At 44.1% G+C, this 144,179-nt stretch overlaps 1 long non-coding RNA gene across 1 annotated transcript; it reads left to right on the top strand.

The window, feature by feature from the left end:
* The first annotated feature begins 45,294 nt into the window (after window positions 1-45,294).
* LOC127568845 (uncharacterized) lies at window positions 45,295-132,607 on the top strand. The gene is made up of 3 exons (XR_007956088.1): window positions 45,295-45,397; window positions 126,128-126,256; window positions 132,480-132,607. It is a non-coding gene; the product is annotated as an uncharacterized LOC127568845 (long non-coding RNA).
* The last annotated feature ends 11,572 nt before the right edge of the window (window positions 132,608-144,179 follow it).

The following is a 144,179-nucleotide window of genomic DNA, read 5'->3' as shown; positions in this document are numbered from 1 at the left end:
ATGTAATTGACGGCGGGGAGGGTTGTGCCCGTGATGGAGCTGGCTGAGTCTACAACCCTCTGCAGCCTCTTGCGATCCTGTGTATTGGAGGTTCCATACCAGGAGGTGATGCAACCAGTCAGAGCACAGAACGTACCTGTCCAAGTGTCTTTTCAATGTTGTTAATGTACCTGCCCCATGCACTTCCTTTGGCAGCTCATTCCATATACAGACCACCGTCTGTGTAACAAAGTGGCCCAAAAGAAGAAATTTTGCGTGGAAAACCATTGTGTGTAGGATGTGTTATCACATTGGGCGGCACAGTAGTGTAGCGGTTAGCATAACGCTATTACAGTGCCAGCGACCCGGGTTCGATTCCGGCCGCTGTCTGTAAGGAGTTTGTACATTCTCCCTGTGAGTGCATGGGTTTCCTCCGGGTGCTCCGGTTTCCTCCCACATTCCAAAGACATACGGGTTAGGAAGTTGTGGGCATGCTATGTTGGTGCTGGAAGCGTGGCGACACTTGCAGGCTGCCTCCAGAACATTCGACGCAAAGATGCATTTCACTGTGTGTTTTGATGTACATGCGACTAATAAAGATATCTTATCTACATCTATGTTGTTATAAAATCATAAGAACATAAGAAGTAGGAGCAAGAATCTAATTGCTGGTTCTTTTTGCCATTTTTTTGGCTGGGAGATTAAAACCAGGTTGTCATCTGCCCTCTCAACAGGTAGCAAATGAAACAATGGCATGATTTCAATGCAAAACCTGGCCAACATGTATCCAGTAACTTACAGCACTAAAACAAATTGGCATGGATTTTCCTGTGTTTTACTGCCAGTTCAACATCGCAGCAGAAGTGCTGGAAAATTCTGGAAGCACCAAATTTATTGGCTGTGTTCTGCTGACATTGTGCTGAGCTCTGTTGGTGACTTCCTTATTGTGTCAATCAGCAGATTAGAACTGCAGGGAACTAAGGTAAGGAGATTTAGTTACATTTATTTAATTAGTTATGGCTTGTTTAATGTTTCTAATGATTTGAAAGTATCTTTAAATGTTCCTTTATCTTTAATGTTTATACATTTTTAATCTTTAAATGTTTATACAAAAACATGTTTACAAAAAACAAAACGTTTAAATGTTCTATGATGCAGAACATGTGTACAACACAAAGACAAGCCATTCGGCCCACTGTGACGGTGCTGCCATGCTGAGCTGAGTGTGCCTCAGGTTCTTCACCCAAAAAGTGGTGTGTATTTGGAATGAGCTGCCAGAAATAGTGGTTGAGACGGGCACATCAGCGATGTTTGAAAGCCATCTGGATAAGTGCATGGACAGGAGAGGTTTAGGGGGCTATGGGGCAATGAGGGCAGATGGGACGAGCTCACTGGGCAACATAGTCAGCACGGACCAGTTGGGCTGAAGGGCCTGTTTCCATGCTGTATGACTCTATGACCATGATGTCAATTTGAACTAATCCTTTCTGCCTGTACAATGTCTGTATTCCTCCATTCCCTGCTTGTGTCTGTCTAAATATCTTTTAAACATTACCTGTTGATTTTTTAAAATGTTAATCATTTTTAAATTTACTTATAAGTATCTCGGTGTTTTGGTTGACTTTACAGAGCCATAGAGTCATACAGTATGGAAACAGGCCCTTCAGCCCAACTGGTCCATTCTGACCAAGATTCCCATCTAAGTCAGTCCCATTTGCCCGCATTTGGCCCATAACCTTCTAAACCTTTCCTATCCAGGTACCTGTCTGAGTACCTTTCAAATGTTGTTAATGTACCTGCCTCAGCCACTTCCTCTGGCAGCTCCTTCCACATACGGACCACCCTTTGGGTGAAAAAGTTGCCCCTCAGGTTCCTATTAAATCTCTCCTCTCTCACTTTAAACCTGTGCTCTCTAGTTCTTGATTGTTTTGTAAAGATTGATAATTATTTGTAAATTTGTTTAAAAGATGCTCAGTATTTTTAGTTAATTTTATTGTTATAAGAAATTAGTTTTTTTAATTATTCCTTTCATCTATAATCATAAAGCATGGAAGGAGAAAAACTTTGATGACTGTGTGTGGCTTGTGAGATTAGCCATTAACACACAGAGAAGGCAAACCTAAAGTAATAGGGATTGTGGAGGCAAGTGTGACTGGTGGGTCCCCCTCAGGGAAACACAAGTCTCCTCATTTATTATCACACTGCTGGTTGTTAGATATTAAAGACACAGATAAGACAAGATAAGACAAGACATCTATCAGTCACATGTACATCGAAATACACAGTGAAATGCATCTTCTGTGTAGAGTGTTCTGGGGGCAGCCCACAAGTGGCGCCACGCTTCTGGCGCCAACATAGCACGCCCACAACTTCCTAACCCGTACGTCTTTGGAATGTGGGAGGAAACCGGAACATCCGGAGGAAGCCCAAGCAGACACGGGGAGAACATACAAACTCCTTACAGACAGCAGCCGGATTTGAACCAGGTTGCTGGCACTGTAAAGTGTTATGCTAACTGCCACGGTACCGTGCCTGCCCCAGAGTCATACAGCATGGAAATAGGCCCTTCAGCCCACCACGTCCATGTGGACCATCTACATAATCCTATTTACTGGCAACTAGTCTATGAAAGTCAATGTCAAAGTCGAGTTTATTGTCATATGCACAAGTACAAGTACAAGCAATTAAAATTTACTTGCAGCAGCATCACAGGCACACAACATCCGATAAACAACATTCACAAGCAAAACATGAATTAAACATAAATTATACACAATTTTCACAAGAGAGAACACAAATAGAACAAAAAAAACAAAGTCCATTGTGGTGCAAGGTGCTCACAGTTTTGCTCCACTGAGGTAGTGATTAGGGTTGTGCAGGTTGGTTCAAGAACCAAAGGATTGAAGGGAAATAGCTGTTCTTGAACCTGGTGGTGTGGGACTTCAGGCTTCTCTACCTCCTGCCCGATGGTCGCTGCGAGAAGATGGTGCGGTGCAGATGGTGGGATGGTGGTGACCTCCTATGTCTTGGCAATTCAGGTGCTCGTCGAGATATTTCTCAATTTGTTGTGTGTGGTGTGGTTGCTTGTTTTCCCAAAACAGTGAATGCATTCAAAGGAACTTCATTGACTGTAAAACATTTTGGGATGCTTTGAGGTTATGAACAGCAAGTTTGCAGCTCCCGTCTGAGCACTTAGATGGGCTGCTCCTCAAGTTCTAGTTGCACTTCAGCCCCACCCTCCTAATCTTTGGGCACCTGGTGTGGAGGACGGTGAGTCGGTCGAGGGAGGTCCCTGTCAGTCTGCTCCTGGGCCTGGCCAAGACATTCATTCACAGGCTGTGGAGGGTTCTGCCTGAGCCGACTGCCTACCCCTCTTCCTAAGTTACATCCATGCCTGGGTATCCCTGGAGAGAGAGCACATGGTGTCCATTGGCTCTCTGGAAGCCATCTGAGACTAGTGAGTGCCACAGGGGCTAGAGTGAATCCAGAACAAGGATGGGAATATCTTAATTCGATGTCTTACTTTAATGTTTATTAGTAAATATATGTACATCAGGCAGGCACAGTAGTGTAGCGGTTAGCATAACGCAATTACAGCTCCAGCGACCCGGGTTCAATCCTGGCCGCTGTCTGTAAGGAGTTCGTATGTTCTCCCCGTGTCTGCATGGGTTTCCTCCGGGTGCTCTGGTTTCCTCCCATGTTCCAAAGACATACAGGTTAGGAAGTTGTGGGCATGTTAATATTGACGCCGGAAGAGTGGCGACACTTGCGGGCTGCCCCCAGAACCCTCTACGCAAAAGATGCATTTCACTGTGTGTTTCGATGTACATGTGACTAATAAAGGTATCTTATCTTATCTTAAATAATGAATTGAGAATGATGTAAATATTGAAAATATGTAAAAATCTTCTTCAAAAAATCTATGAATCTAAGCCCTTCTTTAGCAGACTACAAATTGTAAAAACTCACAAAAAGCTGGAGGAACTCAACGGGTCGGGCAGCATCTGTGGAGGGAAATGGATTTGGGTTGCTGCTGAATATGTGTATACAATGAGTACGACAGACTGAGCTTGTATTTCTCTTGTCCAACTCGGTTTTGCACTAACTCTGCACTAAATTTGTATTTTGTATATACTGGTTTTTTGCACTATTTGTACTTGCACTATTTTTTTTTGATTTTTTGTTTTTTGCTTGTGTTTATTGTCTGTCTTCTGTTCTATGTATGTCCTCTGTTGTGTGAGTCTGGGGGAAACGACATTTCGTTCCGCCGTGTGTTTTTATAGCATGGATGAATGACAATAAAGTGACTTGAACTTGAACCAGTTGAAGGGTCTCGGACCAAAAAGTTTACTGTTGAGTCCAGAGGAAGGGTCTCGGCCTGAAACGCCGACTGTCCATTTCCCTCCACATTAGCTGCCCGACCCATTGAGTTCCTCCAGCTTTTTGTGTGTTGCTCCAGATTCCAGCATTTTCTGTCTCCATATTGTTAAAACCCATCTGGTTCACGAAAGCTCTCACCAGGAGAAGAAATCTCCCGGCCTCTATGTGACTCCAGGCTCACTAATATGGTTGACGCACGACTGCCATCTCATTTCAGGGATGGGTACGGAGGGATATTAAATGTCAGCACTGCTAGTGATGTCCACATCCTATGAACAAACAAATTAAAACAAAAGATAGATCCAGAAGCCATTATCAAAGGATTTTCGTTTCTTGCCATGAAATCCAACTTATGATCTGTCATTCCCAGAACTTTTTATAGAAATAGTAAAATCTTTAGAGATTGCTGTTGGTGTGCTAAAAATATAGCACGCATTAAATCATTTTATAACTGGTTTTACAATCTTGGGGAGCTACAGGGAAAAAGCAATAAAAAAATTAAAACTACACGTCATCTGGGATTTCAGAATGGGCTTCGGAAATGATTTTTGGCAATTTTGCAGTCTTCTCTCTGAATCAAGTTAAACTATTCTTGCTGGTGGAGATCCTCTCTGAATTCAGTTTTCATGTTGATGTCGGGAATGGAGGAAGGAAGGCAGGAAAGAGAGAAGATTGTTACACGGATGACTTGCACTTTCTGCAAGTTCACAATTTTTCCCAAAGTGACATTATAGCCAATTGAAACCATTTGCAGTCAGTCACTGTTGCAGTGACTATAGTTCAAATACACTTTATTTGTTATACCATTTTGGGACATTCGGAAAGAGATGTGAAAGATGTAGGTTTCCTTCCAGTTTTCTTAATGTAGGAAGAAGCACAGCAATCTAATTTACAGACAGCAAAGTTCCTACACTGATATAGTCTGTTGATTGAGACATAAATGAGGACTGGGTAAAGAAGTCCCAGCACATCCTTCAAGTAGTGTCGTGTTCACCCGAGAGAGAAGATGGAGTTCAGATTTAATGTGTCATCTAAACTTCTGCACTCGAGTATCAACCAAAAGGTCATAAGGTCAAGTCTTCACTGATATACCTCTGGGGAAAGACTTAACCCTACTATTTTCGAAAGTTAACCTCACCCACTCGGGTCATTCTCTCTTCTCTCCTCTCCCATCAGGCAGAAGATACAGGAGTCTGAGGGCACATACCACCAGGCTCAAGGACAGCTTCTATCCCACAGTGACAAGACTATTGAATGGTTCCCTTATATGATGGGATGGACTCTTGACCTCACAATCTACCTTGTTGTGACCTTGCACCTTATTGTCTACCTGCAATGCACTTTCCTGTAGCTGTGACACTTCACTTTGTATTCTGTTATTGTTTTTACCCTCAATGCACTGTGTAATGAAATGATCTATACGAACAGTATGCAAGATAAGTTTTTCACTGTACCTCGGAACAAGTGACAATAACAAACCAATACCAATACCAATACCAATACCAATACCAATACCAATAATCTTACAAGGTACCATCAACATACACAGTCTTTCAGAGTCATAGAGTAATAAAGAATAGAACCAGGCCCTTCGGCCCATCTCGTCCACGTCAGCCATGGTGCCCACCAAGATAGTCCCATTTGCCCGCATTTGGCCCGTATCATTCTAAATCTGTCCTATTCATGTACTTATCGATATGTTTTTTGAATGTTGTTGTTGTACCTGTCTCAACTACTTTCTCTGGCAGCTCGTTCCATTTACCCCCCACCCTCTGTGAGAAGAAGTTGCCCCTCAGGTTCCTTTTAAACCTTTCACCTCTCACCTTAAACCTATGCCCTCCAGTTTTTAGTTCCCCTTCCCTGGGAAAAAGACTGTGTACGTTAACCCTCTCTATACCTCTCATGATCTTATACACTTCTGTAAGGTCACACTTCAATCTTCGACATTCCAATGAATAAAGTCCCCGTCTGCTCAATTTAGGCCCTTGAGTCTTGGCAGCATCATCGTAAACCTTCTCTGCATTATTTCCAGTTGAATGACGTCATTCCTAAAACAGAGCAACGAAACTGTACACAATGGGTGACCAAAACTGTAAACAAATACTGGGGAACAGTTTCTCCATTTCCGTCATCTGTTGTGTGAAAGAATAGCTGCAGAAGGTCAAATGAGTTATCAAATCAAAGCCCTCTGGGCTAAGAGATCCCATGGCATTGATTGAAGAGCAGGGGAGATTTCTAGTATAGTGACCAATATTTACTTGTCTACAGTCACAGAATCATAGAGCTGTACAGCACAGAAAAAGGCCCTTCTGCCCATATGTCTATGCCGACCAAAATGTATATTCAAGCTAATCCCATTTCCTGGCACTTGGCCTGTATCCTTCTAAACTCTTGTCATCCATATACTTGTCCACATACTTCTTAAACGTTATCTACTGTCACTGAAAACAATTGATCCCCCTCACTACACTTTATGGGAGCTTGCTGTGTACTTTGTGCAAGCAAAGTTTTTTACACAGAGTGCGAGGTGCCTGGAATGCATTGGTGGTGGAAGCAGATACGATAGTGTCATTTATGAGGCATTTAGACAGACACATGAACATGTTGGGAATGTCAAGTCAAGTTTAGTGTCATATGCAGAGGTATGGGGAGGTACAGGTACAATGAAAAGCTTGTTAAGATAAGATAAGATATCTTTATTAGTGACATGTAAATCAAAACACACAGTGAAATGCATCTTTTTGCGCAGAGCGTTCTGGTGGCAGCCCGCAAGTGTCGCCACGCTTCCAGTGCCAACATAGCATGCCCGCAACTTCCTAACCCGTACGCCTTTGGAATGTGGGAGGAAACCGGAGCACCCGGAGGAAACCCACGCAGACACAGGGAGAACGTACAAACTGCTTACAGACAGTGGCCGGAATTGAACCCGGGTCACTGGCGCTGTAAAGAATTATGTTAACCTCTACACTACCGTGCCTGCCCACATCACAGACCCATAGGTCTTCGCATCACAGATACATAGATTCAGACACAACACACATGACATATAAGTTAAACATAAATTATACAAGATAATGAAGAAAAAAGATTGTGCAAAACGAAATATTAATGCAAAAAATCAGAGGCAGAGTCGACGGAATGGAGGGATGTGGATCATGTGCAGGCAGACGGGATTAGTTGAACTTGGGCATCATGCTCAGCATAGACATGGTGGGCCGAAGGGCCTGTTCCTGGACTGTACTGTTCTATGTTCCATGTTATTTGTCCAAAGAGTTGTGAATCGTTTGAATTATCTCCCTCTGTGAGCTATGGATGTTCAGCAGTTGAATGTTTTTGAGTCTGAGGTTAATTGATTTTTTCATATTAACCAAATCAGTGGATCGGGGCAATGAGTGAGAAATGGAGTTGGAGTGATCAGCCATGATCTCATTGATTGGCAGAACATGTATGAGGAGTGTCCTGCTGTTGCTCCAATTTTTTGTGTTATTAATGTTGGCTGACACATTTCCTACATTTCATTTCATTTGACAGTACAGTGCATTGCAAAGCCCAAAGATCATGAAAGGTTCTACAAAAATTCAATCTCTTTCTTTCTTGATTATCCACCAGCTCCCATGATCCGGGAAAAGGACTCCTGTCTTATGGTGGATTTAGTTCATTTTCCAATTATATCAGAGAGACATTTCAAAGATCCGTGAAAATGCACCAATGATATTACAAACTAAGCCTTGGGCATCAATGGATTTCTGCATCGATCCTTTGGTTAAGATGTCTCCTTTGGCCCAAATATATGAAAAAAAGAGCTCAGACAGCAGAGAGAATTGTCAGCTGCTGAGACTTGAAGAAGTTTAAAAGGGCAAGCTCCTGTCCGAATTTGATGGGTTCCACAAATATTTGCAGCCCAATGTTCATCCTTCCAAAATTACTGCAACCTATTTCAAGTTGACAACCAGCTCCATCATGGGCCTCAAATTTTGACAGATGTACGGTGGAGAGCATTCTGACTGGTTGCATCACCGCCTGGTATGGACGCTCCAATTCACAGGATCGCAAGAGGCTGCAGAGGGTTTTCGACCCAGTCAGTTCCATCATGGGCACAACCTTCCCCACCATTGAGGACATCCTTAAGAGACGGTGCCTCAAGAAGGCGGCATCCATCATAAAGGACCCTCGCCATCCGGGACATGCCCTCTTCTCGTTACTACCATCGGGGAGGAGGTACAGGAGCCTGAAGACCCACACTCAACAATTTAGGAACAGCTTCTTCCCCTCTGCCATCAGATTTCTGAACGGTCCATGAACCCATGAACACTTCCTCGTTATTCCTTTATTTTGCACTATTTATTTATTTTTGCGATTTATAGTAATTTTATGCCTTTGCACTGCACTGCTGCCGCAAAAACAACAAATTTCACGTCGTATAAACCAGTGATATTAATAAAAAAATCTACTTATTGTCTTCCATTCTTGAACGGGGCTCGTTAACTGAGAACAGAAATCGAAGCAGCCATCAGATGAAACATGTTGTCACAGCAGCGCTTCGATAGGCTGCTTATCTAATCAAAATCTAATCAAAATCTAATCTAATCAAGGTATAGAGAAGATGTCAGGGGTAAGTTTTTTATTCAGAGAGTGGTGAGTGCGGGGAACGGGCTGCCGGCAACGGTGGTGGAGGTGGATACGATAGGGTCTTTTAAGAGACTTTTGGATAGGTACATGGAGCTGAGAAAAGTAGAGGGCTATGGGTAAGCCTAGTAATTTCTAAGGTAGGGACATGTTCAGCACAGCTTTGTGAGCTGAAGGGCCTGAATTGTGTTGTAGGTTTTCTATGTTTCTATATTTCTAAAATGGCTACTAAATTCCTATAAAGTATTTCAAACTGACCGCTCATGTTTTATTCTCTCTGGCAATCTTTGATGACATTCTTTTGTTCACTTATAAAAATATTACTTGTAGTCAATCAAATCTACTTGGATGATATTGAGAGCAAACTTCACATCAGCCGTGATTTCATTCCCAGGGAATTCAATTCCCAGCATTGGAGTCATAGAGTCATAGAGCACTACAGCATAGAAACAGGCCTTTTGGCCCATCTAGTCCATGCTGGCCTGATTTTCTGCCTAGTTCCATCTACCTGCACCTGGACCATATCCCTCCATACCTCTCTCATCCATGGACCTATCCAAACTTCTCTTAAATGTTACAGTTGAACCTACATCCACCACCTCCGCTGGCAGCTCGTTCCACACTCGCACCACCCTCTGAGTGAAGTAGTTCCCCTTAAATATTTCACCTTTCACCCTGAAACTATGACCTCATCGGAGCAGAAGCTGGCCATTCAACCCCTTTATTCTGTTCCACCATCCGAGTAGCTCATGACTAATCTGTCTTTAATTTTATTTGGAAGTCTTCGGTCTTTAACCTTTGAAACTCTTAAGTATAACAACCTCACATTAATCTCCCAGCTTTCTGGGGGGAAGGAATTCTAGGTTATCACCATACTTGGTGTGAAGATGATGCTCTAACATTTTACTGCCCCTCAACTCTGAACCTGCCTGCCTCTTCCCCCAGCAGGGGAAATAATTTCTCTCTATCAGCCTTATCACACCTTAAACACTTTCACTAGTTGTACTCAAAGGAATACAACCCCAGCAAAAAACAGACTGCTGGAAGTACTCAACAAGTCGGGCACATATGGAGACGGAAATGGACAGTCAATGTTTTGTGTCAAGACCCTAAATCTGGACAGAGAGTTACAACTCAAGTCTGTGTACCCCAGTCTGTATCAATGAGGTGGAGGTGGTTGAGAGCTTCGTTCCTATGTCTAAATAGCAGCAACAACTTGTCCTGGTCCAGCCACATAGACAGTAAGGTCAAGAAAGTGCACCAGTGCCTCTCCTTCCTCAGTAGGCTAAGGAAATTGGGCATGTCCCCGATGACCCTCACCAATTTTTACAGACGAACTATAGAAAGCATCCGCATGCCTCACAGATTAGTATGGCAAATGCCTTGCCCAAGACCGCAAGAAATTGCAGAGAGTTGTGAACACAGTCCAGTCCATCACACAAACCAGCCTCCCTTCCATTGACTCTGTCTATACTTCCCGCTGCCTCGCGATAGCAGCCAACATAATCAAAGACCCCTCCTACCCTGATCATTCTCTCATCCCCCTCCCCTTCCATCGGGCAGAAGATACAAAGGCTTGAGAACGTACCAGCTGCCTCAAGAACAGCTTCTATCCTGCTGTTATAAGACTCTTGAACAAACCTTTCACATGATAAAGGTGAACTTTTGATCTCTCAATCTACCTCATCATGGCCCTGGCACTTTCTTGTCTCCCTTCACTGCACTTTCTCTGGAACCATAACATTCTGCATTCTGTTTTCTTTTTGTACTACCTCAGTGTACTTACATATGGAATGATCTGTCTAGATGGCATGCAGAAAATGTATTTCACTGTATCTTGGTAAATGTGACAATAATAAGCCAATTACCATTACTTAGGTATATTATTTTGGTTTTGTTCTGGTGATGCGTGCTGTACTTACTCCAAGTCTTATATGTAAGGTGCACAACACTGATGGTAATATTCCATTGGCCTGCTATCCTCTTCTGTCTGAAGGCCTGCTTCAGGGACATTACAGGAGCTTCTCTTCTCAGCATGGGACTTGCATCTAATTAGACTCTTGATGTTGTGATAGGACTTTGATACGATTCAATTCCACCTGCTTCTGATGAGCGACCATAGAACATAGAACGTGGAACAATACAGAACAGAACAGGCCCTTCGGCCCACAATGTTGTGCCAACATAGCTAATCCCTCCTACCTACAGAATGCCCATATCCCTCTATTTTATCCATGTGCCCATCCAAGCCCCTCTTAAAAGCCCCCTATGAATTTGCCTCCACCACCCTATCAGGCAACAAATTCCAGGCCATTCACAATAAGAAAATAATGATCTAACAAAGCACCCAGCAGGCTGCTTTGCATGGTTGAATCAATAGATCTCTTTCCTCGAAGTTTTTCCACTTCTATTCTAGCTTCTGAGAATTGTGCACCAAAGAATTAGGCTGATCGTCCATTGTGGAACAGAGGAGGTGTTGCCTTACATTTGAGATGTTAAACTGAGGCCCCACAAGTTCCCCCAGATAAAGGATGGAATGGGATATCTTTGAGAAAGAACAGGGAGTTATCCCTGGAATCCTGAAAATGCATTTCACAAGACACAAGACGCAAGATCAAAAGACAAAAGAGCAGAAGTAGGCCATTCGGCCCATCGAGTCTGCTGCATGAGCTACACTAAATACTATTCCTATCTCGCCCCAATTTCCGGCCTTGTCCCCGTATCCCTTGATACCTTGACTAATTAGATACCTATCTATCTCCTCCTTAAATGCCCCCAATGATCGGGCCTCCACTGTTGTACGTGGCAAAGAATTCCATAATTTCACTACCCTCTGGCTAAAGAAATTTCTCCTCATTTCTGTTATAAACTGGTACCCTCTAATTCTAAGACTGTGCCCTCTAGTCCTGGACTCACCCACCAAGGAAAACAGCTTAACCACATCTAATCTGTCCAGTCCTTTCAACATTCTAAATGTTTCTATGAGGTCCCCTCTCATTCTTCTGTACTCCAATGAATACAGTCCAAGAGCCGACAAACGCTTATCGTATGTAAGCCTTTTCATTCCAGGAATCATCCCCATAAATCTCCTCTGAACCCTCTTCAACCTTTCTTTCAATCAACATTGCAACATAATCCATTTCAGAAGATCTGGCCATTAGTGGCAAGTCCTGCATTTATTAGTCATTTCTAATTGCCTTGTGAAGCTATTGGTATGGCAACTGCTCTGCCCGGGACCACAAGAAACTGCAGAGAGTTGTGGACACAGCCCAGCACATCACAGAAAGCAGCCTCCCCTCCATGGACTCTGTCTACACTTCTCGCTGCCTTGGTAAAGCAGTCAACATAATCAAAGACCCCACATACCCTGGTCATTCTCTCTTCTCCCCCCTCCCATTGGGCAGAAGATAGAAAAGCCTGAAAGTATGTACCACCAGGCTCAAGGACAGCTTCTATCCTGCTGTTATAAGACTTCTGAATGGTTCTCTAGTATGATAAGATGGAGTTTTGACCTCACAATCTACCTCATTATGACCTTGCACCTTGTTGTCTACAAGCACTGCAGTTTCTCTGTAATTATAACACTTTATTCTGCACGCTGTTATTGTTTTATCTTGTACTCCCTCAGTGTACTGTGGTAATGATAATATAAGATAACTTTATTAGTCACATGTGCATCTAATACTAGAGGACATGCATTTAAGGTGAGAGGGGAAAAGTTCAAAGGACATGTGTGGGACAAGTTTTTTTTACACAGAGAGTGGAATGCACTGCCAGGGGTGGTGGTGGAGGCAAATATAATTGAGGCAATTAAGAGACTTGTAGATAGGCATATGAATGTGCAGACAGTGGAGGGATATAGACCATGCACAAGCAGAAGGGGTTAGTTAATTGGGTATCATTAGTTTAATTAGTTCAGCACAACATTGTGGGCCGAAGGGTCTGTTCCTGTGTTGTACTGTTTTATGCTCTATTACAAAAATGACTACTCTTTGGAAATACTTTACAAGCTCAAAATACTTCGGAAGTCTTGAAAAGGACATGAAAAGTGTGAAAGAAACACAAATTTTCTTCAGATTCTGATGAGTTTATTGTCATATACACCAGGGTGCAATGAAATTCCTTGCTCGTGTGAAGCTCAAAGAGTAAACAGTGTACATGTAATAATAAATACAGCAATAAGCACAACAACGGAATGGTGAAAAGTACAGTAGTGCAAACTGAGGTAGTGCAAAAAGAAACACTAAAGTGACAATAACGGAAGAGATAAAGTTAAGGGTTCGAGAATGTGGCAGCCCCACCAGGAACAGGACATGAAAGAGGTGATTGGTTCAGAAGTCTAACAGCAGTGGGGAAGAAGCTGTTCTTGAGTTTGGACATCTGGACTTTTAAGCTCCTGTATCTTCTCCCAGAAGGTAGAAGCGAGAACAGGGAGTGGCCAGGGTGGCAGGCATCCTTGATGACACTGTTAACCTTCTTGAAGCAATACACTGTGAAGATGGTCTGGATGGAAGGAAGTGATGAGCCTGTGATGGACTGGACTGTGTTTACTGCTCTCTGCATTCAAGTTTGAGGTGTAACAGGGAGGTGACATAGAACATAGAACATTACAGCACAGTACAGGCACTTTGGCCCACAATGTTGTGCCAACATTTTATCCTGCTCTAAGATCTATCTAACCCTTCCCTCCCACATAGCCCTCCATTTTTCTATCAGTCATGTGACCATTTACACCAGCTCTGAACAACCTACCTGAAAGCATTTAGAGGGACTGCCAGTAGCATACTGGTTAAGTCACTAGATGTACAGTCATAGTTCTGAGCCTTCAATCTTGAAGAATGAGTTCAAATCCCACCAAAGCAGCTGGAGAATTTAAAGTCAAGTAAATTAAATAAATCTGGAGTTTTCTTTAATAAAAAGTTAGCTTCAGTAAAGAAACTACTACCTCAGTATGAAACTACTGAATTGTGTAAAAGCCCGTCTGGTTCACTCATGTCCTATAGGAATAGAAACCTGCCAGTGGAGCCCAGTTGTAAATCCAGATGCACAATGTGGTTTGACTCTTCGTTGGTCATTTAATTCAGGGACAATTAGGCAGCAACAATAACTGTCAGCACCGCCCACGTCCCGTAGGCAATTAAATTAAAAAAATGACGTCACTCATAAAAACAAACCCAAAGGTATGATTGGTGGGGTCAAAGCAGAGAAGAAATGTTTTGTTTGGCAGAATGACTTACCAGGATGATGCCTGGATTGGAGATCATGTCTTATGAGGATAGTTTGAGAGAAGGAGGGTGAGAGGTGACTTGATAGAGGTGTACAAGATGATAAGAGGCAGAGATCGAGTGGGCAGTCAGAGACTTTTTCCCAGGGCGGCAATGGCTAACACGAGGGGGCATAATTTTAAGGTGAATGGAGGAAGGTATAAGGGGGATGTCAGGGGTAAATTTTTTACACAGAGAGTGGTGGGTGCATGGAATGCACTGCCTGCAGAGGTTGTGGGGGCAGATACATTAAGGACATTTAAGAGACTCTTAGATAGACATGTGAATGATAGAGAAATAGGGGCTATGTGGGAGGGAAGGGTTAGATAGACCTTAGAGCAGGATAAAATGAGGGCATGCACAGTGGTGTAGCCAGTAGCATAACGCTATTACAGTGCCAGCGACTTGGGTTCAATTCCCGCTGCTGTCTGTAAGGAGTTTGTGCGTTCTCCCCGTGCCTGTGTGGGTTTCCTCCGGGTGCTCCAGTTTCCTCCCAAATTCCAAAGATGTACGGGTTAGGAAGTTGTGGGCATGGTATGTTGGTGCCAGAAGCATGGCGACACTTGCGGGCTGCCCCCAGAACACTCTACGCAAAAGATGCATTTCACTATGTGTTTCGATGTACACATAACTAATAAAGATATCTCATCTCATCTCATCTCATCTCATCAAGATGTCGGCACAACATTGTGGGCCGAAGGGCCAGTACTGTGCCGAAGTGTTCTATGTTCTAGAACAAAAATATTCTGCCCGTTTGTAAGAAGATTGTGCTCCCTGGGGTAACTTCACTGACCCATATTCCCAACCTCATATCTCTGACACGCTCTCTGGAAGAAAGGTCTGATTCATTAGTGTTCCCCACCACTCCCACACCAACGCCATTGTCAAGGATGAACATTGGTTTGATCTCACCTAGAGGCCAAATGCAAACTCGAAGCACAGCACCTCATATTCCACCTGGGTCGTCGACAACCCGACGGCATGGACAGTGATTTGTCCAGTTTCAGACAGCCTGCAACCTTGTGGTCCTTTCACCTACCCAGATCCTCTCAGTTCTCTTTCCCCTCCCACACCTGGTTCCACCTGCCTATCATCCACATGGTTTAACCCACTGGGTCCCCTATCCCATCCGCTGACTGTCCGTCCCTTATCTGGTTCCACTTTTCACTTCCTCTCCCATCAGATTCCACCATCTGCAACCCTGTGTTGCCTCCACCCGTCACCTCCCAGCCTCTGTCACTGTCTCCACCCTTCCCTCCCCCACCTGACTCTATCTGCCAATCACTAAGGTCCACCTATCACTCACCAGCCCCTGTCTCACCTCTTCATACAGACTCTTTCCCCTCTACACTCTCAGTCCTAATGCAAGGTCTTGACCTGAAACATCAACCAAACTCTTGCCTCCACCAATGCTTCCTGACCAATTAAGTTCATTCAGCAGCTTGTTTTTTGCTGTGGATAACAGCCCTGTGTCAATCCGTCCCACAGTAAGGAATGAAAATCATCATGATGCTGGAGGAACTCAGCAGGCCAGGCAGCATCCGTGGAGAAAAGCAGGGGGTCAACGTTTCGGGTCAGGACCCTTCTTCAGGACTGAAGATAGGATAAGGGGAAGGCCAATATGTGGGAGGGAAAAGCAGAGCAGTGATAGGTGGACAAAAGAGGGGAGGTGGGGTGGGCACAGGGTGGTGATAGGTAGATGCAGGTAAGAGATGGTGATGGGCAGGTGCTGGGGAGGAGGGGAGAGCAGATCCACCGGGGGATGGGTCAAAGGTAAGGAGAGAGAGAAAAAAAAGGTAGAAAAAAGATAGGCTAGGAAAGGGAAGAAGCATGGTAGGGCGGGGGGGGTGGGGGGTGGTGTTGTGGAGTAGGAGGGGTGGGGATTACTTAAAGTGGGAGAATCCAACATTCATGCCGTTAGCTGCAAGGTTCCAAGACGGAAAATGAGGCGCTGTTCCTCCAGTTTGCGCTTGGAATTCTCCTGGCAGTGGAGGAGGCCGAGGACTGGCATATCAGTGATGGTGTGGGAGGGGGAGTTGAAATGACTGGCAACGGGGAGATGCAGATCGCGGTTACGGATAGGAATTCTCTTTAATTGAACGATCACTTGTCGTTCAGGCATGAGGTTGCTGCCACATTGCAAGTTTATCACTCAGATACCAAAGATACAGTAACTGGGGAAAAAAAACATGTTGGGAAATCTGAAATAGGAGACAGTAAGTCAGTGCATTTACTGGAGGCAGACAAAAGGAAACAGAAGTGGTGGTAGGGGTGGAAGCAGATATGATAGAGGCTGTTAGTCACATGAATGTGCAGGAAATGGAGGGATATGGATCATGTGCAGGCAGAAGAGATTTAGTTTAATTCAGCATCATGTACGGCAGAGACATTGTGGGCTGAAGGGCCTGTTCCTGTGCTGTACTGTTCTATGTTCTAAAGGCTATTGAGTGTGTGCAGGGTGAAAGAGACAGATCTGAAGGAGGTAGATTCAGAGAATGTTTCTTCAAGGTGGCCATGCAAGGAGAAGTGGCCGTGAGTTCAAGAGGAGATGATGGAAACCTGAAATAAAAACAGGCAGCATCTGTGCAGACAAACTTCATGTCGTAGGAGTCAGTGATCATAAACCAGATTCTGATTCTGATTCTGATTCTGACAGAGAGATGTCTCAGGTCAAAAGATCATGAACCTCAATTGTTGATTTGGTTTCTCTCTCCACAGATGCTGTCTGACTTGCTAAGCACTTCCAGCATTTTCTGTACTTATTTCAAAAGGACAGTAAATATTATGACTAAACAATAAACTTAAACCAACTGGTTTCTTGAAAAATGCACAAAAAGTGCTGGAGGAACTCAGCAGGTCAGGCAGCTTCTTTGGAGGGAAATAAACAGTGGACGTCTCAGGCCGAGACCCTTCATTTGTTTATTTCCCTCCATAGATGCTGCCTGACCTGCTGAGTTCCTCCGGCACTTTTTGTGTATTGCTCCAGGTTCCATTATCTGCAGAATTTTTTGTGTGTTGGTTTCTTGAAAAGCCAATCTAATCAGGCCTCGCTTGTATAGGTGTTGGATTCCAATTGTCCTGTAAGCTTTTCCCTGAATATTACTGGACGCTCTAAAAGATCCTGATGTCCTTCACAATGAAGCCCAAACCCAAAACCTTCCCCTTTGACGATGGGTTACGTCACATGGTGCTCAGAATTGTTCTGTCAAATGCCATTCCTGCTGACTAATCCCTTGGCTGTGATACAATATCTCACAAAGGAGCAGGAGGTGTCCTTGTTGCTGATTCACCAGCTCTCCTGTTCACAAGATCACAAGACAAAGCCATTCGGCCCATCGAGTCTGCTCTGCTACCTCACCATGAGCTAAACTATTCCCATCTAGCCCTAATTCCTGGCCTTTTCCCCACATCCCTTGATACCCTGACTAATTAGATACCTATCAATCTCCTCCTTAAACACCCCCAATGATCAGGCCTCCACAGCTGTATAGGGCAACAAATTCCATAAATCCACTACTCTCTGGCTAAAGAAATTTCTTCTCATCTCCGTTCGAAATGGGTACCCTCTAACTCTAAGACTGTGCCCTCTAGTCCTGGACTCACCCACCAAAGTAAACAACTTTGCCACATCCACTCTGTTCCCTATCGGCTCTCCATGGTTGGTACAACAAAGCATCAATGGGATGTGAACAACTCTAACCAGAAAACTTGACCCAGAGCTGCGAGTTCTATGATTGGGAAATATAAGCAGATTCCGACATTTGTGTCTGAACTTAAAGTCAGTCACCTTTGATGGATGAAAGTCTTTGGATACCACATTTGCATTAAGACGTTTTGTTGAACAAATCTGACTTGTGCTGGTATAAGCCTCTCAATCTTCCAGCTGGACAAAGCACCATCTGAACATAAATACATTCTGTAATAAAGTAAACTGAATAGCTTTAATTCACTAGTCTTGTTTTCATTAGCACATTGTGATTAATAAATCACATCCTGCACAATTTAGTCACCTTCATTTATAAAGACATTCTTTAATGTATCCAATATCAGCTATTTCCCTTCAACCATTCGGTTCTTGAACCAACCTGTACAACCCCAATCACTACAGTTTAGCAACACCATGACCATTTTGATCACCTTGCACTCAAATGGACTTCTTTTTGTTCTAATTTTGTTCTTTCTTGTAAAAGTTGTACATAATTTATGTTTAACTTATGCTTTTCTTGTGAATGCTGCCAATCTGATGCTCTGCACCTGTGTAGCTGCTGCAAGATAGTTCTTCACTTCACCTGTGCATACATGTACTTGTGTATATGACAATAAACTCGACATTGACTTTGAAAATCACTGCTTCAGGCTGAAAACCAAGGTTGCCAACATCAGAGTTTGACTCTGTTTCTCCCTCCACAGATGCTGCTTGACCTGCTGAGCATTTTCAGAATTTTTTGCTTTATTTACTTTCACACACCCAGCATCTACTATATTTTGTGTTTGCTCCTAAGATTAAGTTTTTGTTTAGATAACAAGGGTAGAAGTTGGATTGCGGAGCATGCCTTATGAAAGCAGGTTGAGGGAACTCGGCCTTTTCTCCTTGGAGCGACGGAGGATGGGGGGGGACCTGATAGAGGTGTATAAGATGATGAGAGGTATTGATCGGATAGATAGTCAGAGGCTTTTCTCCAGGGCTGAAATGGTGGCCACAAGAACGCATAGTTTTAAGGTGCTGGGGAGTAGGTATAGAGGAGATGTCAGGGGTAAGTTTTTTACTCAGAGAGTGGTGAGTGCACGGAATGGGCTGCCGGAAATTGTGGTGGAGGCGGATACGATAGGGTCTTTTAAGAGACTTTTGGATAGGTACATGGAGCTGAGAAAAATCGAGGGCTATAGGTAAGCCTAGTAATTTCTAAGGTAGGGACATGTTCGGCACAGCTTTGTGGGCTGAAGGGCCTGAATTGTGCTGTAGGTTTTCTACGTTTCTATGTTTCTAAATCACTCACGTTTCATTACGATCGATTCTGGAAACAGGAAGGAGCCAATGTATGTTGCCTGCACCTTGTTAGCCTGAGAAAGGTGCGATGTACCACCATAGAGTCATAGATTCATACAGCACAGAAACAGGCCCTTCTGCCCAACTTGTCCATGCTGACCAAGTTGTCTAATTGAGCTAGTCCCATTTCCCGGCATTTGGTCCATTTCTGTCTAAACCATTTCTATCCATGTACCTGTCTAAGTGTATTTTAAACATTGTAATTGTACCCGCCTCTACCACTACACCTTGAGCTGTTGAGCATCAGGCACGGTAGTGTAGTGGTTAGCATTATGCTGTTACAGTGACAACGACCCGGGTTCAATTTCGGCCACTGTTTGTACGTTCTCCCCGTGCCTGCGTGGGTTTCCTCTGGGTGCTCCAGTTTCCTCCCACATTCCAAAGACGTACGGGTTAGGAAGTTGTGGGCGTGCTATGTTGGCACCGGAAACATGGCGACACTCGCGGGCTGCCCCCAGAACATTCTACGCAAAAGATGTATTTCACTGTATGTTTTGATGTAAAGTGACTAATAAAGATATCTTAATCTTAAGTGGTGAAGGCATTCCCTCAGTGTAGTTGTACGTTCCAGGTTTTCAACCTGCGATCATATGAAAACAGCAGTATAAATCTGAGGGGAGATAGGTTGATGGGGTTGGTGATAGTGTACACATATGCCCGTTGCCTTTGTCCTTGATGGTGGAGTTTGTAGGGTTGGAGGTGATATTGAGGAGGAATGTTTAATAGATTTATTATCAAATCGCTCTTAACTGCAAATTTAATGGAGCTGTTAATCAGATTAAAACAGGACCTCCATTAAAACAGCCAAAAGAGGAATTTGTTGCAAGCTCATTAATTATTTGTACAGAAACTTTGCCAGCAGGAATTTCTGGTCTATAACTCCATAAGCACGTATCCACTAAATCTGCAAGTTAATATTTTTTCACTTGATTGACTGAGTGAAGTAAGATGGATTTTTTTACACAGTTTCAAAAGAAGAACAACAAATAAAGCAAGCTGTGAATTTGCATTTACTGAGATTAATGGGATTTTATGTAATATTATGTGTCTGCACTGAGTCCGTGTGAACAGATGTATGTTGCTCACTAATTCTTTCCTTCTTTTGCAGTTCATGAACCAGTGGGGATTTATTTGGCAAAAAAAGGGAGTAACAAATGTTTAAAATGAAGTTGAATTTTTTGAAATACTTGCCTGGGCATATGTATATTTTCAGGAAGACAGCTGGCAGATGTTTATCTGGCTTATTGTTAAAGATCACAGAACTTGCTCGTTAAAAACGCCGAAACCTGTTTTATGTTGTAAAATGAAAATCTGTTCCCATGAACTTGGCATATTCACAAAAGGGCATGTTGGTTGTGTGCAATGGTTGGAGTGAAGTCTGATACCAAGGGGATCATCAGTTCAGAAGAGAAGGAGGAAATCACTTGGCCCCCAGCGTCTGTTTCTATTTGTTTGTCTGTCACTGTTTGTTTCACATCAGCCAAACTGGTAAATTAAATCAGTAGATTGGTTTATTATTGTCACATAGAACATAGAACAATACAGTACAGTATGGGCCCTTCAGCCTACGATGTTGTGCCGACCTATATAAACACCTGATCAACTTAACCCTTCCCTCCTGCACAGCCCACAACCCTCCATTTTTCTTACATCCATGTACCTATCTAAGAGTCTTTTAAATGTCCCTAATCTATCAGCCTCCACAGCCACCCCTGGCAGTGCGTTCCAGGCATCCACCACGCTCTGTGTAAAAAGCTACCTCTGACATTTCCCCTGAACTTTCCCCCTCTGACCTTAAACTGATGTCCTCTGGTATTGGCTGTTTCCACCCTGGGGAAAAGATGCTGGCTGTCCACTCTGTCTATGCCTCTCATAATCTTATACACCTCTATCAAGTCGCTACTCATCCTCCGTCACTCCAGAGAAAAACCCTAGCTCCCTCAACCCATCCTGTTAAGACATGTTCTCTAATCCAGGCAGCAGCCTGATAAATCTCCTCAGCACCCTCTCTGAAGCTTTCACATCCTTTATATAATGAGGTGACCAGAACTGAACACAATTCTCTAAGTGTGGTCTGACCAGAGTTCTATAGAGCTGCAACATTACCTCATAGCTTTTGAACTCAGTCCCCTGACGAATGAAGGCCAGCACACCATACGCCTTCTTAAACACCCTATCAACTTGCGCAGCAACTTCGAGGGATCTATGGACTTGGACCCCAAGATCCATCTGTTCCTCCACACTGCTAAGAACCCTGTCATTAAGCTTGTACTCTGCCTTCAAGTTCATTCTTCCAAAGTGTATCACTTCACACTTTTCTGGATTGAAATCCATCTGCCACTTCTCCGCCCAACTCTGCATCTTGTCTATACCCCGTTGTAACCTACAACAACCTTCTACGCCATCCACAACACCTCCAACCTTCATGCCATCCACAAACTTACCAATGCATCCCTCTACTACCTCATCCACATCATTTATAAAAATCACAAAAAGTAGGGGTCCCAGAACAGATCCCTGTGGAACACCACTAGTCACCGACCTCCAGGCAGAATATTCTCTATCTACTACCACCCTCTGCCTTCTGTGGGCAAGCCAATTCTGAATCCATGCAGTCAAGTCTCCACGGATCCCACGCCTCATGATTTTCTGGATGAGCCTACCATGGGGAACCTTGTCAAATGCCTTACTAAAATCCACATACACTGCTCTACCTTCATCAATGTACTGAGGTACAGTGAAAAACTTTGTTTTGCATGCCATCCATACAGATCATCACGTCAGTGTATTGAGATAGTACAAGGGAAACCAACAACAGAATGCAGAATAAAGTGTTACAATTACAGAGAAAATGCAGTGCAGGTAGACAATAAGATGCAAGTGACACTGCCCATTGAGTGTTGTCTCTGGTTTGGTTGGTAAAACTATATCTCCCGAGGAACAAGGTTGTACATTCAAGTTTGGTTCCAGAGACTTGAGTATGACATTTCAATGCAGTCCTGAGTGTGATTCACTGTCGGAGGTGCTGCCTTTCAAATGAGATGTTAAACCATGACCCCATTTGCTCCCTCAGATGTAAAAATCCGGTATGCAAGGGCAGCTAGTGTGATATACCCATGGTCTTGAGCAATATTCTTCTATTATTCAACATCAGGAGGTGGCAGGGCGGCATGACTAGTAGAGCTCACAGCTCCAGCAACCTGGGTTCAATCCCAACCTCGGGTGCCGCCTTTGTGGAGTTTGCACATTCTTCCTGTGACCCTGTGGGTTTCTCTGGGCTCTCCAGTTTCCTCCCAAATCCCAACAACAGCAGGGTTGGGAGGTTAATTGGCAGCTGTGAATTGCTGCTAGTATGTAGGTGAGTGGTAGAATTTGGGGTGAGGAAGTTGATGGGAATGTGGGGAGAATAAATTGGGATTCATGTGGGATTGGTGTAAATGGGTCATATTGAGAAATACAGCACAGAAACAGGCCCTTCAGTCTACCAAGTCCATGCTAACTATCAACCACCCACTTTCATTAGTCCCATTTCGTTCTCCCCACATTCCCATCAACGACCCCCTGATTCTACCCCTCACCTACACACAAGGAGCAAGTTACAGTGGCCAATTAACGTAGCGACCTGCACAACTTTGGGATGTGAGATGAAACAGGAGCACATGGAGGAAACCCATGCAGCCACAGAGAAATTGTGCAAACTCCACACATCCAGCACCGAGGTCAGGAATAAACCGTCCCACTGCGCCTTGCCCCACAATAGTGGAATCCAAAAACTGGGTTATATAAGATGGATACTAATGAATCAAATAATGAATGGATGGTTAGAATGTGGGGCTCACTAGCCCTGATTGGTGATCCAAGCTACATCTGTGAGGCCTCTCATGTTTTACAATAATCACACATAACCAGAAACTGATACTTTCAGTTATACAAACTTCAAAGTTTATTAGTAGCCTGGCTTTTGCTCAAACTGCCATGAAGTAAATATTGGTTTCTTAGTTAAAATAAACTTAACTATGACTCGTGCCTTTATGTGCTAAAAAGAATAGAACATGGAACATAGAACAGTACAGGAACAGGCTCTTCACCCCATGATGTCTGTGCCAAATACGATGCCAAATTAAACTAACTCTTCTGCCCGCACATGATCCACATCCCTCCATTCCCTGCATATCTATGTGTCTATCTCAAAGCCTCTTAAATGCCACAATTGTATCTGCCTCCAACACTTCCCCTGTCAGTCCTTTCCAAGCTCAGTGTAAAAAAACTTGACCCACACATCTCCTTTAAATTTCCCCTCACACTTTAAATGTAGGTCCTCTTGTGTTTGTGAATAATTTTCTCAAAATCGAATTTAAAACATTCCGCAGTCCTGGGCACTCACTAAAATCTGGGGTTTTGATCTTCTCATCAAGGTATTTAAAAATATCCAATGTTTTACAAATCAATCTTTTGTAAAGTACAGAGTTGGAATTACTTTCTTTCAATAGTTCAAAAAAAAGGCTCCAGTTTTCTCTCCTTATTTGTTATGAATTGTTCTTAGTCATTTATTCATTCTTCAAAAATCATCATCCATTTCTTCAATTACAATAGGTTAATTACCTTTCATGGAGGTCTCTTCCATATATTTGCCACATGCATCAGGAATAACCTATTATTCTCGAGTTCCTGTGGAAATATAAAGCTTTCAATGAAAATTGCATTGCTTTCTTTTGTTGCTTACTGTTAAAACTTGTCTGGTTGGATATGTTTACAAGTGAACTCTCTGCTTTTTTTTCCCCTCTGAAATGTAGAAGGGTTTGTATATTAATGTGAATGGTGTTATGATTATGTTCATTTTGGAGATGCAGGCATTGCCAATTAGAGAATATTCCTTCACAATTTTCACCACCTTCAATGAGATTCCAGCATCCGACACATCTTCTGCTCCCCTCTCCTGTTCGCGTTCCTAAGGAACCGTGTTCTTTGCGAGACCCTGGTCCTCTCTTCTGTCACCACCAACCACTCCTCTTCTCATGGCACTTTCCCACGTAAGTGAAGAGAAGCAACACTAGTGCTCTTATCTCTTCCTGCCGCAAATAGTCCTTCCAGGTGAAGCAGAGATTCACTGACACTCCTTCCAAGTTACTGGACCACATTCGGTATTCACAATGTGGTCTCGTGCTCACTGGAGATACCAACTTCAGATTGGGTGTCCGGTTTGCAGAGCACCCGCTTTCACTGCTGAGATTCTTGTTCCCTGCACTGTAATCCTTACTGCACTCTTATATAATAATGCTCAATGTGAGAACATAGAACATAGAATAGTACGGCACAGGAGAAGACCCTTCGGCCCACAATGATGGATCGTGCAGACAAAACCGATTTGCCTGCACGATCCAAATCCTTCCATTCCCTGCATGTTCACGTGTCTTTCTAAATGTTTCTTAAGTACCACTATCATATCTGCTATCATGTCAGTCATAGAGTAAAAGAGCCATACAGCACGGAAACAGGCCCTTCAGCCCAACTCGTCCATGCTGACTGTGTAGCCCAGCGCACTAGTCCCAGCTGTCCGCGTTTGGCCCATAGCCCTCTAAACCTCTCCTATCCATGTACTTATCTAGATGGCTTTTAAACGCTGCTAATGTGCCCACCTCAACCACTATTTCTGGCAGCTCATTCCAAATACGCACCACCCTTTGCGTGAAGAAGCTGCCCTGACTGCCTCTGATCTTAAACCTGTGCCTCTTGTTTTCAGCACTCCCTCCCTGGGAAAAAGCCTATGTGCTTTCACCCTGTCTATGCCCCTCATGGTCTTACACACCTCTATCAGGTCACCCCTCAATCTCCTACATTCCAGAGAATAAAGTCTTAGTCTATGCAGCCTATCCTTGGGCAACTCAGGCCCAAATCCAGGCAACATCCTGGTAGATCTTTTCTGCACTCGTTCGAGTTTAATAACATCTTTCCTATAACAGGGTGATCAAAACTGTACACAATATTCCAAGTGTGGCCTCACCAACATCTTGTATAACTACAATACAACTTCCCAACTCCAAAACTTAATGTCCTGACTGATGAAGGCCAGCATGCCAAACACCTTCTTCACCACCCTATCTATCTGTGATGCAGCTTTCAGTGAACTATGCACTTGCACTGCTGGGTTCCTCTGTTCCATAAGAATTCCCAGGGTCCTACCATTCACTGTATGGTGTGTTGGCCTTCATTAGTTGGGGTATTGAGTTCAAGGGCCACCAGGTAATGTTGCAGCTCTATAAAACTCTGGTTAGACCACACTTGGAGTATTGTGTCCAGTTTTGGTCACATTATATGAAGGATGTGGAAGCTTTAGAGAGGGTGCAGAGGAGATTTACCAGGATGCTGCCTGGATTGGAGAGCAAGTCTTATGAGGATAGGTTGAGCGAGCTAGGGCTTTTCTCTTTGGAGAGAAGGAGGATGAGATGTGACTTGATAAAGGTGTACAAGATGATACGAGGCATAGATTGAGTAGACAGTCAGAGACTTTTCCCAGGGCAAAAATGGCTCATACAAGGGGGCGTAATTTTAAGTTGATTGAAGAAAGTTATAGGGGGGATGTCAGAGTCAAGTTTTTTACACAGAGAGTGGTGGGTGCATGGAACGCACTACAGGCGGAGGTGGTGGAGGCAGATACATCAGGGACATTTAAGAGACTTAGCCACATGAATGATAGAGAAATGGGGGGGCTATGTGGGAGGGAAGGGTTAGATAGATATTAGAGCAGGATAAAATGTCAGCACAACATTGTGAGCCAAAGGACCTGTACTGTGCTGCAATGTTCTAGGTTCTATGTATAAGTCCTACCCTGATCCAGCGAATGGAAACAGACCCCTTAGCCCAACTCATCCATGCCGACCAGGTTGCCTACATTTGACTCATATCCCCCTAAACCTTTCCTGTCGATGAAACTGTCCAAATGTCCTTTAAATGTAATTGTACCCACCTCTACCACTTCCTCTGGCAGCTCGTTCCACATCCCCACCGCTCTCTGTGTGAAAAAGTTGCCCCTCAAGCCCCCTTTAAATCTTTCCCCTCTCATCTTAAATCTATGACCTCTGGTTTCAGACCCCCCTACCCTGAGGCAAAGACATTTACCTTATCTGTGCCCCTCATTACTTTATAAAGTATAGGAGGCTGAGGGTCACCCCTCAGCCTCCTATGCTCAGGGAAAAAAGCCCCCGCATCTCCAGTTGTTTATATCAGTACTGCCTGTCCAACAGTTGGACAACTATCTGTAACTTTGACTTGTTCTTCTTCTCTCCACTGACGTTCACTCCCGTTGCTGGGTCTGACTCCTGGAACTCCCTCTCCATAGCGTTGTGGGAATATCTTCACCAGAAGAAATACAGTGGTTCAAAAAATTGGCTTACCACCACCTTTGCAAGATGAATTCAGGTTTTGCAACAATTGGTATGGCAACTGCTCTGCCCAGGACCGCAATAAACTGCAGAGAGTTGTGGACACAGCCCAACACATCATGGAAACTAGCCTCCCCTCCATGGACTCTGTCTATACTTCTCGCTCCCTTGGTGAAGCAGCCAGCATAATCAAAGACCTCACCCACCTGGGTCATTCTCTCTTCTCCTCTCAGGCAGAAGATACAGGAGCCTGAGGGCACATACCACCAGGCTCAAGGACAGCCTCTATGCCAGGGTGATAAGACTATTGAATAGTTCCCTTATATGATGAGATGGACTCTTGACCTCACAACCTACCTCGCTGTGACCTTGCACCTCATTGTCTACCTGCAATGCACTTCCCTGTAGCTGTGACACTTTACTCTGCGTTCTGTTATTGTTTTTACCCTGTACTACCTCAATGCACTGTGTAATGAATTGATCTGTATGATCGGTATGCCAGACAAATTTTTCACTGTACCTCGGTACAAGTGACAATAATAAACCAATACCAATATCAATTGTTCAATCAATGCCCTGATGCTAAAAAATAGTGAATATGTTATTGCCTTTCCTTTTTGTACTACCTCAATGTATTTATGTTTAGAATGATCTATCCGGTTGGCATGCAAAGCAAAGTGTTTCACTGTACCTCAGTACACGTGGCAATAGTTAACCAATTAACAATGACCAATTAAATAAAAATAAACCTGCAGAGGGAGAAGCAGAGCTCACTATCCAGGCCAAGGGAACTCTGATGAAAGATCATCGTCCTGAAATTTTAACTCTGTTTCTCTTTCCATAGACGCCGCCTGACCATAATTCTTGCTTTTCATTGCAGGTAAGTTTCCTTGACATTGTACAGTGGCTTTATATTTTGGTTAATAGAAGACATCGTCGCCAACGAAGCACAAGGCTGCTGCTATATTTGAACCAACTGAAGCAAAACAATAGAACTGGAGTAAACTCCCTGCTGGTAAACCAATTATCTACCTGGATATTGTAGTTCTGCTAGAGGATCTGGGTCAAGCTGGGAGAAACATGTAGTGGGCAAAATGTTGTGCAGCACTGATTTAAGGGGAAGCAGGTTAAAACCTAAGAACCAATGAGCAGCATATACTTACAACATCAGAAAATAAGAAGAGCTCTGTGTGGAACATAAACAAAAGCATGTACCAGTTGGGAGAAATTCATGGGGTCTGTTTCCATTCTGTATGTGTTGGTCATGTGTTCTGGTATACCTTGGAACCACTTCCAAGGGTAGAAGAGTCTAAAACTGAAGGGCACAGATTTAAGGTGAGAGAGGAAAGATTTGAAAGGGACCTGAGGGGAAATGTTTACACACAGAGGGTGGTGGGCATGTGGAGCGATCTGCCAGAAGAAGTGCTGGAGGTGGGTACAATTACAATGTTTGAAATCTATTAGGACAGGTACATGGATAGGAAAGGTTCAGTGGGATATGGGCCAAACGCAGAAAATGGGATTAGCTCAAGTAGGCAACTTGGTCGGCATGGACGAGTTGGGCCGAAGGGCCTGTTTCCGTAACTGTATAACTTGATGACTCTAATTAGGAAGTTGCCAAGTGCAAACACCACCAGGCTCAAGGACAGGTTCTATCCCATCGTGAGAAGACTATTGAACGGTCACCTTATATGATGAGATGGACTCTTGACCTCACAATCTACCTCGTTGTGACCTTGCACCTTACTGTCTACCTGCACTGCACTTCCCTGTAGCTGTGACACTTTACTCTGTATTCTGTTTTTGTTTTTACCCTGTACTACCTCAATGCACTCTGTACTACATCAATGCACTGTGCAATGAATTGATCTGTACAAACGGTATGCAAGACAAGTTTTTCACTGTACCTCAGTACAAGTGACAATAATAAACCAATACCAATATCAATACCAAATGCAATGTACTCTTGGCTTTCCTGTGCATCCAAACACTGGGGGAAAGCTAAGGACACATTTAGAACATGGAACACTACAGCACAGTACAAGCCCTTGGGCCCAAAATGTTGTATCGACATTTTATGCTGCTCTCTCTAACCCTTCTCGCCCACATAGCCCTCCATTTCTCCATTATTCATGTGGCTAAGAGTCTCTTAAATGTCCCAGTAGTGTAGCAGTTAGCATAATGCTATTACAGCGCCAGCGACCCGGGTTCAATTCCCACCGCTGTCTGTAAGGAGTTTGTACGTTCTCCCCATGTCTGCGCGGGTTTCCTCTGGGTGCTCCGGTTTCCTCCCACATTCCAAAGATGTACGGGTTAGAAAGTTGTGGGCATGCTATGTTGGCGCCGGAAGTGTGGCGACACTTGCGGGCTGTCTCCAGAACATTCTATGCAAAAGATGTATTTCACTGTGTATTTTGATGTACATGTGACTAATAAAGATATCTTATCTTATCTTATAATGTATCTGCCCCCACAACCTCTGCCGGCAGTGCGTTCCACGCACCCACCACTCTCTGTGTAAAAAACCTACCTCTGACATCCGCTTTACACCTTCCTCCAATCACCTTAAAATTATGTCCCCTCGTGTTAGCCATTGTCACCCTGGGAAAAAGTCTCTGACTGTCCACTCGATCTATGCCTCTTATCATCTTGTACACCTCTATCAAATCACCTCTCATCCTCCTTCTCTCCAAAGAGAAAAGCCTGAGCTCACTCAACCTATCCTCATAAGACCTGCTCTCCAATCCAGGCAGCATCCTGGTAAATCTCCTCGGCATCCTCTTCCTTCCTATAATGAGGCGACCAGAACTGAACACAACATTAGGCCATTTAACAATAATAGACCGGGTCGGTTTGCTTCTGGGCCTGGCCAAGAACGCCATTCATGGGTCCAGGAGGCAGGCAGTCGAGGGCTCTGCCAAGCCGATTGCCTGCCCCTCTTCTGGGGTTACGTTCGAGCTTGAGTGTCCCTGGAGAAGGAGCATGTGGTGTCCATGGGTACATTGGGGGATATACGGGACCGATGGGTGCCACAGGGTCTCGAGTGCATTCTGGATAGTGATGACTGCGTTCTAATTTGAAACTGTAAGTAGTGTGTATCATGGAGCACTGGAATATTGTAGTAATGTGATTCTGTAATCAGTGAATAAACCACCTTTGGAAAACGAAAAAAAAGGATGAACAAAACAATAATACAGCAGCCAGCAGGAGAACACTATCTAATTGATATCCCCATTTAAGGTCACTTTGCACTAAAATGGACTTTGTTTTTGTTTGATCTTTCTTTTAAAAATTGGATATAATTTACGTTTAATTTATGTTTTCCTTGTGAATGCTGCTTATCTGATGCTATGTGCCTGTGATGCTGCTGCAAGTGAGTTTTTATTGCACCTGTGCACACGTGTACTTCTGCATCTGGCAATAAACTTGACTTTGACTGTATTGTTAGGGGTAATGTCTTCCAGAAAGGATGCATAAATTAAGGCCTTGACCATCCAGCTAAGATCCCTTGGCACCAAATAAAACATGAGCGGAGAGGTCTCCTGGTCAGAATTCATTCCCTAGTCAAAACAAATTATTCGACTTGCTGCTATACTTGCATAACCTTGCCTGCACTTAAAGGTGTACCATTTGCTGTGAAGTGAGATAATGTATTCGGAGGGTGTAGTGAGGCACTATCCAAATGTACATACTTTATTAATAGTCCCTCGTTAGATTGACCAAACCTTTGAAGAGACCTTGAGAGAGAGAGGGGGAGACAGAGAGTTGCCTTCAGAATATTATATTCCTTTGTGGGTTAGACATTTATGAAACAGGGAACGCATTTCTTGTCAAACTAATTTAAATCTGGCAATTAAACCTTTGGAGACTTGTCTGTTTAGTCAAATGACATCTTTGAAAGTGGTGTCGGTGTAAAGGAATTAATCATCCTCACTGCTCATTATGTGTCTTATCAAAAGGGAAACATTTGCAAGCTTGGAGAAGGAGACGAAGAGAGAAGCTAATTAGTTAGATCTTTCAAAGGGGTTGACAGAGGCACAATGGGCCAAAAGTCCCAATTCTGTGCAGTATCATTCAATGATTATTCAACCCGAATATAAAGGGACATTTCCTTTGTAACATTTTAAGGTATTTACATGGTATCTAAACATCAGAGAGTATAGAGTCATTCTGCCCAATCTTTATTCATAAAACAAACTTTTATTCCAGAAACCTATTGAGTGAGAGAGTAGTGGACTCAGCCCCATACATTGCATGCACATCCCTCCCCACCATTGGTAGTATCTACAGAAGGCACTGCCTCAAGAAGGCAACATCCATCATCAAAGATCCCCACCATCCGGGCCATGCCATCTTCTCGCAGCTACCATCGGGCAGGAGGTACAGAAACCTGAAGTCCCACACCACCAGGTTCAAGAACAGCTACTTTCCTTCAACCATTCGGTTCTTGAACCAACCAACACAACCCTAATCACGACAGTTTAACAACACTATGACCACTTGATCATTTTGCACTAAAATTGGCTTTTTTTTGTTCTAATTGTGTTCTTTCTTGTAAAAATTATGGATCATTTATGCTTAATTAACGTTTTGCTTGTGAATGCTGTTTATCTGATGCTATGTGCCTGTGATGCTGCTGCAAGTAAGTTTTTCAATGCACCTGTGCATATGACAATAAACTCGACTTTGACTTTGAGTATCCATTTGTCTCTTATGAGTGTAGGTCAGATTTAAGTTCTCCTCTGAGCGCAACAGCTTCCTCACGGGATATTACCTGCATATTATGTTGGATTTAGGATTTGTATTACTTCCTTTACTGTTTCTTTCAACATTATTCTCTCAAGAGACAGTTGGAAGAAATGGAAATTTTCACAATATGGTCTAAGGAGACCTTTAAATGTGGGAAGAGAGGCTGTAAAGGTGAGAAGGAGGAGCACTGAAGAAAGCTCTTCCAGTGGTGATGCAAAGCAAGGAGATATAGATAAAGGGAGACGTTTCAGACCAGGATTGAAGTTCTGAAGAACATCTGCTCTGAGATAATGTGGCGGAGGCTGTAGAGATATTGCACGCAATGAATGAATGAATATTAGATAAGATGAAGTAAGAGATAAGATAAGATATCTTTATTAGTCAAGTGTACATTGAAACACACAGTGAAATACATCTTTTGCGTAGAGTGTTCTGGGGGCAGCCCGCAAGTGCCGCCACATTTCTGGCGCCAACACCCTAACCCATACGTCTTTAGGAATGTGGGAGGAAACCAGAGCACCCAGAGGAAACCCACGCAGACACGGTGACAATGTACAAACTCCTTTCAGACAGTGGCAGGAATTGAACCCGGGTCGCTGGCGCTGTAATAATGTTACGCTAACTGCTACAATACCGTGCTTGCCTTATTGGTTTAGAACTTAAGTATGAAGGACAAAGCTAATGAACAAAAAGGACAATTTATTCTTAATGCAGCACTTAATGTTGTTAATAGGGTGCAAATCAGACACCAAGCAAGGATCAGTTCAACTCCATTGTTGTCACAGGCATACATACACAGGGTATAAATGCCATGACAATTAGCTTTCTTGCAGCAGCAGCACAAGAAAGGGGCAAACAGAATTTAATGTAAGAAATTAACATAAGTTATACATAACTTTGATTACATTGATAGGAAAGGTTTTGAAGATTATGGGCCACGGTAGTGTAGTGGTTAGCGTAATGCTTTACAGCGCCAGCGACCCGGGTTCAATTCCGGCCACAGTCTGTAAGGAGTTTGTACGTTCTCCCCGTGTCTGCGTGGGTTTCCTCCGGGTGCTCCGGCTTCCTCCCACATTCCAAAGACGTACAGGTTAGGAAGTTGTGGGCATGCTATGTTGGCGCTGGAAGCATGTGGCGACACTTGCGGGCTGCCCCCAGAACACTACACAAAAAGATGCATTTCACTGTGTGTTTCGATGTACATGTCACTAATAAAGATATCTTATCTTATCTTATCTTAAATGCTGGCAAATGGGACTAGCTTGGATGGGGCATCTTGGTCAGCATGGACCAGTTGGGCTGAAGGGCCTATTTCTGTGTTGTATGACTCTAAATGTGCAAAATAAAGAACAAAATAAACAAAGTGACTGTAGTACAAGATTGAGAAAGAGAAAAAAAATATAGTCTGAGGTACTTTTAGCGTTTTCCAGGTGGGTTCAAGAACCTGACGGCAGTGGGGAAGAAGCTGTTGTTGAACCTTGAGGTGTGGGTCTTCAGGCTCCTGTACCTCCTGCCAGGTGGCAGCATCGAGAAGAGGGCACGGCCCAGATGGTGGGGGTCCCTGATGATGGATGCCGCCTTCCTGAGACATCGCCTCTTGTAGATGTCTTCGATGGTGGGGAGAGCCACCGCTCTCTGTATCCTCTTGTGTTCCTGTGCTTTGGAGTTTCCATACCAAGCCATGATGTAACCATGTGGAATGCCTTCCACTGTACGTCTGTAGAACTTCATCAGAGTCTTCAATGATTTGCCAAATACTCTTAAACTTCTGAGAAAAGGGAGACACTGGTGACCTTCTTCGTAGTTGTATCTATGTGCTGGGCCCAGGATAGAGAATGGGTTGTCGGTGTGTGTGAACAGGAGTGGGTTCCTGAAGGTGAGGTAAGATCTGGTAGAGTGGGGGGGGGGGGGGGGTGGGTAGTGTTTGGAAGGATATTTCGAGTGCATTATTAATGTCTTCCCACTGACCAGAGAATAAAAAGAGTAAAGTGGTCATACAGTGATCGAAAATCAGTGGAGCAAATGATACAATTTGGGTATTTAGAGTGATAGAATCATAGAGCACTACAGCATAGAAATAGGCCCTTCGGCCCATCTAGTCCATGACGGCTTGGTTTTCTGCCTAGTCCCATCTACCTGCACCCGGACCATAGTCCTCCATACCTCGCTCATCCATGTAACTATCCAAACTTCTCCTAAGTGTTACAATTGAACCAGCATCCACCATTACGTGTGATATCCAAATAAGTGGGCACAGAATATAATGTAAACCTCATATGCTCTGCGATTACCACTAGTTTCTGTTATTTCACAATAAGATACAAACCCTTGTTCTAATCTACAGAAGACCTTAAGTTTTTTTCCTGCATTTAGAGTTCATTAGCTTTCCCAGTTTTGTCCAGCCCACATTACAGTAGCTGAAAAAGTTGCCTGGATAAGGTGAAGTTTGGCTAAGAGGGAGTTTAAAGAAAATATTATTGCCCCCTGGATGCCTGCCAAGAATGTTCAAGCATTGACTAAGTTAGAAAGATAGGTTTATATCCTATTAAAGGAATAACTGCCTACAATAATCTAAGAAGTTCAAACTCACAATTGACCTACACATGGATAATGTTCTTGGAAGAAACATTATCTCTGATGGACCATGAGCTAACTCATAACTCCACAGGTCAATACAATAATCAGCAGATGTTTCACCCAGTTTCTCTTGCAATGTCTCTCTCTCCTTAACTGGCCAACAGCATGTATTCTTTCTCACACATGTCTGAAGGCCCATTCGGGTTAGTGTTTCATAGAACATAGAACATTACAGCAGAGTACAGGCCCTTCAGCCCACAATGTTGTGCCGACATTTTATCCTGCTCTGAGATCTATCTAACCCTTCCCTCCCACATAGCCCTCCATTTTTCTATCATTCATGTGCCTATCTAAGAGTCTCTTAAATGTCCCTAATATATCTGCCCTCACAACCTCTGCTGGCAGTGCGTTCCACGCACCCACTACTCTCAGTGTAAAAAAACTTACCTCTGACATCCCCCTTGTACATTCCTCCATTCACCTTAAAATTATGCCCCCTCGTGTTAGCCATTTTCACCCTGGGGAAATGTCTCTGACTGCCCACTCAACCTATGCCTCTTATGATCTTGTACACCTCTATCAAGTCACCTCTCACCTTCCTTCTCTCCAAAGAGAAAAGCCCTAGCTCGCTCAACCTATCCTCATAAGACATGCTCTCCAATCCAATCCACTACAATCCTCATTTGTAAATCCTGCTTCCATGTGACGAAATGACTGTACTCCTTCAGAGCTCAGCAGGTGCATGAGGCTGTGAAATGGAACATCTTTCAAACAGTCAGTGATCTGGAACGCAATTATCTTTTGTCCAGCAGTGTCCTGAGACAATGTACAAGAAGTACTTCTAGCTTCGCCATCATCTGAGTGGAAATCACCTTCGAATAATTGTTCACATTTCACACAATCTGCTCATTATCCTTCTCTCTTTCTAATCTGAGTGACATGCCCTGAAAAGAATTTCATGGGGTTGGTTTTATTCCTTTGAATATAGAAGATTAAGTTCAAAACTACTTGAGCTGCTTCAGATGACCGAAAGACAGAGAAACTATTTTCTTCAATGGGGGAGTCCCACTTCAGGAAAGTGGTCATTGACTTCAGGAAAGGGGGTGGTGTACATGCACCTGTCTACATCAACGGTACTGAGGTCGAGAGAGTTGAGAGCTTCAAGTTCCTGGGAGTGAACATCACCAACAGCCTGTCCTGGTCAAATGATGTAAACGCCATGGCCAAGAAAGCTCACCAGCACCTCTATTTCCTCAGGAGGCTAAAGAAATTTGGTTTGTCCCCTTTGATACTTACCAACTTTTATCGATGCACCATAGAAAGCATCCTATCTGGATGCATCACAGCTTGGTATGGCAACTGATCTGCCCAGGACTGCAAGAAACTGCAGAGAGTTGAGAACACAGCCCAGAGCATCACAGACACCAGCCTCCCCTCCTTCAACTCTGTCTTTACCTCTCGCTGTCTTGGTGAAGCAGCCAGCACAATCAAAGACTTCACCCACTCGGGACATTCTCTCTTCTCTCCTCTTCCATCGGGTAGAAGATACAGGAGCCTGAGGGCACGTACCACCAGACTAAAGGACAGTTTCTACCCCACTATGATAAGACTATTGAACGGTTCCCTTATACAATGATGTGGACTATGACCTCACGATCTACCTTGTTGTGACCTTGCACCTTATTGCACTGCACTTTCTCTGCAGCTGTGACACTCTACTCTGTACTGTTATTGTTTTTACCTGTACCACCTCAATGCACTCTGTACTAACCCAATGTAACTACACTATGTGATGAATTAGCCAGTATGATCGGTGTGCAAGACAAGTTTTTCACTGTACCTCGGTACAATTGACAATAGTAAACCAATACCAATACCAGAGCAAAGAGGCACAACCTTAAAATCAGAGTTAAGAAATTCTGGAGTGAGGTTAGAAATTTCTTCTCCCGTAAAGTTGTAGAAATCCTCCCCATCAAATGGGTTTACTTGTTTGAAGATTGAGCAAGCAGATGGGGGGGGGGGGGGGATCAGCAGATGAGGGGGTGGGGAGAGTGGGAAAGATGTCAGAAGCCGGAAGGTGATAGGTTGAAGTGACAGAGGGCTGAAGAAGATGGAATCTGATAGGAGAGGAAGGTGGAGCGTGGAATAATGGGAGGGAGGTGGGGAAGGGAACGAGTGGGAGGAGTGTGTGGGTGATGGGTAGGTGGAGATGGGCGGAGGGGGGGAAGAGGGAGGCCCAAGTGGATCAGGAGGAGAGAGACAAGAGAAAAGGGAAAAAGGGGCAGAGCGGAAGCGGTTCCAGGAAGTTTGAGAATTCGATGTTTATGCTGGATCTTCATGTTCACCTGCCCCCTCACCTGGATCCACCTATCACCTGCCAGCTCTTGCTCCACCCCTTCCCCCCACCTCTTTACACCGGCCGTCTCCCCTCTTTCTTTCAGTCCAGATGAAGAATCTCGATCCAAAACGTCGACTGTCCATTTCCCTCATAGATGCAGCCTGACCCATTGAGTTCCTCCAACTTTTTGTGTGTTGCTCCACGTTCCAGCATCTGCAGTCTCCGGTGTCTCCTCTCTGCTCTGTCAGAGAGCTGTCCTGGACACAATGGACTGAATAGATCTCCTTCTGTACAATAACCGTTCCACCACTCTCTATGATTTGTTTTCAGATCATGGAATGTTGTGAATCAGTTTCAGTTTGAAAGTGTTCGGAATTCATGATTCCTGAGGGAATAAGTGGATCATTTGTAGCATCTGTCAGTGGAGATACACACTGGGAACATGGATAAAAGCATTCTAAAGTTAGATAGATAGACAGACAGATAGATAGAGAGACTGACAGACAGGTAGAATATAGATAGATGGATAGATAGATGGATAGATAGATAGATAGATAGATAGATAGATAGATAGATAGATAGATAGATAGATAGATAGATAGACAGATAGATAGACAGACAGATACAAAGAAATGCACAGCACAAGAACAGGCCCTTCAGCTCACTATGTCTGTGCTGACCATGATGTCAATGCAAACTAATCCTCTCTGCCTCCACCTGGTCCTCATCCCTCTCATCCCTGAGTGTTCTTGCCTCTTAAATGTTGCTCGTATCTGCTTCTACCAGCTCCCCTGACACTGTGTTCCAGGCACCTACCACTCTCTGTGCAAAAAATCTTCTTTAAACTTTCTTTCTCTTACCTCAAAGCTATGCCCTCTTGTAATTAACATCTCCAACCTGAGAGAAAGACTCTGACTCTCTATCATATCTCTTCAGCCTCCAGCACTCCAGAGAATACAATCATGGTTTGTCCAACCTTGTACATTTCAATGCAGGCAACATCCGGGTGAAACTTTTCTGCACCCTCTCCAAAGCCTCCACATCCTTCGTATGGTTTGGTGACCAGAACTGCACACAATACTCCAAATGTGGCCGAACCAATGTTTTATACAGCTGCAACATTACATCCCAACTTTTATACTCGATGCCTTGACTGATGAAGGCAAGCATACCGTTCACCTTCTTTCCCACCCTATCTACTTGTGTTGCCACTTTTAGGGAGCTATGGACAGACATCCCCTCTGTTCATCAATTCATCTAAGTGTCATAGAAACATAGAAACATAGAAAAACTACAGCACAATTCAGGCCCTTTGGCCCACAAAGCTGTGCCGATCATGTCCCTACCCTAGAAATTACTAGGCTTACCCATAGCCCTCTATTTTACTCAGCTCCATGTACCTATCCAAAAGTCTCTTGAAAGACCCTATCATATCCGCCTCCACCACCGTTTCCGGCAGCCCATTCCACACACTCACCACTCTCTGAGTAAAAAACTTACCCCTGACATCTCCTCTATACCTACTCCCCAGCACCTTAAACCTATGTCCTCTTGTGGCCACCAATTCAGCCCTGGGGAAAAGCCTCTGACTATCTACCCGATCAATACCTCTCATCATCTTATACACCTCTATCAGGTCCCCCCTCATCCTCCGTCTCTCCAAGGAGAAAAGGTCGAGTTCCCTCAACCTGCTTTCATAAGGCATGCTCCGCATTCCAGGCAGCGTCCTTGTAAATCTCCTCTGCACCCTCCCTATGGCTTCCACATCCTTCCTGTAGTGAGGCGAACAGAACTGAGCACAGTACTCCAAGTGGGGTCTGACCAGGAACCTATACAGCTGAAACAATACCTCTTGGCTCCTAAATTCAATTCCCTGATTGATGAAGGACAATACACCATATGCCTTCTTAAGCACAGAGTCAACCTGCGCAGCCGCTTTGAGCGTCCTATGGACTCGGACCCCAAGATCCCTCTGATCCTCCACGCTGCCAAGAGTCCTACCATTAATACTATATTCCACCAACATATTTGACCTATGTCCTGCCATTGTACAGTATACTTTCCTTCTGCATTTGATCTTCCAAAATGCAACACCTCACACTTGTCCGGATTAAACTCCTTCTGCCATTTCTCTGCCCAGATTTGCTACTGATCTATATCCTGCTGTATCCTCTAGGTTGGGAACTCTTGGGAACATCGTAAACTTGCCTAATTTCATGAGATGGGCCACGTGGTGGTACGGCAGGTAGTTCTGTTGCCTCACAGCTCCAATGACTCGGTTTCAATCCCGAACTTGGTGTTGTCTGTGTGGATTTTTCACGTCCTCCCTGTGACTGCGTGGATGTTCCAATTTCCTCCATGAACCCAAGAATTTGATTGTGGCCACTGTAACTCACTCATCAATGTTGGCAAGAGGCAAAAGAACCAAAAGGAGGTTGATAGACACAGGAGAGGTAATAGGTTACAAGGAAATAAGGAGGAGAGAAGGGATTGTTCTGCTGTGAGGCAGAATGGACCCAATGGTCCAAGTGGCCTTCCCCAGATCGTAAGTAAGTTGACTTAAAGTCATGTATCTGTTAGATTCAGGAAATGTTGTGCACCTGTCAGATTCCAGGGAAAGTAGTGGATTTGTTAGATTCAGAGAATGCTACGAGTCCACCTGAATTTTGTGAGTGTGATCTACCCAGGCCCTCTCGCCCACACCTTCTTCTGTCCAACCCCCACCTCTCAGCCCCCAATCACCCAGTTTGTTTCCCCACCCCCATCTGCCCATCACCCACACACTCCTCCCACTGGTTCCCCTCCTTACTGTTCCCACCTGCCCTCAGTCCGTTCCACGCTCCACCTTCCTCTCCCATCAGACTCCACCATCTGCAGCCCTTTGTTGCCTCCACCCGTCACCTCCCAGCGTCTGTCACTGTCTCCATCCTTCCCTCCTCCACCTGACTCTATCTGTCAATCACCCCCCCTTCACCTGGATCCACCTATCACCTGCCAGCTCTTGCTCCACCCCTTCCCTCCACCTCTTTATACTGGCTACCTCCTCTCTTTCTTTCCAGTCCTCAAGCAGGGTCTCAACCTGAAACGTCGACTGACCATTTCCCTCCACAGTTGCTGCCTGACCCGCTGAGTTCCTCCAGCAGCTCTTTTTTGTACTCCAGATTCCGGCATCTGCAGACTCTCTTGCGTCTCCATTGTTAGTTCAAGGTTGCAATGTTAGTTCACTGTTAGTTCAAGTACAGAGCCAACTATGGACTGAACACCCATACTTTCTGAAGGCCTTTTTCTTAAGTATGTTCGACAAGACTGTCAGGCTAAGTAAGGCTATCTTTTCATGGCTGCCCAGAACAGGATGTGACATATCGTCATTTGTTTAATGCAATGTCTCCCCACAGGAGGTGAACAGCTTAGGCATCATTTCAAACTGAGGACTTCAACAGTAAATCATTCTATGACGCTTGTGCTGTGATGTGCCCTGGGTTGCTTTGGTCTCCACCAAGCTTTTTGTTTTGTTTTGGCGAATCTGGAAAGCTGCTCTGATATTCTTAACTAAGAATACAACACGATGCCAGCTTTCTAACCTTTTGAAATGGCTACACGACTAGTTATCATTCACTAAAATCGATCATCTCCAGAAGACACATTGACCCTGTGCCTTAAGAACTGGTCCTGTTCACCCTGAATAAACTATTGCGTTGCCATGCCAACGCACTCAGCTTTCATCAAAGCACTGGCCACGGACTAAAATAAAAGCACAAGAGATGCTCTGTCTAGAAAACAAAATCTTTTGAGACACATTGTTTTAGATTTCAAAACAAGATAAATCAGATCCTTGTATTTTTGTTAAACATAGTGACTTCTTTTGTGTTCTGTTCAGGAAGGAATATGCTCTTGCAGACCAAGAGAGAAAATAAGGACTTAATTTCTATAGAGCTTCACAATCTCATGGTCCTCCAAGCTATTTTACAGTCAAAGAACTATGTTTTGATGGGAAGCTTTTTCATTCATTCATTTTTCTTCTGGGTGTTTCTGGCACGACCAGTACTAATTGCCATTTGAGAAAGTTGTGATAAGCCACCTACAACTGAATAGCTGGAGTCACACTCAGACCTGATGAGGACAGCATGATGCCCGTCACCCTGACCATTCCTTTTTCTCTCTTCTACCTTCTGGGAGAAGATACAGGAACTCGAAAGCCCAGAAGATCAGACTCAAGAACAGCTTCTTCCCCACTGCTGTCCGACTTCTGAACCAATCACCTCTTTCACACCCACTTCCCAGTGGGGCTGCCAGGTTCTCGAACCCTTAATTGGTATTGGTTTATTATTGTCACTTCTACCGAGGTACAGTGAAAAACTTGTCTTGCATACCGATCGTGCAGGTCAATTCATTACACAGTGCAGTTACATTGAGTTAGTACAGAGTCCATTGATGTAGTACAGGTAAAAACAATAACAGTACAGAGTAAAGTGTCACAGCTACAGAGAAAGTGCAGTGCAATAAGGTGCAAGGTCACAACAAGGTAGATCGTGAGGTCAGCGGCCATCTCATTGTATAAGGGAACCGTTCAATAATCTTACCACAGTGGGGTAGAAGCTGTCCTTAAGTCTGGTTGTACGTGCCCTCAGGCTCCTGTATCTTCTACCCGATGGGAGAGGAGAGAAGAGAGAATGACCCGGGTGGGTGGGGTCTTTGATTATGCTGGCTGCTTCACCAAGATAGCAAGAGGTAAAGACAGAGTCCAAGGAGGGGAGGCTGGTGTCCGTGATGCACTGGGCTGTGTCCACAACTCTGCAATTTCTTGTGGTCCTGGCAGAGCAGTTACCGTACTACCTCTATTAATTCTACTTCTTCTGTTATTCTTACTTCAGCATTTCTTTTTACACTGCAATCTTTGCACTAGTCTGTTGTTTTGCAAGCTTGTCGCTGTATTTATTGTTGTATTTTTTATTTCCGTGTATACTGTTTACCCTGTGAACTTCACACAAACCAGGAATTTCCCTGCACCCTCATGTATATGACCATAAACTAATCTGAATCTGAATCAGATTTCTTCCTCTGAAGAACACTGGTAAACCAGATAGTCATTCTACGACAATCCAATCATTTTGTGGTCACCATTACAAAGGTTAACTGCTGTTACTGTTTCAAATTGCAAATCACTAACTGAATTTCAATTGAACTTAGGTTTATGCATTGTTAGTTCAGACCTCTTGATTACAAGTTCACAAACAGCACCATACCACAGTCATTCTTTCTTATTTAGGTATACTGAAGAAAATTGATCATTGGTAATTGATTTATGATTGTTATATGTACCGAGATACAATGAAATGCTTTTGTTTGTGGGTCATCAAGACAAATCATGCCATACATAAGTACATTGAGGTAGTAAAAAGAAAACAGAATGCAGAATATAGAGTTACAGTTACAGAGAAAGTGCAGTGCAGGCAGACAAATAAAGTGCAAGGGCCATGACGAGGTAGATTGAGAGATCAAGAGTTCATCTATTAGCATTTGAGAGGTCCATTCAAGAGTCTAATAACAGCGGGATAGAAGCTGTCCTTGAGCCTGGTGGTACGTGTTCTCAGGCTTTCTATCTTCTGCTCGATGGGAGAGGGGAGAAGAGAGAATGACAGAGGTGGTCGGGGTCTGATTATGTTGGCTGCTTTCCCAATGCAGTGGGAAGTGTAGACAGAGTCCATAGAAGGGAGGCTGGTTTGCGCGATGGACTGGGCTGCGTTCACAACTCTCTGTAATTTCTTGTGGTCTTGCGCAGAGCAGTTGCCATAACTAAGCTGTGGTGCCAAAGCAGGATCACCATTAAGACACCGACCTTCCCTGGTGTGAAAGAAATGTGCCCAGATTCTTTCTTCAGTGAATTACGACTGCTGCCTTAACTCAATGGTGAGTTCAGCTGTGGAGTGGTCAACCAGATGTACCGGCATCTCTCCCTCAGTCAAATAGTTTAAAGGTCTTTGACAATGATTCAGTTTAGTTTATTATCATTTCCACCGGGGTGCAATGAAATTCCTTGCTTGTGTGAAACTCACAGAATAAACAGTGTACATGGTAATAGTAAATACAGCGACGAGCGCAAAACAGCAGGACAGTGCAAAGATTGTTGTGCAATCTGAAGTAGTGCAAAAAGAAATGCTAAAGTGACAATAACTGAACAACTGAGAGAGGTAGAGAGGTCCGAGGATGTGGCAGCACCACCGGGAAGGGGGTGTGAAGGAGGAGATTGGTTCAGGAGTCTGACAGCTGTGGGGAAGAAGCTGTTGTTGAGTCTGCTTGTCTGGGCTCTCAAGCTCCTGATGAGCTGTCAAAGGGCCCGTGCCAGCTCTCAGAGCAATTCTATTGATCCCATTCCCCTACTTAGGTGTTACCTATTCTCTCTCATGTGCCCATCAACTCCCACTAATTTGTTTACCACCCGCTAATTTTATGGTAATTAACCTACCAACCCGCACATCTTTGGGACGTGGGAACAAACTGCAGCATGCGACGGAAACCCACGCGGTCACTGGGAGAACATGCAAACTCCACGCAGACAGCACCAGAAGTCAGGATTACATAGAACAGTACAGCACAGAACAGGCCCTTCTGCCCACAATGTTGTGCCGACATAGCTAATCCCTCCAACCTACAGAATGCCCATATCACTCCATTTTCCTCTCATTCATGAGCCCATCCAAGCCCCTCTTAAAAGCCCCCAATGAACGTGCCTCCACCACCCTATCAGGCAACACATTCCAGGCATCCACCACTCTCTCAGTAAAAAACATACCCCTCACATCTGTTCTGAACCTACCCCCTCTCACCGTAAGTGCATGCCCTCTGGTATTGGATTGCTCAATAATGGGAAAAAGATATTGCTTGTCCACCCTATCTATGCCCCTCATAACTTTATACACTTCCAACAGATCACCCCCTCAGCCTCCATCGCTCCAGAGAAAAGAGTCCAAGTTTGTCCAGCCTCTCCTGATAGCACATGCCCTCTAATCCAGGCAGCATCCTGGTAAACCTCTTCTGCATCCTTTCTAAAAGCCTCGACATCCTTCCTATAGTGAGGTGACCAGACTGAATCAGGGTCACTGGAGTTGGAGGCAGCAGTAGTACCTGCTGCATCGCTGTGCCACCCTGAGGTTCAGACGGGATTTGTGGAAAGCGAACCAGAGTTAACATCTCAGATCAATGGCCCTTCCTCAGAACAATACATGGAACTGTTGCATTTTCATCAGCAAAAAGTGCTGGATAGAGTCATAAGAGTCACTGAATTATACCACACAGAAACAGGCCCTTCGGCCCAACTGGTCCATGCCGACCAAAATGCCCATCTAAACTAGTTCCATTTGCCTGTGTTTAGCCCATATCCCTCTGAAGCTTTCCTATTCATGTACCTGTCCAAGTGTCTTTGAATGTTGTTATTGTACCTGCCTCAACCACTTCCTCCAGTAGCTTATTCCATATCCTGACCACTGTGTGAAAAGGTTGTCCCTCAGGTTCCTATTAAATCTCTCCCCTGTCCCCTTAAATGTTTGCCCTCTAGTTTTTGATTCCCCAACCCTGGGGAAAAGACTGTGTGCATTCACCCTATCTATGGCCCTCATAATTTTATATACCTCTATAAGATCACCTCTCGGTCTCCTATACTCCAAGGAATAAAGTCCTAGCCCTGATATTAGTGAGCTACAGAAGACCCACATCCCAGATTATGTTGTTGACTTTAAACACCCTCATTGTGACTATGAGTGACAACTAATATCCATTGTTTAAGAATGAAGTTTTAAAAAAGCGGTGAAGAGATCCATCGAGGACATCCGCAAGAGGCGGTGCCTCAAGAAGGCAGCATCCATCATTAAAGACCCTCACGATCCGGGACATGCCCTCTTCTCATTACTACCATCGGGGAGGAGGTACAGGAGCCTGAAGACCCACACTCAACATTTCAGGAACAGCTTCTTCCCGTCCGCCATCAGATTTCTGAACGGCCCATGAACCCATGAACACTACCTCGTTATTCCTCTTTTGCACTATTTATTCATTTTCATAACTGATAGTAATCTTTACGTCTTTATGTCTTGCACTGTACTGCTACCACAAAACAACACATTTCACAACATACGTCAGTGATAATAAACCTGATTCTAATTCTGAAGAGATCATTATTTCATTGTTTGCATCTACAGACCTCCAGGTAGAAGAGTCATGAGATCATGCTCACACATTATATGACTCAGTTTGTCTTGCAATGTTCTTTTAAGTGATGCTTTATAAAACAGCAGCAGTTAACATGAATCAGGTGTTAAATCACAACTTGAGTTGGCCTGAATCTGTTAAAAAATACTAAGTACCTGTTATACAAGTATGACTGGAGTAGGCCGATGTGCAAAAGGACCCAGGAACAGAAACAGTTTCTCACTGAATTAAATATTCTAAGGATTCTGTGTTACATTTTAATGACTAATATTGAAAATAGGAATCCATAGTCACAAATGAAGCACACTGCCTTCCCTGGAGAATTTGCTTAGGATTAATTCATTAAAGAGTTTAAACTCAGCTGCAGGGATGTAATGTGCTGCTGAAGACTTTGTAAATAGTGGCAAGTTTATCACAGCTGTGAGTGGGCTTCGGGGAGGAGTTTGAAGGCAGCTTTTATTGTGAAATGGCCAAGTAAGCACTGCTCCATGCAAACAGAACAGTGACTGAGCAGCAAAGCTGGCCTGCTCCTGAAGCTTTGCAGTTGACATCCTGACCAGTCCAGTCAAGCTGAGAGCTACCCTTTCTTATCCAGCTCCAGCGAGCTGACTGATATGTATAAAGGAGCTCAGCGATGAGCAGTTGGAGCCCTTGAAAGAAGATAACTGGGCTCTCATGTGGGTGATGGGCACATCTGTGTCAGTCCCATGTTTTATTGCTTTAAAACCACAGTCACAGGCAGCAAGGACTTTGGATGAAACTAGTTAACAACTCTGCCAGTATCCGATCAAAGAATCAATGCCTTGGTTTTCTGCTTCCTCTTCCTCCCGCCTCCAGACTAAAGTCGAATGAACAGGTAAGATGGAACATCACCACAAGTGTCATTTAACAAGGTACGGCTGGCAGGTGCTCTGATGAGTGAGAAGCAGATTAGTTGACTGTAGGGCTACATAAAGAAAATTAGCAAGGATCCGTTCTGAGGTTGGTGCCTTGTTTAAACATGCAAAGGATCAATTGAAGTGAACTGACTTTATTTTCTTGAGTCATTTGATAGTCAAAGGAAAGGTTGGCAGTTTGATTTGAATCATCAGTCAGCGCCAAAGGCCTTCATTGAATGACTCTGCCATGATCTGATGTTGGAACTTAAAAGTAATGAATTCACTGTAAACTAAAAATCTCTACAGCTCAGCTAATTTATTCATTAGCCTCTGAAGGAAATATAATTAAGCTGTGCTTTCCTTTCTTCTTTCATTATAACCTAGCCTGCCTCTTTCTTTACTTTCTCTGCTAAACAAATTAGTGCTTAGGAAGCTTTAACTATGTGATGACAATGAAAAGTAAAAGGAATCCACTTTTCTGGAAGAAATGCCACTGATCAAGTAAATCTGTTTGGTAAACTAAGTTACATGAAACACATGTATAATTAGAAATTAAGATTAATTACATTGTAAAATAATTGATTGTGCGAGAACGTTATACCTGATCTATGTTTTGCTAGCAGTGTCGATAAGGACAAGAACTTGAAGATCCATTCAGTTTTATGGAGCAAAAATACTGAAGGAATTTAAACCCCTAATTTATTGTGATTCTAGCTTGAGGGAAGAGAAGGTTTTTTTTATCATTTTAATTAATGTTTGCTTTTTATTTGGCTCGTGTTATTTTATGTTTATGTATTTATAGAATGGTTAGACTAATAATGTCTCCCTATGTGCATTATGTATTAAGCATCACTTTATCATATATTGGTCTAATGGAAATTGGTCTAAAGGCACTGATGTGGAACTGATGCAATAATGGGCTGATGTAATATTTATATGATTTTTAACTAAGATCCATTTCTAGTTCTGCCGTATTCATGGAAGCCGAAACTTTAGTGTTCCAACAGGATTTTTGTGATGCATTACACAGTGGTCACAGCACAGAGGCAGATCCAACTCACCAAGACCATCATGGATGCTCCACATGAACATCCCCCTCATTCATTCTCATCAATATAATTCTTTTCTCCACTGTGTACTCATCCAGCTTACCGTGAATTGCATCCATTTTAGCCGCCTCAACTAATATAACAAAAGCAAAATATTGATTAAATAGAGAGGGAAACCATTCAACAGAAGGTCCTGGCTCGCCTTGTACATGAATCACAAAGTTAGCTTGCAGAAACAGCAAGTGATTAGAAAGACAAATGCATTGTTAAGTCTTTATTGAATAAGGGGATAGAGCAGAATTGGAGCCAAGTCTTGCTACAATTTACATTGTGCTGATGAGACGACAGTTTTGGTCTTATTTAGGAGGATATCTTTGCAGTTCAGAGAAGATTCACTAAATTGACTCCTGCGATGAAGTGTTTGTCTTATCAGGAACATCTGAGCAGATTAAGCCTATGCTTATTGGAAAATTTAGGAGAATAAAAGTAATCTTATTGAAACATTTAAGATTCTGAGCAGATTTGACAGAGTTAATGTTGAGAAGATGTTTTGCCTTATGGGGGAATCCAGAACAAGGAGGCATAATTTCAAAATAAGGAGGTACCTATTTAACATTAGATGAAGAGGAATTTCTTCTTGGAGGCGTGGGGGGGGGGGAGGTGCCTTGACTCCTTGGAATTCTTTACGTCAGTGAGCTCTGGAGGCGGAGTCATTGAATATATCCAAGGTTGAATGTGATAGATTTTTTGATTACAGGGAAATCAAGGGTTATGGAGAAGAAGCAGAGGTTAATTATAAATCAGCTGTGCTCTTCCTGTAGGACAGGACAGGTTCAAGAGTTGTGTGGCCTGCTTTAGTTCCTATATGCTACATTTTTTATGTTCCTTGAGGTAGAAAATTCCACATTCTTACCACTCTTCAGGTAAGCGTGTTTCTCCTAGATTTATTGCTGACAACCTTATAGTTATGACCTTTAATTAGTTTTTTGTGCATCTGTTGATGATTTTTTTTGTGTGATAAAACGATTGTCAAAGAATGTCTTCTTAAACATTAATTAATCTTCACTTAGCTGAGTAGCAAAAGGAATGGGCAGATACCACACTGACTGTCCCCTGCTCCAGAGATTGACACCTTGATGTTCTCCCAGGATTTTCCAGTCCATACATTGATCAATTGTACTTACCCTACACTTATTGAACCTGCTCATTCGATCATATTATTTAGCCATGTTCCCTTCTGACTCCTGGTTTATTAGCAACAACCTTTTCAGAAGGGAGCCATTAAAGGAATTCAATGCTGTGAGTTAGTTATTCAGTGGTGACAACCAATCATTACACAATGTTCCTTGTGGGCTTTGCTCCTTAACTGTTACTCTTTTGTCCAGCTGATCTGCATTCCCAGAAATCGACCTACTTCAGTGCTCAGTCCCCCCTCGCCCCCCCCCCCCCCCCCCGTGTTCAGAGGACAAGGTCCAATTTGCACGTCTCTACAATGCAGCTGACCCCACTATAGCTGGAGGATTATATCCTCTTTCTTACTTCTTGGGAAGCCCCTCAGGGATTAACGACAGCTCACCTCTACTCCAGTTCTGTACGATATGATAAAATACGATTTCTTTATTAGCCACATGTACATCAAAACACACAGTGAAATGCATCTTTTGTGTAGAGTGTTCTGGGAACAGCCCGCAAGTGTCGCCACGCTTCAGGCGCCAACATAGCATGTCCACAACTTCCTAACCTGTACGTCTCTGGAATGTGGGAGGAAACTGGAGCACCCGGAGGAACCCCACGCAGACACAGGGAGAACGTACAAACTCCTTACAGACAGTTGATTTGAACCCAGGTCACTGGCGCTGTAAAGCATTACGCTAACTGCTACACTACCAGTGAAAACAATAACAATGCAGAATAAAGTGTTACAGTTACAGAGATGGTGCAGGCAGACAATAAGGTGCAGGCCACGACGAGGTAGATTGTGAAGCCAAGAGTCTATTCTTATTGTACTAGGGGACCTTTCAATAGTCTTATAACAGCAGGATAGAAGCTGTCCCTGAGCCTGGTGGTACGTGCTTTCAGGCTTTTGTACCTTCTGCCCGATGGGGGGAGCGTGGGAGGGAAGACAAGAAAATGATCAGGATGCGAGAGCTTTTGATGATACTGGCTGCTTTCCTGAGGCAGCGGGAAGTGTAAATAGCATCTGTGGAGGGGAGGCTGGTTTCTGTGATGTGCTGAGCTGTGACTACAATTCTCTGTAACTTCTTGCAGTCACGGGCAGAGCAGTTGCCGTACCAAGCCGTGATGCATCCGGATAAGATGCTTTCTACGGCGCATCAATAAAAATTGGTGACGATCACCGAGGACATGAATCTCTTTAGCCTTCTGAGGAAGTAGAGGAACTGGTGTGCTTTCTTGACCATGGCGTCCATGTGGTTGGACCAGGACAGGCTATCATGAGTCCTGATGAAGGGTCTCGGCCCGAAACCTGGACTGTCCATTTCCCTCCATAGGTTCTGCCTGACCTGCTGAGTTCCTCCAACATCTTTTGTGTGTTGCTGCAGGCTACTTAGTGATGTTTGTTAAGAATAAATATTGACCGGAACACTATGGGGGAAAAGCTCCCTGTGCTCTTCTTCTAAATAGTCCACCTCAACTGAAAATAACACCTCTGATAATGCTGTTCTCCTTCAGAAATGGCCTGGAGTACCAGACTGGAATCTATACTTTGACCTCGGAACATCATTGCCTTTTTGATGTGAAATTATATAACATTTGTTTCTTTTTAGATCAAACCTCCAGCTTATCACCAGAAGCTTTTGGTGTGTGTTGGATTTATCGTCAGGGATCTTGAGAACTGTGTGCAAAATCAAAATAGCTTAGATTTATACAGCCTTCCTTTCAAAGCTTGATGTTTTAGAGCACTTTAGCAGCGGGAAGCGAAATAAATCAATTTATCAGGATGAACGAGGTCAATAGATATTTGTTAGATAGGGTTATCAATGGATGTCACACTAAGGTGAATGGAGTTGAGGGTCAGGATGGCTCTTGATCTAATTGAATATGGAGCGTAGAACGTAGAACATAGAACCATAGAACAATACAGCACAATACAGGCCCTTTAGCCCACCATGTTGTGCCGACCTCCAAACCACTCCTAAGACTATCTAACCCCTTCCTCCCACGTATCCCTCTATCTTAAATTCCTCCATATGCTTATCCAACAATCTCTTGAACTTGTCCAACGTATCAGCCTCCACCACCACCCCAGGCAGCGCACTCCATACACCAACCACTCTCTGGGTGAAAAACCTCCCTCTGACGTCCCCCTTGAACTTCCCCCCCATTACCTTAAAGCCATGCCCTCTTGTATTGAGCATTGGTGCCCTGTGAAAGAGGCGCTGGCTGTCCACTCTATCTATTCCTCTTAATATTTTGTACACCTCTATCACGTCTCCTCTCATCCTCCTTCTCTCCAATGATTAAAGCCCTAGCTCCTTTAGTCTCTCATCATACTCAAGGGAGAGGATGGTCGATTCTTCCTTTGCTCCTCAATCAAGTTGGAATTGAATAAGATAAATCATGAAGTAAAGACTAGGTGCCACCAAGCTAAGCTTTCAAATGTCTATTGACGTTGGAATTGAGAGAAGTATCGTAGTTCAAGTGAAGGGAATTGGTTTTATTTCCCCCGATTCATTCACGGAATGTGGGCATCATTGGCTAGGTCAGAATTTATTTCTAATCATTAATTATTCCCTGAACTGAGAGCTGTTAAGAATCAACTGTAATGCTGCAACTGAAGGTTATACAAAGGCCAGGTCTAATAAAGTGAACAACGTTCAGATGTCCTGCTCTGAAGTGCAAAGGTTTCTACGGTTAAAATTTCAACTTCATTTTCAGTTGACTATTTGCATTCTAGTACCCCAGCTACTTTGATGGGATTCACATCTCTACACCAATAGTCCAGGCATTTTTACATTCACTTAGAACATAGGAAATTGGTTTATTATTGTCACATGTACCGAGGTACAGTGGAAAACTTGTTTTGCATACTGTTCATACAGGTCAATTCATTGTAACAGTGCATTGAGGTAGTACAAGGAAAAACAATAACAGATTGCAGAATAAAGTGTCACAGTTACAGAGAAAGTGAGTGCAGGTCGACAATAAGGTGCAAGGTCATAATGAGGTAGATTGTGAGGTCAACCTTATGTACCAGGGAACCGTTCAATAGTCTTATAACAGGTTAGAAGCTGTCCTTGAGTGCTTTCAGGCTTTTGAAGGGAGGGGGGAGAAGAGAGAATGTCCGGGGTGGGTGGGGTCTTTGATTACGCTGGCTGCTTTATCGAGGCAGCGAGTAGTGGAGGGGAGGCTGGTTTCCATGATGTGCTGAGTTGTATCCACAACTCTCTGCAGTTTCTTGCGATCACGGGTAGAGCAGTTGCTGAACCAAGCTGTGATGCATCCAGATAGGATGCTCTCTATGGTGTATCGATAAAAATTAGTGAGGATCAAAGGATCAATTTCTTTAGCCTCCTGAGGAAGTAGAGGCGCTGGTGAGCTTTCTTGGTCGTGGCAACAACGTGGTTTTACCAGGACAGGGTATTGGTGATATTCAGTCCTGGGAACTTGAAACTCTCAACCCTCTTGACCTCAGCACCGTTGGTGTAAACAGGAACGTGTACATTACCCCACCCCCCACTTTCTGAAGTCAATGACCAGCTCTTTTGTTTAACACAGTTAAGTTAGAACAGTACAGCACAGAAACAGGCCCTTTGGCCCACGATGTCTGTGCTGAACACAATGCCAAATTAAGCTAATCCTGCCTGCACGTGATCCACATCCCTCCATTCCCTGCATGTTCATGTGCCCATCTTAAAGTCCTTCAAACACCACTATCATATCTGAACATAGAACATTACAGCACAGTACAGGCCCTTCGGCCCACGATGTTGTGCCGACATTTTATCCTGCTCTAAGATCTATCTAATCCTTCCCTCCCACATAGCCCTCCACTTCTCTATCATTCATATCTGCTTCCACCACCACCCCTGGCAGCCTGTTCCAGGCACCCGCCACTGTTTAAAAAACAAAAAAAATCTTGCCCTGCACATTTCCTATAAACTTTCCCCCTCTCACCTTTAAAGGTATTCCCTCTTAACTTTAGTAAGCTAATCCCCATACCACCCATGTATACAGAAGCACCATAGAGAAAACCCATGGCCTGCTGTTGCCTAATGTTCTGTGCCATTTTGCGCCGTGAATAGCATAGAAGGAAACCATTCAGCTCACTGGCCTGGTGATGGTTCTTTTGAAAGAACAATCCAATCCCTTTTACTCCCTCTACTCTTAAACTACCGCCCTGCACTGTTTTCCCCATCAGGTCAATATCCAACTTGCCTTTGAAAATTATGATTGCATCTGCTTCTATCACCCTGTTTAAACTGCTTTCCAAATCACAGCAACTCATCTCTATTCCTTTTGCCTGTATCCTCTGGCCACTGACACACAGAGTCACACGGCACAGAAACAGGCCCTTTGGCCCAACAGGTCTATGTCGATAAGATGCCCATCCAAGCTACTCCCATTTGCTTGCATTTGGCCTATATTCTTCATGCACCTATAAAACAATTTTCTCCTTCCTCACTGTGTCAAAACCCTTCATGGTTTGGAAAACCTCTATCAAATTTTCTCTGGATGTAAGGTCTATTGCTTGAAACATTAATTTTGTCTTTCTCTCTCCACAGATGCTGCCTGACCTGTTGAGTATCACAAAAGTTTTTGCTTTCATTTCAGATTTTCCACATCTGCAATTTAATTTTTTTTTTAACTTCCTCTTAACCTTCTCCAGTCCATGAACAGCCCCAGCTTCTTTCATCTCTCAAATTCCAAATTGGTTTACATCACTTCCGTTGGATAGTTGGCCCTTCTTCCTCAGCTTTGCACTGAATGGGGATGTTCCACCTTTCAGTCCTGACCTGTCCCAAATCAGTAAGATGGTGACTTTGCAAAACAGGTGTGGCATAAGATGGGTGACACAGAAACTAAAAAGGTTAAGTAAACTCAATGTGCAGTTGGTATGGAGTCATAGAGCAAAGAAACAGGCCCTTCAGCTCATCATGTCCCTGCTGACCATTAAGAAGCCATCAATATCAATCCCATTTACCAGCAATTGGTCTGTATGACTTGGCAATTCAAGTTCTCGTCCAGATACCCTTTATTTTTCTTTTCAATAAGATTGTATTTGCAAACGACTACATCTTACATATTGTGTCCCAGTAACTTTTGTGGAATTTGAAATTAATTTTGAAGTAATCTGTGAGAAATGTCACTGGAATTACTGCGTTGACTGACATTTTAAGATTATTTCACCACAGTCTTATCAAAGAAAGTAGGATAACTGGTAAAGGTTAACGTTTAAATCCAGTATATATTTAACTGCGTCTAAAAGGTGGTAATGGTTGACAGAACAGCCTCTGGTTAAATCCTTGAGAGAATCAACTGAAAACTCTAATTAAGAGGCATAACATCTTTACACAATGTCTAATATACTGGCATACGAAGGGCGCAATGTACAAGTTCAGTTTGTATAAGCATTGTAGTGCTGGAAAACTGAAGAGAAACGGTCAGCGGGTCAGACAATGTCTGCTGTGAGAGAGAGACATTAGGTTAGACAATCCTTGACCCCAGCCATCACCAAATGGGGTGGTACACGTGCACCCATCTACATCAATGGTGTTGAGGTTGAGAGCTTCATGTTCCGAGGAGTGAACATCAACAGCCTGTCCTGGTCCAACCACGGAGATGTCATGGCTAAGAAAGCTCACCAGGCCTCTACTTCCTCAGGAGGCTAAAGAAATTTGACATGTCCCAAAATTCCTTTTGCCAAAAGAAATTTGACAAGGCAGATGCAGTTCAACCCAGATAAGTGTGAAGTGGTTCATTTTGTTAGGTCAAATATGATGGCCGAATATAGTATTAATGGTAGGACTCTTGGCAGTGTGGAAGATCAGAGGGATCTTGGGGTCCGAGTCCAAAGGACGCTCAAAGCAGTTGCGCAGGTTGACTCTGTGGTTAGGAAGGCATATGGTGTATTGTCCTTCATCAATGGTGAAATTGAATTTAGGAGCCAAGAGGTATTGTTGCAGCTATATAGGTCCCTGGTCAGACCCCACTTGGAGCACTGTGCTCAGTTCTGGTCACCTCACTACAGGAAAGATGTGGAAGCCATAGAAAGGGTGCAGAGGAGATTTACAAAGGTGCTGCCTGGAATGCCTTATGAAGGCAGGTTGAGGGAACTCAGCCTTTTCTCCTTGGAATGACAGAGGATGAGGGGGGACCTGATAGAGGTGTATAAGATGATGAGAGGCATTGATTGGATGGATAGTCAGAGGCTTTTCCCCAGGGCTAAATTGGTGGCCACAAGAGGACATGGGTTTAAGGTGCTGGGGAGTAGGTATAGAGGAGATGTCAGGGGTAAGTTTTTTACTCAGAGAGTGGTGAGTGCATGGAATGGGCTGCCAGCAACGGTGGTGGAGGCGGTTACGATAGGGTCTTTTAAGAGACTGTTGGATAGGTACATGGAGCTGAGAAAAATAGAGGGCTATGGGTAAGCCTAGTAATTTCTAAGGTAGGGACATGTTCGGCACAGCTTTGTGGGCCGAAGGGCCTGAATTGTGCTGTAGGTTTTCTATGTTTCTATGTCCCCTTTGACACTCACCAACTTTTATCAATGCACCATAGAAAGCATCAAATCTGGATGCATCACAGGTTGGTATGGCAACTGTTCTGCCCAGGACCGCAAGAAATTGCAGAGAGTTGTGGACACAGCCCAGCACATCACGGACACCAGCCTCCCCTCCATGGACTCTGTCTTTACCTTTTGCTGCCTTGGTGAAGCAGACAGCACAATCAAAGACCCCACCCACCTGGGTCATTCTCTCTTCTCCCCTCTCCCATCAGGCAGAAGATGCAGGATCCTGAGGGCACGTACCACCAGGCTCAAGGACAGCTTCTATCCACTGTTATAAGACGATTGAATGGTTCCCTTATACGATGAGCATGACCTCACAATCTACCTTGTTTAACCTTGCACCTTATTGTCTACCTGCACTGCACTTTCTCTGTAGCTGTGACACTTTACTCTGTATTCTGTTATTGTTTTTACCCTGTACTACTCAATACACTGTGTAATGAATTGACGTGTACAAACAGTATACAGGACAAGTTTTCCACTGTACCTTGGTACAAGTGACAATAATGAACCAAAACCAAAATCTCACCTGGTCCCACTCTTGCATGACGAGGAGGGCTCTGCAAACTGTCTCCCTCCCCTGATCAGCCCCCTGTGAAGCAGAATCGGCTCCAAGTGACAGGTAGGTCTCAAGACTCTGAGGACCTTCTCCCTTGACCAGAACACTATGATAGCCTTTGGCAGCTCACATCGGTCAGGCTGGAGAGGATGAAAAAAGTTTCACAAGAATGTTGCCTGGACTGGAGGGCTTGAGTTGTATCAGGAGTTGGATAGGCTGGGACTGTTTTCCCTGGAGCAAAGGAGGCTGAGGGGTGATCGCATGGAAGTTTATACAATTATGGGAGATGTAGATAGCAACAGTCTTTTTCCCAAAGTAAGGGAGCCTAAACCTAGAGGGAGACAAGAAACTGCAGATGCTGGAACCTGGAGGATGGATCCAGATGAAGGGTCTCGACCTGAAGTGCTGACTGTCCATTTCCCTCCATAGATGCTGCCTGACCCGTTGAGTTCCTCCAGCACTTTGTGTGTTGCACTAAACCTAGAGGGCATAGATTTAAGAACATAAAACATAGAACATTACAACACAGCACAGGCCCTTCGGCACACAATGTTGTGCTGACATTTGATCCTGCTCTAAGATCTATCTAATCCTTCCCTCCCACATATACCCTCCTTTTTTCTATCAGTCATGTGCCTATCTAAGAGTCTCTTAAATGTCCCTAATGTATCTGCCCCCACAACCTCTGCCAGCAGTGCGTTCCACGCACCCACCACTCTCTGTGTAAAAAAAAAACTTACCCCTGACATCCCCCTTATACCTTCCTCCAATCACCAAAAAATTATGTCCCCTCATGTTAGCCATTTTCACCCTGGGAAAAAGTCTCTGACTGTCCACTCGATCTATGCCTCTTATCATCTTGTACACCTCTATCAAGTCACCCCTCATTCTCCTTGACTAGCTCGCTCAACCTATCCTCATAAGACATGATCTCCAATCCAGGCAGCATCCTGGTAAGTCTCCTCTGCACCCTCTCTAAAGCTTCCACATCCTTCCTATAATGAGGCGACCAGAACTGAACACAATATTCTAAGTCTGGTCTAATCAGAGTTTTATAGAGCTGCAACATTACCTGGTGCTCTTGAACTCACTCCCCCGATTAACGAAGGCCAACACACAATACACCTTCTTAACAACCCTATCAACCTGGATGGCAACCTTAAGGGATCTATGGACTTGGACCCTCAGATCCCTCTGTTCCTCCACACTGCTAAGAGTCCTGCCATTAACCTTGTATTCTGCCATCAAATTTGATCTTCCAAAGTGTATCACTTCACACTTTTCTGGGTTGAACTCCATCTGCCACTTCCCAGCCTAGGTCTGCATCCTATCAATGTCCTGTTGTAACCTACGGCAACCTTCTACATTATCCACAACACCACCAACCTTCGATTCATTTGCAAACTTACTAACCCACCCTTCCACATCCTCGTCCAAGTCATTTATAAAAAATTGCAAAGAGAAGGAGTCCCAGAACTGATCCCTGTGGAAAGCTACTGGTCACCGAACTCCAGGCAGAATACACTCCAATTACAACCACCCTCTATCTTCTATGGGAGAGCCAATTCTGAATCCACACAGCCAAGTTACCCTGGATCCCATATCTCCTGACTTTCTGAATGACCCTTCCATGAGGAACCATATCAAATGCCTTACTAAAATCCTTGTACACCACATCCACTGCTCTACCTTCATCAATGTGCTTTGTCACATCCTCAAAGAATTTAATCAGGCTCATGAGGCACGACCTGCCCCTCACAAACCCATGCTTACTGTCCCTCGTCAGCCTGTGCTGCTCCAAATGCCCATAAATCCTGTCTCTAAGAATCTTCTCCAGTAATTTGCCCACCACTGAAGTAAGACTCACTGGTCTGTAATTCCCAGGGTTACCCCTACTCCCTTTCTTCCTTTTTTCAACAAAGGAACAACATTTGCCATCCTCCAATCATCCTGCACTACTCCTGTGGCCAATGAGGACGCAAATATCATCGCTAAAGGTGCAGCAGTCTCTTCCCTCCCTTCCCATAATAACCTTGGATATATACTATCCAGCCCCAGTGACTTATCTATCCTAATGTTTTTCATAAGTTCCAGCACATCCTCTTTCTTCATGTCGACGTGGCAGAGCATATCGGCCTGTTGTAGCCATCTTCTCAAACATCAAGGTCTCTCCCTCTGGTGAATATTGAAGCAAAGTATTCATTAAGGACCTCTCCTACTTCTTCTGACTCCAGGCATATGTTTCTTCTTTTATCCATGATCCGTGCAACCCTCACACTAGTCATCCTCCTATTCTTCACATACATGTAGAACCCCTTGGGGTTTTCCTTAATCCAACTCGCCAGGGCCTCTTATGCCCCCTTCTAGCTCTCCTAAATCCATTCTTGCTCCCTCCCTGTAACTCTCAAGAGCCCAGTCTGATCCATGCTTTCTAAACCTTAGGTAAGCATCTTTCTTCCTCTTGACAAGATATTCTCCGTCTCTTGTCAAGCACGGTTCCTTTACTCTACCATCCTTACCCTGCCTCAATGGGACAAACCTATCCAGAACCCCATGCAAATATTCCTTAAACAACCTCCGCATTTCCACTGTGCACTTCCCCAAGAACATCTGTTCCCAATTTACGCTCCCAAGTTCCTGCCTGGTAGCATCATAATTCCCCCTCCCCCAGTTAAATACTTTCCCATATTGTCTGCTCCTACCCCTCTCCAAAACTGTCGTAAAGGTCAAGGAGTTATAGTCACTTTCTCCAAAATGCTCTCCCACCGAGAGATCTGAAAACTGATCAGGCTTATTGCCCAGTACCAGGTCCAGAATGGTCTCTCCTCTGGTCGGCCTGTCCACATACTGTGTCAGGAATCCTTCCTGGACACTCCAAGCAAACTCTGCCCCATCTATCCCCTTTACACTAAGGAGGTGCCAATCAATATTCGGGAAGTTGAAATCACCCATGACAACAACCCTGTTATTTTTGCACCTCTCCAAAATCTGCCTCCTGATCTGCTCCTCAGCATCTCTGCTGCTATTGGGGGGTTTGTAGAATACTCTCAATAGTGTGATTGCTCCCTTCCTGTTCCTGACTTCCACCCACACTAACTCAGTGGATGATTCCTCCAGGACATCCTCCCTTTCTACAGCTGTGACACCGTCCCTGATCAGCAAAGCCACTCCCCCACCTCTTTTACCTCCGTCCTTGTCCATTTTGAAAAGTTTAAACCCCGGAATATCCAGGAGCCATTCCTGCCCTCGCAACAGCCAAGTCTCTGTAATGGCCACCACGTCATAGTTCCACATAATTACCCATATTCTAAGTTCATCACCTTGTTCCTGATACTTCTCGTATTAAAGTAGACACACTTCAGCCCATCCAACTGACTGCAATTTTGCCCTTTCAACTGCCTATCCTTCTTCACAGACTTTCTACATGCTGCATCTGCTTGTACACTAAATGCACCAACCTCTGACCTATCACTCTGGTTCCCCTCCTCGCCAAACTAGTTTAAACCCTCCCCAAACGTTCTAGCAAACCTGCCTACAAGAATATTGGTCCCCCTCCAGTTCAAGTGTAACCAGTCCCTTTTGTACAGGTCATACCTTCCCCAGAAGAGATCCCAATGATCCACAAATCTGAAACCCTGCCCCCGTACCAACTCCTCTGCCACACATTCATCTGCCAAATCAACCTATTCTTACTCTCACTGGCACGTGGCACAGGCAACAATCCAGAGATAATTACTCTTGAGGTCCTGCTTTTCAGCTTCCTACCAAGCTCTTTTATATTCCTGCAAGATGAAACTTAAGGAAAGAGGGGAAAGATTTAAAGAGGATCTGAGGGGCAAATTATTTTTACATGGAGGGTGGTTGATATCTGGAATGCCCTGCCAGAGGAGGTGATGGAATCAGATACATTCACTATGGTTAAGAGACATTAGGGTTAAGCAGACAGACACTTAGATAGTCAAAGCGTAGAAGGATACGCTCTTAATTCAGGCCAATGAGATTGGTGCATGTAGACAAAAGGTCAGCATGGATGAGTTGGGCTGAAGGGCCTGTTTCAGTGCTGTATTACTCTATGACTCTATAACAGATGCCAGGAACACTGAGAAGGAACAGAAGACACTTAGTGAAGTGATCAAAAATAACAAATAATTACATCTGATATAAATCGTAAATAAAAAGGGAAAATGTTGGAAAAACGCGACAGGTAAAGTGGTATCTGTGGAAAGAGAAACAGTGTTTGATATTGACAATATTGAGAAAATTGAATTCTCCAACTTTTAGGAAATACGTTCTTTCTGTCTGTATCAGAACAGGCCATTTTGGCCAATCATCCATCTGTGATATTCACTGTATCTTTCCCTCTCTATTAGTATAGTCTAGCCTTCAAGGCATGCCCGGCTATTAGCAACACATAACACAGAGGATCTTAATTTGATTTTAACTGTCATATTAATCTGTTTGGTCTCGCTCTATCAGAGATGTTCCCTTTGTTCCAGCCATCCATCTCCCATCTTCTGAAATCTGCCTTGCTTTCTCTCTTTCCCTGTTCTGACGAAGGGTCCCAGACCTGAAATGTTCACTATTTCTCTTTCCACAGATGCTGTCTGACCTGTTGAGTGTTTCTGGCATTTTCTCTTGGGTGGAGTGGCGTTGGGGTCAGCGACTTTGGCTATATCCAAGACTTCAGGAAAGATATGAAGGCCTTGGAGAGGGTCCAGAAAGGATTTACTTTCAATGATTCCAGGGACTTAATTTAAGTGGAGGGGCTGTTGAAGCTGAGGTTGTTTTCATTGGAACAGAGGAAGTTGCGAAGGGGATGTGACAGAGGTATTTAAAGTCACAAATGGTCTAAACAGAGAAGATAGGGAGAAACTATTCCCATTGGTGGAGAGCTCAAGAACCAGGGGTCACAGATTAGTGGAGAGGGAGGGACAATGCAGAACAGCATTTCCCATACCTGATGGATAATTCTCACAGAAAAACCTCGAGAGATAGAGAGGTCTTTGGAGATGCTGTCATGTGGTGCATTTACTGCCATCTTTGGACACTTAAGGTCATGTTTATAATGCATCCAGGTCAGCATCTGAATGGTGAAATGGACACAAAAAGAGTTTAGGGGTAAAAAGGTTGCCCACTTGGTGACTCTGAGTCAGCCATGTCTTCTCTATATCACTATCTATGTTCTAAGCTGTGCAGGCTGTTTGTTTAAAGACTCACATTATCAACAAGGGAAACAAATACCAGGGTGAACGGGTCCATTAGGAGTGGCAAGCCTAACAGAAAAAGGAAATGTTTAAAATGTTCAACTGACCTGAACTTGGAACAATGCAAACACGCTGAAACTTCAGCATTAACTGTTAACACTCACTATGAGCTGGTGAAGGATTAATTAAAAACACCATGTTCCCTGGTCTGCTCAGTGTGTGGAAAATAATACAAACTTGGATTGCTTTAGATTCATAAATGCCTGAGATAAGAGACAAGTTACTTGAAAAAAATACTTTACACAATAGACCAGACTCAATTTCAAGTTAAACCATGGCGGTAGGACCAAGGTCCAAACTGCTGATAGAAAGTCTCAGAATGCTGTCAAAGAGTTCTTCACAAAAGGGTAGTCCCATGGAGTAGACAGAATAAACAACTTTGACATTATTTTATTTGAAGTTTGGAATTCTGGTAAACTCACACTTGACATTTACAAGACTAAGTCCAACATCTCCAATGTGAAAATTTGGACTTAATGAGTGGTTCAATTACTGAACTCATAGTTAGCATCTTACCTTAAAGCTATGCCCTCCAGTATTTGACATTTCCACCCTGGAAAAGACTGACTATCTACCTTATCTATGTCTCTCCTAATTTTGTATATCTCTATCAGGTCTCCCTTCAGCCTCCAGTTCTCCAGCAAAAACTATCCAAGTTTGTCCAACCTCTCCTTATAGCTAATGCACACCAATCCGGGCAGAATCCTGGTGAACCTCTTCTCCAAAGCCTCCACATCTTTCCTATGGTGTGGAAATCACAACTTCACACGGTACTCCATATGTGGTCCAACCAAAGTTTTTTTTAGAGCTGCAAGATGACTTCCCAATTTTTATACTCTGATGAAGGCAAAATTAGATGATAAGATGGTGTACAAGATGATAATAGGCATAGATCGAGTGAACAGTCAGAGACTTTTTCCCAGGGTAAAGATGGCTAACACGAGGGGAAATAATTTTAAGATGACTGGAGGAATGTATAAGGGGGATATCAGAGGTAAGTTTTTTACAGAGAGTGGTGGGTGCTCGGAATGTGCTGCTGGCAGAGGTTGTGCAGGCAGTTATATTAGGAACATTTAAGAAACTCCTAGGTAGGCACATCAATGATAGAGGAATGGGGGCTATGTGGGAGGGAAGGGTTAGATAGAACTTGGAGCAGGATAAAATGTCGGTGGAACATCATAGGCCAAAGGGCTGTACTGTGTTGTCATGTTCTATAAGGTAAGATAAGATCTTTATTAGTCACATGTACATCGAAACACACAGTGAAATGCATCTTTGCGTAGAATGTTCTGGGGGGCAGCCCGCAAGTGTCACCATGCTTCTGGTGCCAACATAGCATGCCCACAACTTCCTAACCTTTACGTCTTTGGAATGTGGGAGGAAACCGGAGCACCCGGAGGAAACCCACACAGACGCTGGGAGAACGTACAATCTCCTTACAGACAGCAGCGGGTATTGAACCTGGGTGGCTGGCGCTATAATAGCATTACATTAACCACCTTCTTCCCCACCCTATCTACCTGTGTTGCCACTTTCAGGGAGCTGTGGTCTTGCACCCCAAGGTTCCCCTGTGCATCAATGCTCTGAAAGGTCCTGCCATTTACTGTATACATTCCTCGTGCATTTAACCTCCCAAAATGCAACACCTCACAGTTGCCTGGATTAAACTTCATCTGAAATTTCTCCACCCAAACTTCCAACTGATCTCTATCCTGTTGTATCCTTTGACAACCTTCCTCACTATCCAAAATCCACCAATTTTTGTGTCATTTGCAATCATCTTTTCGTGTCACTTGACTGACTCTTCCTCTGTCTTGTTCCGTCATGATTTCCCACATAGGGTTAGGACTAACATATTAGGTGCCATAAGCCCAAATGTTCTGTCATTCAGCAGTTTATGGCTGATCTGTTTCTCAACTCTTTCAACCCACTGTGGTTCCATATTCCCAATAACCTCACCCAGTAAAAATCAGGCCATCTCAAAATTGTCTTTTCCAGTTAACCTAGTTAAGGGATGGTTCCAGATTTCAGGTGAAGAAATGCTGTCCGACATCACTTTGAGTGGCTTTGCTTTAGTTTTAAATTAATGTGCATCGTACTGCCCACCATAACTTCTTCCAACAACCTTTTTTTTGAAAAAAGAATCCCTCCCAATCACGTTAATCGATCAATCCTTAATCTTTTATACCTGGGAGAAGTGAAGAAATGGCCTCATACTTTTAACGTCTGCCCACGGTAGTGTAGCGGTTAGCGTAACGTTACTACAGCGCTGGCGACCCGGGTTCAATTCTGGCCGCTGTCTGTAAGGAGTTTGTACGTTCTCCCTGTGTCTGTGTGGGTTTCCTCCGGGTGCTCCGGTTTCCTCCCACATTCCAAAGACCTACAGGTTAGGAAGTTATGGGCATGCTATGTTGGCACCAAAAGCGTGGCGACACTTGTGAGCTGCCCCCAGAGCAGTCTACCCAAAAGATGCATTTCACTGTGTGTTTCGATGTACATGTGACTAATAAAGAAATCTTATCTTATCTTAAATATACCTTTTACCTTGAAACTCTGGGAAGATAAATGAAGCTGCCTCTGAGCTCCACGTATGGAACCAGGAATGGACCATGCTGCTCTCCTGTTGCTTAAAGTAAATTCTAGGTTCACTTTTTCACTTTGGAAGATTTCAAACCCCTGTTCAATTAGCAGAACTGGGGTTTGAGTTGGGTATATTTTGTGGATTCACTGAATTTCAAACTACTTTTTTCTTTAGCTAGATTTTAGCATTCATCTCAGTTCCCTTTGAAATGCCAATCACACCTTCTCCAACTTATAAGACAGGAGCCCGGAAACTGTGTGTGCACACATTACTGATAAAAACATTTCTGTATTATCTCTTGTACCTGGATTCTGAAGACCACATTTAGGTTTGTAAGTTTGGGTAATAAAGCATTCCGTCCTTCCTTCTGATACAGTGGAGGCTGCTCCACAAATTTCAATGGAATACAAAAGGTAGGAGTGAATTCAAAAGAAGCTTTAAGAGTCATTAACTGGTGTCTTTGATAATGCTTCAGTGTAAGAATAGTACTTAATATGCAGAATTTGACATTGATTCACAAAAGACACAACTACTCTCTTTGAAACTTTTTGCTCTGTTTTCAGTCGTACAAGTAATAGGAATAGCTCGTGTGAAGTCAGTAAATGGTTTGGGGGATATGGTTAGAGTCATAGAGCTAGAACTGAGTCACATTTGCCTGCATTTGGCCTATATCCCTCTAAACCTTTCCTGTCCATGTACCTGTCTAAACGCCTTTTAAGTGTTGTTATTGCACCCGCCTCAACCACCTCCTCTGGCAGCTCGTTCCATACACCCACCACCATCTGCGTGAAAACGTTGCCCCTTAGGACCCCTTTAAATCTGTCCCACTCCCAACCCTCTGGGACTTCCTGACCCTGGGAAAAAGACTTTGGTTATTCACCTTATCTGAGCCCCTCGTGATTTTATAAACCTCTATAACTTCACCCCTCAGCCTCCTATGTTCCAGGGAAACAGAACCAGTCTATCCAACCTCTCCTTATAACCCAAGCCCTCCAGTCCTGGTAACCTCCTCGAGAATCATTTTTGCACCGTCTCCAGTTCAATGACATCGTTCCTTTAGCAGGGTGACTCAGGGAGGTGGGGAGGACAGGTGGGAACAGCATTGGGAGGGCAACCAGTGAGAGGACAGAAACTACAGCGACCTCTCCAAATAAGAACATACTTGAAAGCAAAGCTCAGGATTTGTCCACATTAGGCCCGTATCCCTCTATACCTTTCCTATCCAAGCACTCATTCAAATGCCTCAATGTAGTGGTATCTGCCTCTTCAGCCTCCTCCAGCAGCTCAATCCAAGTGTTCACCACTCCCTGCAGCCCTCAGATCTCCCTGCACTTCCCTGCACTAACCTTAATATTTAGAACATGGAACTGTACAGCGCAGGAACAGGCCCTTCAGCCCATGATGCTGTGCCGAACTAATTAAACTAGTAAAAACGCAATGATGCTGGAGGAACTCAGCAGGCCAGGCAGCATTCGTGGAGGAAAGCAGGCGGTCAACGTTTTGGGTCAGGACCCTTCTTCAGGACTGAAGAGTACGCGACTGTTTCACAGAACACCTGCGCTCTCTCCGTAAGCGCGATCTGCATCTCCCCATTGCCCGTCACTTCAACTCCCTCTCCCACACTATCACTGATATGTCAGTCCTCGGCCTCCTCCACTGCCAGGAGAATTCCAAGCACAAACTGGAGGAACAGAACCTCATTTTCCGTCTTGGAACCTTGCAGCTGAATGGCACGAACATTGAATTCTCCCACTTTAAGTAATCCACACATCCCTTCCCCACACTGACTCCCAACCATTCTTCTTCTTTTATTCCCTTTGCTAGCCTATATCTCTTTTTCTCTACCCTTTTTTATCTCTCTCCTTACCTTTGACACATCCCCCAGTGGATCTGCCCTCCCCTCCTCCCCCACACCTGCCTATCACTATCTCTTACCTGCATCTACCTATCACTAACTTGTGCTCACCCCGCCTCCCCTCTTTTGTCCACCTATCACTGCTCTGCTTTTCCCTCCTATATATCGGGCTTCCCCTTTTCCTACCTTCAGTCCTGAAGAAGGGACCTGACCCGAAACATTGACCGCCTGCTTTTCTCCACGGACGCTGCCTGGCCTGCTGAGTTCCTCCAACATCATAGTGTTTTTCACACAAGAATTTATTATGTTTCAAGGAAGTACATCTAAGCATCTCTGTCATGAATGGGAGACAGTCACATTTAAAATCACTTACGGTAGTGTGGTCAACAGATTTGATCGACAGCAGGATTACTAGTCATCCCCACTCAAGTTAGCTATACTGCTCTCAATACATGCAGCCAAACAGTAAAACTGTCTGCTAGTCATAGCTTTCCAGCAGGAGTCAAAATCAAAGAAAAATTGCTTATTGGCTTAAGAACAATCCCAGTGAGAGATGCTCCCACTGAAAGCGAAAGAAGCCCTGCTTACTTTTCATTTATACTTGACTAGTGTGTCGCTGGCAAAAAAATACGTCTCTTGAAACTGTTCACCTGAAAACTGTACTCACTTCAACACTGCCTGACAGAGATGGATGGTTATAGTGTCTGAATATAAAAATAAAGGTCGCACCTGTCCTGGAAAGAGCAACCTCATTACAAATATCTTCTCGTTCATTTCTCACATGGTCCTGCATTATTTACTTTCAAGTATTGAGCTCGATAAAGGTATAAGGACTGCCTAAGAAAAGGGACAGTCAGTTTCCCAACTGCAAAGGGCATCCTGAGTCCTTGAGGGAGCAAAGGGAGGGCAACCGAATGTTGTGGACTTGGTCAAAGGCCAATAATGTGGCAAAGATTGCCTGTAGGTTCTGCGGGCAAGCAGAGTCTGAAGAGCAGGGTATGGGGCTTGCAGGGAGAATGAGAAGATGCCATTTCAGTCCAACAAAGCTCCTCCATTGACTACCACCTTTGATTATGGTATCCTTGGTACTATGGACCCTTGCATCTGAGAAACTGTCCTATACAGCATGGCAACTGCTCTGCTCAGGACCGCAAGAAACTGCAGGGAGTTGTGGACACAGCCCAGTACATCACGGAAACCAGTCTCCCCTCCTTGGACTCTGTCTACACTTCTCGTTGCTTCAGTAAAGCAGCCAACATAATCAAAGACCCTACCAACCCCGGATATTCTCTGTTCTCTCCTCTTCCATCGGGCAGAAGATACAAAAGCCTGAAAGTACGTACCACCAGGCTCAAGGACAGCTTCTATCCTGCTGTTATAAGAATATTAAATGGTTCCCTAAAACAATAAGATGGACTCTTGACCTCACAATTTACCTTGTTATGACCTTGCACCTTATTGTCTACCTGCAATGCACTTCCCTGTGGCTGTGACACTTTACTCTGTATCTATTATTGTTTTTACTCTGTACTACCTCAATGCACTGTGTAATGAATTGATCTGTATGAACGGTATACAAGACAAGTTTTTCACTGTACCTCAGTAGTGTAGCGGTTAACGTAACTCTATTACAGCGCCAGCGACCTGGGTTCAATTCCGGCCACTGTCTGTAAGGAGTTTGTACATTCTCCTCATGTCTGCGTGGGTCTCCTCCAGGTGCTCTGGTTTAAAGCGAGACAGGAGAAACTTAAAGGAGACCTCAGGGCCAAGATCTTCACACAGAGTGATGGGCATATGGAACAAGCTGCTAGAGGAGGTGGGTGAAGCAGAAACAATTACAGCATTTGAAAAGCATTTGGACTGGTACTTGGGCAGGAAAGGAGTGGAGGGATATGGGTCTAATGCAGGCAAATGGGATTAGTGTAGCCAAATAGCATCGCTGTCAACATAGATGAGTTGGGCCAAAGGGTCTGGTACTGAGCCGTGAAGCTCCAAGATTCTAGAGTCATCACTTGGGAAATACATGTTTGCTCAAATGTGAGGGGCTTTCTCCTCCAGTCTGGAATGCAGAAGACAAGATCAGCAGTTGGACAAATGGTAATCTTCTCCACATCCATCTTCTTATTGCTGTTTGCATATATCAAAATAGAGAACAAAGACCGCATAAGAGCTATTTCCCAGTCTTTTTGGATGTGCTCATTGTGCACTTGTAATCATACGTAATGGATGTCCAGAGCTGCTAGATTTTTGCAAGGTGTTCACAGGACCTATATGTCAAAAGATAAGCTAGCTCGTTTTTATCAACATTTAAATCGTATATGTGACAGATGTAAATCGAATGTGGCTTCTTTGACACAAATGTTTTGGTCCTGTCCTCTTTTGGAAAAATATTGGAAAGACATTTTTAACATTATTTCAAATGTATTGAAGATTGGTTTACAACCTCATCCTATCACTGCAATTTTTGGATTACCAAGGATAGAGTCTGGCCATATATCTGCTTCAGCTAACTGTATGATTGCCTTTGTTACATTAATGGTCAAACGATCCATTTTGCTTAAATGGAAGGATCCAATACCCCCTACTATTTTTCAATGGTTCTCTCAAACTATATCATGTTTAAACTTGGAAAAAATTAGGAGTGGTACTGTTGATCCTTCGCTTAAATTTGAAGATATTTGGAGTCCATTTATTCAATATTTTCACATGATAAAGATCCCCTTGTAATAACCTTTCAATTTAGAGGAATGGAGTTGATGACATAACATCGCTCTGTTTCTACTGAGAAATTTTAGTCCAGTTTTTTTTTCTGTTTGTTTTTTTTTGAAATTTTTTTTTGTTTAGCTTAGTTTGGTTTGATATATTGTTTATAATTTTTCTTATTGATTTGGGGATTATTTTTTCTTTCTTTTATATTTATATAATAAATCTTTTTCTTTCCTTTCTTTTATGTTATATTCATTTACTAAGAGATCGTTGGATCTACAGATTTTTTATATTTTATTGTCCTTTATGATTATCTATGCCATGACTGTTCTCCTGATCTCTTTGTATTACATGTACAAACATTGATGTTAGATACTAATCTGTATTAATTTGAAAACTAATAAAAAGATTGAAAAAGAAAGATTTTTGCAAAGTCATAGGAGGATCATAGTGATGTCAATAAATATTAATGGTTTTGTAACTGAACTGACACCATAATGAGTTGGAGTTAGGATTGGACTTCAGACACAAAATGCATTTCACCACAAAATTTAGTTAAGAGATTCCGGAAACCACAGCAAATGACTCACAATGAAAACTACAAAAACTTCTAATAAGACAAGGTGAATTCTGAACTAAAAGCAGGCACGGTAGTGTAGCAGTTAGCATAATGCTATTACAGTGCCAGAGACCCGGGTTTAATTCCGGCCGCTGTCTGTAAGGAGTTTGTACATTCTCTACGTGTCTGCGTGGGTCTCCTCCGGGTGCTCCGGTTTCCTCCCACATTCCAAAGACGTACGGGTTAGGAAGTTGTGGGCATACTGTGTTGGTGCCAGAAGCGTGGCTACACTTGCAGGCTGACCCCAGAACACTCTATACAAAACTTGCATTTCACTGTGTGTTTCGATGTACGTGTGACCAATAAACATATCTTATCTTAAAATGCAGTGAGTGGAGTCTGAAATGCAGTCAGGTGATAGAAACCATGTGCACAATCCCAATCACTACCCAAATTCCTCCGATTGGGCCAAATTGTGCACCCAATTTTTTTTGTGTCAAGTGGTGCAACCAATTTGCTTCTTGCTGCAATGCAAGTTACAATTTATGCTGATTCTTCTCATTGTTTATGTCCCCAGCATTGTCACTTATGTCTTTTTTTTAGATATTATCATAACTACTTTGTACATGACTTGGAGCTAGCATTTATGCCCTATATGCCCTATGAGAAGTGGCAGTGTTTGGCCTTCTTCAACTACTGCAGACATTCAGACGAAGGTGTTTCCACGGTGTCCTGAAGGTTAAGTCAGATTGCATTCAATTCTGGTCATCCCATTATAGGGAGGATGTGGAGGCTTTGGAGAGGATGCAGAGAGATTTACCAGGATGGTGCCTGGATTTGAGGGCATGTGCTATAAGGAGAGGTTGGACAAACTTGGGTTGTTTTCTCTGGAGCAGCAGAGGCTGAGGTGAGCTCGATAGAGGTTTATAAGACTATTAGGGGCATAGACTGAGTAGGCAGCCGGTATCTTTTATCCAGGGTCGAAATGTCTAATACTAGAGGGCATGCATTTAAGGTGAGAGGGGGCAAAGTTCAAAGGAGATGTGCGGTGCAAGGTTTTTAACACAGAGAGTGGTGGGTGCCTGGCATGTGCTGCCAGGGGTGGTGGTGGAGGCAGATACGATAGAGGTGTTTAAGAGGTTCTTAAATAGGCACATGGATGTACAGAGAATGGAGGGATATGGATATTGTGTAGGCAGAAGGGATTAGTTTAGTTACGTATTTAATTACTAGTTTATTACATCTTGGGCTGAAGGGCCTGTTCCTGTGCTGTACTTTTCTATGTTCAAATGCCTTTCAGATGCATAGCTTTCCTCCATTGGTTTCCTGTACTCAAATGTATCAGACTATAGACCCATGGGGAATCTCGACTCAACGATGATGAAGGAATTGTAGTGCTCTCAAGAGACTGTGTATGTTAGTGGGGAAACTATCAGTGGTGCCTTCTGCTCTTATCATTTTTGGTGATAGCGGTTGCAGGTTTGGGAGGTCCTGTCAAAGGAACTGCACTGGAATTTATAGCTAATAAATGCTATTGCCTCTGTGTGCTAGTGATGGAAGGGATAGATGTCTATAGTTGTGGAGCTTTGTCCTGGATGTTGTTGTGCTTCTTGAATGCCTTTCGGAACTTCTCTCATCCAGGAAAACAGAGAGTATTCCATCACGCTCCAGGCATGGAACTCGTGGGGAAACCGGCAGTGAGTCAGGAGGTGGGCAGCCACTGACCGATCGAGCCGCTCATTTGCATCCAGTATAAAACTGAAACACTCAACAGGTCAGGCAGCATCCGTGGAGAGGGAAATTAGGAAAGGTTAGAAAACATGTTAAGTTGCTAGGGGGAGACGTTGGCATGGAGAGAATAAAGGGATTGTGTGGACCCAAAGAGAAAATGAAGACACAGTTGGTGAAAGTTTATTAATGACAATTAATCTGCCTCCACTTTCATCCATATGGCAATACAAGAGACTGCAAATGCTGGAACCTGGGGCAAAAATACAAATTGCTGGAGGAACTCGAGCAGCATCTGTGGAGGCAAAGGGACGGTCGACATTTTGGGTCAAGACCCTGCATCAGGACCGAGATTGCAGAGGGAAGATAGCCGGTATAAAGATGTGTGTGGGAGGGGCAAGACCTGGGCTGGCAGGTGATAGGTAGAAGCAGGTGAGGTGTGGGATGATGGGCAGATGAATCCAGGTGGGCGAGAGAGCAGTTTAGAGACAGAGGCTAGTGGGTGATCTGTGGAAACAGATAAGAGAAAAAATTAAGCAGATGGAGCCAGGTAGGGCAAGGCGAGAGGGGAGAATACAGAATTCTCAGCTGGCTTAACAGGTTAGATACAGGGATGCTGTTTCCCATGGTTGTGGAGCCTAGAACTAGGGGTCACCGTCTCAGAATAAAGGATTGATCATTTAGGATTGAAACTAAGAAACTAAGAATTCTCTACCCTGAAGGGCTGTGGAGGCTCATTTAGTGTTCAAAAATGAGATTGATAGGTTTCTGGAAATGAGAGGAAGCAAGGAATATGGGGATGAGGCAGGAACATAGTGTGGCCAGTGTTGTACCTGGCTGGAGGCACAGTCCATTCTGGAGCATGGGTCTTCAGTACTACAGCTGGGATGTTGTCCAGTCCTGTGGCCAGTTCTGTTGTGGTAAGTTCTCTCAACCACTTCTTGATATCACTTGGAGTCAATTGAACTGGCTGAAGACTGACTACTGTCATACTGGGGAACTCAGAAGGAACCTCAGATAGATCATTACATTAGGATGTTCTTTGAAGTCTATCTCTTTGACCTAACTTTCATTCATCAGGACTGATATCTCCCTCTGTGGCTTAGTGTCAGTTTTTGTTTGTTGACGGTCTTGAGAAGTCCCTTGGGACTTGTTAAAGTCTCAACATAAATGGAATCTGCTGTTAGGATATTAAAAAGTTTTGAACTGTTTTCCATTTGTCATCGTGCACAATTGAACTACTTACAAAAAGAAGGCTATGACAGTAATCCCCTATTTGTATAATGAAGTTTGGTTTACTTCTGAATACTTGATTCAAACTGAACTTGATCTGCTCTGTACTTCCCCACACTTGTAACTAGACATGTTCCAGACAGTATAAAAAAGATCTGTCACATACAGAGAACTGTAAGTATTGATAGATAGTTGAAAGCCTTTTTGCTAAAAATCGAATACACCTTTGACTTAATTTGTTCAGTTTTTTTAGCATTAGCTCTAGCATGCAAGGTTATTTCACCAATCATAATTTATTGATGTTTTATAAATGGGACTTATTCCTCCAATGCACTACTTGCACAGCCGTACAAGACATTGGTAGGGCCACGTTTGGAGTACTGCGTACAGTCCTGGTCACCTTGCTACAGCAAGGATGTCATTAAACTGGAGAGGGTGCATAAAAGATTCACGAGGATGTGACCTGGATTGGAGGGCTTGGGTTATAAGGAGTGGCTGGATAGGCTGGGACTTTTTTCCCTGGAACGTAGGAGGCTGAGGGGTGATCTGTTCTGGGACCCCTGCTCTTTTGTGATTTTTATAAATGACTTGGATGAGGAAGTGGAAGAGTGGGTTTATAAGTTTGCACGTGATCACAAAGGTTGGTGGTGTTGTTGACAGTGTAGAAGGTTGTCGAGGGTTACAATGGGACATTGATAGGATGCAAAGCTGGGCTGAGGAGTGGCAAATGAAGTTCAACCCGGAAAAGTGTGAAGCGATCCACTTTGGAAGGTCAAATTTGAAGGCAGAATACAGGGTTAATCCAGGATTCTTAGCAGTGTGGAGGAACAGAGAGACCTTGGGGTCCAAGTCCATAGATCCCTCAAAGTTGTTGCGTAAGTTGATAGGGTTGTTAAAAAGGTGTATGGCATGTTGGCCTTCACTAGTCGGGGGATTGAGTTCAAGAGCCGTGAGTTAATTTTGCAACTCAGTAAAATCCTGGTTAGACCACACTTGGAGTATTGTGTTCAGTTCTGGTCGCCTCATTATTGGAAGGATGTGGAAGCTTTAGAGGAGGTGCAGTGGAGATTTACCAGGATGCAGCCTGGACTGGAGACCATGTCTTATGAGGAAACATTGAGTGAGCTAGGGCTTTTCTCTTTGGAGAGAAGGAGGATGAGAGGTGATCTGATAGAGGTGTAAAAGATGATAAGAGGCATAGATCAAGTGGACAGTCAGAGACTTTTTCCGGGGCGAAAATGGCTAACATGAGGGGGCATAATTTTAAGGTGATTGGAGGAAGGTATAAGGGGGATGTCAGGGGTAAGTTTTTTACACAAAGAGTGGTGGGTGCATGGAACATGCTGCCGGGGTGCTGGTAGAGGCAGATACATTAGGGACATTTAAGATACTCTTAGATAGGCACATGGATGATAGAAAAATGGAGGGCTATGTGGGACAGAAGGGTTAGATTGATCTTAGAGTAAGCAACAAGGCTGGCACAACATTGTGGGCCGAAGGGCCTGTACTGTGCTGTAATGTTCTATGTTCTTATAGAGGATTATAAAATTATGAGGGGCATAGAGAAAGTGAATAGTCAATCTTCTTTCCAAGGTATGGGAGTCCATAACTAGAGGGCATAAGTTGACAGTGAGAGGGGGCAAGATTTAAAGGGATCTGAGGGGCAACATTTTCACACAGAGGGTGGTAGGTGTATGGAACCAGCAGCCAGAGGATGTGGTCGAGGTGGGAACAACTATGACATTTAAAAGACCTTAGGACAGGTACATGGACAGGAAAGGTTTAGAGGGATATGGGCCAAACACAGGCAATTGGGACTAGCTCAGATGGAGTCAAGTTGGGCTGAAGGGCCTGATTCCATGCTGTGTAGCTCTATGACTCTTTTGCATTAGAAATTAAACCAATTTCCATGACACTGAACTGGGGTCCTTGTCTTAGGAAAAGAGATCAGCCAAACGATTACATGATGAAGGACACATTCTCTCATCAGGCTGTGAATCTTGGAATTGGTTTATTATTGTCACATCTACTGAGGTACAGTGAAAAGTTTGTCTTGCATACTGTTCATGCAGATCAATTCATTACACAGTGCGTTGATGTAGTACAAGGTAAAACAATAACAGAATACAGAATAAAGTGTAACAGTTACAGAGAAAGTGCAGTGCAGGTAGACAATATGGTGCAAGGTCATAATGAGGTAGATTGTGAGGTCAAGAGTCCATCTTGTCGTACTAGGGAACCATTCAATAGTCTTATAACATCGGAATAGAAGCTGTCCTTGAGCCTGGTGGTACATGCTTTCAGACTTTTGCATCTTCTGCCTGATGGGATAGGGAGAAGAGAGAATGTCCGGGGTGGGAGAGGTCTTTGATTATGCTGGCTGCTTTACCAAGGCAGCAAGAAGTATAGACAGAGTCCATGGAGGGGATGTGATGTGTTGGGCTGTGTCCACAACTCTCTGCAGTTTCTTGTGGTCATGGTCATACCAAGCCATGATGCATCCAGACAGAATGCTTTCCCTGCTGCATCAATAAAAATTGGTGAGGATTGACGGGGACATGCCAAATTTCTTTAGCCTCCTGAGGAAGTAGAGGTGCTGGTGAGCTTTCTTGGCCGTGGCATCTATGTGGTTGGACCAGGACTGGCTAACTTGTGAAATTCTGTACCCCAGACCAGTGAGGGCCAAAGCACTAAAAGTATACCAGGCTGGGATAGATTGTGAGACGGCAGGGGAAATAAAGGGTTACGGCAAGCAGGTGAGAAAGTGGAGTTGAGGTCAGAAATTCACTATTTTGTTGAATCACAGAGCAGGTTCTGCACGTTCTACTGCCTCTTCCTTCTCCTATTTCATATTATGTTATGAATAAACTAAAATCAACAACTTCAATTCTGCTTTTCGCACAGTTAATGTCCCAAGGAACTGCACCAAGGTATTTCAAAAAAGCTTCAGATGCCGGAAATCTGAAATTATATTTTAAAAAAACGATAAAATTCTGGAACTAGCAGATCAGGCAGTATCTGTGGAATGAGAAACCGTTAATGTTTCAGGTTTGGATTCCTCTGTCAGAACCGTGCTAAGGAAGAGTCTCGGACCTAAAACATTAAACGTTTCTCTTTCCACAGATGCTGCCTGACCTGAGTGTTTCCAGCATTTTCTGTTTTGAATTCACAAAAGCATCATCAATTAAAATTTGATTTTGAGCCTCATGTTGAGTGAGGCAGCTATAAGCTTAGTTAATCAGGCAAGATTTCAAGATGACTCTGAATCTGAAGTAAAAAAAAGACAGAAAATGCTGGAAAAACTCAGCAGGTCGGGCAGTATCTGTAGAAAGAGAAACAGTTAACGTTTCAGGTTGAAGACCCTTCATCAGAACTATGAAAGAAACAAAAAAAAACCTGCTGGAGAAACTCAGCAGGTCGAGCAGCATCCGTGAGGGTGGGTGAGGGAATTGTCAATGTTTTGGGTCAAATCCCAGGACGTCATGATACAGGGTTTCGACCTGAAACGTCAACAATTTCTGTCCTCCCACAGATGCTGCTCAACCCATTGTGTTCCTCCAGGAGATTGTTTGTTGCTCTGGCTTCCAACAACTGCAGTCTCTTGTGTCTCCAGAGAGAGGAACTGGTTGGTCTAAGTAGCAGAGTAGGTGGGGAGAGCAATGATTAGGACAAAGGAACAAACAGCCACGTTATTTCATTCAGTCAGAAATTCGCTCAATGCAAATAATTTTCTTTTTCTGCTGACAAACTTATTCAATCGTCCGTAGACCTCACCCTTATGCCTGAGCACTCCCTAGTTTCAAATCCCTCTGTTCTCTCTTGTTGAACAAGACGCAACCTACCTTCCCTCCTTTCGGCTGATTTTCCTCATCACTTTGGACCCAGGACAAGTTTATCTGGTCTCTTCCTGATTTGGCTGCCTTTAAAGCTAAAAGTAAAGTTTTTGCAATCAGCCGATGTGGAAAGAGACCATTAAGTCCATTCTGTCTTAACTCACTCAGAGACCAATCTAATTGGTCCCACTTACACTCTCTGTTCTTACAAACCCTGCAATATTTTTTCAAGTACTTAATTGCTCATTCACTCCAGTCATTTGTCTGTTCATAATTTAGGATCTATGCATATGTAATTTATATTTATATGGTTACACATTTTAACTAAAATCTATAAAACCTCCATGTTCATCCTGAAGTGGACATTTCCCAATTAACTTTTCTTTAATGGCTGAAATAATTTATAAAACATCTTCATATCCATCCTGACTTATGTATCTGCAGTAATTTAGTTTCCTTTAATGACTGAAATAATTACCAACATATTAATTTCTCAAATTTATGAGCAGTTGTTAACTTTCCCATTCACTTTAATAAACTAATCTCTGACACCTGCCAGTTACTGTAATTCACAGGGATAATTAAAATTACTAATGTATTCTGCAATTAAGTAAATTAAACTGTTTTGACGGACAATAAATCCAGAGATTTCTTTTTCATTATTTGACTTGGCTTTTTTCACACACAAAGTTTTTTTTAAAGTCAGCATTGCTGGAAACACTGCGCAGATCAGAACTTCAGTGGTGGGGAGAGGGTATTGGTTTTAGTTTATTGTTATCACTTGACAGCATGAGCAATATGAAAGGATGACAACTTTTCATCAGAACCCTTTCAGGCGAGCCACTTCTACATGGCAATTCCTTAATTTATGAAAGGGATGTGTTCTACTTTGTTCAAGCAAAACTTCATTCACCAAAATGGCTGGGCAACATTCATGAAATGAAAAAAAATACTGCAGATGTTGGAAATCTGAGATTAACAACTCAAAGTGCTTGAAACACTCAACAGGTCAGGCAGCATCTGTGGAGGGAGAACTGAAGTTAGCAATTCATGGCAGAGACCTGAACTAGCTCCCCAGTTCTGTGGAAGGGTCTTCTACCTGAAACATGAATGTTGTTTCTCTCTCCACGGATGCTGCCTGACCGGCCGAGTATTTCAACCACTTTCTGTTGTTATTGTAGGTAAAGTGCATTATAGGCGTTTGGTATGTTTCCATTAGTAAGAGAGTCTTGGGTCCGAGGGCACAGCCTCAGAATAAAGCAATATCCCTTTAAAACTGAGATGAGGAGGAACTTCTTCAGCCAGAGGGTGGTGAATCTGGGGAATTCGTTGCCACAAGGGGCTTTGGAGGCCAAGTCGTTGGGTGTATTTAAGGCAGAGTTGATAGGTTCTTGATTGGTAAGGGGGTTAAGGATTATGGAGAGAAGGCAGGAGAATGGGGTTGAAAAAATTCAGCCATGATTGAATGGCAGAGCAAATTCGATGGGCTGAATGGCCTAATTCTGCTCCTATGTCTTATGAGCTGGTAGATTAATTGGACGCTGTGAATTGCCAGTAGTCTATAGATAGGTGATAGGCTTTGATGGGAATGTGAAAGAGAATAGGTCACAGGGAATAGGGCTGAATAGATTGCTTTGAGAGCTGCTATAGACTTGATAGGCCGTGTTGCCTCCTTTTGTGCAAAGATTATAAAACATGCTTAAAATAAAACTCCAACACAATCAATCTGACAACCAACAAAACATCAGATGCATTTTGCAGAACTCTCTGCGTTGTGAATCTTTTATTGCTTTTATACCATGCAAGCGTACAAAAAATACAGACACAAACACAGGAATGAGGGGTAGGTTATTCAACCCTTCAATTGCCCTTTCATTTAATAAGAACATGAAGGATCTGAGTGTAAGTGAACATTTTATTGTCATGTGGAATGCACTGATTGAAAGGGTGGCAGGAGCAGATTCAGCGCTGACTCTCAAAGAATTGGATACAGGTTTAAGAACTTTTCAGGGCTACTGGGAAGAACAGTGGGCCGTGAGGCTAATTGGGTAATACTGCATTTACATGCTGATTGCCTTCAATAAAGGGTGCTTTGTTGGTAGATATATCCTTTCTCTTGCCTTAGTGAATAGCAAGTCAAGAACACAGAACAGTACAGCACAGGAACAGGCCCTTTGGCCCATGATATCTGTGCTGAAATCAACGCCAAATTAAACTAACTCTCTTCAGCCTGCATATGATCCATATCCCTCCATTCTGTGCATATTCAAAGTCTCACGCGGTTAGCATAATGTTATTACAGCACCAGCATCCCGGGTTCAATTCTGACCACTGTCTGTAAGGAGTTTGTACGTTCTCCCCGTGTCTCTGTGGGTTTCCTCCGGGTGCTCCGGTTTCCTCCCACATTCCAAAGATGTACGGGTTAGGAAGTTGTGGGCATGCTATGTTGACACCTGAAGCGTGGCGACACTTGCAAGCTGCCCCCAGAACACTCTACGCAAAAGATGCATTTCACTGTGTGTTTTAATGTACATGTGACTAATAAAGGAATCTTATCTTATGCCTCTTATCATCTTGTACACCTCTATCAGGTTACCTCTCATCCTCCTTCTCTCCAAAGAGAAAAGCCCCAGCTCACTCAACCTATCCTCGTAGGACATGCTGTCCAATCCAGGCAGCATCCTGGTAAATCTCCTCTGCACCCTTCCTAAAACTTCCACATCCTTCCTATAGTGAGGCGACCAGAATTGCACGCAATACTCCAAGTGCAGCCAAACCAAAGTTTTATGTAGCTGCAACATGACTTCCTTGCTCTAATACTCAATGCCCCGGCCAATGAATACATTTTGTTTACCACCCTGTCTACTTGTGTAGCTGCTTTCAGGGAGTTATGGACTTGGACCCCAACATCCCAACTGACACTGCAGGTGGATATTTCAGACTGCCAGCATAATAACGGTGAGTCAAATGTCCTTCACCAGTGTTGTACTCTTCTGATTCTGTGTGAACTGATATTGAGAGCAGCACTCCTGAGACAGAGCCCCTTGACATTTCAGCCTCTGTGATGGACTCTTTTGAGTGAGCATGCAAATTGTGGAGAAACCAACTCTCTGATGCCCGAGGCTGAACATGAATGTTGCACCATGAAATTGGACAATTCCCATAGGATGAAAGTTGCCAAGGAGACTGAGCCAAGATGTGCTTCAGTTACACTGTGGTCAGTTCACAGATGAAGGAACATCAGTTCTGTGCTTCACTTAAGCCTGGAGGGAGGTGATGATTTGATGGCGAGAAAGCCAATTGATTAACTTCAATTATCAGGTTTTATTTATCGTTGAGTTTATACGGTAATTATTGACATCATTACATTGTGATAACTCCCTTTCAATGGATGAAGCGCCATTGGTGTCTATGAACAAACCCCTCGATGTTCACATTTTCTGATGGTAGAATAATATTAACTCTGTAAAGTGCTGAACAGTCATTGAGCAAGAACTATTTCATATCAAACATCTTTACATTTATAAATTGGTAAATTGGTTTATTATTGTCACATGTACTGAGGTACAGTGAAAAACTTTGTTTTGCATGCCATCCGTACAGATCATTTCATCACGTCAGTACATTGAGGTAGTACAAGGGTAAAGCAATAACAGAATGCAGAATAAAGTGTTACAGTTACAGAGAAAGTGCAGTGCAGGCAGACAATAAGGTACAAAGCCATAACAAGGTAGATTGTGTGGTGAATAGCCCATGTTATCATACCAGGGAACCATTATATGTTTCGATGTACATGTGACTAATAAAGATATCTTATCTTATCTAATAAACCTATTGTCAACTTATATACAGTAGAAAAGGAACAACCTCTGTGTAACTACACTGTGTAATGAATTGACCTGTACGATCGGTATGCAAGACAAGTTTTTCACTGTGCCTCGGTACAAGTGACAATAATAAACCAATACTAATACCAATACCTGTAGGGTTGTGCAGAATGAGCTGAGGAAATGGGATTGATCTGATTGCTCTCTCAAGGAGCTGGAAGAGGAACAATGAACCAAATGGCCTCCTTGTGCACTGTAACAGGATCAGCCATAATCCGGATGAATTGTAGAGCAGGTCCACAGAGATGAATGGCTTACCTTAGTACTGTACATATGAGACATTGATGACAGATGCAAGAAGGGGCTAATTTAATGCAAGGTTTTTCTTATATGAGCTTGTCTGTGGATCTGTGCCTTCTACAAAAAAGCTTCCTGTCATGAAACCGGGAAATGTTGGGAAGTATTCAGTGGGCAGGCAGCACCTGCGAAGAGAGAGACAGTGTTAACGTTTCAGGCTAATGACCCTCCATATGAACTGGAAAAGCAAAGTCAACTTCAAAGTCGAACTTATTGTCATCTGCACGAGTCCATGTGTGCACAGGTGCAATGAAAAACTTACTTGCAGCAGCATCACAGGCACATAGCATCAGATAAGCAGCGTTCACAAGAAAACCATAAATTAAACATAAATTATACACAATCTTTACAAGAAAGAACACAATTAGAATAAAACAAAAGTCCATCTTTGTGCAAAGTGATCAAAATGGTCATAGTGTTGCTAAATTGTAGTGATTAGGGTTGTACCAGTTGGTTCAAGAACCGACCGTTGAAGGGAAGTAGCCAGAAAATAAGTGTGTTTTACATTGCAGAGAGGGGCAAGGGTGGGGAGAATAAAGGTTGAAGATCAAAGTTGTTCAGATGACTTTTGGTACCATCCAGTTGGTCATGGCTGATCTGTCTGAGGGAATGTGCATAGAGGGAGGTGATTAAGGAGAAATACATCAAGAATCGTGAGGTGCAAAATACAGCAATAGCTGGCCGCAGGAAGGTCCAGCAGGTCAGGTAGCAGCTGTGGAGAGGGGAATATCTGAGTTCATGTTACAGCAAACAACCCAATATCAGAACTGACACAAACAGGAAAAGCTAGTTATCTGAAACTGTTGAATTCAATACTAGGTTTTGAGAGTTGCAATGTGCCTGGACAGGAGATGAGATACTGTTCTGTGAGCTTAAAGGTTCAACAACAGCTTCTTCCCCACTGCCACCAGGTTCTTCAACCGACCTGAAAACCCCCAACACTACATCGGACCACATTTTTTTCTCTTTCTGAGCTTGCACTAGTAACATTTCGAATCCTCATAGAAACATTTAGAATGTTGAAAGGACTGGACAGAGTAGATGTGGCCAAGTTGTTTCCCTTGGTGGGTGAGTCCAGGACTAGAGGGCACAGTCTTAGAATTAAAGGGTACCCATTTAGAACAGAAATGAGGAGAAATTTCTTTAGCCAGAGGGTCGTGGATTTTCTGAATACGTTGCCACATACAGCTGTGGAGGCCCGATCATTGGGGGTGTTTAAGGAGGAGATTGATAAGTATCTAATTAGTCAGGGTATCAAGGGATATGGGGAAAAGGCCAGGAATTGGGGCTGGATAGGAGAATAGTTTTAGCCAATGGTGAGGTAGCAGAGCAGACTCGATGGGCCGAAAGGCCTACTTCCGCTCCTTTGTCTTGTGATCTTGTGTCTTGTGATCTAGTGTTGTCATGTTTATTTTGTTGTTCATTTTTCTGTAAGTTATATATAATTTATGTTAATTTAAGTTTTATGCTAACGTCTTGTAATGTACTGTGCTGCTGCTGCAAAAAGCTAATTTTCGTGGCATTTATACCCTGCGCACGTATGCCTGTGACAATAAATTTGAGCTTGTATTTCGGATTTCATTAGAATAATGGAGGAGACTAAAGACAGAGAGATAAGGGGGGGGAATGAGATGGAAGTTTAAAGTGTCACATGCCTGGAAGCTCAGAGTCCCACCTGCAGACTGAATGCAGATCTTCTACCAAGTGTTCACCAATCTGCATTTGTTTCTCTCTCAAGTAGAGGAGACCATGTCATGTGCACCAAACACAGGTGACCCCTGAGTTACAGGGGTGGAGGGGGAGGTGCGTTCCTAGTAAACAGTCCGTATCACAGAGACACAAGAGATTCTGCGGATGCTGGAAGTCTGGAGCAACGCACACAAAATGCCAGAGGAACTCAGCAGGTCAGGCAGCATCTGTGGAGGGAAATGGATGGTCAACGTTTTGGGTCGAGACCCTTCATCAGGACTGAGGTAGAAACGGGCAGTGCGGGGTTGGGGAACAGTGAGGCTGGAGAGGGGAGATCTCCGGAGGTGATGAGGTCGGTGATGGTGTGGGAACCTGATCCTTTTCAGTGGGGTCCTGGTTCAGGGGTAAGAGGAGGTAGAGGTCAGTCCGCTAGACTACAATGACACCGTCCTTGTCTGCGGGTTTGATGATTTACCAGGATGCTGCCTGGTTTAGAGAGTATGCATTATGAGGAGAGACTAAGGGAGCTGGGGCTTTACTCTTTGGAGAGAAAGAGTATAAGAGGAGACATGATAGAGGTGTACAAAATATTAAGAGGAATAGATAGAGTGGACAGCCAGCGCCTCTTTCCCAGGGCACCAATGCTCAATGCAAGAGGGCATGGCTTTAAAGTAATGGGTGGGAAGTTCAAGGGAGATGTCAGAGGAAGGTTTTTTACCCAGAGAGTGGTTGGGACATGGAATGCGCTGCCTGGGGTGGTGGTGGAGGCAGGTACCTTGGTCAAATTCAAGAGATTACTAGATAGGCATATGGAGGAATTTAAAATAGAGGGATATGTGGGAGGAAGGGGTTAGATAGTCTCAGGCGAGGTTTAAAGATCGGCACAACATTGTGGGCTGAGGGGTCTGTATTGTGCAGTACTGTTCTGTGTTCTATGTTCTATGAGGTTAGGATTGGTGTGGCAGTGCATTCAGAAGGGGTGAGGTTAGAGTAGGTGAGGGGAGTAGTGGAGTCAAGATGGTGAATGTCCCATCGACAGAAAGAGACAAAAATATCCAGAGCAAGCAGAAGACCAGAGCGGGGTGTCCAAGAGGAGGAGGAATACTTGAGGCGGGAGAAGGGGTCTTCGGTGGGTGGGGGGAGGAGGTGGTGGTGAATCCTTGCTGAAGAAATGGGTAAAGAGGCAGACGCAATGGAAAAAGAGCTCAGCGTCTTGGTGGAAGTAGAACTTGTTGAGGTGCGGGTGCAGGGGGATGAAGGCAAGGCCCCTGCTGACCACAGAATGCAATGTTCCGTAATGCAAAGCCACATCATCTGCATGTGCATCAAGAAACCCTAGTTGAAAAGAAAATTGCGTTCATTTATTTACTTTCTCTCACATAAATTCCATGAGAGTGAATTTTAGTCCATATCTCAAATTTTTGGGAGTGGTGATTTATGAATTCTATAAGGGCAAACTTTTCTTACCTGTATGCCTGTAACCCGGGGTTTGCCTGTATAATCCTGTACATAAAATGGAAGACGTAAATTGTAGCCTCTCCTGGAAAGATTGTTTGTGTCCTTGAATGGTGACAATGAACATGGTAACTAAGTGGGAGCTAAACTCCAATGGAGAGGGCCAGAAAAGGACCTCAACAAGGATTGTTCCAGACATCCCACAACAGGCAAAACTTGTTCAGCCAAAATCTGCTGGAGGAACTCAGCGTGTCGAGCAGCATCTGTTGGGGGAGAGGAATGGCCGATATGTTGGGTCAAAACCCTGCCCAAAACATTGACCCTTTCCCCCCCACAGGTGCCACTTGACCCAGAGTTCCTCCAGCAAATCATTTGTTACTCCAGATTCCAGCATCTGCAGTCTCTTGTGTCTCTGGTCGTTGTCCCAAACATAGTCTCCAGACATAGCTTGTACCTTTGCCGAGTTCTTGCAGATACACTTCTTGCTTCTCAATGGATTCCTACCATCCTGATTTGGGTGAACAATTCCCAGATTTTTTTTGTGTGTACGGAACAAAACCAATATTCAATTTAATTCCACCTACTTTGCTTGTAGGCCAGGCAAGATCCTCCTCGAGGAGTTTGAATCCTTGCTTGGCCATGCTAAAAAATAAGTCATGGTATTTGATGTGTCACCCGTCAGACGGAAAAGGGCTTGGATGATTGACAGCCCCCTGGCGATGAGTTTGGCGAGCAGTAATATGTAGCATGTCAAGGTGTCAAAGAGAACTGTGGGAAAAGCAGCTTAGAATGATAGGAAAAGGCCTGTATTTCGAATTTCTCCAACAGCATCCTATTCCCAAGGATACCTCACAGTGCTTACAATCAGAGAAAGGAGTCAGAATCATTTGCTCTCCATTGGAAGAGAAAACAGAAGTCGACATTCATTTTGCCGTAACATATGTCAACTTTTTTTTAAAAAGCTGTCATTTCATACTTTCAAAAATTGTTCCCTTAAGAAATCTCGGCAAATGCTTTCTCAGAGATTCAAGGATGAAGTCTGACCTAGCTTATAGCTGCTCTGGTCTTAAAATTGTCAATAAAAGGCTCTTAAGACTGCACCATGACACAAATATTAATTAAGTCAAGGTGAACCTACACCAAGTATTCACGTATGAAAGTTCAGCCTGCTTTGTAAGTGATTTCTTCATTTTGCTGGGGGAATTGAAGATAGTTGACCATAAACAGCTTAGCAATTGTTTAATTGGTATGTTTGCAGGATTAGATATCCTTGCGCTTGTGGGTTAAACAGATGCAAGCTGATTTCAAAAAGATTGCAGGACTAGAGTGTGCTCCTAGGGGGCACACTTGAGCTGAATTTACAGACACCCTGGGATGCACAAAGGTTAAAGTCTCCTCCTCCAATTTTCCATTTGGGCACAGAGTACCTCGCCTTGTGACGGCTGAGTTGTGGGAGTTGCTATAACGGTGACCTATTTGGGCACCAGTTTGCCTCTGGAATCTGGATGTTTTGTTGGGGTTTTACTCCCTTGGCCTTTCTCTCTTCCCTGAAGCATCAGAAGTACTTGCCCATATCTGAAGGTCACTGAGATGGTGCAGAGGAGATTCACCAGGACGTTGGCTGGCATGGAACGTTTCAGTTATAAGGAGAGGTTTGGGCTTGTTTTCCATGGAGTGGAGGAGGCTGAGGGGTTCCTGATGGAGGTGTACAAAATCATGAGGGGAATAGATAGAACGGGTAGTCCAAAACTGCTCCCCATGCTCTCCAAGCCAGAGAGCATGGGTTTATGCTAAGGGTCAGACATTGTGAGGGGATCTGACGAAGAAGTTTATTGTGTTGATCATTGCGCCTGTTTTTGAACAAATGTATAACATTTGTAGTTTTCCAGTTATAAGTTAAGATATCTTTATTAGCCACATGAACCTCGAAACACGCAGTGAAATGCATCTTTTGCGTAGAGTGTTCTGGGGCCCATCCCTTACACGATGAGATGGACTCTGACCTCACAATCTACCTTGTTGTGACCTTACACATTATTGTCTACCTGCACTGCACTTCCTCTGTAGTTGTGACACTTTACTCTGTAATGTTATTGTTTTTACCTGTGCTACCTCGATGCACTCTGTACTAACTCAATGTAACTGCACTGTGTAATGAATTGACCTGTACGATCGGTATGCAAGACAAGTTTTTCACTGTACCTCGGTACAAGTGACAATAATAAACCAATACCAATACCAAGTGTCGCCACGCTTCCGGCGCCAACATAACATGCCCACAATTTCCTAACCCGTACGTCTTTGGAATGTGGGAGGAAACCGGAGCACCCGGTGGAAACCCACGCAGTCACGGGGAGAACGTACAAACTCCTTACAGACAGCGGCCGGAATTGAACCCAAGTTGCTGGCACTGTAATAGTGTTACGCTAACCGCTACACTACCGTGCCTGCCTTGAAGCACCATCCCTGAATCTATAGGTGTTTTGCCGATATTATGCAATTTCTTTAGCAGCCTTGGACATGTGGACCAGGTGATGTACCTCCTTTAAGTGGAGCTATTCTTTCTACCACGTCCTCGATTAACTTTTAGAATTTCAGTTGCATCTTCTTTTGCCGAGACTCCAGCAACATCTTCTTACTTGGTGAAGACTACTCATTCAGTGTCTAAGCCCTCTGTCTCGAGAAGTTAATTCCCACTTTGGTCGCTGCTTGTCCTGACCACTCCACTTCCAACCCTTTCCCTGTTCCCATGCTTGTAGAGTATTTTTGGATTTGTTTCGATGTTTGCTGCCAGTCTTTTTTCATGCTTTCTCTTTTCTGAGTCTCGCTTCCTATTTTTACTTCCCTTCTGAACTCTCAGTGATCTGCCCGTTTCCCACTTGAAAACCTGGCACCTACCGTGTGCTCTTTCTCTGCTCTATTTTGCTCTCAATGTTTTGGCTCATCCAGCTAGCTCTGGCTTCAATTTTCCTGGCCCCCTCCATCATGGAAGAATATCTGCAGTGTAGCTGAAAACTATCCCCCTTATTTCCTGCCAAACTTTGTTCCCAGTTTGGCTGGGCCAGATCTGTTCTAATCGCATTGAAACTGGCTTTTATCCAACTGACTATTTTTACCATGAAGACTTCTGTATCTCCTTCCACAGCTATTCTAGACTGAATGATTATGATCGCACTTGTTCCCACACAGATACTTCACTTGGCCAGCCTCTTTTCCCAGAACCAACTCCAGCAGTGCTATGTTCTTCATTGGTTCTCCGGATCAAGAAAATTCTTAGAATTTCAGTAGAAACTTCAGAATTTCCTTCCCCTCTTCCCCCCTTATGATTGTAATCCCACTCTATGCTCGGAGAGTTGAAGTCCCCCATTGCTGTTGTTCTATTGCTTTTGCAAATCCCTGTAATGTTCCCTCCAAATTTTTTTTTTAAGGTAAGATATCATTATTGTCACATGTACGTCGAAACACACAGTGAAGTGCATCTTCTGCGTAGGGTGTTCTGGGGGCAGCCCGCAAGTGTCACCACACTTCCGGCACCAACAAGACACGCCCACAACTCCCTAACCCGTACGTCTTTGGAATGTGGGAGGAAACCGGAGCACCCGGAGGAAACCCATGCATGCACGGGGAGAACGTACAAACTCCTTACAGACGGCGGCTGGAATTGAACCCGGGTTGCTGGCGCTGTAATAGCGTTACGCTAACTGCTACACTACCATGCATGCCCTTTGCTCTTTTGATATCCTTCCTACTATTTAGTACCCTTAGAAAATTCTTAATGGTCTAATGAGTGGACAGATTCTACCCTTCATTCTTTGGAACATGCTTACTCCTCCAATGTATTATTCTCCTTCGTCAACCCTGCCATTCCCTTTATTTTCTCCTTTCTCCTATTTTTCCTGAACATCTTTGGGGTGGCACAGTGGTACAGCTAATAGAGTTGCAGCCTCACAGCTCCAGCGACCCAGGTTCAATCCTTATCTCCAGCTCTGTGGCCATGCAGGTCTCTCGGGGTGCTCTGGTTCCCTCCCACGTCTCAAAGACATCAGAATCAGAATCAGGTTTATTATCACTGACGTATGTTGTGAAATTTGTTGTTTTGCGGCAGCAGTACCGTGCAAAGGCATAAAATTACTATAAGTTACCAAAAAATAAATAAGTAGTCCAAAAGAGGAATAATGAGGTAGAGTTCATGATTTAATGGACTGTTCAGAAATCTGATGGCGGAAGGAAAGAAGCTGTTTCTGAAACGTCGAGTGTGGGTCTACAGGCTCCTGTACCTCCTTCCTGATGGTAGCAATGTGAAGAGGGCATGTCCCAGGTGGTGAGGATCCTTAATGATGGATGCCATTTTCTTGAGACACCGCCTCATGAAGATGTCCTCGATGGTGGGGAGGGTTGTGCCCGTGATGGAGCTGGCTGAGTCTACAACCCTCTGCAGCCTCTTTTGATCCTGTGCATTGCAGCCTCCATACCAGGCGGTGATGCAACCAGTCAGAATGCTCTCCACCGTACATCTATAGAAATTTGCAACAGCCTTTGGTGACGTACCAAATCTCCTCAAACTCCTAATGAAGTAGAGCTGCTGGTTTGGTGAGTTAATTGTTCACTGTAAACTGCCCCCAGTCGAAGTGGATGTCAGAATCTGAGGGGGGAGTAGATGGGAGTGTGGGGAAAATAAAATGAGGTTAGTATCGGATTAATGTACGTGGGTCAGTGTGGACGTTGAGGAATGAAAGAAACAAAACACACAAAATGCTGGAGGAACTCAGCAGGTCAGGCAGCATCTATGGAGGGAAATAAACAGTTGATGTTTTGGGTCGAGACCCTTCATCAGGACTGTTACGAACCAGCAACAAAAGAAACACATTGAGTCATAATTCAGTGTTAAAAACTATTTTATTAATCACTACTTATAATAATACGAAAAATAAAAGTAAAAATGTTAGTATGTTAGAAATACAAAAATATTAAACCTTGAACATTAACCCCAAAAACTAAACTCTTCTTGTGTGTGTGGCAAAGTCCCAAACTCCAAGTCCAGGAATGGTTCTTAAAGTTCAGTTCCGCAAGCCATAAGGTGAAACCTGAGCAAAGGCTTCTTCAACAACCACCGTTGTCTGAAGATAAGACGTAGATGTAGAGAAAGTAGAGACAGTAATTACAAAATCCAAATGTTCCACGATGGAACCCAAACGACACTTCAGTGTTTACTTGGTAGTGACTTTCTCACCCCGTAAAGCATCCAAATCGTGGTCGTCCACACAAATACCTGTTTCCTTCTACAGGTCAGCAACAAAGGTGAACTCCACTGGATTACTTCGAACTTCCATACGTGGATTGCAGTAACAGACACAGTTATTGTTTCTCGTCCATCGATAGAGAAACTAGCAGGCTGGTATCTCTCTCCCTTTTCTCTTTCTCTCTCTCTCCCTTCGACTGACCTCTTCAACAACGTCATTACGTCCTTCATCTTCTATTGATGTAAGCACGCCCCCCCCACACACACACACACACACACACACACACACACACACACACACACACACACACACACACACACACACACACTTTACCTTAAAGGGACTTTCACCAAGTCCGTAACAGGACTCATAGAGGGGGAACTTTGAGAGAGGGTCTCACAGAACTCCTGTTGAAGAGAGGAGGAGAACTTCTTCAGGGTGGGCATACCTCGACGAGACACATGAGGGATACATGGGCGATTTTTGTGCTGTATGGCTCCATGACTCTATGACCCTCGTACAGCACAGGAACAGGCCCTTCAGCCCACAATGTTGTGCCGAACCAATTACATTAGGAATTAAATGCCTGACTAAACTAATTGCTTCAGCCTGCACGAAGTCCATATCCTACCATTTCCCTCACATTCCTGGGCCTATCTAAGAGCTTTTGAACACCCCTATCGTACCTGCCTCCACCACCACCTCAGGCAGCACATTCCAGGCATCCTCCACTCTCTGTGTAAAAAAACTTGCCTCATACATCTCCTTTGAATGTACCCCCTCTCACCTTAAACCCTGGGGAAAAGATATCGGCTGTCTTCTATATCTATGCCTCTCATAACCATATAAACCTCTATCAGATCTCCTCTCAGCCTCCGGCGCTCCAGAGAGAACAACTCAAGTTTGTCCAACCTATCCTCATAGCATATGCCCTCTAATCCAGGCAGCATCTTGGTAAACCTCCTCTGCACCCTCTCCAAAGCCTCCACATCCTTCCCGTAATGGGGAGACCAGAACTGAATGCAATACTCCGGATGTGGCTTAACTAAAGTTTTATAAAGCTGCAGCATGACTTCCTGAAGGCAAGCATGCCGTACACCTTCTTATCAACCTGTGTAGCCACTTTCAGAGAGCTATGAACTTGGACCCCAAGATCCCTCTGCTCATCAACACTGTTAAGGGTCTTGCCATGTTCTCTGTAACTGCAACCTTATATTATTCATTCTGTTTTCATTTTTACTGCCTTAGAGTCATAGAGCAATACAGCATGGATACAGGCCCTTCAGCCCAACCAATCCATGCTGACCACGTTGTCCACCCAGCTAGTCCCAATTTCTTGCATTCAGTCCGTATCCCTCTGAGCCCCACCCCTCCATGTACCTGTCCAAGTTCTGCTTAAATGATACTATTGTACCTGCCTCACCCACTTCCTCTGGCAGCTCGTTCCATATACTCACCACCCTCTGGGTGAAAATGTTGCCCCTTTCAAATCTTTCCCCCCCATCCTAAACCTATAGTTGTGGACTCCCCTACCTTGCAGAAAAAGCTATTACCATTTACCTTTTCTATGCCTCTCATAATTTTAAACACTTCTTTCAGATTGCCTCTCATTCTCCTACATTCCAAGGAATAAAGACCAGGCCTGGCCAACCTCTCCCTATAACTCAGACTGTCTAGTCCTGGCAACATCCTTGTAAATCTTTTCTGCACTCTTTCCAGTTTGCACTCTGGTCAGACCACACTTAGAATATTGTGTTCAGTTTTGGTCACCTCATTATAGGAAGGATGTGGAATCTTTAGAGAGGGTGCAGAGGAGATTTACCAGGATGCTGCCTGGATTGGAGAGCATGTCTTATGAGGATAGGTTGAGCGAGCTCGGGCTTTTCTCTTTGGAGAGAAGGATGATGAGATGTGACTTGATAGAGGTGTACAAGATAATAAGAGACATAGATCAAGTGGAAAGTCAGAGACTTCTTCCCAGGGCGAAAATGGTTAACACGAGGGGACATCATTTTAAGGTGATTGGAGGAAGGTATAAGGGGGATATCAGAGGTAAGTTTTTTTACACAGAGAGTGGTGGGTGGGTGGAACACACTGCCGGCAGAGGTTGTGGGGGCAGATACTTTAGGGACATTTAGGACACTCTTAGATAAACACATGAATGATAGAGAAATGGAGGGCTATGCAGGAGGGAAGGGTTAGATAGATATTAGAGAAGGATAAAATGTTGGCACAACATCGTGGGCTGAAGGGCCTGTACTGTGTTGTAATGTTCTATGTTCTACATTTTTAACCACATCTTTCCTATAACAGGGTGACCAAATCTCCACACAGTACTCCAATGCAGCCTCACCAATGACTTATACAACACCACTTGACAAAGAATAAATAGCTATAAGGCTATGTAAGGGGAGTGAAAGCCTCAAGCTTGGCTGATATTTCTTTCAGAGGAGAGTATGAAGCAAATAGTCACTTTACAGCTGTAAAATTATATGATTCTTAGCAGAACAAAATTGAGGCCTATATTTTCCTGACCTTGGAAACAATACACAGACCTTGTCAACTGGCAGCAGCCATTGTTATTTTCTGGGCAATTTCAGTCATTATCTGCCAACAATTGCAATCCCAGTTGGACTGGGTATGGTAGAGTTAAGAGCCAGAGGTAGGATTCAGTCAATAAATGGATCTGGAAGCAGGCATTTACAGATCTATTTTGGCCCAGTGTTACTTGGCTTTCTGGTTTGAGTTGCCAGCTGTGCATTGGAATTAAGGCGTAGCATGAAAGGCAAGTTTTGAAAAGTCAATGTGCAATGTTGAGTACCACATCTCAGTGATGGTTAGATAGTTAAAGATGACACACAGAAAACAAATGATTGAAACCAATACCTTTACTCATATGATAGCAATACCGAGGAAAAGCAAGGAAGAAGTTAGATGGTTTACTTTACATATTCTTTCACGAGAACTCCTGACAATTTTATTCATGTCATCGAGTCATACAGTCACAGAAACAGGCCCTTTGGCCCAGCTAGTCCATGCCTACATATTCTTTCACTAGAACTCCTGACAATTTTATTCATGTCATCGAGTCATACAGTCACAGAAACAGGCCCTTTGGCCCAGCTAGTCCATGCCGACTAGAACACCCATCCAAGCTAGTCCCATTTGCCCGCGTTTGGCCCATATCCCTCTCAATCTTTCCTATCCAAGAACCCATCCAAGTACCTTTTAAATGCTGTTAATGTACCTGCCTCAACCACTTCCTCTGGCAGCTCATTCCATATACGGACCGCACTCTGGGTGAAAAGTTGCCCCTCAGGTTCCTATTAAATCCCCTCTCACTCTAAACTTATTCCCTTGAGTTCTTGATTCCTCAAGCCTAGGAAAAAGTCTGAGTGCATTCACCTTATCCATGCACCTCATGATTTTATATACTAGTGTTTCTTTTTATTTATTGATTTTATTATTGTCACATGTACCAAATTACAGTGAAAAGCTTTTGTTTGCGTACCATCCAGTCAGATCATGCTGTACATAAGTACATTGAGGTAGTAAAAAGGAAAACAGGATGTAGAATATAGTGGAGCAACAAATGCAAAATGCTGGAGGAACTCAGCAGGTCAGGCAGCATCTACGGAGGGATGTGAACTGTTGGCATTTCAGGTCAAGAACCTTCATCAGGACTCAACATTTGGACGCAGAATATAGTGTTGTAGTTACAGAGAAAGTACAGTGCAGGCAGACAAATGAATTGCAAGGGCCTCGATGAGGTAGATTGGGAACATAGGACATTACATCACAGTACAGGCCCTTTGGCACGCGATGCTGTGTCGACATTTTATCCTGCTCTAAGATCTATCTAACCCTTCCCTACAGCTCTGCCTTCAATACAATAATTCCAAGCAAGCTTGTCACCAAACTCCGAGACCTAGGACTCAACACCTCCATCTGTAACTGGCAGCAATACCTCCGGCACGATTATTCTCAACACTGGTGCCCCACAAGGCTGCATCCTCAGCCCTCTACTCTACTCCCTATACACTCACGACTGTGTGGCCAGATTCTGCTCTAACTCCATCTACAAGTTTGCAGATGATACGACCATTGTAGGCCGTATCTCAAACAGCGATGAGTCGGAGTACAAGAAGGAGATAGAGAGCTTAGTGGAATGGTGTCATGACAATAACCTTTCCCTCAAAGTCAACAAAACTAAAGAGCTGGTCATTGACTTCAGGAAAGGAGGCGGTGTACATACACCTGTCTACATCAATGGTGCTGAGGTTGAGAGGGTTGAGAGCTTCAAGTTCCTGGGAGTGAATATCACCAACAGCCTGTCCTGGTCAAATCACGTAGATGCCACAGCCAAGAAAGCTCACCAGCGCCTCTACTTCCTCAGGATGCTAAAGAAATTTGGTTTCTCCCCTTTGACTCTCACCAACTTTTACCGATGCACCATAGAAAGCATCCTATCTGGATGTATCATGGCTTGGTACGGCAACTGTTCTGCCCAGGACCGCAAGAAGCTGCAGAGAGTTGTGGACACAGCCCAGCGCATCACAGACACCAGCCTCCCCTCCTTGGACTCTTGTTTTTACCTCTCATTGTCTTGGTGTAGCAGCCAGCATAATCGAAGACCCCACCCACACAGGTCATTCTCTCTTCTCTCCTCTTCCATTGGGTAGAAGATACAGGAGCCTGAGGGCACGTACCACCAGATTTAAGGACCGCTTCTATCCCACTGTGATAAGACTATTGAACGGTTCCCTTATACAATGAGATGGACTATGACCTCACGATCTACCTTGTTGTGACCTTGCACCTCATTGCACTGCACTTTCTCTGTAGCTGTGACACTTTATTCTGTACTGTTATTGTTTTTACCTGTACTACATCAATGCACTCTGTACTAACTCAATGTAACTGCACTGTGTAATGAATTGACCTGAACGATTGGTTTGTAAGATAAACTTTTCACTGTACCTCGGTACAAGTGACAATAATAAACCAATAAACCAATGAACCATGCTATGTTGGTGCCAGAAGCGTGATGACACTTGTGGGCTGCCCCCAGAACACTCTATGCAAAAGATGCATTTCACTGTGTGTTTCAATGTACATGTGACTAATAAAGATCTGATTTGATCTAATCTCATCTGAGTGCTTCACGAAGGAGAGGGGAATCAACTATTTGGAACCATATCATGACCTTGCAGAGAAAGCTATATCTCAGAGTTTTTGGTACTGCAGGATGGTATCTTAAGAAGCAGCTTTGTATTGATGAAACTCTCCTTACAGTTTGGCAAGAGGAAGTGTTGACAATCAAGCCATTGAACTGAAGCCCAAGGTAATTAGAGGGGAGATTGATTAATGCCTTTGTGCACCAAACATATTGGTACAAGTGTCCAGTATTCAGAATTCTATGTAAAGAGTATGTTCAAACAAACAGACAAAGAAACAAATTGTATCCCAGACATGGAGATGAACAGGGTAATAAATAACGGAGACACAAGAGACTGCAGATGCTGGTATCTCAAGCAGCAAACAATCTGCTGGAGGAACTCAGTGGGTCAAACAGCATTTGTAGGGGGGGATAGGAATTGTCGATGTTTCAGGTCAAGACCCTGCCCCAGGACTGCCAGTGGAGAGTGGAGAAAGCTGGTATAAAGAGAGGGTAGTAAATAAACCACTCCAAGCAAGCATAGGACAGGGGAAAATATTCTGGTAAAATATATTTATACTGGAGACTTGAGGTTTGGTGAAGTCTGTATAATCAGGTGAAATACTGGGGATATTCTGCAGGTCAGGCAGCATCTGTGGAAGGAGAAACAGAATCAACATTTGGGGGTTGAAGATTCTTCGCCAGAACCGGGAGAAGTTCGAGATGAGCCATACTTTAGGATGCAGAGGGGAAAGTCGAAAGTGAGGAAGATTTAAAGAAGATGTCCCTGCATTCTGTAGGAATTCCTCTGAGTAATTCTCTATCAATCTAAAGATTTAATCTTGGAATAAAAGACAAGTCCTAGTAAGAGTAAGTATGAAACAACCCAATTATTGTGAAAATCTATCTTGTTTAACTGATATCCCTTTGGGAGTGAAGTCTGCTGTCTTTATCCAGTTGGGTTGAAATGCGACACCAGACCCACTAAAGTGATCGACTCTTTAACTGCCCTCAGAAATGGCCCAACAATCCACACCAGGGGCACCTAGTACTGGACAATAAATACAGCCCATCCAGAGACTCTTATGTCCCATCAATAAGTAAATGAAACTAGTCAGGGGTGGAATTGAAAAGAGTGACTGTGATTTTTCAAACTGCATATTCTGACCTAGAAGAAGGGATCGTAATCCATTGTGTAGGTAAAGATTGCTTTGTGCAACATTTAATCAGAGAGCACCCTCTTTGCAGTTTCTCTTGGCTTACAGGCTATAATTATATTAATACTGTTAACAATATTAACAATAATAACTCACTGACGTAAAGTTATGAATGTGCCTGATGGTACGCAATAGAACATAAAACATTATAGCACAGTGCAGGCCCTTCGGCCCACGATGTTGTGCCAACCTTTTAACCTACTCGAAGATCAATCTAACCCTTCCCTCCCACATACCCCTCCATTTTTCTATCTACGAGGTGCTGCCTCAAGAAAGCAACATCCATCATGAAAGATCCCCACCGTCCAGGCCATGCCATTTTCTTGCAGCTTCCATCGAGCAGGAGGTACAGAAGCCTGAAGTCCCACACCACCAGGTTCAAGAACAGCTACTTCCCTTCAACCATTCGGTTCTTGAACCAACCAGCACAACCCGAATCACTACCTCAGTATAGCACCACTTTCACTACAATGGAATTTGTTTATTTTTTGGTTCTAATTGTGTTCTTCCTTGTACAATTCTCGTATAATTTTTGTATGATGTATGTTTGTCTTTTGCATGTTGTGCCTGTGATGCTGCCACAAGTAAGTTTTTCATTGCACCCATGCATACATGTACTTGTGCATTTGACAATAAACTCAACTTTCACTTGACTTGACCTAATATCACCTCAGTCCCAGCTCCACTTTCCAGCCTGTTCCCGAGAACCCTCAACACCCTCTAGACCAATAATGCTTCTATCTATACTTTGAATATATTCAATGACTCAGCCTCCCCAATTTAATGAGGTAAAGAATTCCAAATTTCACAACCCTCTGAAAAGAATTTACTCCTTTTCTCTGTCTTAAATGACCATGTCTTTGTCCAGAAATAATGCAATGAGTTCTAGACTATCTCTGAACTGCCACCAATGCAAAGAAGTCTTCCTTAAATAAGAAAGTGAAATTGGAGACTGGTCTCACTAGCACCCTGTTTAGTTTAACAAGACTTCCCTGCTTTTATTCTTTTGTCCCTTACAATAAAGGTCAACATTCCATGATGTGGGGTCCTGATGCAGGGTTTTGACCCAAAACGACGACAACTCCTTTCCTCCCACAGATGCTGCTCGACCCGCTGAGTTCCTCCAGCAGATTGTTTGTTGCTCCAGATTCCAGTGTCTGCAGTCTCTTGTGTCTCCAACATTCCATTTGCCTTTCTAATTACCTGTTCTACCAGTGAGCTAACGGTCTGACCTCATAGAGTCATAGAATAATACAGCACAGTAACAGGCCCTTCAGCCCAACTCATCCATGCCAACCAAGGTGTCCACCTCAGCTAGTCCCATTTACCCACGACTGGCCTATATCTCCCTAACTCTTTCCTATCCATGTATTTATCTACATGTCTTTTATATGTCGTTATTGTACCTGCCCCAACTACTTTGTCTCACAGCTCATTCCATATACACACCACCCTTTAAAATCTTTTCCCTCTCACGAACCTATGCCCTCTAGTTTTTGGTTCCCTTTCCAAGGGTGTGCATTCACCCTATCTATGCCCCTCATGATTTTATGCATCTCCATAAGGTCACCCCTACATTCCAAGGAATAAAAGACCTAGCCTGCCCAACCTCTCCTTATAACTCAGGCCCTTGAGTCCTGGCAACATTCTCGTAAATCTTCGTTGCACTCTTTCCAACTATCCTTCCTCTAGCGGGATACCTGGATCTCTCAGACCACAAGCATTTATAATCTTCATACCATTTAAGTAGTACTATACAGATTCTAGTCTTGATTTAACTCTCGTAAGGGAGTTAGATAAAGGTTTTGAGAAAGTAAAAAGATAAATCTGCCAAGAGGGGAAAAGCAGGGAAATAAGATTAATTGGAAAATGCTTGCAAAAAGAACCAGCACTGTCTCCATTGATTATCTGTTTCGTCTGCTATGCAACTCTTTGAATATAAGTCTCTGGAGGATCAATGCGTAAGAACATAAGAAATAGAAGCAGGAGATGGCCATTTGGCCCATTAAGTTTTGCCGTCCATAAGATCATGCAGAGGATATTGACCAGGACATTGCTTGGATTGGAGGACTTTAGTTATAAGGAGAGATTGGATAGGCTGGGCTTGTTTTCCCCACAGTGAAGAAAACTGATGGAAGCAGTTGTACAAGACATTGGTGAGGCTGCATTTGGAATATTGTATTCAGCTTTGGTCACCCTGCTGTAGGAAAGATGCTGTTAAGCAGGAAAGAGGAGATTTATGAAGATGTTGCTGGGATACAAGGGACTGAGTTATGGAGAGGCTGAGCAGGTTGGAGCTTTATTCATTGGAGCGTAAGGAAATGAGGAGAGGTCTGAAAGAGGTGTATAGAATCATGAGGGGCATAGATAAGGTTAATGCGCACAGTCTTTTTCCTAGGGTTGTGGTATCAAGAACTAGAGGGCACAGGTTTAAGGTGGGAGGGGAGAGATTTAATAGGAACCTGAAGGGCAACTTTTTCATCATGAGAGTGCTCAGTATATGGAACGAGCTGGCAGAGGAAGTGGTTGAGGCAGGTACATTAACAACATTTAAAAGGTACTTGGACAGGTACATGGATAGGAAAGGTTCAGAAGGATTTGGGCCAAACGTGGGCAAACAGGTCTAGTTCAGTTGGGAATCTTGGTCGGCATGAACTAGTTTCCATGCTGTGTGGCTGTATGACTCTATGACTCTAAATAAATAAGGTTATGAGAGGCATGGGTAGGGTGGAGAATCTTTTTCCCATGGTAGAGGTATAAGATATCTTTATTAGTCACACGTACATCGAAACACACAGTGAAATGCATCTTTTGCGTAGAGTGTTCTGGGGGCAGCCTGCAAGTGTCGCCACGCGTCCAGCACCAACATAGCATGCCCACAACTTCCTAACCCATACGTCTTTGGAAAACAGGAGGAAACCGGAGCACCTGGAGGAAACCCATACAGACACAGGGAGAATGTACAAACTCCTTACAGACAGCAGTCAGAATTGAACCCAGGTTGCTGGCGTTGTAATAACGTTATGCTAACCACTACACTACCGTGCCTGCCCATCTAAAACAAAAGGGCATAGTTTTGTGGTGAGAAGGAGGAGATTTAATGGGGATCTGAGGGCTAAGATTTTTTTACACAGAGAGTTATTGATATCTGCAATGATCTGCCAGAGGAGGTGGAACCAGATAGAAACACCACATCTAAGAGACACTGAGACAGAAGACTTATTTAGGCAAGGCATAATAGGATACAGACAGAATGCGGACAAGTGGGATTAGTGTAAATGGGTGTGGATATGGTGGGGCAAAGGGCCTGTTTCTGTGTTGTACAATTCTCATGACCTGTGTGGGTTTCTTCCTGGTGCTCTGGTTTTCTCCCACATTTCAAAGATGTACAGGTTAGGAAGTTGTGGGAATGCTATGTTGGCACTGGAAGCGTGGCAACACTTGCGGGCTGCCCCCAGAACACTCTGGTCAAAAGATAATGCATTTCACTGTGTGTTTCGATGTACATGTGACTAATAAAGAAATCTTATCTTAGATGATCTTTTACCTCAATGCCACTTTCCTTATTATTGATATTGGTATTGGTTTATTATTGTCACTTTTCTTGCATACCGTTAGTACAAATCAATTCATTATACAGTGCACTGAGGTAGTACAGGGTAAAAACAATAACAGAATACAGTGTAATGTGTCACAGCTACGGGGAAATGCATTGCAGGTAGACAATAAGGTGCAAGGTCAAACAAGGTATTGGTATTGGTTTATTATTGTCACTTGTACCGAGGTACAGTGAAAAACTTGTCTTGCATACCGATCATACAGGTCAATTCATTACACAGTGTAGTTACATTGTGAGGTCAAGAGTGGATCTCAGCGTATAAGGCAATCATTCAATAGTCTTATTACTGTGGGATAGAAGCTGTCCTTGAGCCTGATATCCTCATATTAACCTGATATCCCTTGATTCACAAAATATCAAAAAAATCTCATGATCTCACAGCTGCCAAAACTCAGTGACTGAGCCTCCCCCTTCCTTTGGGTCGAGAGTTCTGAGGATTCACCAGGTGAAGAACAGTCTTCTCATCTCAGTCCTGAATGGCTGACCCTTTATTTAAAAATGGTGGACCCTGACTCTAGGTACCCCGGCCTAACAATACATCAGCTCTTCGCTCAGGGGGTAATGCACCTTCAGAATTCTCTACTCAAGAAGGCTGTGAAGTCTCAGCATCAAATGGGACTAACTTAGAGCAAATACAGCAGGGAAACAGGCCCTTCAGCCCAACTCATCCATGCGGACCAAGATGTCCATCTAAATGTGGCATCTTGGTCAGCATGGATGAGTTGGGCTGAAGGGCCTGTTTCCCTGCTGTATAACTCTGTGACAGCTGCATTACTCTATAACCCTGTATAGAGTGAATGCACACTGTCTTTTTCCTGGGAAGGGGAACCATAACCTAGAGGGCATATGCTTAAGGTGAGAGGGGAAAGATGTAAAGATACCCTGAGGGGCAACTTTTGCATGCAATGGGTGGTCCATATATGGAATGAGCTGCCAGAGGAAGTTGAGGTAAGTAAAATAACGACATCTAAAAGACATTTGGATAAATACATGGATAGGAAAGGTTTAGAGGGATATGGGCCAAATGTGGGCAAATGGGACTAGCTTGGTGGACACTTTGGTTGGGATAGACCAGTTGGGCTGAAAGGCCTGCTTCTGTGCTGTATGTCTCTATGATGAGCTAAAATGGACTTGGTTTTCTTTTGTTCTAATTGTGTTCTTTCTTGTAAAAATTGTGTTTAGTTCATGTTTTTCCCATGAATGCTGCTTCTGTGATGCTATGTGCCTGTGATGCTGCTGCAAGTAAGTTTTTTATTGCACCTGTGCACACATGTACTTGCACAGATGACAGTAAATTTGACTTTGACTGCGCATCTAGTAAAACTGGTTTATGCAAAAAAATACTCGGGAGTTTAAAAATTTAGATTGTGATTGAAGAACGTTCGAAACCGAGAAACCTTACATAGTATTGTTGCTGAACCATAGTTGAAAGTCAATAGGTACGGACTTGTGCGGTGTATGAGTAAGAAAATTGTTGAAGCTCTGTGACACACCTGTACTGGTAAGAATTGCAAACTACTTTCACCAAAAAGTGTTTTCCTCATTTATGCTATTGATGATGCTTGTCTGAAATCACTGACCAGGGAGCCATACAAGAAGCAGAACAACTCCTAAATTCAAAACAGCTCAGACAGGAAGCATGCTGTGTCTCAAAATGTATTCAGTGAGTAGCAGGTTCATCAAATCCCGAGTGACACTGAAATTGAAAAACTATCTGTTTGGACATAAACTCACTGCTTGAATTAATATCAACAAAAATTGAAAGACGATGCTTTGTAATCTGGCCTGCCACAAATAATTAATCATAAGCTTGCTCTGAAAGAACAGTTACAAAGTCAAAACTTGTGTGAGTTTATTTTGCTTCACTCAGGGGCCCTTAGCACAATGCTTGGAACTTTAATTTCAGTTGAAATCATCAGAGTCCATGTGTTTCCCTTGGCTGGGTCTCCCGAATCAATGGGACATAGCCTCCAAAGCAGGAGTCAGCCATTCAGGACAGAGATGAAAAAGACATTTCTTCACCCAGAGGGAAATGAATCTTTGGAATTCTCTACCCAAGAGGGCTGTGGATTCTGCACTGCTCTGTAAATTTAAGGCAGAGATCGATAGGGGATCAAGGGATATGGGGCAGTGCAAGAAAGTGGCGCTAAGGTAAAAGATTAGATTGATAGATTTTAAGATATTAAGTGAAACAAGGGACGTGAAGTTATTGAGGAGAATGGTGCTAAGGTGAAAGGTCCATTCTGATTTCGTTTCTTCTGTTCTTATGTCTCCTTCTTTCTGGGATAACTTTTACCCAGTTTCTCTTCCTTAAAGTTCCTTGGAACATTCCTAAGACCTTTCAAACCTTGGTGTATATACAATAATTCGCTGATCAGGGTTAGGTAGTCATAAGTAACATGCGCTGGTATGAAGTAAGTAGTACTCAGCAGTAATTCATCGTTGATCCTCTGTAAGCTGACCCAGTCTTCAGTTTTCAAATGGCAATCGGGGTACAGGTAGCCTCAGTGGGTTCTGTATGTATGTGTGCAAATCACCCTTTCGAGTTGACACGAAACAAAAAGGTACTGTCTGTGTGGAGTTTGCACGTTCTCCCTGTGACTGCATCGGTTTCCTTCAGGCACTCCAGTTTCCTCCCACATCTTTAGAAGACCGAATTTGAAGGCAGAATACAAGGTTAATGGCAGGACTCTTAGCAGTGTGGAGGAACAGAGAGATCTTGGCGTCTACATTCATAGATCCCTCAAGGTTGCCGTGCAGGTCGACAGGGTTGTTAAGAAGGCTTATGGAGTGTTGGCCTTCATTAGTCAGGGTATTGAGTTCAAGAGCCGCCAGGTGATGTTGCAGCTCTATAGAACTCTGGTTAGACCACACTTGGAGTATTGTGTTCAGTTCTGGTCGCCTCATTATAGGAAGGATGTGGAAGCTTTAGAGAGGGTGTAGAGGAGATTTACCAGGATGCTGCCTGGATTGGAGAGCATGTCTTATGAGGATAGGTTGAGTGAACTAGGGCTTTTCTCTTTGGAGAGAAGGAGGATGAGAGGGGACTTGATAGAGGTGTACAAGATGATAAGAGGCATAGATTGAGTGGACAGTCAGAGACTTTTTCCCAAGACGACAATGGCTAACATGAGGGGATATAATTTTAAGGTGATTGGAGGAAGGTATAAGGGGGATGTCAGGGGTGAGTTTTTTACACAGAAAGTGGTGGGTTCGTGGAACGCACTGCCGGCAGATACATTAGGGATATTTAAGAGACTCTTAGATAGACACATGAATGATAGAGAAATGGAGGGATATGTGGGAGGGAAGGGTTAGATAGATCTTCGAGCAGGATAAAATGTCAGCACAACATCATGGGCTGAAGGGCCTGTGCTGTGCTGTCATGTTCTATGTTCTGCCAAAGACATGCAGATTGGTAGAGTAATTAGCTACTGTAAATTACCCCTAGTGTGTAGGTGAGTGGTAGAATCTGGGAGTAGTTGATGAGGATGTGGGGAGGATTAAGTGAGATTTGTCTAGGATGAGTGTAAATGAGCGTTTGACAGTCAGTGTGGATGGTTGTTCTGTTTCCTTGCTGTTAGAATCAGTCCCAAGATTCTAACCACAATCACCTTTCTCCACTCCCACCACTTGCATGTCTGCTGTGTCCGTTTACCATCTGTCTGCATCCTGTGTCTCTGAGAGCCTCTGTGTTCCTGTCTGGGTTTTCATCATGGAGAGGATCATGAAAGTTTATGGCACGATAGAATTTATTCAACCCAGAATGTCCATAGTTCTTTAAATGTTACAGCTCTTCCCAAATAATACCAGTGATTATACTACAGGAGTAATTTGCTTCTAAAAACACACATCTGTAAAGTACTTTGGGAGACTATGTGTGCATGGGTGCATTTCCTTGTGGGTGTTTTTATGTGTCTGTATGATTGAAGACACGAGTATGTGTGAATATATTTGGGTGTGTTTGTGTATGAGTGTGCATGTATGTGTGTGGGTGTGTTTGTGTTATGGGGGCACATGTCTGGGTGTGTGTGTGAATATGTGTGCAATGTTGTTCGCTTTCTTACATTATGTGTCACCTCATGAGCATTCTGCCTGCCCCTAATCGCCTCTCTCCGTGCCTCCCTCTCTCCGTGCCTCCCTCTCTCCATGCCTCCCTCTCTCCGTGCCTCCCTCTCTCCATGCCTCCCTCTCTCCGTGCCTCCCTCTCTCCATGCCTCCCTCTCTCCATGCCTCCCTCTCTCCGTGCCTCCCTCTCTCCATGCCTCCCTCTCTCCGTGCCTCCCTCTCTCCATGCCTCCCTCTCTCCGTGCCTCCCTCTCTCCGTGCCTCCCTCTCTCTGTGCCTCCCTCACTGTGACTCCCTCTCTGTGACTCCCTCTTTGTGCCTCCCTCTCTCTGTGCATCCCCCTCTCTGTGCCTCTCTGTTCCTTTCTCTCTGTGGCTCTCTCTCTGTGCCTCCCCCTCTCTGTGCCTCTCTCTGTTCCTCTCTCTGTTCCTCTCTCCGTGCCTCTCTCTCTGTTCCTCCCTCTCTGTGCCTCCCTCCCTCTCTGCCTCCCTCTCTCTGTGCCTCTCCTCTGTGCCTCTCTCTCTGTCGCTCTTTCTCACACACTCTCCCACTCTCTCCCTCTTTATCTGCCTCTCTCTCTCTTTCCTCTTGTTGTAAATGGGTGTCTGTTTATCTCTACACATGCCTTCTGTATCCCTCTGTGCTTTCTCACTCTTTAACTGTTTTTATCCTCAACATTTTAGTGTTTTATTCCCCTGTAACCTTTTATTCCTGATGCAGCTCATCAAGTGGGTTACTTCCTGGCCCCACTTTCTGACAAATGGATTTTAAGCAGGTAACAACATGAAATGCAGTATATAGTGAAGGAATAAAATTGCAAATTTCCCTCCTCATCCTCCAGTTAGGGATCCATTGCCCTCATTAATCCACGTGTGAGAGGTATGAAATCAACATATAAGCACTTGCTTATAACTCCTGATACTTATTCCATTGAGGATGAAGCAATCCAGTTGATTGGCACCCAACCCACCATCTTAAATACTCTGCCTCTCCACCAGCACCACACTGCGATTGTATTGTGTGCCGTCTACGAAATGCACTGCAGTAATTCGCCTGTGCTACTTAGACACCAGCTCCCAAACCTGTGATGTCCATCACCAGGGAGAATAAGAACAGCAGGTACATAGAATTGCCATTCTCTGCTGGTTCTCTTCTAAGACACAAACCATCTTGACTGAGAAGTATAATGCCAGTCTCTCACTATTGCTGGGTCTAAACCCTGGAAATTGGAGCTTGGAACTTTAGATCCTAGAACTGGGTCTAAACTCCTGGCATCTGATTTCGATGCATCACGGCTTGGTATGGCAACAAATCTGCCCGTGACCGCAAGAAACTGCAGAGGGCTGTGGACACAGCCCAGCACATCACAGAAACCAGCCTCCCCTCCATGGACTCTGTCTACACTTCTCATTGCTTCAGTAAAGCAGCCAGCATAATCAAAGACACCACCCACCCTGGACATTCTCTCTTCTCTCCCCTCCCATTGAGCAGAAGATGCAAAAGCCTGAAAGCACGTACCACCATGCTCAAGGACAGCTTCTATCCTGCTGTTATAAGATTATTGAATGATTCCTAGTATGATAAGATATCTTTATTAGTCGCATATACATCGAAACACACAGTGAAATACATCTTTATGCGTGGAGTGTTCTGGGGGCAGCCCGCAAGTGTCGCCACGCTTCTGGCACCAACATAGCATGCCCACAACTTCCTCACCCGTACGTCTTTGGAATGTGGGAGGAAACCGGAGCACCCGGAGGAGACCCACGCAGACATGGGGAGAACGTACAAACTCCTTACAGACAGTGGCCAGATTTGAACCCAGGTCATTGGCCAGATTCTTGTCCTCACAATCTACCTCATTATGGCCTTGCACCTTATTGTGTACCCGCACTGCACTTTCTCTGTAACTGTACCACTTTATTCTGCATTCAGTTATTGTTTTACCTTGTACAACCTCAATGCACTGCGTAATGAATTGATCTGTATGGATGGTATGCACGATGATTTTTTCTCTGTACCTCAGTTCATGTGACAATAGTAGACCAATACCATCTCCAGTTCCAAATTCCTGCTCTATAACTAGATACAAAGGCAGGTCAAGGTGATGGCTCACAATCACCTTCTTAAGGACAATCCGGGCTGGACAGTAAATGTTTGCCTGATCTCCTGAAAGTGTATAGGTAATCCAGATGACATTGTGGATATCTCTTCTCTTTGGAGACATGGAGGATGAGAGGTGACTTGATAGAGATGTACAAGATGATAAGAGGCATAGATCGAGTGGACAATCAGACACTTTTTCCCGGGGTGACAATGGCTAACATGAGGGGGCATAATTTTAAGGTGATTGGAGGAAGGTATAAGGGGGATGTCAGAGGTAAGTTTTTTTACACAGAGAGTGGTGGATGCATGGAATGCACTGCCGGCAGAGGTTGTGGGGGCAGATACATTAGGGACAGAGACTCTTAGATAGACACATGAATGATAGAAAAATAGAGGGCTATGTGGGAGGGAAGGGTTAGATAGATCTTAGAGCAGGATAAAATGTCGGCACAACATTGTGGGCCAAAGGGCCTGTACTGTGCTGTAGTGTTCTATGTTCTATCTGACCCAGTCAATATTCAGAATCTAAGTTGGCATGCTATGTTTGTAATATCTACAAAAGCTAAACTAAAATGGAAATATAGTTCATCCCAGACCATCCCCACAAAAGCAATGGTGGGTAGCTTAACAACCAGTCTCGGGCCTTACTCTGTGCTCCATCTCCAGCCAAAGGCATTGAGTCAAATCGTGACACAAGAGACTGCAGATGCTGGAATCTGGAGTAAAACACAAGCCACTGGAGGAACTCAGCAGGTCAGGAAGCATCTGTGGAGGGAAATGGACAGTTGACATTTCGGGTTGAGACCTTTCACCTGGACTGATAGAGGGGAGATGGCCAGTATAAAGAGGTGAGGGGAAGTGGTGGAGAAAGATTTGGCAGGCGATAGGTGGATCCAGGTGAGGGGGGGTGATCGGCAGATGGAGGAGGGGAGGGTGGGAATAGCAGCAGAGGCTGGGAGGTGATTCTATCATCTACAGCCCTTTGTCGCCTCCACCTGTCACCTCCCAGCCTCTGTCACTACTCCCACACTTCCCTCCACCATCTGCCCATCACCCCTCCTCACCTGAATCCACTTGCCAGGTCTTGCTTCAAACCCTCCCTCCACCTCTCTATACCGGCCACCTTCCCTCTATCATTCAGTCCAGACAAAGGGTCTCGACCTGAAATGTCAACTGTCCACTTCCCTCCAAAGACGCTGCCTGACCCGCTGAGTTCCTCCACCACTGAGTCAAATGCTCACTTGTGAAGCAAACTTTAGATAATTATTCTGCACCCAGATTTCTTGTTTTATTTCTTTCCGCTCTCCCTACATGCAGCTGACAATCAGGTGAGCTCCCAGAGGAAAGTAGACTGCAAGGATCTGTGCAATTTCTCTGCATCTGGCTTCCCCAGACATTACAGGTGCCTCTGAAGCTGAATGCTATGGAAACTAGTTTGTTGCAGTGATAGTTCACAGTGTGAAGCTGTGCTGCTTAGAGTCATAGAGTCACAGGGAATACAGCACCGAAACAGGCCTTTTGGCCCAGCTTCTCCATGCCAGCCACGAACAACTTACTTTTTTTAATCCTACCGAACCCATTTTATTCTCCCCACATTCCCATTAAGTCCCCCAACCCCTGCAGATTCCACCACTCACCTACATACTGTGGGTAATTTACAGAGGCCAATGAATCTGCCGACCTGCATGTCTTTGGGATGTGGGAGGAAACCGGAGCACCCGGGGGAAACCCACGCGGTCACAGAGAGAACGTGCACACTCCACACAGACAGCAGCGGAGGTCAGGATTGACCCCGGGTCTCTGGAGCTGGGAGGCAGTGGCCCCACTTGTTGTTCCACTCTGCTGGCTATGGTGAGATCACACCTGAAGACACTGTACATCCTTCAAGTCCAGGAACAAAACTTCGAAGGAATCTAAGTAAACTGGTACTTGGTTTATTATTGTCACATGTACCGAGGTACGGCAGAAATACTTTGTTTTGCATGCCGTCCATACAGATCATTTCACCACATCAGTGCATCGAGGTAGTACAAAGGGAAACGCAATAACAGAACGCAGAATAAAGCGTTACAGTTACAGAGAAAGTGCAGTGCAGGCAGACAACAAGATGCAAGACCATGACGAGGTAGAGTGATCCAGGAGCACTCTTTCCCCTGCAGTCTGGTTCCACACACGCATTCCCTCTGGCTCCTTCTGATCCGCACAGGTTCTCCTGAAATCACTCTCCCACCCACCCCACGTCACCGAGCCTTGTACCCTCCATCCTGACCCCCTCCCTCCTGGTTCCATCTTCATATCACCCACACACTACACCCGCCAGGACTCGTATCCTCTTCCCCAACTGGGTCCGTCTGCCCATCATCCCCTCCCTTATCTGTTTCCACTTATCACCTTCCTTACTTATCAGCCTCCAGCATCTGTAACCTCATGTCTCGACTTCACCCCTTCCTGTCTCTGTCTCTTCCCCCACCCTCCTCTCCCCATACCTGGGCTGCATCTGCCCCTTTTCTTTCTCTTGCCTTACTTATCACCCACCAGCCACTGTCTCCCAACTACCCCCTGCTCAGATACAACTGCCTACCATCCCCTACCTCACCTGGTTCCACTTACCACGTACCAAAGTTCAAATCCAGCTCGTCATGACCTTGCACCTTATTGTCTACCTGCACTGCACTTTCCCTGGAACTGTAACAATATATTCTGCAAGCCGGGCAGCATCCATGGAGGGAAATAAACAGTCGACGTTTCGGGTCGAGACTGATGAAGGGTCTCGGCCCGAAACGTCGACTGTTTATTTTCCTCCATGGATGCTGCCTGACCTGCAGAGCTCCTCCAGCACTTTTTGTGTATTGCTCCAGGTTCCAGAATCCCGCAGAATTTCTTGTGTCCACGATATATTCTGCACTCTGTTATTGCTTTTCCCTTGTGCTACCTCGATCTGCTGACACAATGAAATGATCTGTCTGGATGGCATGCAAAACAAAGTTTTTCACTGTATCTCAGTACATGTGACAATAATAAACCAATTTACCTATTTGACTCTCACATGCATGAATGGTTTAACTTCCCACTGGTTATTTATCAACGATCATTTTCCATTTCGGTAATGTAGCGGTTAGCATAATGCTATTGCAGCGCTAGTAACCCAGGTTCTGTAAGGAGTTTGTACGTTCTCCCCGTGTCTGCTTGGGTTTCCTCCGGGTGTTCTAGTTTCCTCCCACATTCCAAAGGCATACAGGTTAGGCATGCTATGTTGCCGCTGGAAGTGTGGCGACATCTTTGCGTAGAGTGCGCTGGGGGCAGCCCGCAAGTGTCGCCACACTTCCAGCGCCAGCATAGCATGCCCACAACTTCCTAACCCGTACGTCCTTGGAATGTGGGAGGAAACCGGAGCACCCGGAGGAAACCCACGCAGACACGGGGAGAACATACAAACTCCTTACAGACAGTGGCCGGAATTGAACCCGAGTCGCTGGCTCTGTAAAGCGTCACGTTAACCATTACACTGCTGTGGTGTTTAAGAGGCTTTTAGACATTAACATGCAGGGAATGGAGGGATATGGATCATATGCAGGCAGTCAGGTTTACTTCAGTTCAGGCTGAAGAGTCTGTTCCTGTGCTGTACTATTCTATGTTCTATGTTGACTGCGACGTGAAACCAAGGCCTGTTGGTTCAGGAGAGTGCCACTGTCTGAATAAGAATCAGGACCCCTCCCAGAGTCCTGGCAAACATTCAACCAGCTGGAAAGAAACAAAAGTAAGACTAACTTGCATTTTGGATAGTTCCTTTCGCAAGCACGTTTTCTGAAGGACATTCAGGAAGTCCCCAGATTATGACAGGGTTCTGTTACTGAGAACTGTTCGTGACTCAAATGGTTCTTAAGTCAGAAATGAACAAACCTAATCACTACCTCAGTATAGCAGCACTATGACCACTTTGCACTAAAATGGACTCTATTTTTGTTCTAATTTCCTTCTTGTAAAAATTGTGCATAATTTATGTTTTACTTGTGAATGCTGCTTATCTGACGCTATGAGAGTAACGCTATTATAGCGCCAGCGACCCGGGTTCAATTCCGGCCGCTGTCTGTAAGGAGTTTGTACGTTCTCCCCGTGTCTGCATGGGTTTCCTCTGGGTGCTCCAGTTTCCTCCCACATTCCAAAGGCATACAGGTTAGGCATGCTATGTTGCCGCTGGAAGTGTGGCGACACTTTGCGGGCTGCCCCCAGCGCACTCTACGCAAAGATACATTTCACTGTGTGTTTCGACGTACATGTGACTTATAAAGAAATCTTATGTGCCTGTGATGCTGCTGCTGTAAGTTTTTTATTGCACCTGTGCATACATGCACTTGACAATAAACTCGATTTTGACTTTGAAGAACAACAGTGGGTAGGAGAGGATCCAGGAAACGGCGGTGACAGGGGAGCCAACCGGCCTCACTGACTCAGTGTGTGAGCGAGCGAGTCTGCTCAGTGGTCCCGGTTCTGCTTGGTTTCACCCAGCCCCCGAGTGCTGCAGTTCAGGGAAGTGGGTGGGGGGGGAGAGAAGACACATGGAAATGCCCCATTCTCACCCGGCAGAAGATGCCTGCAGCCCCTCAACAGCCGGCAAATCCATCCCCATCCATCCCGCCGGCCTCCCAAACACTCGCTCGTATGCACAGGGTGTCCATAAGTAAGGCAGTTGTAACCGAGGGAGGACCTGTACCAAGGTTAATGCCTTCTGCTTGTTCATCCTGGGGAGGAGAGGGAGTAGGACTAATCGAACTCGGGGAGAAGGGAGAGAGTGAAAACAGGACATGGAAATATTTCTTCATTGGAGCTCGGGTGAGGACCAGATCAGTTGTGATGTCCCCTGTGGTCACGAGCTTAGTGGAAGCAGACATGACAATACAAGAGGTACTGAGACAGGAACTTCAACAGGCAGAGAATGGAGGGATATGAATTGTGTGCAGGCAGATGGGATTAGTTTAATTTGGCGTCGTGCTTGGCACAGACATCGTGGGCCGAAGGGCCTGTTACTGTTCTGTTCTATGTTCCATGTAAAGCAAGCTGGGAACTTTTTTTTCCTTTACCAAAGGTAGTTTATTTAGTGATTACAGAATCACATTAATACAATATGACAGTACTTCATGATACACACTATTTACAGTTTCAAATTATAACATGGTCATCACTGTCCAGAACACACTCCATCCCCTGAGGCGCTCACTGGTCCCAGATATCCCCCCTTGTACCCGTGGACACTTTGTGCTCTTCTCTAGGGACACATGGGCACTGGTGTAAACCCGGAAGAGGGACAGGCAGTTGGCTTGGGCAGAACATAGAACATAGATAGAACATAGAACAGTACAGCACAGAACAGGCCCTTCGGCCCACAATGTTGTGCCAACATAGCTAATGCCTCCTACCTACAGAATGCCCATATCCCTCTATTTTCCTCTCATTCATGTGCCCGTCCAAGCCCCTCTTAAAAGCCCCCAACGAATTTGCCTCAACCATCCTATCAGGCAATGTATTCCAGGCATCCACCACTCTCTCAGTAAAAATGTACCCCTCACGTCTGTTCTGAACCTACCCCCCTCTTACCATAAATGCATGACTTCGACTGCTCACCATCTAGACCCATGAATGGCCACCTTGGCCAAGCCCAGGAACAAACCGACCAGGAGATCCCCTGACCGACCCACACCCCCCCTCCGCACCGGGTGACTGAAGATCAGGAGCATGGGGCTGAAGTGCAGCCAGAACTTGAGGAGCAGCCCCTTCAGATACTCAAATAGAGGCTACAAACTCTCACACTCCATATACATGATATACCATCTCCTCCTGGCACAAGCTGGGAACTTACTGCACAGATGTAACCAAACAACATCTTCATTCAACTAATGAATGGGATTATAGAGTTATATAGAGAAGGATGAGGCTGTTCCGCTCACTTTGTTTGTGCCAGCTATTTTGGTATTGGTATTGGTTTATTATTGTCACATGTACTGAGGTACAGTGAAAGAATTGTCTTGCATATTGATCGTACAGGTCAATTCATTACACAGTGCATTGAGGTAGTACAGGGTAAAAACAATAACAGAATACAGAGTAAAGTGTCACAGCTACAGGGAAGTGCATTGCAGGTAGACAATAAGGTGCAAGGTCATGACAAGGTAGTTTGTGAGGTCAAGAGTCCATCTCATCGTATAAGGGAACAGTTCAATAGTCTTATCACAGTGGGATGGAAGCTGTCCTTGAGCCTGGTGGTACGTGCCCTCAGGCTCCTGTATTTTCTGCCTGATGGGAGAGGAGAGAAGAGAGAATGTCCCGGGTGGGTGGGGTCTTTGATTATGCTGGCTGCTTCACCAAGGCAGCGAGAGGTATAGACAGAGTCCATGGAGGGGAGGCTGGTTTCTGTGATGTTCTGGACTGTGTCCACAACTCTCTGCAGTTTCTTGCAGTCCTGGGCAGAGCAGTTGTAGACATCAGGTATGTTCTCTGTTCTAAGATGAGATATTTATTTATTGGTCACATGTACATCGAAACACACAGTGAAATGCATCTTTTTGCGCAACTGAGAATGTGCTGAGGTCAGCCCGCCAGTGTCGCCACTCTTCCGGCGCCAACATAGCATGCCCACAACTTCCTAACCCGTACATCTTTGGAATGTGCGAGGAAACCGGGGCACCTGGAGGAAAACCACACAGACACGGGGAGAACGTACAAACTCCTTACGGACAGCGGCCAGAATTGAACCCGGGTCGCTGGCGCTATAACAGTGTTATGCTAACCACTACACCACTGTGCATTATCGTTACAGCGAGTACAGAGCATTTGGAGCCTTCTCCACCATTCAACGGCTGATGTAATTGTTCACCTCATTCCCACTTTGCCAATCAATCTCCGTAACCCTGGATACCCTTCAGCTCTCACTTAAAAACTCACTTGGGATAGGGAAGAGGGGCAAGGGGGGAACTACTCTCCACCAAGCACAAGTGTTTCCAGAAGAGAAAGGTGGAATATTTTGCAAAAGGAAACACAATAAATGGTGATTTTGTTTTTCAAATGCGTGTTCTTGAGGACGGAAACAGCATTATGTACACCGGTAAACAATTCAGGCTCTGTTTACAAAGCCGAATCTTGCAGTTTCCTGACTGTGGCAGTGTTTCACAAACTGGCTGTAATTGGTGCTCTGATTGTTAAGAGAATGTCTCTGTTACAAGTGTCTGGTCTGCTTTAGATATTCTCTCAGGCGCAACAATCTTGGCCACTTCTGCAAGTGGTTTATGTGTTTTACATACTCCCTTATACATGATCATGTCACAATCGGTATCCCTCGGGATTTGAACTACATATTGTGGCTAGAAATTCAATTGCAAAGTGCAAATTTTTCCATGGCAGATGATGGAATTGCAGAGTAAAATCGATTTGGGACTTTACTGTATGCATTGCACGCACAGGAACTTTGGATCGCCCTCTCCCATGCATGTGACATGCATCCACGCAATGTGATGTCAATCAGCATTTGGCATCGCTGTTGTTAGGCTGGACTGTAAATATGTGATGAAGCAGCAGTCTGGCGATGAAAAGAAACACAAGAAAGCAGGCCATTGCTGCACTTTTTAAAGTGACAGGCCCTAACTGCATCATTGTTGGGGGTACAATGTCAAAGTTCTTCGCGAAAGATGCAAAGTAGTTATGAAGAAAGTTCTACCAAAGAACTAGCACAAACAAAATGGGCTGAACAGCTGCCTCCTTAACTATATAACTCTATAATTCTGTACATTAGTTGAATGAAGATGTTGTTTGGTTACATCTGTGCATTAAGTCTCAGTATGCTTTACACAGAACAGAACAGTAACAGGCTCTTTGGCCCACCATGTCTGTGCCGACCATACCAATCTAACTAATTCCATCTGCCTGCACATTAGAACAGAGAGCATAGAACATTACAGCACAGTACAGGCCCTTCGGCCCACGATGTTGTGCCGACATTTTCTCCTGCTCTAAGATCTATCTAACCCTTCCCTCCCACATAGCCCCCTATTTTTCTATCATTCATGTGGCAATCTAAGAGTATCTTAAATGTCCCCAATGTATCTGCCTCCACCACCTCTGCCGGCAGTGCGTTCCACGCACCCACCAGTCTCTGTGTAAAAAACTTACCTCTGACATCCCCATTATACCTTCCTCCAATCACCTTAAAATGATGTCCTCTCATGTTAGCTATTTTCGCCCTGGGAAAAAGTCTCTGACAAATGATCTATGCCTCTTATCATCTTGTACACCTCTATCAAGTCACATCTCATCATCCTTCTCTCCTTAGAGAAAAGCCCAAGCTAACTCAACCTATCCTCATAAGACATGGTCTCCAATCCAGGCAGCATCCTGGTAAATCTCCTCTGGACCCTCTCTAAAGCTTCCACATCCTTCCTATAATCAGGCGACCAGAACTGAACATAATACTCCAAGTGTGCTCTAACCGGAGATCTATAGACCTGCAACATCACCTTGCGGCTCTTGAACTCAGTACCCCGACTAATGAAGGCCAATACACTATACGCCTTCTTAACAACCCTATCGACCTGCGCGGCAATCTTGAGGGATCTATGGACGTGGACGCCAAGATCCCTCTGTTCCTCCACACTGCTAAGAATCCTGCCATTAACCTTGTATTCTGCCTTCGAATTCAATCTTCTAAAGATGTGGGAGGAAACTGGAGCACCCGAAGGAAACGTGCAAACTCTACACAGACAGCACCCAAGGTCAGGATTCAACCCAGGTTTCTGGTGCTGTTTGGCTGGAGATCCACTAGATATGCCACTGTGCCAGAGTTTAATGCTGATGATATATTGTTAATTTACAACCTTCCAGCACTTGTTCAACAGTACTGAATCCTGAAAGGCTGCACAACCATTACGAAGTGGCTCAGAAATCAATTCATGTGGAGCAGCTATTGGAGACACACACTGGTTTGCTGTGTTACTTTATTATAGACTCATGGATCAATTTGTTAGTCTGTTTCTGCAAACTTTGTTCTTGTTATATTGGAAAGTCTTTGATCTTTTTGTCTGTGAACAGAGATAAGAGGTAACATAATATATATAATTTACTCTGTAATATGAAAGAGAGAGACTGTGAAATAGGCAGGGAGACAGGTTTTTCAGAGCAGATACTGTGCAGAGCCTTGGGATCTAAATGGAAATTTGTGTGGCTTCAGCTCAGCAATGAAGAACAGCGAAGAGTTAGATGGATAAACTGGTTAAAGATGGGTAAAACCACCCATTGATACACAAATAATAGTTCTTCATTGTGTATCTGTACAGGAAGTTAAGTTCTGAACTAAATGACTCCAATCCGAATGTTTATTATAATGGAAATACAAGGGACTGCAGATGCTGGAAACTGGAGCAACACACAAGGAACTGTCAGGACTCAGTGAGTCAAGCAGCATCCATGGAGGGAAATGGACAGTCAATGTTTTGAGTCGAGACACTTCATTCAGTCCAGATGAAGGGTCATGACCCGAAATATTGACTGTCCATTTCCATCCAGAGATGCTGCCCGACCCACTGAGTCCTGACAGTTCTTTGTGTGTTGCTTATTCTAATGGTTCCCTCATGGTAAATAAGAAGTAACAATGGCCTGTGCAGAACATTAGAAGTTGACCATCGAGAGAGATTGGAGTCAATACACAACAAAGAAATGCTTATTGTCGTCTCAGTTGTTGCTTACATTAGTGACCTTCTGAAGCAGAGAGTCAGGGGTTTCATAGACCCATTTTTTATTTGTTTGTTAATGGGATGTGTACGTCACTGGTAGTGCTGACATTTACTGTGCATGTCTAATTGTTCCTAAACAGAGGAGGCATTTCAAAGCAAACTGCATTGATGGGTCTGGAATCACACATAGGCAAAACCTACAACTTGCACTTTATTTTCTCCCTGCCCTGCACTTTCTCTGGAACTGTTTCACTTTATTCTGCATTTTGCTACTGCTTTTCCCTTGTGCTCCCTCAATGTACTGATATGATGAAATGATCTGTATGGATGGCATGCAAAACAAAGTTTTTCACTGTACCTTGGTACATGTGACAATAATAAACCAATTTATTTGCCAATTTAACCTTATTCATCTGATAGCTTTTTAGAACAGTCTGATACCTTTATGACCAACTTTCTTTTTACTTCTGGATTTTATAATTGGTATTAACAAATCATATTAACTCTGTAAAGTGCTGAACAGTCATTGAGCAAGAACTATTTCATATCCAACATCTTTAACATTCATAAATTGGTAAACTGGTTTCGTATTGTTACGTGCACTGAGGTGCAGTGAAAAACTTTGTTTTGCATGCCATCCACACAGATCATTTCATCACATCAATACATTGAGGTAGTACAAGGGAAAAGCAATAACAGAATGCAAAATATAGCGTCATAGTTACAGAGAAAGCGCAGTGCAGGCAGACAATAAGGTGCATGGGCCATGATGAGGTAGATTGTGAGGTTAAGCATCCATCTTATCATACAAGAGGTCCATTCAATAGTCTCATAATAGTGGGATAGAAGCTGTCCTTGAGCCTGGTGATACGTGCTTTCGGGCTTTTGTATCTTATTTAATTACTTTCATTTAAATTTGCTGCTGCTTTACTGAAGTTTGAGCCCACAACTCCAGATCAATGGTCCAGAACTCTGGAGTGCCAGTACAGGCGATTCCTGTGTTATTGGGCAGGATGGGGTGAACGGGGGCAACAGGGGTTGTGTTTCCAGTGAACGGTCCATATTGCAATTTTCTGTAGTGCAAAACCACATCATCTGTGCATGCACCAAGAAATGCGAGCCGAAAATTGATGCACAGATCCCATGACAATGAATTTTATTTGGTATATCAGACTTTTTGGTCGTGATTTGTGAATTCTGTAAGGGCAAATCTCTTTCAAATGACCGTAACAAGGGGAATCGCTTGTCAAATAACCATTACTGTACAAAATCCAGCGCCTCCCAATTCCAGCAATAACTGCTCTTCAATCATTTGGTTATAATTTACCTTGTAATGTCCTGAGGTCATAGAACAGTGCAGGACAGAAACAGGCCCTTCGGCCCAACTTGTCCATGTCGACCAGGTTGTCCAACTGAGCAAGTCCCATTTCCCTACATTTGGCCCATATCCCTCTAAACTTTTCCAATCCATGTACCTGTTTAAATGTCTTTTAAACATTGCAATTGTATTGTTTATTGATGAGTTTATTGTCATATGCACAGGTGCAATGAAAAACTTACTTGCAACAGCATCACAGGCACATAGCATCAGATAAACAACATTCACAAGAAAAACATAAATTATACAAAAATTATTCAAGAAAGAACATAACTAGAACAAAAAAAAAGTCCATTGTAGTGCAAAGTGGTCAAAGTGACCATAGTGTTGCTATGCTGAGGTAATGATTAGGGTTGTGCAGGTTGGTTCAAGGACCGAACGGTTGAAGGGAAGTAACTGTTCTCGAACCTGGTGGTGTGGGACTTCAGGCTTCTGTACCTCCTGCCCGATGGTGGCTGCCTCGACCACTTCGTCTGGCAGATCGTTCCATATACCCACCAGCGGGTATATGGAACAAGTTGCCAGGTCCCTTTTAAATCATTCCCCTCTCACCTTAAACCTATACCCCCTAGTTTTAGATTCCCTCTACCCTGGGAAAATGTCTGTGCCAACCATAAAGTCAATCCAAACTAATCCCATCTGCTTGCACATGGTCTATAATCCCTCCATTCTCTTCTGTTCATGTGTCTGTCTAAAAGCCTCTTAAACATTGCTATCATATCTGCTTCCACCACGATAAAATATTAAGAGAAACTGTACAGCTATTTGAAGAAAAGCAGCAAGGCCTCCTCTTGTATCCCGGTAAACATTTCTCAGTGCTAACCCCCTGCAACCATACAACAAGTCAATAAACACCAAAAATAAACTCAAAGGCAGCACACCTTCATTGCTGGTTCTGAAATCTTGCTGTGCACAAGTTTTTGTTGCATCTGCAAATAAACCATTGCATTTCAAAGTAATTGATTAGAAGCAGAGGGCTTTGAGCCATTTCCTGGACTGGAGATAAGATGTTAATGTAAATACAAATCTTTCTTTTGAGCTCTTGTGTCATTGTTGAGAAATGAAAGACTTGCATATTACAACAGCAGTATAGAATTTTGTTTAACTATACTGCCGTCCATGATTTATTCTTGTGGGAGGAACTGCTATTTGCTTTCTAGCTGCTTAAGTACTGACTTGGAAAGAAAGAAAAAGAATACAATAAATATGTCTGGCTCGGGAAAGGGCTGATTCTTTCAAGCCACACCAGTATTTCCTGAGGTTATCCATTATTGCCTCTGTCTCGGCACACCTAAGTTGACTTTGAATCAATCAGTCGAGACAGAAAGACCTTTTAATACACAATAAAGCTTCTTAACCCAGATTTCTTGCCATTAACCGAAAATGATTAAATTGATTAGGTAGCACAAGGCATCCCAGACTAGTTGGTTTATAGGGTCATAGAGTCGGACAGCATGGAAACAGGACCTTCGGCCCAACTGGTCCATGCTGACCAAGATTCCAATTCCCAATCGCTCGTGTTTAGCTCATATCCCTCTAAACCTTTTGTATCCATGTCCAAGTACCTTTTAAATGTTGTTAATGTACCTTCCTCAACCACTTCCTCTGGCAGCTCATTCCATATACTAACCATCCTCTGGGTGAAAAAGTTGCCCCTCAGATTCCTATTAAATCTCTCGCCTCTCACCTTAAACCTATGCCCTCTATTTCTTGATTCCCCAACCCTGGGAAAAAGACTGTGTGCATTCACCCTATCTATGCCCCTCATAATTTTATACACCCCTATAAGATTATCCCTCATTTTCCTATGTTCCAATGATAAAAGTTCCAACCTGCTCAACCTCTCTCCATAACTCAGTCCCTCAAGTCCTGGCAACATCCTCATAAATCACCTCTGCACTCTTTCCAGCTTAATGGCATCTTTCCTGTAGCAGGGTGACCAAAACTGAACACAATATTCCAAATACAGCCTCACCAATGTTTTGTTCAACTTCAACATAACATCCCAACTCCTATACTCAATGTCCTGACTGATGAAGGCCAGTGTGCCAAAAGCCTTCTTCACCACCCTGTCTACCTGTGATGCCACTTTCAGTGAAGCATGTACCTGTATTCCTAGGTCCCTCTGTTCTACAACACTCCCCAGTGCCCTGCCCTTCACTGTGAAAGTCCTACCCTCATTTGCCTTCCCAAACTGCAACACCTCGCACTTATCTGAATTAAACTCCATTTGCCATTCTTCGGCCCACTTACCCATCTGATCAAGATCTCTCTGTAAATCCTGACAATCACCATCACATTTTCAGCAATGTGTTGCCATTCTCGCTGACCAACAACACAAGGCAGCCGTAATTTTTCCAGAGCAAGATTCAGCAAACAAATGAGACGAGCGCCCAATTAAACTGCTTGTGAATGAAAATCACCTGGTTGAGTGCTGCCGCAAAAACAACCCCTCCCTCAACGTCAGCTAAATTAAAGAGCTGATTCAGGAAGGAGAAGGAGGGCGAACATGCGCCAGTCTACATTGGGCGATTGGTGGTGGAGAGAGTCAGCAGCTTTAAATTCCTGGGCATTAACACATGGGATGACTTGTCCTGGGCCCAGCACATAGATGATGCAATCATAAGGAAAGCACACCAGCATCTTTACTTTCTTAGGTGATTAAGGAGGTTCGGCTTGTCACCGAACACTCTAACAAACTTCTGAAGATGTACTGTTGAAAGTATCCTGACTGGTTCAATCATGGACTGGTACGGCAATTCAAATGCGCAGGAAGCTGCAGAGAGTAGTGGGCTCAGCCCAGTACATCATGGGCACGTCCCTCCTCACCATCGGTAGTATCTACAGAAGGCACTGCCTCAAGAAGGCAACATCCATCATCAAAGATCCCCACCATCTGGGCCATGCCATCTTCTCAAGCTACCATCGGGCAGGAGGTAGGGAAGCCTGAAGTCCCACACCACCAGGTTCAAGAACAGCTACTTCCCTTCAACCATTCGGTTCTTGAACGAATTGGCACAACCCTGATCGCTACAGTTTAGCAACACCATGACCAATAAAATGAACTCTGTTTTTTTCTTTTTTCGAATTGTGTTTTCTTGTAAAAATTGTGTATAATTTATGTTTAATTTATGTTTTTCTGGTAAATGCTGCTTAAATGATGCTCTGTGCCTGTGATGCTGCAAGTAAGTTTTTCATTGCACCAGTATACACATGTACTTGTGAATATGACAATAAACTCGACTTTGACTTTGACTTTGATAGAAGGCACAGAAATAGGCCCTTCAGTCCACACCAACCACTGATCACCCATTTTGACATTAATCCTACCCTAATATTTTATTCTCTTCATATTCCCATCCAACTCACCCCAGATTCACTTGCTACACAGTAGGGAAAATTTACCAGCCAATCAACCCGCATGTCTTTGGAATGTGGAAGGAAACCGGACCATCCAGAGGGAAACCACGTGGTCACAGGGAGAATGTGCAAACTCCACACAGACAGCACCAGAGGTCAGGATTGAATCTGGGTCACTGGAGCTGTGAGACAGCAGCTCTGCTCTATGTGTCTATTGTATTTGGTATTTCCGCTGTTTAACTAGTGCCCAGTGTTGAACAAAAGACAGCATTTTTCTGACAAGGCTAAGCTTCACTACTGCACACGAGTGTCAGCAGAGATTACATGATGAAGTTGTGATTCAGCTCAATCTTTCTGCTCTGGGGCCAGTTAGCCAATGACTGAACCAAACTGAAAGTTGGAACCACAAACATTCATGCACAAAGGAAAGGGGAGTGCAAGAGAATGTGGAGATGATGATGATGATTTCTTTATTAGTCACATGTACATCGAAACACACAGTGAAATGCATTTTTTGCATAGAGTGTTCTGGGGGCAGCCCGCAGGTGTCGCCACGCTTCCGGCGCCAACATAGTATGCCCACAACTTCCCAACCCGTACATCTTTGGAATGTGGGAGGAAACTGGAGCACCCGGAAGAAATCCACACAGACATGGGGAGAACGTACAAACTCCTTACAGACAGTGGCTGGAATTGAACCCGGGTCACTGGCGCTGTAATAGCATTAAGCTAACCGATCGAACTTCTGGGTCTTTCATTCTGGAGTCTAAAGGTTGTGGGTAAAAGTTGTACAGGATAATTGGTACATTTGGAAGTAATACAACACGAAAACAGGTCCTTCAGCCCAACTTGTCCATGCCGACCAAATTGCCCACCTAAGCTAGTCCCATTTGCCCGAGTTTGGCCCACATGCCTCTGAACTTTTCCTATCCATGTACCTGTCAAAGTACATTTTAAATGTTGTTTTTGTACCTGCCTCAAGTACTTTCTCTGGCAGCTCGTTCCATTTGCATAAGGGGCTGAGAGATGTGATCAATTGTTACATAAACAATAACAGTCAGGAAGTGGCCCAGAAGTCCTGCCAACTCACCCCACACAATTAATGCCCCGTGCAACAACAATAATGAGAGGATCCAAGGAGCTTCAGAGAGGACCTTCCTCAAAGAATTTAATACCTCACTACATTAGGAGATATTGAGGAAGGTAGCACCAGGCTTGGTTTTAAGGACTGTTTAAGGAGAGGTGTGGAGATTTAAGGAGGTAAATCCAGAAATCAGGCATTGGTAACTGAAGACCATGAAACATAAGACATAAGATATAGGGGCAGAATTAGGCCATTCAGCCCATTGAATCTGCTCCACCATTCGATCACGGCTGATTTATTTTTCCCTCTCAATCCCATTCTCCTGCCTTCTTCCCACAACCTTTGACACCCTCACTAATCAAGAATCTGTCAATCTCCGCTTTAAATATACCCAGTGACTTGGCCTCCACATCCGTCTGTGACAATGAATTCCACAGATTGACCACCCTCTGGCTAAAGAAGTCCCTCCTCATCTCTGTTTTAAAGGGATGTCTTTCTATTCTGAGGCTATGCCAACTGGTCCTAGACTCTCCCACTACTGGAAACGTCCTCTCCACGACCACTCTATCTAGACCTTTCAATATTTGGTAGGTTTCAATGAGATCCCCCCTCATCCTTCCAAACTCCGGGGAGTTCAGGCCCAGAGTCTTCAAATGCTCCCTATACATTAAGCCATTCATGTCTGAGATCATCCTTGTAAACCTCCTATGGACTCTCTCCAACACCAGCACATCCTTCCATAGAAATGGGACCCAAAACTGCTCACAATACTCCAAATGTGGTCTGACCAACGCCTTATAAAGCCTTAGCATTACAACCTGGATTTTATATTCTAGTCCTCTCGAAATGAATGCTAACATTGCATTTGCCTTCCTCACTACTGACTCAACTTGCAAGTTAACCTTTCGGAAATCCTGCACTCGGACTCCCAAGTCCCTTTGCACCTCCAATTTCTGAATTCGCTCCCCGTTTAGAAAATAGTCTATGCCTTTGTTCTGTAGCTACCAATGGTAGAGTGAAGGAAACTGGGGATGGCCAAATGGCTGGAAGTGGAGGAGAAGATCAGAATCAAAATCAGGTTTATTATCACTGATGTATGTCATGAAATTTGTTGTTTTGCGGCAGCAGTACAGTGCAAGATATAAAAATTACTATAAGTTACAAAATTAAATTGTGCAAAAGAGGAATAACAAGGTAGTGTTCAAGGGTTCATGGACCGTTCAGAAATCTGATGGCGGAGGGGAAGAAGCTGTTCCTGAATCGTTGAGTGTGGGTCTTCAGGCTTCTGTACCTCCTCCCCGATGGTAGTAACGTGAAGAAGGTGGTGAGGGTCCTTAATGATGGATGCCGCCTTCTTGAGGCACCACCTCTTGAAGATGTCCTCGATGGCGGGGAGGGTTGTGCCCGTGATGGAGCTGGCTGAGTCTACAACCCTCTGTAGCCTCTTTTGATCCTGCGCACTGGAGCCTCCATACCAGGCGGTGACGTGGATGTGTGTGCTACTGGGAGATAGTTGTTGAGGCAGCTCACCCTGCTCTCTTTGGGCACCATTATGATTGATGCCCTTCTGAAACAAGTGGAAACCTCCAACCACAGCAGTGAGAGGTTGAGTACTGATGGATGTGGAAGAAGTGGCGAGGCAGTCAGTGAGAAAGTGCTGAAATAGGTTCTGTGGAGGAGCAAAGACGTCAGGGGATTGCAAAACCAAGACATCAAAGGTTAAAAATGGATATCAAGTGTCCTGGGCCTGAAAGAATAACTTTCTACTGATGCTTCCTTAACCATGTTGTTAAACTGGAGTGGGTGCAAAATAAGTTTATGAGGATGTTACAGGGTATTGGTATTGGTATTAGTATATTATTGTCACTTTTACCAAGGTACAGTGAAAAACGTGTCTTGCATACTGTTCATACAGATCAATTCATTACACAGTGCATTGAGGTAGTACAGGGTAAAAACAATAGCAGAATACAGAGAAAAGTTTCACAGCTACAGGGAAGTGCATTGCAGGTAGACAATAAGGTGCAAGGTCATAACAAGGTAGATTGTGAGGTCAAGAATCCATTTCATTGTATAAGGGAACCGTTCAATAGTCTTATCACTGTGGGATAGAAGCTGTCCTTGAGCCTGGTGGTACGTGCCCTCAGGCTCCTGTATTTTCTGCCTGATGGGAGAGGAGAGGAGAGAGAATGGCCCGGGTGGGTGGGGTCTTTGATTATGCTGGCTGCTTCACCAAGGCAGCGAGAGGTATAGACAGAGGGACTGGAGGGCTTGAGTTATAAGGAGAGACTGGATAGGCTGAGACTTTTGTCCCTGGAGCGTAGGAAGCTGAAGAGTGACGTCATGAGGGGCAGAGATAAGATGCACAGCCACAGTCTTTTCCCCAGGGTAGGGGAGTCCAAGACTAGAGGGCATGGGTTTAAAGTGAAAGGGGAAAGGTTTAAAAGGGACCCGAAGGGACAACTTTTTCACACAGATGGTGGCAAGTATGTGGAACGAGCTGCCAGAGGGAATAGTACAATTACAACACTTAAAAGGCATTTGGACAGGTACATGGATAGGAAAGGTTTAAAGGGATATGGGCGAAACGCAGGCAAGTGGGACTAGCTCAATTAGGCAACTTGTTCGACATGGACCAGTTGGGCCGAAGGGCCTGTTTCTGTGCCGTGTGACTCTTTATGCTGAGTGTTTCCAGCATCTTCTGTTTTTATTAAAAATTGAGGCCTTGCTTATCTGTCCTCCTCAGAAGGCTAGCAAAGGGGCTGAGGTGTGAACATAGCCTGATGCGGGTTAGGGTATGGATGCATATTAAATTTAACAACACAACAACTTCATTTATATAGCAGCTTTGATGTACCAAATGTCCCATGGCATTTCACAAGAGCTAAAATTCAATAGCCAGTATCGTACATTGATATTAGATGGGGAACACAAAAGCTTGATTGAGGACACATTACACTCCCCACCTCACCATGTTTCCTTCAGGGAGAGGTCAAAGCATCCAGAAATGGAAGTCATTTCTGAAAAGTGGTCGCCAGAGTACTGTCTCTCTGTATTGGACAGATTGGCTGCTCATGATACTGTGACCTGTCTGTAGCAGACTGTTTTCAGGCAGGACCTAATGGACGTGAGAAAAATTGATCACTGCGGCTGCTTACAAGCTATTTTTGGCAGTCTCATGTTGTAAACGCTCTTTCCTTTTTTTGTGATCCTTAATCTGGTTTAAATGTTTTGTTCCATCCAAATCTTTCCTTTGAAATTTCTTGTTTCCCTTCCTTCTAAGTGGAAGAAACTGTTCAGTTAAAGCTCAATAAGCCTTTAAAAAATCACTGAAGGTCATACTGTCCTTCCACTACCCCAAGAGCTGATAGATTAACTTCTTTTTGTGTTGTAGTAGCACCTTTACAATGTGATCTAATGAGAATGTTTGAGACCACCTCTGGAATGTGCTCATGTTTAGGGTTGTTGTTATTTGATTCTCGATATAGACTAGAACTTTCCTCTGCATTTATCAGTACCACTGCTGCAGGAATTTTTGCTTTGGATATCAGCTCTGAGAATACTTCCTTCATACTCTCAGACCTCTCAGCTTACTCACTGGTAACAATAGAACATAGAACATAGAATAGTACAGCACAATACAGGCCCTTCGGCCCACAATGTTATGCCGACATTTAAACCTCGCCTAAGACTATCTAACCCCTTCCTCCCTCATATCCCTCTATTTTAAATTCCTCCATGTGCTTATCTAGTAATCTCTTGAATTTGACCAATGTACCTGCCTCCACCACAGCCCCAAGCAGCACATTCCATGCCCCAACCACTCTCTGAGTAAAAAACCTTCCTCTGATATCTCCCTTGAACTTCCCACCCATTACCTTAAAACCATGCCCTCTTGTATTGAGCATTGGTGCCCTGGGAAAGAGGCGCTGGCTGTCCACTCTATCTATTCCTCTTAACAATGACGGGATTGATTTACTCTGTTGCTCTGAATGTCTTGGTAATAAACAGAGCTAATCTTGGTTTTCTGTTAATGTTTATCACCCAGGTCACTTCACGAAGTCAGATTATCTGCTCGTTGCCTCTAATAGGACCTTGTAATATGCAAATTGGCTGTGAGGTTCTACTTTGCAGCAGTGGTATTAGAGCCATAGAGTTGTACAGCATGAAAACAGGCCCTTCAGCCCAATTCATCCATGCTAACCAAGTTGCCTAACTAGGCTAGTCCCATTTGCCTGCATTTGGTCCATATCCCTCTAAACTTTTCCTATCCATGTACCTGTCCAAGTGTCTTTTGAATGGCATAATTGTATCCACCCCTAACACTTCCTCTGGCAGCTCGTTCCATCCTCTGTGAAAAGGTTGTCCCTTACACCCCCTTTTAAATCTTTCCCCACTCAATTTAAACCCATGCCCTCTAGACTTGGATTCCCCTACCCTGGAGAAAAGACTGTGGCCATTCACCTTATCTATGCCCCTCATGATTTTATAAACCTCTATAAGATCACCCCTCAGCCTTTTACGCTCCAGGGAAAAAGTCCCAGACTATCCAGTTTCTCTTTATAACTCAAGCCCTCCAGTCCTGGCAACATCCTCATAAATCTTTTCTGCTCTCTCTCCAGTTTAGTGACATCCTTCCTATAGCAGGGTCACAAGATCTGTATGCAGTACTCCATATGTGGCCTTACCAACATCTTGTACAGCTGTAACTTGACGTCCTAACCCCTGTACTCAATATCCTGACCGATGAAGGCAAGCGTGCCAAATACCTTCTTCACCACCCTATTCAATGTACAGCACCACAGGGCCATGAGATGTCCTACAAAAAGCCAAGAGTTTGGGTGGTAGATAATGGAAGACTGGACAATGTTTTTCCACCTTGAGTGACCAACTCCTTGTTGAATAGTGTCCTACTCTGGCTTGGCTGTCTCTGCAACACTTGCTAATGGTGAAGACTGTGGACTGACAAGGTGCAAAGCTTGCTGGTCTCGGTATACTTCACGTCCTTTTATCAGTCACGTGAAATTCCTGCTTCTCTTTGCACCTTCTAACATCACCCAGAGGTCCCGACCATCAGTGGTTCTCTCCCAGCCACTGTGTCCTTGCCTGTCACCTTCACATCTGGATTACAGTTCTCCATGTACTCAATACTCCAAGGGCAGTCTCACCAAGACCCTGTACAATTCCTTACTCCTGTCTTTCTATTTGTTTCACCTGCATATTGGCCTTCAATGATTTGTGCACAAGGAGACCCTGGTTCTGGAATCAACCAGCAAAACCCTAATCACTACAGATCAGCAAGACTTATGATCACTTTGCATTAAAATGGACTTCTGTTCTATTTGTTTCCTTTCTTGTAAAAATTGTGTATAATTTATGTTTAATTTATGTTTTTCATTGTGAATGCCGCTTATCTGATGCTATATGCTTGTGATACTGTAAGTAAGTTTTTTGTTGGACCTGTGCATACATGTACTTGTGCATATGACAATAAACTCGACTTTGACTTGACTTACCTTTGAACATCAAGGCTCTCCAACCTCTCAACCTTTAGCAAATATGCTTTTCCATTTTGTGCATCAAAGTGAATAACTTCACAATTTTCCACATTATAGTCCATCTGCCACAATCTTACCCACTCACTTTCCTTATTAAAGGCTCTCTGCATTCTCCTCTGTACTCAATGCCACCTAGTTTAATATCATCAGCAGACCTGAAAACGTGTCATTTTATCCCCTCAGTCAAATCATTGACAAGGATCTTGAATAGCTGGGGCCCAAGCACTGATCTTTGTGGTATCCCAGCAGCTACGGAGTCATAGAGTAATAGAGCACAGAAACAGGCGCTTCAACCCAACTCATCCATGCCGACCAAGATGTCCACTTAAGCTCCTCCCGTTTGCCCGCGTTTGGCCCATATCCTTCCAAACCTTTCCTATCCATGTACTTATCCAAATGTCTTTTAAATGTCATTATTGTACCTGCCTCAACCACTTCCTCTGGCAGCTCATTCCATATACATACCACCCAGTGTGTGAAGAGGTTGCCCCTCAGGTCCTTTTTAAATCTCTACCCTCTCACCTTAAACCTATGCCCTCTTGTTTTTGATTGCCTTTCCCTAAGACTGAGTGCATTCACCCTATCTACGCCCCTCATGATTTTATGCACCTCCATAAGGTCACCTCTCAGTCTCCTACACTCCAATGAATGAAGTCCTAACCTACCCAACCTCTCCTTATAACTCAGGCCCTCGAGTCCTGGCAACATTCTATTAAATCTTTGTATGTCAACCTGAGGAAAAAAAATCTATTTATTCCCATTTTTTGATTTCTTCCTAATAATCAATTCCCAATCCATATATTCAGCATATTACCCTCAATTCCTTGTTGACTTACTCCCAGATGGAAAGTCTTCCACAAATCATGTAGATGCCACAGCCAAGAAAGCTCACCAGCGCCTCTACTTCCTCAGGAGGCAAAAGAAATTCAGTATGTCCCCTTTGACACTCACTAACTTTTATTGATGCATCATAGAAAGCATCCTATCTGGATGCATCACAGCTTGGTACACCAAGTGCTCTGCCCAGGACCACAAGACACTGCAGAGAGTTGTGGACAGAACCCAGTGCGTCATGGAAACCAGCCTCCCCTCCTTGGACTCTTGTCTTTACCTCTCGCTGCCTTGGTGAAGCAGCCAGCATAATCAAAGACCCCACCCACCCGGGACATTCTCTCTTCTCTCGTCTTCCATCAAGTAGAAGATATAGGAGCCTGAGGGCACGTACAAACAGACTTAAGGACAGCTTCTACCCCACTGTGATAAGACTATTGAACGGTTCCCTTATATGATGAGATGGAGTCTGATCTCATGGTCTATCTTGTTGTGACCTTGTACCTTACTGCACTGCACTTTCTCTGTAGCTGTGACACTTTACTCTGTACTGTTATTGTTTTTACCTGTACTACATCAATGCACTCTGTACTAACTCAATGTAACTGCACTGTGTAATGAATTGACCCGTATGATCGGTCTGCAAGACAAGTTTTTTGCTGTACCTCAGTACAAGTGACAATAATAAACCAAGCCCAATACCAAATATATCACATGCACTGGTTCTCCTCTATCTATTTCACTAATCACATCCTTGAAGTTCTCCAGATGATTGATCAAACATGATTTTCTTTGCATTCTCTGCTCAATCTTACTATTCTTTTCAAGGTGTTCTGCTATTGCACCTTTATAGATACCAGCATGTTTCTTACTGCTATGTTGAACAAACAGATCGCCAGTTATCTGATTCCCCTCTCCACCCTTTCTTCAGCAACAAGGTTTCCAGGATTCCTGACGTTAGCACAGGGGAGCACTGGAAATGTGACAACATTGGAAAGAGGGTCCCTGGACTATGTCACCCTTTGCGGCGGAAGCAGAAAGTGCCGGAAACACTCAGCAGGTCAGTCAACATCTGTGGAGAGAGAAACAGAATTAACTCGAAGACCCTCCAGCAGAACTGAGAACATTTAAGTTGCAAAGGGTGGGGGAGGAATGGAAAGGACAGAGGGAACATCTGTAATAGGATGAAGGCAGGGTTGTCCAGGTTATAAGTTAAGATAAGATCTCTTTATTAGTCACATGTACATCGAAACACACAGTGAAATACATCTTTTGCGTAGAGTGTTCTGGGGACAGCCCGCAAGTGTCGCCACACTTCTGGCACCAACATAACGTGCCCACAGCTTTGTAACCCGTACGTCATTGGAATGTGGGAGGAAACCGGAGCACCCAGAAGAAATCCACACAGACATGGGGAGAACGTACAAACTCCTTACAGACAGCGGCCGGAATTGAACCCGGGTCTCTGGCACTGTAAAATCCTTATGCTAACCGCTACACTACTGTGCCTGCCCCAATGTTTATGGAGGCATCCAGTTAATGGATCAATTAGGGCATTGTTTGTTTGTCTTCTCACTCTTTAACCTCCCTGATTAAACTAGTAACCAAATGGCTTCATTAATAGTTGAATTACCAGGGCAACTATAGCTTCACCCTATCACAGATAGTCCCTTTGTCCTATCCATCCCTGCCCCACCCTCCCTACAATGTAAAACTAACTTGTTTACTCTCTTGCCCAGTTCTGATGAAGGATCTCGGACCCAATATGTTAACTGCTTCTCTCTCCATAGATGCTGCCCGACCTTCTGAGTGTTTCCAGCATTTTCTCTTTTCATTTCAGATTTCAAGCATCTGCAGTATTATTTTTTAAATGTTTTACTATTTGCATTGAGCCTATGACAAATGTAATAATTGAGATGTACCCTAGAGTGTTCACTTATTTTTAAGTAACAATATTTTAGGAGTCTTTGAACTTGTGCCAATATTTACAGAAAAGTGTCCTGATATTTGAAAGGAGCCCCTTGCCATCTGATTTACATTTCTCATGGTTTCCAGGAGTTTGTCTCAATATTTACAGAACACCTCAATATTGGCACAGACTCCCAGGTGAGTGTCAATATTTGTCAGTAAAAACAGGAGCTTATTTCAACATTAACAGCTTTTCCCAAGTTGTGTCAATATTCACAGGGGTCTTGGCATTGTATCTCAGTATTAATAGGGGTTCTCAGCCATCTGACAGTACTTGTAGGAATCCTCGGGATCCTCTGTCAATATTAACAGAGGTTCCCAATACCCTGCCATAGTTACAGCAGCCCCTGATATTTACAGGAGTCCTCGAGCGTGTGTCTCAATATTTGCTGCCACAAAACAACAAATTTCACATCATATAAGTCAGTGATAATAAACCTGATTCTGATCCTGATTATAGGGATTTCAAGGTCCATGCCAGTATTTGCAAGGGACCCTAAGAGTGTGTGGCTATACATTCAGTGGGATTCTTCCAAAGACTAATCACTGAAGCAATGAGACCAGCCCCTACTCCCGAACTCTCAATACAGCTGACATTTGGCATGTACGTGAATCGTTAATGAGACTATCAAAGCTAAATAAAGACTCGGCACATCTCTCTGGATTGTTGCAGGCAGTCGCATAATTCTGCCCGTTGTGCAGTCATTTGCCTATCCTGTTTATGGCTGTTGCTGATTGTTTAGAATGTCAGAATTTATCAGGCTGCTGTGCATTACAGAATAATCTGTTTCGCCTTTGAGTGGAAGAGTTCAGCTTGCTTCAAGTCACAGGGTCAGTCCACTTGCATAATGAATGCTTGCCTGAATGCACCTTTCAACAAACTAGATTGACAAATATTCAGAGAAGCTGACACCATGGATTCTCGTAGCAGTGGGAGGAAAGCCACAGAAGGGAATCCTCCGTGACTATCCTAGAATTTCCTGCATTTGAAAGTACATCCCAGTTAGGCCAAATGCCCATATTCCATATCAGCGGAGAAGTTGAAGAAAGAGTTTAAGCCGGGCAAGTGTGAGGTGCTGATCCAACATAAAGGGAGCGTACACAGTTAATGGTAGGATCCTTGACCACATCGATGAACAGAGGGATCTTGGGGTCCAAGTACATGTCTTCCGAAAACTGGCAGCACAGGTCGATAGGGTGGTAAAGAAGGCATATGGCATGTTTGCCTTCATTAGTCAAGGCATTGAGTTCAGGAGCCAGGAAACTGGTTATGAAACTCTGGTTAGGTCACATTCAGTTAATTTCTGGTCGCCCCATTATAGGAAGAATGTGGAGGCTTTGGAGCGGGTACAGAGGAGGTTTACCAGGATGCTGCCTGGTTTGGAGTACGTGTGTTATGAGGGGAGGTTGGACAGGCTGGGGCTGTTTTCTCTGGTGGTGCGGAGGCTAAGGGAAGATTTGATAGAAGTTTATAAAATTATGCGAGGCATAGATAAAGTTGACAGCCAGTACCTTTTTCCCAGGTCAAAATGCCTAGTACTAGAGGGTAGGCACGGTAGTGTAGCGGTTAGCATTACGTTATTACAGCGCCAGCGACCCAGGTTGAATTCCGGCCACTCTCTGTAAGGAGTTTGTATGTTCTCCCCATGTCTGCGTGGGTTTCCTCCGGGTGCTCCAGTTTCCTCCCACATTCCAAAGATGTATGGGTTAGGAAGTTATGGGCAAGCTATGTTGACGCCGGAGGCATGGCGACACTTGCGGGCTGCCCCCAGCACACTCTATGCAAAAGATGCATTTCACTGTGTGTTTCAATGTACACGTGACTAAGAAAGATTTCTTATCTTATCTTCTGTATTTAGGGTGAGAGGGGGAAAGTACGAAGGAGACGTTCAAGGCGAGTTTTAAAAACACAGAGAATGGTGGGGGCTTGGAATGCGCTGCCAGGGGTGCTGGAGGCAGATAGCATAGGAGTGTTTAAGAGACTCTGAGGTAGACACATGAATATGCAGAGAAGGGGGGGATATGATCAATGATTGAATTAGTTTGGCACAATGCCATGGGCTGAGGGTCTGTCCTGGGCTGTACTGTCCTATGTTCGTCCTATGCTGTATACAGCGTCAGAAAAAAACAGATAAATTAGGAGCAGGAGAATGCTATTTGGTTCTTTAAGACTGCTCCGCCATTAAGTACAATCTCAGGTGTCAGAGATTTGGCTTGGCCACGAGGATTCTTTCAAACCTCTACAGATGTGCTCTAGAAAGTATTCTGGTGGGTTGCATCTCAGCCTGGTATGGCTACTGCTCTGCTCTGGACCAATGGAACCTACAAGGAGTGGGAAACACTGCCCAGTCCGTCACAGGCTCGTCACTTCCTTACATCCAGTCCATCCTCACGGTACCTTGCTTCAGGAAGGCTAGTGGTATCGTCAGGGATGCCTGCCACCCTGGCCATTCCCTGTTCTCTCTTCTACCTTCTGGGAGAAGATACAGGAGCTTGCAAGCCCGGACACCCAGACTTAAGAACAGCTTCTTCCCCACTGCTGTCCGACTCTTGAACCCAAGACCTCTTTCATGTCCTCTTTCCAGCAGTGCTCCCGACAGTCACTTAACTCCACCTCTCTCGGTTATTCCATTATTGTCACTTTAGCATTTCTTTTGCAGTAATTCAGACTGCACTGCAACCTTTGCACCATTCTGTTCTTTCGCACTCAGTGTTGTATTTAGTATTGCCATGTAAACTGTTTACTCTGTGAGCTTCATGCAAACAAGGTATTTAATTGCACCCCTGCTCTATCTAACAATAACCTGATCTATTCTAATCTAATCATGGTTGATCCTCCATTTCAGTATCATTCTCCTGCTCTCTCCCTGATTTCCTGTGCTGCTGTTATCTCCTGGTCAGTGCTCTGGAGTAGTTAAGGAGTGAGTTCAGATGCAGGTGTTTTTTCTGCTTACAAAAGTAACTGAAACCTCATGCTGGTATTGGTATTGGTTTATTATTGTCACTTGGAGATGTGTGAGTTCTTTTGTTGGACACAGTGGTTATGATGGACGGACAGTGGTACATCTCCAGGAATACACCCAACTGGAGTTGGAAACCTAACATGAGACCAGAATATCAAGAGAGAAGACCATGGGCAGGAAGAAGGGAAAGGGCAGTTCTCATCAGGGCAAGACCAGCGGAACGCTAGCGTTTATTGTCACTTAATTTACGGGAGCTGAAGTGGTCATTATGGAAGTTGGCTGATGCGAGGGATAAATCAGGAATACCAGGGCAGGATGAAGTCCTGCCATTGTATGATCCACTTGGCCTCTCTGTAGAGGATCTCACAGTGTCCCATCTGATCCAACGGCCCAGACATAATTGCACTCCCCAACACTTAGTCTCTCCCGAACCAATAGGTTTCACAGGTGGAAAGAGCGGTTAAGAAGGCCAATGGGATGTTGGCTTTCATAAATCGTGGGAGTGAGTTTAAGAGCCGCGAGGTTATGATGCAGCTTTACAAAACTCTAGTTAGGCCACACTTAGAGTACTGTGTTCAGTTCTGGTCGCCTCATTATAGGAAGGATGTGGAGGCGTTGGAGAGGGTGCAGAGGAGATTTACCAGAACACTGCCTGGATTGGAGAGTATTGAATATGAGGAGAGGCTTAAGGTGCTAGGGCTTTATTCACTGGAAAGGAGGAGGATGAGAGAAGACATGATAGAGGTATATAAAATATTGAGAGGAATAGATAGAGTAGACAGTCAGCGCCTCCTTCCCAGGGCACCAATGCTCAAGACGAGAGGTCATGGCTTTAAGGTTATGGGTGAGAGGTTCAGGGGAGATGTCAGAGGGAGGTTTTTCACCCAAAGAGTGGTTGGTGCATGGAATGCACTGCCTGGGGTGGTGGTGGAGGCAGATACATTGAACAGGTTCAAGAGCTTGTTGGATAGGCATATGGAGGAACGTGAGATAGAGGGATATGTGGGAGGAAGGGGTTAGGTAGTGTGAGGGTGGTCTGATGGATGGCACGACACGGTGGGCCAAAGGGCCTGTTTTGTGCTGTATGGTTCTATGGTTCTATGGTTCTATGGTTAAACTTCTGCTTTTTATCCCTGTACTTTGAATTACAATGCTTCTTCTTATTTTAACAATTTGTCCCTTAATTTTTTAATGATTCACACAATAATTCCTCTCCTCCACCCCTCAGTAACTCCTTCCCCCTCTCTAACACTATCCTCCCTCAGTACCTCCATTCCCTTCTCTACCTCCATCTCCTTGCGCCCCCCTCTGCCCCAGCACCCTCACCCCTCTGCCCTTCCATCCCTGTAAAATAAATGAGAGGTCAATTGAACATTCAGCACTGAGTCTGTTTCACAGTATTCAAGTAAGGATCTGGTAGCATATTGTTCACATGGTGGCACAGTAGTGTAGCGGTTAACGTAACGCTATTACAGTGCCAGCGATCCAGGTTCAAATCCAGGTGCTGTCTGTAAGGAGTTTGTACGTTCTCCCTGTGTCTGCGTGGGTTTCCTCTGGGTGCTCTGGTTTCCTCTCACATTCCAAAGACATACGGGTTAGTAGGTTAACATGGGTGTAATTCGGCGGCGCGGGCTCGTTGGGCCAGAAGGGCCTGTTACCACGCTGTATAAATAAAGTTTAAAGTTGTGTCCAGAGACCTGAACTATTGATACCAACTGATGAGTTTGAGTCCCACTGGGGCTTGTAAGTTTCTAGAGACATGGAATTGTTACGTCACAGCCAGAGGCCATTTGGCCCATCAATCCTATACTTGACCCTAGTAGAGAAATCCCATCTGCCCCATTCTCACACTCTTTCTCTCTAATTCTGCAAATTATTTTCCCTCAACTACCTATCCAAACCCCTCATATTTCATTCTGATCCCACCACCCCTCCAGACACTGAGTCTCAGATCTTAATCACTCTATGTTAAAGTATTATTCTTTACTTCCTCTGTGCTCCTTTGCACTTCACTTTAAATCTGTGATCCCCGGCCTGTCAACCGTCGACTGATTCCAGCAGCTTCCACCGTTTTATCATATCTTCTTCAATCATCTACTTCTATCCTCTTCTACCAAACTTTGTCTCAACCTACACGACTCCAAGGACAACAACCCCAGCTTCTCCAGTCCTTGTAGTTGAAATAACTCATCCCTGGAATTACTCCGACAAGTCTCTTTCCGCATATTCTCAAAGGCCCTCACATCCTTCCTCAAATTAGGTGACCACATTCTCCAGTCTGGCCTAACCAGCATTTTGTTCTGATTCAACATAACTGTGTTGCATTTTGATTTATGCCTCTCTTTCACACAGAGGGTGGTAAGAGTATGGAACGAGCTGCAAGAGGAAGTGGTAGAGGTGGATACAATAACGACACTTAAAAGACATTTGAACACATACATTGACAGGAATGGTTTCCAGAGATATGCGGCAAATGCAAGCAAATGGGATTAGCTTAGATGGACATTTTGTTCGGCATGGACGAGTTGAGCTGAATGACCTGTTTCTGTGCTGTATTATTTTGTGACTATGTCTCTCTTTATGAATTATAAGATCTTATGACCTTCACTAACAACTCTCTCAGCGTGCCCTGCCACTTTCAAAGATTTATGCACACATATTCCCAGGACCCTCTGTTCCTGAACACCCTTTCGAGTTGTGCCTTTTGGTCTACATTTTCTCTTGTTATTCTTTCTGTCATTGTGCATCACCTCACACTGCTCCGTGTTGACTTTCATCGACCATTTGTCTGCCCCTACAGCCAGTCTTTCAATGTTTTCTCACATTCATTAATTAAAGCTGGCATAAAAAGATACCTTCCTCCTCTCATCTTAAAATTATGTCCCCTCGTGTTAGCCATTTTCACCCTGGGAAAAAGTCTCTGACTGTCCACTCGATCTATGCCTCTTATCATCTTGTACACCTCTATCAAGTCACCTCTTATCCTCCTTCTCTCCAAAGAGAAAAGCCTATCCTCATAAGACAATAAGTCTAAATATGAAACAGTTGACTGTTACCAGTTCTCATGTAAAATCCTTTGAAACTTTCTTTTTAGAGATAATATTGTTCGTAGAAAATTGCAGTTTTGCAGATTTGGAGGACTGAAGGAAACACTCTAGAAAGCCCATGCCTACGTGGGTTTCCTCCAGGTGCTCCGGTTTCCTCCCACATTCCAAAGACGTATGGATTAGGAAGTTGTGGGCGTGCTATGTTGGCGCCGAAAGTGTGGCGACACTTGCGGGCTGCCCCCAGAACACTCTACGCAAAAGATTCATTTCACTGTGTGTTTCGATGTACCTGTGACAAATAAAGATAAAGATCTCTTATCTACCAATCACCACCTTGTGCTGCATCTACCTATCACCACCTTGTGCCCACCCCGCCTCCCCTCTTTTGTCCACCTATCACTGCTCTGCTTTTCCCTCCCATATATTGGGCTTCCCCTTTTCCTATCTTCAGTCCTGAAGAAGGGTCCTGACCCGTTTTTCACCACGGATGCCACCTGGCCTGCTGAGTTCCTCCAGCATCATTGTGCTTTTTAATCTAGCTTCCAGCATCGGCAGTCCTTTGTTGCTCCATGAAAACTTATCTGGTCAACTGATGCTTCAGGGAGGGGAATCTGGCTCAATCTGGCATGTAAGTGACTCGAGGACTCAATGTGGTCGACTCTAAGCTACCTTCTAAAACGACTGCTCAGTTTAAGGGGAATTTCAGGGATGGACAATAAAAGACAGTGAAAATCCACATTCTGTGAAGGGTCAAGTGATGTGAAACTAGGCTGGGTACATAAAGTTGAGATGCGACCAACCCCAATCTAAATGAGAGACAGAATAGACTCATGGGGTTTCTTGGCCCAGTCCTTCTCCTACATTCTCAAGCAAACACCAGACAGACAGTCTAAAGGGACTTGTCCGACAGCAAAAAAAAACTCAGTTCAATTTTATATATTATTACAGCTGCAGAATATCCCTTTGTAACACAAAAGCTGCACACACCATTAAGGGCAGATTTCCTGAAAGAACAGGTCAACGTTTTGAATTGGTGAAAAACTGCCTAATAATTCAGAGATACATAAAATAAAAAATGCTTGTGCCGTGAGGTGGTGAATATTTTCTGACAGCTGAGAGCGATTTTGTTTTTATACCAAGTATTAGAGACCCACATCTCATTTTATATTGGAAAGAATGCGCAATTGATTTTTGACTGATGTCTTCGAACAACCAACTTCAGAGTTTATAATATGAGTAAGTATAGACGAGGGAAGTGATCGCCTTCCCCTCCTTATTCTGTTGTTTCAGGATAAATAAATATTCTAGTTTGCAAGATCATCAGATAAATATGGAGGAACAAAGGCCATCCAGGTCAATAAGCTCATCTATCCAACACAACACCAAAACTTAATTTATTCTCAGCATCCCCTATTGCACTGAGGTTTTCTTTTTTAATTTATTAATTTTTGGGTGGCAGGAGGTTGCTGGCTGAATTCATTTCCCATTCAAAGTCAAAGTCGAGTTTATCGTCATCTGCACAAGTACATGTGTGCACAGGTGCAATGAAAAACATACTTGCAACAGCATCACAGGCACATAGCATCAGATACACAGCATTCACAAGAAAAACATAAATCATACACTATTTGTACAAGAAGGAAGAAAATTAGATAGATTTCTTTATTAGTCACATGTAGATCGAAACACACAGTGAAATGCATGTTCTGGAGGCAGCCCGCAAGTGTTGCCACGCTTCCGGCGCCAACATAGCATGCCCACAACTTCCTAACCTGTACGTCTTTGGAATGTGGGAGGAAACTGGAGCACCCGGAGGAAACCCACGCAAACACGGGGAGAACGTACAAGCTCCTTACAGACAGAGGTGGGAATTGAACCCGGGTCACTGGCACTGTAATAGTGTCATGCTACACTACCATGATGCAAAGTGAACTCCCATGGCAGGTAGTATGGGCAACACTTCACTGTTAGATACTCCAAGCTGGGTGAGCAAGAACTCGTCACGTCTGAGCACCACGAGGTGTTAAGAAGCAGACCCTTCCGCCTTTAACTTTGCCCAAGAGCACCATCCGGTACATTGTTGAAACAAGAAGCCCTCAGGTTGTGTGGCACAGTCAAGTGAAGCAGGTGTAAGCCACGTTTTGGTGAGACATGGCATAGATGTGCAGGTTGGTTCAAGAACCAAATGGTTGAAGGGAGGTAGCTGTTCTTGAACCTGGTGGTGTGGAACTTCAGGCTTCTGTACCTCTTGCCCGATGGTAGCTATGAGAAGATGGCATGGTGGGGGTCTTTAGTTATCGTCAGTATAAGCAGGCATGGTAGTGTAGCGGTTAGCCTAACGCTATTGCAGCGCCAGCTACCCGGGTTCAATTCCCGCTGCTGTCTGTAAGGAGTTTGCATGGATTTCCACCGGGTACTCCCATTTCCTACCACATTCCAAAGATGTATGGGTTAGGAAGTTGTGGGCATGCTATGTTGGTGCAGAAGCGTGGCGACACTTGCGGGCTGCCCACGGAACACGCTACGCAAAAGATGCATTTCACTGTGTGTTTTGATGTACATGTGACCAATAAAGAAATCTTATCCTATCTTATCTTATCGATAGATGTTGCCTTCTTGAGGCAGCGTCTCATGTAGATACTTCCGATAGTGGGGACGGATGCACCAGTGATGTTCCTGATCTCATTCCTGCATTCCCACAAACTGAGTGGTCATTTCAGGGTAAAGAATCAACCACACTGCTATGAGCCTGGAGTCACATATCATCCAGAGTGGGCAAGGATGGCAGATTTCTTCCCCCAAAGGACATTAGTGATGCAGGTGGGTCTTCATGTCCACATGGTAGAATTTAGGTGTAAATATCACCAATAACTTGTTCTGGTCCAACCGCGTAGATGCCATGTCAAGAAAGCACATGAGCACATTTATTTCCTCAGAAGACAGAGGAAATTGGGCATGTCCCCTTTGACCCTTACTAATTTTTATAGATGCACCATAGAAAGCATTCAGAGAAAGCATCACAGCTTGGTTTGGCAACTGCTCTGCCCAAACGTGCAAGAGATTGCAGAGAGTTCTGGACACAGTTCAATTCATCATGAAAGTCAGCCTCCATTCCGTGGACCCTGTCTACACTTCCAGCTACCTCGGGAAGCAGGCAACATAATTAAAGACCCTTCCTTACCTGGATATTCTCTCTTCTCTCCTCTCCCATCAGGCAGAAGATAAAAAAGCTTGACCCACTAGGTTGAAGGACAGCTTCTATCCTGTTGTTGTAAGACTCATGCACAGACTTCTTTTATGATGAAGATGAACTCTTGATCTCCCAATCTACCTTGTCCTTGCAGCTTACTGTCTACCTGCACTGCACTTTCTCTGTAACTGAATCAGAATCAGAATCAGGTTTGTTATCACTGACTTATATGTCATGAAATTTGTTGTTTTGCAGCAGCAGTACAGTGCAAAGACATAAAAATTTCTATAAATTATAAAATAAATAAATAGTGCAAATAAAAGGAATAATGAGGTAGTGTTCATGGGTTCATGGACCGTTCAGAAATCTGATGGCAGAGGGGAAGAAGCTGTTCTTAAATCACTGAGTGTGAGTCCTCAGGCTCCTGTACCTCCTCCCCGATGGTAGTAATGAGAAGAGGGCATGTCCCAGATGGTGAGGGTCCTTAGTGATGGATGCCGCCTTCTTGAGGCACCATCTCCTGAAGACGTCCTCAATGGTGGGGAGGGTTGTGCCCGTGATGAAGCTGGCTGAGTTACAACCCTCGGCGGCCTCTTTCAATCCTGTGCATTGGAGCCTCCATACCAGGCAGTGATGCAACCAGTCAGAATGCTCTCCACCGTACATCTGTGGAAATTTGCAAGAGTCTTTGGTGACGTACCAAATCTCCTCAAACTCCTAATGAAGTAGAGCCACTGGCGTTCCAGTTGATGCCCAGGAACTTGAAGCTGTTCACCGATAACACTATATTCTGCATTCTGTTATTACTTTTCTCTTGTACTAATTTAATGTACTTATGTTTTGAAAAGATCTGTATGGATGGCATGCAAAACAAAGTTTTTCACTGTACCTCGGTACATGTGACAATAGTAAACCAGTTACCAATTATTTAATCAACCAAATTTAAATTCTATGTGTCTGGATCAGAAGTCCTGATCTTTGGGTGACAACATAGCTACTATGGTTTTATCCCTTCTGGTTTTTGATTGTCTGATTGTGCCTCTCAGGCAGTGGGAAATTAAAAGCCAACATCAATAAAAGCCTGCACTTGGATCAGATCCCTTGCATTGGTTAAACATTCTGGGCCGTTTCACAGGAGTCTTGTCAGACAACCTGGACACTTCATCTGAATATTAAGTAAACTGACCAGAGGATTTTGTGAAGGGGCAGGTTTGGTTTTAAAGGGAGCAGGGAGAGAGACACACGAGGGAGGGAATGCTTTCTCTTGGGCCTTGTCAGCCGAAAGTACGGCTAACCCCAGAACGTGGGAGTGAATTTTTCTGCAGTGTTTTATTTGTCCTCTTTGCCCTGAATTTTTCTGTTCTGTTCTTATCTCACTCCGCTACCAGTGGGTGAGGTGTGCGTATGTGTGCCTGTGTTTGTGTGTGACTGTGTTTGTGTCTGCGTGGTCTGTATGTCTGCGTGTCAGAGTTAGAGAGGGAGAGAGAGAGAGTATCAGAGAGTGTCAGAAAGAGAGAGTGTGTGTGTCGGGGGAGAAGCAGGTCAGAGTGTGTGTGTGTGTGTGTGTGTGTGTGTGTGTGTGAGAGAGAGACAGAGGGTATCAGAGAGAGAGAGTGTCAGAAAGAGAGAGTGTGTGTGTCGGGGGAGAAGCAGGTCAGAGTGTGTGTGTGTGTGTGTGTGTGTGTGTGTGTGTGTGTGTGTGTGTGTGTGTGTGTGTGTGTGTGACAGAGAGATAGAGTGTATGTGTGAGAGAGTGTGTGTGTCACAGAGTGTGTGTGTGTCAGAGGGAGTGTGTGTGTCAGAGAGAAAGAGAGAGATTTGTGTCAGAGAGGGAGAGTGTGTGTGTGTGTGTGTGTGTGTGTGTGTGCGCGTGCGCATGTGTGTACGTGTGTGTGTGTGTGTGTGTGTGTGTGTGTGTGTGTGTGTGTGTGATAACTGTACAGATAAGTGGTGAGTGCTGGTGTTTCATTTTCACAAATATGAACACGTCTTGAGAGGCCAGCTGGTCTTTGCCAGATCATTATTCTTGTATTGTTGATTTTTTTAAGGAGCTGGGATACAATGACATCATGTGACCCAATTTTAACCAGAGATTACCAAAATCACATTTGTATTGGACGTAAAACTTCAGAAACAGAAAAGGAGGAAGTCATTTGACCCCTTGAGCCTACTCCATCATTTATGGGCAGGCCCTGTAGTGTAGCGGTTAGCATAACGCTATTACAGCACCAGCGACCCCAGTTCAATTCTGGCCACTGTCTATAAGCAGTTTGTACGTTCTCCCTGTGTCTGCGTGGGTTTCCTCCGGGTGCTCGGGTTTCCTCCCACATTCCAAAGATGTACGGGTTAGGAAGTTGTGGGCGTGCTATGTTGGCACCGGAAGTGTGGAGACACTTGCTGGCTGCCGCAGAATATTCTATGCAAAAAGATGTATTTCACTGTGTGTTTCAATGTACGTGTGACAAATAAATAAATCTTATCTTACCTTATCTTATCTTAAGATCCCAGAAGATCTTTTACCTCAGTACCACTTTCCTGCAGTAATCTCATATCCTTTCATTCGTTTTTGAGTTAAAAATCTATTGATCTGTCTTGACTACACTCAGTGACTACACCTCCACATCTCCCTTGGGAAGAGAGTTCCAAAGGTTCACCACCCACTCAGTGAAGACAATTTTTTCTCAGCTCAGCCCAGACAGATTGACCCCTTATTTTGAGACTGCGTTCCCTGTTTCTCTATAACACCTCCAAGGGAAACAACAGCTCCTCATTCATCCTGTCAAGCCCCTAAAGAATTTTATACATTTCAATAAGATTACCTCTTATTCCTGTAAATAAAAGTCTAGTCTCAGTCTAATGATTCATTCTACAACAAACCTGTCATCAATCTGCTCTATTTTTGCTGCACTCTCTCTATAAAGTTTATTCCCCTCCTCCACCGTCTCCACCTGCCCATCGCCCACACACCCCTCCACTGGTTCACCTCCCCCCACTGTTCCCATCTGCCCTCCCCACCCCCCTCCCTTGATTCCATGCCCCACCTTCCTCTCCTATTAGATTCCATCATTTCAGCCCATTCTCGCTTCCACCTATCAGCTCTCAGTCTCTTGCACTTTTCCCACTCTCCCCTCCCCCTTCTATCACCACTCCTCGCCTGTATTCACCATCACCTTGTCAGCTCTCGCTCTGCCCCTTCCCTCTGCCTTTTTTATACCAGCTATCTCCCCTCTGCTCTTTCAGTCCAGCTGAAGGGTCTCGACCTGAAACGTCGACTGTCCATTTCCCTCCACACATGCCTGACCCTCAAGCTTTTGGTGTGTTGCTCCGGATTCCAGCAACTGCAGTCCGTGGGTAGTGTAGCGGTTAGCGTAACGCTATTACAGCACCAGAGACCCGGGTTCAATTCCAGCCGTTTCCTGTAAGGAGTTTGTACGTTCTTCCTATGTCTGCGTGGGTTTCCTCCGGGTGCTCCGGTTTCCTCCCACATTCCAAGGACGTACGGGTTAGGAAGTTGTGGGCATGTTATGTTGATGCCAGAAGTGTGGCAACATTTGTGGGCTGCCCCCAGAGCAATCTACGCAAAAAGATGCATTTCACTGTGCGTTTCAATGTATATGTGACTAATAAAGAAATCTTACCTTATCTCTTATGTCTCTATCTTTCCTTGGGTGGGGAGAGTGGACGTCCACACGATATTCCAGACATGGTCTCACTGAGGCTCTATGTAAGTGATAAAGGCCAGTTGGTTGCAGTTATTCTGCAAAACCTTGCACCTTATTGTCTACCTGCACTGCACTTCCCTGTAGCTGCAACACTTTACTCTGTATTCTGTTATTGTTTTTACCCTGTACTACCTCAATGCACCGTGTAATGAATTGATCTGTGCAAACGGTATGCAAGACAAGTTTTTCACTGCACCTCAGTACAAGTGACAATAATAAACCAATACCAATACCAACCAACAGAACCCCTTTGAATGTTCAATACCGGTGGCTGATTGTGAAAGATTCCGACCACAAACTCCAGACACCCAAATCAGGACTTCAGTCCCGATGAAGGGTCTCGACCCAAAATGTTGACTGTTGATTTCCCTCCATAGATGCTGCCTGACCTGCCGAGTTCCTCCAGCATTTTGTGTGTGTTGACCCAAAATATACCTCTTTCGTCACTGTGTTGAGGGATGGCTCCATGAATATACAACTAGCCAGAATACTAAGTGACTCAACTGACCTGTCCTGAACTGTGCATTAAGTGGCAGGGATGTGCCTTTAACAATGTGTTAATACAGGAGATGGAAACTTATGCCTCCCCTGATCTCGTCCTGAGGCTTTCAATGAGCATCAACTAACATGAACATCCATCTATTGTCTTCCCCTGCATAGTTTCAATGGGACAGAATCAGAATGTTCCACACCCAGTGATTGGCTTCAAAAGCCTTGAGGTATAAATTGAAGTTAAATTGTGAACAGGTTTTATTTCCTGAAGACTGGTTCTCATTTTAATTAATCCATTATTACACTATTCACAATTTCATAACTCCAGACTAATCCCTAGCTGGAATTGAACCCACAACCTCCTGCCTCAGAGACACATGATTCCCAATGAGCCACGCCTGATATTAGATGTAACACGCAGTAATGGGAAGCCTTTTGCAGGAGCGATTGCAATGTCCATCACACACTGTACAAAGTTCCCCCGCAATAAATTGCTGTAACCTTATTACACACAAACTATTTCTTTTAAGTGCATTTTCCTCCCATTTCACTGGATCCTAGAATTCAATCTGTGAGGCCTACAGTTCAATCCTTCTCTCCCTTTCACTCTCCAGTCTTTCTCACACACCTTTCCCTTCCAATTGCAGGGAATTACTTAGAGCCTCAAGAAACAAAATAGCAGGATAGTTATGTTATTTCCACCAATGGACTTTGTAATGTAGGGGGAGAATGATGGATCCCTTTCAACCTGACACCTATTAAGGCTGGCTTCAAATAAGCATTGTTAAAGAAAAGTCACGGCCAACCTTTCATTCCTGTCTTTGAATCAGTGAAACCTTGAGAATCTGCCTTTTTAAAATCAGGCTCATTAAACACCTGCAGTAACTTCAAAAATACAAGAAATAGAAGTCTAACCAGGCCACATAACCTCTCAAGTTTGCTATTCAACAAAGTCCTAGACTGGTCCAGTAGCACAGGACCACTTTCCTTTCCAACCCCCACATTTCTTGATTTCAGTCTTCAATGTATTCAACGACTGAACATCGCAAGACATTTGTGGGACAGTAATCCAAAGCCTCGAAACCTTCTGAGAACCCTCTGGGCAGGCACGGTAGTGTAGCGGTTAGTGTAACGTTATTACAGCGCCAGCGACCCAGGTTCAATTCAGGCCGCTGTTTGTAAGGATTTTGTACGTTCTCCCCGTGTCTGTGTGGGTTTCCTCCCACATTCCAAAGACATACAGGTTAGGAAGTTGTGGGGGTGCTACTTTGGCGCCGGAAGCGTGGCGACACTTGCGGGCTGCCCGCAGAACACTCTACGCAAAAGATGCATTTCACTGTGTGTTTCGATGTACATGTGACTAATAAAGAGATCTTATCTTATAAAAGAAAATTTCTACACAAATGCCAAATTCTGACCTGGAGGCAGTTAAACCTAATGTTAGGTTCATGAGTTAGAGGAAATAACTCTTTGTCATAAGACCATAAGATAAAGGAGCAGAAGTCGGCCATTCGGCCCATCGAGTCTGATCTGCCATTCTATCATGAGCTGATCCATTCTCCCATTTAGCCTCATTCCCCCGCCTTCTCACCATAACCTTTGATGCCCTGGCTACTCAGATACCTGTCAATCTCTGCCTTAAATACACCCAATGACTTTGCCTCCACAGCCGCCCGTAGCAACAAATTCCACAGATTCACCACTCTCTTGCTAAAGCAATTTCTCCGCATCTCTGTTCTGAAGGGGCGCCCTTCAACCCTGAAGTCGTATCCTCTTGGACTAGCCTCCCCTACCATGGGAAACAACTTTGCCACATCTACTCTGTCCAGGCCTCTTAACATACGAAATGTTTCTATGAGGTCCCCCCTCATTCTTCTGAACTCCAAGAAGTCCAGCCCAAGAGCCATCAAACATTCCTCATATGTTAATCCTCTCATTCCTGGAATCATTCTAGTGAACCTTCTCTGAACCCTCTCCAACATCAGCACATCCTTTCTTAAATAAGGAGCCGAAAACTGCACACAGTACTCCAAGTGAGGTCTTACCAATGCCTTATAGAGACTCAACATCACATCCCTGCTCTTGTATTCTATTCCTCTAGAAATGAATGCCAACATTGCATCATCCTCTCAAAATCTTACATACTTCAATGAATATCACAAGCTTTGGGAAGGATTATTTTAATAGTGTTAATCATGTGACTAATTCCAATTTGAACAAAAATAACATCAATTTAAAATTGCATTCACAAGGCATCTTTCATGTAGTGAAACATTGCAAAGAAGTGTCATTGAAGTGGGATTTGACACTGTGAGACTTCAGAACATAATGGGCCAGATTTTGCTGGAACCAACCCACACCTCAATGACACGCTCCCTCTCCCTCCTTCACTTCCTACTAACCCAAGGCCGCACTAAGCTTTTGTGGCCTCACAGTTGAAGTCGAAGTCAAGTTTATTGTCATACGCACAAGTACACGTGTGCACAAGTGCAATGAAAAACTTACTTGCAGCAGCATCACAGGCACATAGCATCAGATAAGCAGCACTCACAAGAAAAACATGAATTAAACATAAATTATTCACAATTTTTTACAAGAAAGAACACAATTAGAACAAAAAAGAAGTCAATTTTAGTGCAAAGTGATCAAAGTGGTCATAGTATTGCTAGGCTGTAGTGATTTGGGTTTAGCCAGTTGGTTCAAGAACCGAATGGTTGAAGGGAAGTAGCTGTTCTTGAACCTGGTGGTGTGGGACTTCAGGCTACTGTACCTCCTGCCCGATGGTAGCTGCGAGAAGATGGCATAGCCCAGATCATGGGGATCAATCTGTGTCCATTCCTGACCTCGGGTGCTGCCTGTGTGGAGTTTGCATGTTCTCCCTGTGACCGCGTGGCATTCCTCTGGGTGCTCAGGTTTCCTCCCAAATCTCACAGACGTGTGTGTTGATAGGATAATTGGCCTCTGTAATTTGCCCTGAGTGTGAGTGGGATTGAATTGGTGGGAGGGGCGAGTTGATGGGACTGTGAGTTAATGGACAAAATAGGGGAGGTGGGGTGGTGGTGATAGGTAGATGCAGGTAAAATGCAGGTAGGTTGCAGGTAAGATGCAGGTAAGTTGCAGGTAGATGCAGGTAAGATGCAGGTAAGGTGCAGATAAGATGCAGGTAGATGCAGGTAAGATGCAGGTAAGGTGCAGATAAGATGCAGGTAGATGCAGGTAAGATGCAGGTAAGGTGCAGATAAGATGCAGGTAGATGCAGGTAAGATGTACGTAAGATGCAGGTTAGATGAGGGAGAGATGCAGATAATATGCAGGTAGATGCAGGTAAGATGCAGGTAAGATGCAGGTTAGATGAGGGAGAGATGCAGATAATATGCAGATAGATGCAGGTAAGATGCAGGTAGATGCAGGTAAGATGCAGGTTAGATGTCGGTAAGATGCAGGTAGATGCAGATAAATGCAAGTAAGGTGCAGGTGATAGGTAGGTGCTGCTGCTGCAAAAAGTGAATTTTCAAGGCATTTATACCCTGCGTATGTATGCCCATGACAATAAACTTGAACTTGAACTTAAAATGAATGGGTTCCGGTTTGCTTTGCCAGT

This window comes from Pristis pectinata, chromosome 3 (assembly GCF_009764475.1).
Source record: "Pristis pectinata isolate sPriPec2 chromosome 3, sPriPec2.1.pri, whole genome shotgun sequence".
In the NCBI taxonomy this organism is placed as follows: Eukaryota; Metazoa; Chordata; class Chondrichthyes; order Rhinopristiformes; family Pristidae; genus Pristis; species Pristis pectinata.
This window is presented reverse-complemented; position numbering and strand designations above follow the sequence as displayed.